The following is a 119,849-nucleotide window of genomic DNA, read 5'->3' on the forward strand; positions in this document are numbered from 1 at the left end:
GGGAGGTGTACCGCTATCGGCATGATGTTCTTCTCTAGGCACCAGTCCCAAAGTGCGATGACTAGATTGCACCGTCTACGCGATGTGCTGCCTCCCTGCTTGTTGATGTACGCTAGGGCAGTGGTGTTGTCTGTCATTATGGTGATTACCTTGTCCCGGAGAAGTGGGCAGAATGACTACAGGGCAAAGTAGATCACCTGTAGCTCCAGCAAGTTGATGTGACACTGTCATTGAGAGTTGTCCCACATTGCTCCCACGGCTAGATCCCGTAGGTGTGCTACCCATCCCCACAGGGAGGCATCTGTAGTGAGGGTTTCGGATGGAGGTTGGCTGTGGAATGGAGCACCCTTCATGAGATGTTGCTCTATGGTCCACCATGACAGGGTTTGCGATACGCTCTTTGGAAGCTTGAGAATCCTGCTCTGCGAGTATCTCGTCGAGCCGAAACATGCAATGAACCATAACTGTAGAGGGTGCATTCTCAGCTTTGCCAGGCAAATGACTGCTGTAGCTGCCGCCATCAAGCCTAGCAGGCGTTGGATCTCGATCGCTGAAGCTTGATCATCCCTTAGCACCTGTTGTGCCAGCTGCTGCAGGGTAGATGCTCTGTCCGGGGACAAGAAAGCCCTGGCTAGGACCGAGTCCAGGATCGCTCCTATAAACTGAACTGAGGGCTGTAACTTTGACTTCTTGGAGTTCACTTGGAGACCCAGGTCATTCAGTAGAGCTAGCGTTGTTTGAATGTCCCGAAGGAGATTGGATTTCGAGTTGGCTACTAGCAACCAATCATCTGTGTACTGAAAAATCGTAATGTTCCTGAGTCTGAGGTGTGCTGCCACAACCACCATAGTTTTGGTAAAAACCCGGGGGACAGTGGAGATGTCAAAAGGTAGTGCCCTGTATTGGTAGTGCCGTGGACCCACTGCAAACCGCAGACATTGGCGATGGTTCCCCCTGATGGTAAGGTGGAAATATGCATCCTGGAGGTCTATTGTTGCCATCCAGCAGGCTTGCTGCAGTAGGGGTAGGATCTGTGCTAGTGTGGTCATGCAGAACGTCTTGGGTGGGATGTACACGTTCAGTCCCCTGAGGTCCATAATAGGTCTGAGATCGCCATCCTTATTGGGCACTGTGAAGGAGCGGGACTAGAAACCCTGCCCCATTTCCTCTGAGCGGACAGGTTCTATGGCTCCCTTGGTGATCAGAGTTGTAACCTCTTCTAGGAGGACTGGGGATGGACATGTCACGACGACCCCAAATGGTTAGGACAAAGTATGGAATTCGATCACATACCCCTTGGCAATTATGGATAGCACTCTCTTGTCTGATGTGATCTTGAGCCAGGATGACAGGCAGGGATATAAGTGGGTGGTACATAAAAAACGACTGGGTATAGGAGAGCCAACTCGGGGGGAGTCAAACCCCCTGTTTGGAGCCCTTAGGGGCTTTGGAGCGTTGTTGTTGCGGAGCACTCTGGTATTGATTTACCAGTGTATGTTCAGCGCTGAGAAGGGTTGTAAGGCCTGCTCTTCCAGGGTTGATCTGGGGAGCTTCTTGCAGACTAACGCCTGGACCAGGGTCTAGAGCTGGTGTGTGCCTTAAAAGATTTTGTGGAGGAGGAAGAGATGATTAGGTTTCTAGAAGCCTTAACACTTTTGTCAATCTCCTGGAGAGTGGAGTCAGTGGTGGCATGGAACAGTCCCGTGCTATCAAAAGGCAGGTCCTCTATAGTGGACATGGCATCCTGAGTTAACGATGTAGACTGAAGCCATGAGTGTCTCCTAAGCCCAACAGCCGCGGAAAGAGTCTTTGCTGTCGTATCCAAATTGTGCTTGATGGAGTTTACATGCTGCTTGGAGACTGTCATGCCCTCTTTCTGTATTTTACGCAACTGGGCGCTCATGCCTTCGGGCATGTCTTGGACTAAGGGTGTTATTTCATCCCACAGGGTGTATTGGTACCTAGCAAGGCATGCTAGGTAGTTGGCGTTCTTGATGCCTAAGGCTCCTGCCATGTAGAACTTTCTTCCAAAGGAGTCTAATTTCTTGCCTTCCTTGTCCATTGGCGTGGAGGAGGAGTGATGGTTCCTGGAAGATGACGTCACTGCCATGGAGTTAGGTTTAGGATGTGTGAGTAGGAATTCCGCATCTTTATCTTGTACCTTGTATAAATGGTCCAGCCTCCTGGATGAGATAGAAATGGATGCTGTTTTCTCCCAGTGAGATTTCGCCGCTTGCAGTAAGACAGATGTCATTGGCAGGGCGATGGCTGCTGAGGTGTCTTTCTGGATGATGTTGTATACTGGGTCAGTGACCTCTGGTTGCGGTTGCACAATAGAGAAGCCCAGTGTTGCGGCCATTCTTTTAATTAGGTCACTGTAGAACCACAGGTCCTCAGAGGGTGAAGCCGAGAGGTCCTCCCCTACCAGGGTGGAAGGTCCTGCTGGGTTGCCCGATTCAGATTCATTGGAGTCGGTTGCTGACGACACATCAGATCCCCTTGGGTCGGATCGCCCTGATTCCGGTGGTGCTGGCCGGGATGGCTTGGTTGGGACCGAGGTGGCAGTTTTCGGCTTCTTAGGTTGCTTTGGGGGCCATTTCGGATCCCTCAATATTGACCTAGTGGAAAGCGTTGAGTATTGGTCCCAGTCCGGGTAGCATTGGAGTGGAGGCCACGGTAAGGGTGGTTCATACAGGTATTGCAGCTGTCTCTGGTCCCACGGGTGGAAATTCGGTGCCGAGGTGCCGAGGGCCATCGGGGTGGGCACCTCTGGCCAAAGTCTGGATGTCTCGGCCTTGCAGTGTCAGGGGGTGTCCCCAGCTCTAGAGGGTGGTTAGGAGGATTCTGTTCCGGAAGGTCACGAATGGGGGACCCTGCTGGAGTGGTCAGAGCCAAATTGGACGAGGCTACACTCGTAACCCTCAGTGGAGTCCAGGGTCGCATCTTGTTGTGGACTGGGGAGTTCACTCAACGGGTTGGCGTCTGCAGGATCTTTAGCGGTACCGATGCCGAAACCAAAGGGTCCAGTCGACGCGGAGTAAGTTGAAACGAGGAGTCCTCTGGAGTGGAGGAGGTCCGGTACTTCTTGGAATGTTCCTTGTGGGAGTGGTGCTTTTCTTTCTTCTGTTTCTTCGTCAATGAAGATAGAGAGGCCGACGACTGTCGGTTCAAAGCCGATTTGTTCGGTGCAACCAGGGTCGACGTCGATGCCATCTTGGTCGGGGCGGAAGACTTAGCTGGCATACTGGGGTGGGAAGTTGCTACCGCTGATGCCAGGGAGCCCTCCAGCGCGGACACGTCACCCATTGGTTGGGGGGTGAGAGTGGATTCAATGAGGGCCGTTGGTAGTCTTGCTGCCCGATTTTTCCATGTTTGCCTTCCAAATTTTAGGCAGTGCGGGCATGTGTCAGTATGATGTCCCTTGCCCAGGCAAAAGAGGCAGAGGGAGCGCCCATCCATGGGGTTGAGCTTCCTCCCACACTGGGAACAGTGTTTGAAGCAGCTCCACATAGGCCATCGGGCCCAGCGGTGGGGCTGTGGAAAGGGGAAGAAAACTTGGCTTCTAACTATCTACAACTAGAATTACCTAACTAACCTACTACGATTTTGGGGTTTTTTTTAAGCTAAATGATGAGAAAAATGAAGAAAAGTACCGACTGGAGCAATGTGGAGAGCTTCCTCTCATGAGCGCACTCAGAAAGGAACTGGTGGGATCTGGGCGCCCCCTCTGGACATGCGCAGTGGGGTTCCTGGGCATGCTCAGTGGGAGGATGCCAAAACTCTCGCAGAAGCTTAGAGAAACACCGTCTGAGTTGGTGCAGGTGCCGTATATCCCAACAGTGTGAAGCACAGAGACCACGAAGAAGATCTCTATGATTCTATGACAAAAACTATATGATAAAAGCCAAATTTACCATACAGTTTTTTCAAAAATACTAGAGCATTGCTTTGATGTCCCGGAAATGATGATGCCACTTCCAGATCATGTGATCAGTGATGCAGACACGTCACTGCACATCAGATGGGCCTCAGTACCGCTGCCAGTAAGTCCCCTCATCCCCTGCTGTTTGACAGGAAGGATTTGGCAACCCTATATCAGCAGTCTGAAATATTTTAAATAGATTGGTTCAGTAGAAGGTATAGATTTCATCTACTGCATGTGATTCAAAGAGGCATTGAAGAGAGAATGCTTGAAGAGGCAAAGCAGCATAAATAAGCTCTCTGGCTTTCTCTCTGCTAGTACTTGGAGTTAAATATTCTTGGCCTATTAATCAGAAAGTAAAGACTTAAAAAGAATACTTCGAGCAATCTTGTTTTACTATACCAGTGGCACACAGATTTTTTTGTAGCACTAGCTACAGTCATTTCATACAGTTGCCATTATGATTAACATTTCTGCCCTGCTGTAACATTTTTTCATCCTGAGACAGTGTCTGCTTTCAGGAAATGTATTTTCTTATCTACAATTAAAAATCTCTTCCTCTTGGGCTGCATTCACATGTCACAACAAACCAGTTTATAAACTGATGTTTTGATTAAACCCCAGATAATGTTAGGCCTGAATACAGGATACCCAACAAACCATTGTGCTTGACTTGGATTCTGAATCATGGAATGTACCCAGCTTTAGCTGTGGTTTGTACTAACTGTGCTTTGATGTGGCATGCAAATGCAGAAATCCCAGTTTGTTCTGTAGCACTGCCCTTCCCAGCCTCCTGCATACTGAGAAAGAAACTCAGCCCAACAGAAATTGCAACTTTAGTTGCATTCAGCTCTAACAGTGCTTTCTAAGGATATTACAACATTCCCTCTGTCTCTCTCCACACTCTCTGTTCCTGCTAGTGAAGACCTGCTAAGCAGAACTGTGCTTCAGGTACTTCAGCCTCCCTTGAAGGGAAATTTCGAAAAGCAGTAAAAGGGTAAGGGAGGGAGGAGGGTTCAAACATTTATTTTGATTCAGTTTGAAAGTTCAGAAATTCATCAACACAGCTAGGTCCCCACTTCTCCCCCCACCCTTTATTCCAGGTGACCAACCAGACTGCACTTGTAGTGAAGCTTTGTCAGAAGCCTGGCAATGAAAATGAACTCAGGATATCATCCGGAGATTTTCAGAAGTGGACAAGGAAGCAAAAAGCAGACTGAAAAGGACTTCAGAAAAAAAGTGTGATCTGTCACACACACAAGATAAACCAGTAAACCAGCTAGGGTTTGTGGAAAAAAGTGTGGTTTAACATGTTGTTTAACATCTACATGTGCCTCTTTGCCCAGATTGCCCAGAGTTATAGGTTGCCATCATACTGCCATCAATATGCAGATGACACCCAGCTCTATCTACTGAGGGATGCTGGTCTGACTGTGTCCCAGAAAATCTGGATCTGGTGTTGCCAGCCGTGGCAGGATGGCTTAGGCTGAGTCGACTAAGGTTGAACCCAGTGAAGACACTTTGCCTAAGTTGCAGCGGTCCTGGCAGGGAAATCCCCTTACCGGCTTCTGACGGAGTGCCACTTACAACGGCACCCAGGGTTAGAAGCCTGGGAATGCTACTGGAGCTTTCCCTAACAATGGAGGCCCAGATAGCAGCTGCGGCCAAATCTTTTTCCACCTTAGGTGGGTAAGGCAGTTGGTTCCCTTCCTTGAGCGCAGAGACTTGGCAACTGTGATCCATGCTATGGTCACCTTGAGAGTGGACTTCTGCAATGCCCTCTACATGGGGCTGCCCTTGTCCCAAATCCAGAAACTGCAGCTGGTGCAGAATTCAGCCAGACTGTTCTTGGGGCTCTCCATGTGGGAGCACATACAGCCAGGGCTGCGGACACTGCACTGGCTGCCAGTGGTATACCAGATTTGCTATAAGGTGCTGGTTATTAGCTTTAAAGCCCTATATGGCCGAGGACCTGCTGACCTTAGGGACTGTCTCTCCCCACATATTCCCCAGAGGGCACTTAGATCGGGAACACAAAACTTGTTATTGATCCCCAGGCTGAGGGAGGCAAGACTGAAAACAACGCGAGAAAGAGCCTTCTCATTTGCTGCACCTCATTGGTGGAACTAACTGCCTGAGGAGGTCAGAGCCTTGTGGGACCTCACCCAGTTCCACAAGGCTTGTAAGACAACACTGTTTCAGTTAGCTTTTAACTGAAATGCTGATCACCACCAAGATGCTAGATCCAATGGATGCTAAGATCAGTGAACGCCACCTTAAATCTATATCAAAATTAGCACTGAATTATGTTAAACTGTTTAATGTTTTTAATGTAAATGTTTTTATTGTAAGTTATGTGTTGTGAGCCGCCCTGAGCCTGCTTTGGTGGGGAGGGCAGGATATAAATCCAATAAAATAAATTAAGCAAGCTACTTTACAGTGATGTCTGAATGCAGCCAATCAACAGAACTTGCTCCCACTGACTGAAACCTATGTTACACATGTTGGTTCTTTATATGAATTTGAGGATGTATTTCCATTTTTGGTAACTAGATTTTTCTGTTTAACTTGGAAAGGAACTACTAATATAGTTGCACACATTAAAAAAAAGCAAGCATATGAACTTTCCACTACAATTAACTGCTGCAAAGTATCAAATATTTACCAGTGAAAATTATGGAATGGATGGAACTGTTCTTCACCACAATCTGGACCATCTTCACCACAACCTGAGGTGCAATTTCACTACCAAAATTCAGTCCTTTCTTTTATTAGATTGAATAAATGGCCATGGTTCAGGTAATGGTATGGGACCAGTGAAAAAGTAGGGTATATAGTACGTCTTTACATGGGCCTAAATCATTCTTTCAATTCCAGCCTGATTGTTGTGTACTAAGGCTGTACTTCTATCAAAGAAGGCACAAATAACAGCTGTGACTTCAGAGGCTGCTGAGATCTGTTATACTGTAGTCAAAACTTGCCAGATACTACTAGCCAAGCTAAGTCCACAGGCTATTTTTCTAAGTCTCTATCTCTGTTGTACAGAGGAAGCATAAGAATTATGATGTGGATTGCCAAAAGCTGCATATGATTTTCAGATAACGTTCCTTATGTTTTTCCAAAGGGTGCCTTTTTCTGAAATGTACCAGTACTGTTGCTGTGCTTGTCTCACACTATGTCAGCACTGGAACAGGTTAAGGCAGAATCTTCTATTGGATCAGCTTGCACCAGTGAAACCACAAGCTCAAAAACTCCAGCAGTTGGGGTTTTTTTTTAGCTGACTCTAATTTGTCTCTCTTCCCACTAACAATTCTATCTCAGTATTACTCAGCTGTATAATAGATACACAGCACGGTAGTCAATACCATCAGGGGATGTATCCTGACAAACTGGCTCAGCTCTGTATAACATTAGGAATTAAGCCTCAAAATGTCCTGAAAAGTAAAAGATAATAAATTGTAAAATTCAAGTTCTGCAGAATACTTGCCCCTTCTGCATATTGCAAAAATCGCTGATTCGTTTCTTTTTTACCAAAGTCACCCAAGAACTTCTGTCTGTAAGCCAGAACCGTGTCAACGTGTGTCTTGTGTTTCACAGCAAGTTCTAGTGCTCTAGAAGAAAATAATAATGAGCTCATCAGGCTGAACTCAGAAACTGGCCTTATTACAAAACCTTGGGTTTAAAAAAAAACATACACTGTACGAGTGACTGCAATGGTGGAAAGTTTTCCTGACATAAAGCAACAAGAAACCTAGCATTAGTGCTGGCAAAGCTGATGGGCTAGACACATTTTTATGAAGTATGTCATGAGAAGCAGTTATGTTTCTACTGACCTTACAGTACTATGAAAAAACCCTGAAATCTATGCATTCTCCTTTACCTATAGTACTCTCAGAAATACTGTGCCATCATTTTAAATTAATATTACTATCAAGTTTAAATAAAGTCTCATGCCATGGACTACTGTGGTCCCACAGGGAAAGTATTACTAGACTTTAACTTGTGACATCTGGGATCCACTATGAGCATTAACGTAATGGCTCCAACATACATAAGGAATTTTGCATGAGCAGAGTCTGAGGCATTTGTTTCAGTGTTGGTGAAGGCTCTGTACAATTAACAAGGACATGCACATAGGAGCTTTCTCCAACAATGATATGAATTGGGAACACCTGTTCATGCAGATCTCCCTAGCCATAAAATGTGGATTGAAACTGTTGAGTGAATCACTGTTTTAAACTTCTGCCCTCTCTATAAAAACAGCCACAATATGAAAAACAGGGGACTCAAGCTTGGGGAAAGGTGGCTGAATGGCTCACCTAAATTGGTGAATTTGTGGAAGAAATGACATTTGAAATGACAACTTCCCAACTCATTCTCTTAGTCTGGTAAAAAGGTAAAGGTAGTCCCCTGTGCAAGCACCAGTCGTTTTCAACTCTGGGGTGACGTTGCTTTCACAAAGTTTTCACAGTAGACTTTTTACGGGGTGGTTTGCCATTGCCTTCCCCAATCATCTACACTTTCCCCACAGCAAGCTGGGTACTCATTTTACCGACCTCGGAAGGATGGAAGGCTGAGTCGACCTGGAGGCTGGTACTACACAACTAAGTCACAATTCTGTACTCCAGATGCTGTTTATCCGTGGGGAGGGTTGCCAATATCCTGCTTCTGGTGGTGGGACCCCCACTGGCCTTCCTTATCCCCTCCATCAATCCACAATGGAGAAATAATGTGAAATGGGAGCGGGGATGGAATTGTACAATGTCATTTCCAGCCAAAACCCCCAGAAGTGATGTCACTAAATTGCGCAATATGGTCATGTCACTTCCAGTTTTCTGATCAGAAATTACATCTCTGCATCACACAATGCTGTTCCTGCCTGTCTGTGGCCCCCCAATCCTCTCTCTTGTTGACAGCAAAGGGCTGGCAACCCTAGGGAGAGGACAATTTGAGGGGAAGAAGCACTTAACCCTCCCCTTCCCAGCCAATTGTAAAGTGGAAGATAACCTGTATTTAAAATATCAATAAATAACAAATAGAAGAAGACGACGACTGCAGATTTATACCCCACCCTTCTCTCTGAATCAGAGACTTAGAGTGGCTTACAATCTCCTTTATCTTCCTCCCCCACAACAGACACCCTGTGAGGTGGGTGGGGCTGAGAGGACTCTCACAGCAGCTGCCCTTTCAAGGACAACCTCTGCCAGAGCTATGGCTGTCCCAAGGCCATAGCAGGTGCAAGTGGAGGAGTGGGGAATCAAAGCCGGTTCTCCCAGATAAGAGTTTGAACACTTAATCGCTACACCAAACTGGCTCTGGGTGTTTGTCATTTGAAATACAGTAAAAGAATTTCATTTTGGTACCAGCCAGCCCCTGCACTCATCCAAAGTAGCTTTCTGAATCCTGGCCATTATATACTAATATTACCAGCATCAGCAAGACTCAGTCTGATCCTTCTTTGAAGAAAAATGAAAAAATAAATGACCCACATTGGTGATTTAATTCTAATTTTTTTTTAAAAAAAAAAATCACAACAGATTCTCTTAAATATTGTTTTAGCATTAGATATCTGGTCTTGGGAGAGGGAGTGGAGTCAACGTAAATATTCCTTTCAAATATCTGGGCTACCATTAACAATTTTGGTTAATAAAAATTAGGTGATAAAGACCTAATAGGACAATGGGAAACAGAATAAAACTTTGTTAGTCTTAAAGGTACCACTGGACTCAAACTTTGTTCTTCTGCTGCAGACCAATGCTGCTATCCACTTGAATCTAGAGTTACTATTATGAACCTCTGATAACAGTAAAATGTATAAATATGCTACCTTTCCCAGTTGTAAAGGTTGATGTTGACTTGAATAGCTTGGTAAACAAGGCCAGCTTGAAGAAGCAGCATTTCAGCATCTTGTATGTTTCCACTAAAAAGCAGGATATGAGCCAGTCTTGATTCTTTTGATGGAAGATCTTTGATAGAACTGATGTACTGAACCTTGTCTATCTGTTTTTAAAAATATGCAGATGTTGCAAGAAAATTAGTGTGTTTGAAGTAACAAATATGTTTTGGTTTTAAAAAAAAAGTTAAGCCTCATTTTCTTACCTCACCAATGGATGCATAGGCTATTTCTGCTGTATCCATTTCCTTACTGGCCACTGCCATTGCAGCTAAACATGCCCACAAAGTTAGATCCTAAAAATGCAATCGGTAGATTAATTTAAAGGCAATTTTTCTTTTTATGTATGTTATGCAAGTATGCATTTTCAGCCAAATAAAGATGAGTAGACCTTCACTAATATCACATGATTTCAAAGGTGATTTCCCACTATTTGTTTCCAAAGTACAGGCCTTATCCAGTCAAAAGTAAGCACTTACAAAGCCATTGTTTTAAAGAAGAACATGGAGGATATGCTTAACTCTTCCAACAAATGGGTCTTAAAATGGTTTAGCTTTTTTGGTGTGTGTGTGTAATTGTGTTTTAAAACGGGTAAGGCTGGACTTCTCAGCCTGAAAGTATAGCAGCATATTCAATATATGGATATTTTCAGTTCTAGACCCCAGCATAGAGCTTTGAATCTGCAAGACACAAGGTCCGAAATCCAAGAACCAATCAAAATAACCACATAATAGCTTCCTCTTCCAAATCCCTGCTTGCTAATTTCTATTAATTTTTGACACAGTAGAGAGCAACAGAAGCTGATTTTTCACTACTCCACCACTGAACTTTTTCCCAGCACTTCTCTAGACCATCATTTTCCATGTTCTCATCAGAACTATTTCTGGAAAGTTTTCCAGAATGTAACAAGTTGTGCTTTGGAGAAGTTTCATTATCTAACAAATTAACAAAATGTGTCTTTTTTTTCTGATAGTAACCATTTAGGGAAGGGAGAACAAACACTTCCACAATTTTATTTTCTATCTCAAATGCAAGCAGGAAAAGATTGAGAACAGAAGAAAGAATAAGGCGGCAGACAATTATGAATACGAAGAACTTTGGAATGATTGAAACAAAATTGCTTTTTAGATATTTATAGTACAAGGAATGTATTTATTAGCACATTTGTATCCCACCCTTCCTGGAAGGAATTCAAGTTATCCAATTACATCCTCACAATTACCCTGCGGCATGGGTTGGGCTAACAGACAGTGATTTGACGAAATACATTGCAAACAGGGATTTGAACCTAGGCCTTCCAAGTCCAGCATTCTATACCATACTGGTTTAGGTACACACAAACATTATTTTAACAAATAAACAAGAAAAAGAATGCTGTCATGTTACTGAAATTTCACACACTTTAATAACGTTTTATTTATAAGGTTACACATTTAAACAGGACACTATAGTGAAATTATTTAATGTAATCTTGGTGTGACAATGTAAGTATAACCTATTTTGCCTAACAGCAATAAAACAGACAAACCTCAATTACATTTATTCATCTTTTTAAAGGACAAACGCATTAATTATAAATCACAGTATGAACTGAAGCAACAAAGAGCCTTGTAGCACAATAACAATAAGTGTACTCTGGAATGGACTTTGGTGAGCCAGAGCTCACTTAGTCACATGCATGAAGGCAACGTGGTAGTATATGCATCTGACATAGTGTGCTCTGGTTCTCAAACCTTTGTTATGCCACAACAATAAAGTTATGACACCTTTAAGGTGACAAAAGATTCTTTGCATTAATTTCAGAGTTTCTGTTTCACTAATGGTGGAAGCTTCCACTAGCATAATGAGCCTTTTGCTTGGTAGAACATGCCTCTTACCCAGGCGCAAGGCTGCCTGTGTTGCAGGAAGACTCCACAGTCATTGGGGGGCCAGGCTGCCACAGACTTAAAATGGCTATCCCTTTAGAATTTGAGTATGAACCAGGGGTGGATAGAGAGGAAGAAACAGCTCTGGAAAAGTGCCTTGCCACACGCACATACACACACCAAAGGAAGGGAGAAAGAGGCAGCCTGCTGGCTGTCCAAACACACACCTTGCATAGCTCTGTACATCCCATAGTTCTGCTGAGGTGTCCATGGCTCATTCAGGCTGGGTAAACCCATTGGAGTGCCAGCTTCTCCAGGCCACATGTGGCTTGACTGAGCTGACTGCTGCCCTTCTACCCATGAGCTGCACCATGGCCTTTGTCTGATAGCGGAAGATTGGTATCACTTGCCGTGAAGCTTCCTTCTCGGTGGACTGGCAGTGGGTCGGTCCGACTACTGGGTATAGGCTCCTCCTCCTCGTCACAGGGTCGGGTGCTCCAATCGATCCAGAGGGGGAGTGGCCTATACCACCCAGGACGCGCCAGTTGTATCCAAGCCGCATCCCCCTAATAATAAAAATTTTCACCACCTCCCCATTCACGTACAGGGACGAATAAATGAGAAGATTAGTTTATTACAGTTCAACACACCATACAAATGGCAGATTGAAAGAAAGTCACTGTTAAGCAAAGCAAAGGTAACATCCTCCCCACAGGGAAAGCACCATTGCTCCAGGATCTATCTCCAAAACTCAGGAAGCCGCTCAACCTTTAACGGGCGGGCCGGACCGACCCACTGCCAGTCCACCGAGAAGGAAGCTTCACGGTAAGTGATACCAATCTTCCGTTCTCCGGTGGTCTGGACAGTGGGTCGGTCCGACTACTGGGACGTAACAAAGCTGAACATCCCCGGGCGGGACCGGCTTCCCTGTTTAGAGTGCATGCTGCAGCGCACGACTCCCAAAGGCCGCCTCCGCTGAAGCCCATTTATCCACTTTATAGTGCCTGGTAAAGGTATGTACCGATTTCCAAGTCGCTGCCTTACACACAGCTTCTAAGGACGGAAAGGACCGGTACACAGCTGATGTTGCAGCACCCCTTAGAGAATGGGCCGTGATCCCATCTGGAGGGGTTTGACCTTGGGCCTTGTAAGCCAAAACAATACATTCCGTAGCCACCTGCTAAGGGAGAAAGTGGAGACCTGTCGTCCCTGCGACTACTTGCTAAATGAAACAAACAATGCATCAGACTTCCTCCAGTCTTTTGTGCGATCAATGTAAAAACTAAGTGCCCTCCTAACGTCTAAACAGTGCAGCTCCCTTTTCTTGGGAGACTGGGGGTTGGGACAAAAATTTGGAAGAACCAACTCCTGGGACCTATGAAAGACAGAATTAACTTTAGGAATGAAAGATGGGTCTGGCCTCAGCACCACCCTTTCATTATGGAAAACACAAAGCTCCTAGTCGACCGACAGGGCCCTTAACTCAGACACTCTCCGTGCTGTAGTGATACCCACCAGAAAAATTGTTTTTAGAGTCAGTTCCTTCAGTCCACAGGAAGCCATAGGTTCGAAGGAACGCCCACACAACGCAGTTAGTACTATATTCAACTTCCACGAGGGGAATCTATGTACCTGTGGGGGCTTAAGGAGAGCAACACCCTTCAGGAACCGTTTAATGTGCGGATGCGCTGACAAGGACTTACGTCCCCGCACCCCCTGTATAGACGATATGGCCGCCACCTGACGCCGTAGCGTGCTGGTAGAAAGCCCCTTGTCTGCCCCTTCCTGAAGAAAACCTAGAATACCATTTACCTTCACCTTCATCGAATCCCACCCCCGTAAGGTAGACCACGAAGCAAAAACCTTCCAGGTGGTATTGTATATCCTATTAGTGGAACACTTACGCGATGCTAACATAGTGTCCACCACTCTGGTGCTACAACCTAGTTCCTTGAGCTGTAACCGCTCAACTTCCAAACTGTCAATTGCAACATGTCTGGTTGAGGATGAGACATGCTGCCCTGTGTCAGAAGGTCGTCCCTCCCTGGCAGCTGCCAAGGAGGCTGAATAGACAACCTCAGGAGCTCCTGGAACCATGACCGTCTCGGCCAGAAGGGAGCCACCAACACCATCTCCACCTTTAGTTCCGCCACCCTCTGTAACACCCTGGGTAATAGAGGAAGGGGCGGGAAGGCCTACACTAGTCCCATCGGCGCTGAGGGCATCGGTTCCTTCTGCCCTTGTGTCTCTGACCTTGGCAAAGAACCTGTCCACTTGGCAATTTTCTGCCGTGGCAAACAAGTCCACCGACACAGGTCCGTACCTGTCCACTATTAGACGGAAGGTGTCCCTGTGTAACATCCACTCTGTTTGGTCCAGCCAGCGTCTGCTGAGCCAATCCGCTAGCAGATTGTCCTTCCCTGGAACATGCACCACTTTGATTGACAGGAGATTGACTTCGGCCCATTCGAAGAGAACCTTCGCCTCGGCATGAAGTGATTTCACCCTGGTTCCTCCCTGTCGATTTACATATGCTTTGGCGGTTGAGTTGTCCGTTTTCACCAGGACATGGTGACCCCTCAGAACTGCCTGCAACCCTAACCGGATCGCCCTGAGTTCCAGGAAGTTGATACTGCGCTTCATCTCGTGAGGCTCCCACTGACCCTGGATCATTTGATCCTGTGAGTGAGCCCCCCAACCCCATAAACTGGCATCTGTAGTCATGCAAACCCTCTGAGGTTCGCGAAGCGGGTAACCTGGACTGAAAAGACCCGGGTTCAACCACCACTGTAACTGGGACGTCACCTCTAACGGTAGTGTCACCAGTTTGGGAATTTTGTTCCTTATAATCTCCTGAAAAGGCCGCAGAAAAAATTGTAGGGGATGAGTGTGGAATCTGGCCCAAGACAGTAGATCCTGAAAGGATACCATCATCCCTAAGACTTGTGCTAACTTCATGACTGGCACCTTCGGTTGCTGTAACACCCCTTGCAGAAGGAGGCAAAACTTCTCCCGTCTCTCTGGGGTTAAGAAGACTCTGTCCACCTTTGTATTTATTTCCACTCCCAGATGCACTAGTATCTGAGAGGGAAGCAGATTGCTCTTCTCTAGGTTCACCACGAAGCCGTGAGAGCGCAACATGGTCACTGTCTGCTGCATGCCCTCCAGGCATTGCTGGTGGGACCCTGCCTTCACCAGAATGTTGTCCAGGGAAGGAAATAGGGCCACACTCCGCAATCTCAGCTCCGCCACCAGGGTCACCAGAATTTTTGTGAATACCCGGGGCGCAGACTGCAGACCAAACGGCAGGGCTCGATATTGAAAATGCTTCCCCCCGTAGGAGAAACGTAGAAAACTTCTGTGTGATTCCCGAATGGGAACATGCAAGTAGGCCTCTGACAGATCCAAGGAAGCCAAAAAATCCTGAGGCTGAATGGCTAGCAATACTGACCGTAGTGTCTCCATCTTGAAATGTTTTGTCAGGATGAACTTGTTGAGCCATTTCAGATCCAGAATGGTTCTGAACTCCCCGTTCTTTTTGGGAACTAAAAATATCACCAAATAGACCCCCAAACCCTGTTGAAGTACTGGGACGGCCTCCATTGCCCCTATATTCACCAAGTGCTGAATGGCCGACAACATTGCTCTGTGAGCAGATAAATCTTTTTTCCGGGGAACCCCTCGAAAATGGTTGGGGGGAAGAGAGTGGAATTCCAAGGCGTAACCTTGTTCCACTACTTCTAGAACCCACTTGTCCTGATTCCAAATGTCTGTGAAAAGGGAAGGACGACCCCCTATTTTGTTTGTCGGCTGGTGAGAGGCATAGTCACTGGGATCCTCCTTTCTTGGAGGGATTTTTGGAACCCTGATCTGCCTTCCCAGAGTAATATGGTTTGGGATCACGCCCCTTCTGCTGCCACTTGCCTCTGAAGGGACGAAAGGAACCTGGTCTGGATGGTTTCTTCGAATCTCGAAAGGAAGGAAAGGACTTCCTCTGTTTCGACTCTTTACTCTTGGAAGGTAAAACCTTCTTTTTATCCTTGTTCTCAATGAGGTATCTATCGAGACCCTCCCCGAACAACAAGGCTCCTTTAAAAGGCACCGCTGCCACCCTGGCTTGGGCTGCAGTGTCTACCTCCCAATTACGCAACCAAATGTTGCGTCTGGCAGCTACCCCACATGCCATGGCCCTGGCCGCCAGTTGCATGGTGTCTAATGAACTATCTGCCACGAAGGCAGCGGATAAAGCAATCTTTTTTTTTTTAACTCGTCCTTGAACTCCTTAGGAGCTCCACTGTCTGCTGCTGCCAAGTTATTAGACCACGTGCACATTGCTCTGGCAAACAATGAAGACGTAGTGGCTGCCTTGATGGCCCAAGATGTCGCTTCAAACTCTTTGTGTAAGGCCTGCTCAACCCTCCTATCGCATGGATCCCTGGGTAAACCATCTGCGTCCATAGGAAGGACCGAATTGGAAATCAGGCTAGTTACAGGGTCATCCACTGTTGGTAACTTTAATCTCTTAGTAGCCTGTGGAATAAGCGAATAAAGTTTGGAGAGAACCTATTAGTTTGCTTTAGGCTTAGTCAGACGTTCCCATTCCGCTTTGACTAAGGCAAAAAAGGCCGCAGGCAAAGGAACCCCTGTCTGAGCACTGCTCAATTTTGGCATCATCTCCCCTGAACCTGTGGGGAGATCAGGATCCAACTCCTCATTTTCTTTAGGAGTGGGTACAAAGCTGAGGGTCCTCAGTACTTTGGGAAGCAATTTTGAATAGTATTCAGAAGGAAAGAGCCTAGATTGAACAGTGTCAGTCTGCTCCTCCTTGTCTGACAGTTCACCCTCCTCCTTATCTGACTGCTCAGAGTTTTCTGATTCCTCAGCTGAGCTCAAGAGGGGGGGGGGGAATCCAAACCCAAAGGAGGCTTGATCTTAGAGCGTCCTTCCATAGTGTCACTGGGACTAGTATCTCTGCCCCTTTTCCCTCCATCCTTCTTTTTTGGTTGTAGGGAAGCAGGGGAGTCCAGCTGCTGACGAAGGTCCTGTCCCAACTCTTTTAGCAGCTCTTTCTTAAGCCAAAGGACTAAATTTGACTTGGCATCCTCTCCTGTGAGGTCAAGATTCTGAGCCTCCTGTTGAGGAGTCAGAGCCCCAGACAGAAGAGGTAGATCACATTCGCTGTGTGAGTTGCTGTGTGAGCTAGCTGCCATTTTGTAGCTTCTCACGTCCCTATAAGGGAAGGAAAGGCAAAAGCAACTAAAAAAGAAGCGGGAAAAGGCTCAGAATGGAAGACAGAATGTCTCCGTTGCGCCCTCTATTGGGCCTTTTGGTATCTTGCCTTCCAGTCAGGAACAAACCCCCTCAGAGGCCTCTCTCTCTCACTCCTTTGCCAAGCCTATACGACTAGGCAGTCCGAAGGAGAGACAACGCGGGCAGCCTGGGGACCCATCTGAGCCTGCTTCGGCGGGGGAGGGCGGGATATAAATAAAATTTTACATTACATTACATCTGAAGCCCCGTGGACTCGCGCACAGCCCTGTTGCTGTAGGGCGGTTTACCGCGCTGCCTCTGCGCTTGCCGCCTCTCTTTCCTTCCGGCTTGGTTCCAATCGCGACTGCGAGGGAACGAAGCGCTGCGTCGTCTGCCGTTTGCTCAAGGTCTACTCGTGAGTAGACCCTGCAGACTGCCGCCACCGGTGTTGTTGGGACCGATCCCAACGCTTCCGGTCTGTTTTGTTTCAGTAATCCGGATCTTCTGCGCTTCTCAGCAAGCGCCTGGAGAAAAACCGTCCTGCCTCGTGCAGGGCCGGGAGAAGAACTGGCGCGTCCTGGGTGGTATAGGCCACTCCCCCTCCGGATCGATTGGAGCACCCGACCCTGTGACGAGGAGGAGGAGCCTATACCCAGTAGTCGGACCGACCCACTGTCCAGACCACCGGAGAACTATAATGGCCCCTGGCATGAACCAAATTAACCTAATTTCAATAAAATCAAGATGAAGAATTTGGCCCAAGTATAAATCATCTTTACCGAGGCAACAATTTTTTTCTAAAATGATAGTTTTGTTTTTGACTCATCTGAAAATCATAATAATGTAAGAAGCCTTTAAATTGTGCTAAACCAGAGGAGAAATACTAGACTCACTTCATCTGCAGTTGTTGTCTATGTTCTCAGAAATAAATTGAGGAGGGTAGTGAAAGGGATTTTTTTTTAGGGAAAAAAAAAACATAATAAGGCTACCCTGTAAATAATTAGTCAAAGGGGTCTGCTTGTCTTCTATTCTTCCTTCCCACCTGCAACAATGCTACTTACCACTCTATAACAGTTTAATGATCTCATGAATCTGTGCTCATATCAGAAAGAGCCAAGACAAGCAGCCAACACAGCGTTGCATGAGCCTCCATTCCTGTGTTCTTAAAAGGCTACTGGCTGAACAAAACCAGGATGCACAGTATTGTGGTGTCTGCCAAGCCTACATTTAAAGAGCCAAGAGAGGCACCTAGGATACAGCATGAGTAATATGTGGGCAACCAGACAGAGTTCGTATGGAGAATAGGTCAGCTGCTATCAGACAAATGGCATGCTACATCAGTAAGAGTAATATAAATGGGGTGGATAGATGGGTTAGGCAGAAGATAAATGATAGATAGATAGATAGATAGATAGATAGATAGATAGATAGATAGATAGATAGATAGATAGATAGATAGATAGATAGATAGATAGATAGATAGATAGATAGATAGATAGATAGATAAAGGAAATAAGCTATTTTGGGGGATTCAGTTTTTTGGCAATGGGAATTTTTCACATGAAAAATACCACTATTATTTGTTAGTAATCTGAAATTTAAAAAGTGCTTGATGCTGCAAAAGGGGAAAAAAAGATAATCTTGCTTTTATGACACTGTCTTCTACCTTTGTAATTCTGTTTTCTACTATTTGTTGTTTTCTAACTCTGTAATCCCAAACCTATTGCATTGGTTACTGTTTATTTTATGATATCAGATCACATCATTTTTTATTCCGTAATCCATCTTGAGTCTTAGTGAGAAAAGCAGCATATAAATAAAATAATAAACAAGCAGGATAATTATTATTATTGGCTTGATGTGGAAAAAAATGTAGAAGTGCGTCATATTTCTGAACAGCAGGTTCGTTTATTACCATCACAAGCAGTTTTTGAGAGGGGATTTTCTAAAGCAGTTTGTGACAGTGTTGCCTTTCCTATTGGCAGAGGTGTAGGATGAAGGAAGATAGAGAAATCTAACAAGTTCTTTCAAAACTGAAGAAATTGCTAGATTGCAACTCCTACATATATAAAAATAACAAAAACCAACTTTGCTGCAGAATGTTATATTTACCTTAACAAAGCGACAGAGTCGGATGGCATCTTCCCACTTTGAACTGCTCACATATTCATGAAGTATGGTTGGATATGGTGAAATATTCATGTGAATGAGTGAGCCATCAGCTCTTCTGATAGTTATTTGACTTCCAACAAAACTCACAATCTGGGGATTTTTACTAAATTCACTGTTGAAAAAAGTAATTATTACAGATCAGAAAGTTGTTTTGAGAAGTAGCATAGTCTGATTTGAATTTCTGAGCTCTGACTACATCAAAGTAGCTCAGCCACTGACTGGGGGTGGAGCTTCATATTAACAGCTAGTCTGTAGGCAACCAACATAAAAGAACAATTCTAAACAGGTCTTCTTGGAAGCCCATTTTAATTCAGTAGGGTTTACTCCCCCAAAAAAGTTCTTATGATTGCAGCCTAACCCAACATTAAGTAGCCATTGAAACAAACAAACAAACACATTATTTGAACATTGATCTGCAGCTAGCTAGGGAAAAGCTGGTTGCTGATTCCCAAGGCTAAGAGCTGAGAAGTGAAATGAGTGCTCCAAGTAATCCAAACTAAGCTGCTGCTTCAAATTAAAGAAAAACTACTCTCCATTATACTCTCCTATAATTGCACTTATTCCTTCTACGCTGTGGAATCCCAATGACTGGACTGGGGATCGCTTTGGTAGTGGAGGCTTGTAATTAATAAGCACTATGTATAAAAATAAACAATACCTTGCATCTTTTTCATAGAGGATTTTTGGCAAGAGATCTTTGTCTACATACACTACATTGGGATAATACCAGACTGTAAACCGTGTGTCTTGAAGTCCACAAAGTATGTTGCACGTGTCATTCCATGCCAAAGTATGTACCATTGATCCTTAAGAGAAAGTAAGCAGAATATCTTTAGAGCTTTTGTTGTTAGCCGCCCTGAGCCTGCCTAGGCGGGGAGGGCGGGATATAAATAAAATTTATTATTATTATTATTATTATTATTATTATTATTATTATTATTATTATTATTAATACAGTACAGGCATCAGGATATTCTGCCTCCCTTGCCAAGGAAATACTAGCTCAGTTATATATTCTATGAAAAATAACATTCATGTTTGAATTCTCAGGAAGTATAATTTGTGGTCTGAAAGATTCAACCGATAAGCATAAGCCTGGAAGAATTAATGGACAGCACCTTAGTATTATAGAGTTGGAAGGGATCTCCATGGTCATCTAGTCCAACCCCCTGCACAATGCAGGAAATTGATGAATACCTCCCGCCCTACAGTGACCCTTGCTCCATGCCCAGAGGACAGCAAAAACCCTCTAAGATCCCTGGCCAAACTGGCCTGGAGAAAAATTGCTTCTGAACCCCAAAGTGGCAATCAGCATTTCCCTGGACATGTAAGAAAAGGCCATGAGAACTAAGCACTGAAGCAACCCTTCCTGCCCTTCTTCCCATGATCTGCCTAAGTTCACAGAATCAGCATTACTGTCAGATGGTCATCTAGCTTCTGTTTAAAAACCTCCAAAGAAGGAGAGCCCATCACCTCCCAAGGAAGCATGTTCCACTAAGGAATTGCACTGTCAGAAGGTACTTCCTAATGTTTAGCTGGAAAATCTTTTGATTTATTTCCAATCCGTTGGTTCTGGTCTGACTTTCGGTGGCAACAGAAAACTACTCTGCACCATCCTCTGTATCGGGTGTCCCCAATCCTTGGTACCAGTCCATGGCCTGTTAGCAACTGGGCCACACAGGAATGGTGCTTTCAGCTCCCCGGGTCACAGACCTGGGAAGCTGAGAGTGGCTGGACGGCATGTGCTCTTCTACCAGCCCAGCTTCCCAGCTCTCCTTACAATCCTGGACCCAGTCTGCCCCCCCGCCCCTGCATTTAAAGACCCCCAAGGGGAGAAGGGATGGCGTGTGGGCGGTGGCAGGGGCTGCAAAAACCCTAGTGCCACCTGCTCCCTTCCCTGGTCCATGGAAAAATTGTCTTCCACGAAACCAGTCCCTGGTGCCAATAAGGCTGAGAACCGCTGCTCTATATGATAGCCTTTCAAGTACTTGAAGATGGTTATCATATCACCTCTCAGACATCCATGTTTTAGCCCTCTCTGAAATGTCCTTTCACAAGGGGTGCCATTCCATGGAGATCTAGTGATCCTGAAGCACTCTCTGTTTGGTTAGCCTAGAACAGTTGTTTCCAGCCCTTTTGATATGATGACCCATGAGTCCACATTTACTTGGTATGGTGACCCACCTAGGGCCAACCCAGTGTTTTTTGCAGATGTTTCCCATCCTGTGATCCCCACTTCTTTCTCTTGTCCTCTTGCTTTCGTATGCACTGAACAGCAACTATAAACTTTCCAGCATTTTTCTCCTTCTTTAAGTTACTACTATAAAGTTACTAATTGTCTGACAGATTCCTCCCCCCCCCCCCCATTATATTGAAAGGGGAGGCAGAGGCATGAATGTGAGAAGCTGGCAAGAAAAATGAGGAGCAAAAGAATTATGCAAAGGGAAGGAGTGGCCTGTGACTCGCATTCAGAGGTTTTGCAGTCCACTTTTGGGGTCCCAATCCATAGACTGAGAAACATAGTTCTAGGGCCTTCCCATGAGCTTTATGCAGCAGTACCTGCAGTATGCTTTAGCTGATACAACAAATAGAGTAGGAAAACATGAAACCTTCAGAATTTAGATGCTAAAAACATTCTGTTTTTTGTAGTGTGACTGGTTTTGTTGTTTTATTGCTTTTAATTATTCTTGTGTTTATTATTGCATACTTTTATGTTACATACCACTTTGAGGGCCTTATGGCTGAAATCCAGCACAAAATAATTTAAAAAATTATATTCATCACTGTTTCTTTCACCATGAACAGTACTTTGACCATAGTTTTATGGGCTTCTTTAGAACTTAAATTTTTGACGATGCCATGCAAATTTTAGCTACAACACATTGAAATATTTGGGCAAATTTTCAGGGTCTATATTTTAAAGACAGGCCTAAAATATACCTCAGCAGCTATGTTGAGTACCCTAATATTTTATCTGTTCATCTGGAGAAATTCCTTATTACTATCCAGATAAGTGTTACGTAAACTTTTTCCTCTGAAAACAATAAATGTGTCGAATGTACACATAGCCATGGTGCTAAATAATCTGTCTACTGTTTAAATCTGCCAGTTCTCATTAAAATTATACACAGCTTCTGAGTATCTGCTTTTTACCTGTGCAGTATAAACTAGAAAGTAATGTTACACATTTGTGAAAACTCTTTGCACTTTGAAAATTAAACCTTCACATGTTATTGCTTTCCTAACAAAGTACTCTCAGGCATACAAAGAAACAGCCTGAAATACAAAGAGTTATGGCATTACTACATTTAGATTTTAGGGCTGTTCTCTGTAAAATATAGTGACATCAGTTTAAATGTCAACACTATTTTATTGCTGATAGCTTTATAAAAGGCAGCAAGCTTGTTCATTTATCAACTATGAAGTGATTCACAGATGTTAGAAATTACATCTCCCATTGGTTGTACTGCACACATACTCCTTACATCTGTGCTTCCAAAAAATATTTGCCAAGCAAACTACTGGAATGTTATCTTTACATGATGCTAACCTGCATGTACCAGTCACTATGGGATGCTTTCTGTGTTGCCTCTGTGCATGGAAGTCTCTTTAGTATCGCTTTTTCCACTTTACTAATGCAGAACTGACATGATGTGGGAGAGGCCTTCCGCATGGCTACTTGCTACAGAAACTTTGTTCTTGCAAACCACAAGATGTGGTGGTGACTTTAAAAGGGGGAATTAGATAAAGATCTATTAATAGCTACTAGCCAAGACAGATAAATTTATTTTATTTTTTAAAAATTGTCAACAACTTTGCAATGTCACTTCCAGGAAAACCCCTAAAGTGACATTACGCCTCTCTAGGAATTACTGAAACTCTATGCTAAAACCAAAGAATTTTCAGTGATTCCTAGGGAGGACTTAAATAACTTTCAGGGAATGCTGACAGCTGCTCCCCATGTTCTCTCCCCATTGGATTCCTATTGGATGCTGGGCCTGGCAACCCTAAATAGAATGGTGTACCACATGGGTCTTTAGTCTGACCCTTCATTAAAATTTAATTTTCCTACATGACACTTAAGTAAGACTAATGCGGGAATGAGCCACATTTTTTGTTCTTCCCATGTGAATTTGGGAGTCATTTATTAGTGGAGCAGCAAGCAAAGATGCTATGATACAACAGCTAGTGAAAGAGTCAACTCTAGCTGCAAATCAGACTGCAGTGTTTTGAGCTGCATGACTCACCATTTGAACACAATTTAAAATAAATTTACCATTTTAACACAATTTTTTTTAAAATTGGCATCAATCATAGGAACTATAAAATGAGCAATTATTTTTCTTCTATCAATAATAAAACAGAAAACAAAACATCTGTTGCAGAACGCCAGCTACAGTTAAGAAATTTTTACCTATTTTGATTACTTTTTGTTCTTTCCCAAACCTCTTAACAGAAGTAATATAAAGGTCTCTGTTCTTGTCAACAAAAGCAACTTTCCTTTCATTTGTAAGTCCCTTCTGGTCTAGGGCAATTTCCACGATTTCTGTCTATAATACAAATCATAATGTTTGCATCAGAACTGAAATGTTAAAAACACAATGCTGTGTCATTTTCTCACCTTGAATCAAGAGACAGTTATAATGTAGCTTTATCCTGTTTGTTCTTTCCTCATAACAACACTATTAGACAGGCGACACTGACTTGGCCCAATAGCAGGGAGATGAATCGCATTATCCACTATATCATGTGATATAATTTGCATAGTGCGTACAGTTTTTATAAAATCATCTTATCCAGATCTTGAACCAGCACTCTCACAGTCAATAGGAGAACCGTATATCTTAATCAGAATATTGTCTAAGCATGAAAGTATGTTTTGCTCCCCCCCACCCCAGTTCTCCCATTGTTTTTCTATAACCCTATGTCTTTATTATTTTGGGCTTCCCCTTCAGTCATCTCTTTGTTGTGGCTGCATATGTAAAATTTAGGGAAAGACATCCATAGTTTTTCATTGTGAGAAATATTCTAAAACTACTGTTCTGAAGGGTAAAGGGTAGGGTTTCCAGCCTGCAGGTGGGGCTTGGAGATCTCCTGCTTTTACAACTGAACTCCAGCTGGAAGAGATCAGTTTCCATGGAGAAAATGGCTGTTTTGAAGGGTGGACTCTATGGCAGGGGTGGCCAACGGTAGCTCTCCAGATGTTTTTTGCCTACAACTTCCATCAGCCCCAGCCAGCATGACCAATGGCTGGGGCTGATGAGAGTTGTAGGCAAAAAACATCTGGAGAGCTACTGTTGGCCACACCTGCTCTATGGCACTGTATCATGCGGAAACCCATTCCCCCTCCTCAAACCCCATCCTCTCCTGGCTCCACCTCCAAAGTCTCAAGGTATTTTCCAACACAGAGCTGGCTACCCTAGTAAAGAGTGAGTTGGAAAATTGCAGTGCAATCCTAAACACAGCTACACCCTGCTTAGCTCACTGGCTGCAATATATTTAAAAGGCTGTTATTCTGATTAGGATTCCACTGTTAATGGTGCTGAAACAATAAACACATGTTTAAAACTAGTTGTGCCAACTGAGATAAATACACCTCCCTCATATCCTTTATTTCAGAACAATCCAGTTCACTTTAATAAAACTACACGAAGTTGCAAAGCGTTACGAGTTCTAGCCTTAATGCATCACAATGCATTCATAAATGAAGAATGCTGTACTTTCTGTACATAATTAAAATGTCCCGTCTTTTAGGTAAACATCAGTACTGACAATATCAATAACTAAAACCAATAGAAACCTTTTATGTTAGTATACTTTACTGGTTCTTCTGTAACTTTTCATTGCCTTGTGGAACTGAAACTACCAGTACCTCAGCAGATGTATTCTATGATTAATACAAATGTGGGAGTGGGATCTTTTTTTTTTTTTTGCAGAATATTCGCAGGTAGGCTGGTGTTTAAGTCTTCTCATATCGGGTTCCATTATACAAATTTTCCCACCATGAATGTGGATCTGCAGTATTAGATCCTGGCGGGCATGGGGTGGGGCCCTGGGTTAAACCAGCAAGAGAAACAAGCAGGGAAGGTTTAAATACTGTTCTTCTATATTAGTATTATGAAACAAATACAAGGTTAAGAACTCTGTACTTGCCTTGCAATGTACAGCTCCACCCTAAATTAAAGGTATTAAAAGTAATAGTTTAGACTGAAAACAATAATGGAGACTGATATGAAGAGCTTCAGGTAAGACTCTACTGTTTAAATTATGTTGTCATTGTGACAGCAGAAAACAAAAACATATAAAATGTTCTAAATCAAATGGCTGTTGCAAGGGACCAGTGCGTTTAAAACAGGAGAAAAATGTCTCCAGAATTTTAGCTGTTCCTAATGAGTTTGGGGTATTTTTGACAGATGAGAATAAATATAGCCACTAAAGAGCAAGGAGCATCAAAGAGATGTCAGTGTACTCTGCCTCTGGATGATATTGCATTAATCGTTAGAACACCTATGATTAGCTCTGCTCAAAAAAAGTAAGATTGAGGTCAGAGATAAGAGGATTCTCACTCAGAAATGCTGTAATTCACCTTCATTAGGAACACTATTCCTATTCAAAGGAAAATGCAATGTCACCCCTCCTAGCTAATACACCTGCATGGGCTGCTTTTAGCAACTGTGGCTGGAAGACACGACCACTGTGGGGAGGAGGGGGATTAAGTATACAAGATTCTCCAAGGCCAGGTTGCTCTGAAAGCCTGGGAAGCCAGGCAGTCCTCCCACCTCATTCTGCAAAGCAGCAGCTGGCACATTGCCTGCAAAGGGTTCTTTTTACCATAACACACTGGTATGGATTATACAAACCACACATTAATCCTTGGTGTGTTCCCATATTCTATTTCAGTATACATTTCTGACGATGCCTCCCTAAAAATTAGTACTTCACAAACTCAGTGTCAGTTTTAAACTTTTAACTACTTCTGCCTCCTTATGCCCACAAAACTCATTTGCCATCAGTCATTCAATATAAAAAAGATGGAGGGCATATCACTTCCAAATTCTTATTTGCTCAGCCCTGCATACTTTTTATCTTTATCTAATTTTTAAAATCTATTTTTATGTTATTTCAATCTGATTTTGCATGCTTTCAGTTAGCAATCTCTATTTCTATCAACACATTCCCCCTCCCCCCATAATTTTTGAAGATCTCTGCACATTGGTGATTTTCAAAGTAATGTGCATACAGAAGCTGGGATCCCCCAGGTTCAAATCTTCACTGCACTATGAAGGTGATAGTGTAACTTAGAGCCAGTCACTCTTTCTCAGCCTAACTTATCTCATAGGGTTGTTGTGAGCAGGGCTTTGTTTGTAGAAAAAGACCAGCAGGAACTCATTTGCATATTAGGTCACACCCCTGATGTCACCATTGTTTTGCACAGGGCTTTTTTGTAGAACTAATTTGCATATTAGGCCACACCTCCTGATGCCAAGCCAGCCAGAACTGCATTCCTGTGCATTCCTGCTAAGAAAAAGCCCTGGTTGTGAGGATAAAGTAGAACAGAGAATGATATAAGTCACTCTAACTGCCTCAGAAAAAATGTGTAATAAAAATAAACCAATAAATGAAATCAGAAACTCCTAGGTGCTAACTTGAGCAAAAGCTATAGTGATTGTGATGTTTATCAAATTACGACTAATTTCAGTTTTAGTCATAATTTCATCTTAATTTGATCCAAAATTATTTCATTTCTATGTTACCATTTTGTTCATTTCAGATTAATCAGCTTCTGTAAATGTTAACTTTATATTAACATTTAAATATTACCATTAACATTTATATTACCTTTAAAGCCTTATATGGCCGAGGACCTGCCTACCTGAGGGACCGTCTTTCCCCGTATGAACCCCAGAGAGCACTGAGGTCAGTCGGGAAAAATCTAATGACCATCCCTGGGCCGAAGGAGATTAAATACCAGAACACTAGAGCACGGGCATTTTCAATCGCGGCCCCTACCCTATGGAACCGACTCCCCGAGGAGGTGCAGGCCCTGCGGAACCTTGATCAGTTCCGCAGGGCCTGCAAGACCGCCCTTTTTAAACTTGCACACTTGGACTGCTAAGAAGATCGGTAATTAAAGATCCGCCAATGCGGTTTGAAGACCTATACCGCTGAATAACTGCACTTATTGGGATTGGTTTTAATGTTATTAAGTTTAATGTTTTAATGTTTTATATTGTTAAATTTAAGGCTTTTATCTACTATCTACTATTGTATGTTTTTATAAAATGTTGTTAGCCGCCCTGAGCCTGCCGAGGTGGGGAGGGCGGGATAAAAATAAATTATTATTATTATTATTATTATTATTATTATTATTATTATTATTATTATTATATTGCAAAGAGATTTTATGTTTCATTCTTGTTAGTGATGCCTGAACATTAATAAAGTTATTAAATCTAAAATTAGTTTTATTGGTTGCTCTGATTTCTGATGGATAATATGCTAGTGTCTAGAAACTGGGAATATACTCTCAACCTGGAACATTACTAGAAACTCAACAAGCTTTACACTAATATAAATTAATAAATCGTCCAACATAATTACAGAATGATGCAATTATATTGTGTACATTACCTTATGACTAAGAGGCTTTCCATCTCCAAGTGGCTTTCCAGACAAGGCTTCAAACAAGTAAATAACTATATGAAAAAGACAATGGATTAGAAATAACAGTGTAAATGGTGTAACACTGCTTCTGCAAAAAATTGAGTGTGGGTAAAGAGCTGCATGGAAACATCACTTGGAGGGATGGGTACCTGCTGCTGCACTCTTCGGCATGTAGTTTTCAAGGTGCATGACACTAAGGTTCCATTTGTCCTGGAAACTTTATTCTCTAGCTTGGACACTGTGCACCTGACAGGGGCTGATTCACACATTACAAAGTTTATGTGGTAGACCCATGGACACTATGAAAAGTTTGGACCAAATGTGCACCTGGAGTTCTGTGCTAGGAACCCAATTTCCAGGCCCAGGGGTCTTGATTTGGATCAGGACCACAGTGTATGTGGCCTAATCCCCCCGCCACACATTATTTTCTTAATCTGAAATGGCCTTTGGGAGCTGCTGTTTACGTTAGAAACTTTCATGTACCAATGGAACAAATGGCAACTCTCGGCCATTTCAGGTCCAGAAAACAATACGGTGTAGGACACGTAAGTCTCTTCTCTCTATACATCACAGTCCCAAATGAAGTCAGGCCATCATGTGCCTGGAAATGCCAGCTCAGAATTCCATGGCCACAACTGCTGATGGTCTACATATGCCTGCTGTGTGGATTTATCATTTTGCTATATGTGACTTGGCCATGAGACTGGGGGAGGGGAGGAAGAGGAAGACAAGAAGAGAAAGAAAGATACAAGGACTCTTCCTTATGTGGGGGCAGTCAGCTGAACAACCACCTGCCACATCCTGTCTATGCAGTGGCAGGTAAACTGAGGAGATAAAGGAGGAGGAGACAGGAGAGGAGTAGAAATTGTTTCTGACACAAATGCCCCATGCATAAAAGAAGTTGTGGCACTGTAATGGTTGCCCCATATTGATAGTGAACATTGTGAGCCACGGAAGCTTAATTCCTGAGTCAAAGAAGTGTGAACTTCAGCAGCATCTATAATTAAAACTGAAGTTTAACCATTGGACAAATGAAGAAGGAAATACTATTAAGAACAAGGAAAATAATAAAGAGTTATATAAATTCAGCAAGCATATATAGAATCATAAAATAACAATTACAAACACATTTTTGACACAACATGCAAAATCCAGTTTATATGTCATTTATCTTCCATGTGGCATACACGTTTAAATTTAAAACTCTTCCATTTGCATTTCAGTATAATGTCATGAGCTTCTTTCAGAAGGATACAGGATATTGGTTTGCGGTCACTGGTTATATTGGCAGGAAAAACGATGTTATGAGAACAGGTGCTGTTCTGATGTTGTTGGTTGCATATGAAAAGGAAAAAGAAGGGTTACGTCCAGTGCTAGTTTGAGCCAGCTGTGTAAACACAGGAAAATAACTTGTGACTTGAGATAGTGTTGTGCTCTCTCTTTTTGATGTAAGGTTTTCTGTGTCATTGTTGTTGCTTATATTTTTACTAAAGCTAAACATTTACTATAATTTTTTTGTTTTTAATTAAACCAACAGGAATGTATATAAACCTCCACAACAAGATGGAATAAATATGACAGTGGTTTTAAAAAGTACCTTGTCTTATCCTTTGCATCCCAGTAATTTCCAAAATGGAAAAAGGCAGCAAATGGATAACTTAAAAAGCAAAAACATTTTTACCTTTTTAACCCCTATGCAATACTCACAAAAGATTCCCATTTGATGCAAATATTTAATAAACTATTTAGCCTACTAAATTGAGGGTCTCTTCAGTCCAAGCTAGATTTTTCATATTGTACAATGAATAGTCAGAAAGCAATATAGGCAGTTCGTACATTAATGTACTGCAAAGCCAGGGCTTTTTTGGTAGAAAAAGCCCAACAGGAACTCATTTGCATATTAGGTCACACACCCTGACATCACCTTTCAGTAGGTTACTTTCTGCATAATGACACAGAAAAGTACAGGGCTGTCAACTGCATTTCATGAATGTGTGTTCTCACACAGCCCAATGAAAGGCCTTGTTTGCCCCCTCAACACGGCCGGAAAGAGAGAGTCAAGTGCAGTGGAGCGGGCAGCAGCAGGCCCAGCTTCTCCTGGGAGGGGATGCTTGTGGGCAGCTCTGCAGCTCTCATTCTCTTCACAAGCCTGTTGGAGGCTGGAGGTGGCAGAGAGGACAGAGTGCATGGTCTGGGAGCGTGTGGCTGCCTACTGCCTTCCCTCTTCGGAAGCCTTTTTTTGAGCTAGAGCCCTGGCCAAGCCAGCCAGAACTTTGTCCCTGAGCAATCCTGCTCAAGAAAAGCCCTGGTGTTCTCCAAACAGGCTGTCTCCAAATCAGGTGGGGGAATAAGAGGGGGTAACTGTGATTCTCCACCTACGTTTATGGGGATTTTTTTCCTTATGAGAACTCTTGAAATAAACTGGGTAGGTGTTCAACCAGAAACGTTTTTTAGTAAAAGAAAAATAAAAGGGCTAAATGCACATTCACAAACACTTGTAAAACATGCAAGATAGCTAAGAGGAAATCAGGGAGGAGAGGGGAGAAGGCAGTTTCAGAGAAGGCTAAGTTATCAGTCTAGACAAAGAGAGGTCCACAGAAGAAGCAACAAAATGACCAGCATTTCACAGAGAAGAGCAGAAAGCCCATACAAAAGTGGGTGTATGTGAAGAATCCAAGGACACACAAACACTGCTATGGAGCAGGATGCCATACTTAATAGGATAAAATGCTCTCTGGGGGAAGCTGATGTTATCAGCCCCCAAAACAATAACTTGATAGTTTGTCCAGATATAGACAATGCTTGAAGGGTTTTTCTGAAGTGAATTAAAGGTATGAACGGCTGCTAATGACCCTGCAAGTACCAGATGGGAAAAGCTGTTTTGTGAATAGTGTCAAGTGTTGCTTAATCAGGGTAAATGGGTAAGTAGTAGTGAGGCTGGGTGAGGATGAGGTTAATCCAAGGTGGGGAGATAATCTTCTTGGGAGATCTGTTATCCTAAATTATGCATCTCTCTAGGGTGGGAGGAGGTTGTTAGCTAGCTAGCCTCTCCCACACTTCTAAGCTATATGTCCAGATTTGTCCCTGGTTGACATTCATTTTCTTTCATTTTGGGTAGGGTTGTCAGGTCCTGCCTCCTCCCTGGCAGAGAACTTTGGGAGGCATTCCTGGAGGGGGCAGGGATGTCCCCAATGTGATAACGTCACACAGAAGTGACATCATCACATTGGGGACCAGTGCTCTGCTCACTTGAACTCCAAGAGGTGAATTCATCGCTGGAGGTCAGCTGCACCCCAACTGCAGACAGCATTTAACCATGTAGGTACTGATTAGAAAAGTAATCCCCAACCTTTGTGGGCCTGAAGAAAACTTGGGAATTCTGACCCAGGGTGGTGGGCACAACAAAGTGGCTGCCACAGAAGGCAGAGTCAACTACAAAATGGGTGCCACAGGAAGAGAAGCCAACCACAAAGTCAAGAAGTGAAGTGTGCTTAATTCTAATAATAAGTCTTGTCAGCTGGATCTGGTTGCTGACCGTAATAGCAAAACTGAATACTGAATAGTAAGTCTTAAATATTTGAGGCAGAAGCTATGTTTAACAGAATGCCTTTTAAAGTTAACATATTGTAGAGACTTCCAGGGTTGGATCATGGAGAGTTGAGCCGCTTCTCAAAAGGGGAGCGGACTGGAACCTTTGTTCTGGGCAAAGAAGGCAAACCCAATGTCTGCTGCCTACTTTTCTCAGTGAGGAAAAAGGCCAAGACATGCATGGGAGTATTCTGAGGGGATTTACTTTGGCTGACAAGGAGTCCCAGTGGGGTTCCTTTTAGGCTTTGAAGAGTCCCCATCGAAGAATCGCATTCCAGCGTCTACAAGGGTCTCCGTGGTCATTAAATTGACTTAAACTCATCAAGATTCAAGCCTTCTTTGGACTATTTTAATCTTTAAATAATCATCTTTGGAGAGAACGGTGTTGAGGAGGGTAAATTTGGCTGCAAGGTAAGGAGATCTTTATCTTTCACTCTGGGACTAAAATCAACTTTATATGAGATAAAGATTGAAACTTGGACTTAGTTACAAAATTCTAAAGTTATAAACAAGAGAAGGGGTAATTTTGAGACTTTTTGGAGATTTAGAAGCAAAGTTAAAGGCTGAAAAACAACTTACGTTTGAAATACTTGCGGTTTCTGTAAAAAAAACCATCGTCACTGAGTTGCTGAGCTGGAAGACTTCACAGGAAGTGATGCAGAAATTGTAACACGAGATCTTTCAACCATTGAGAACGGGACTTCGTGGCAAGAAAAACAGGAAGAGGCCATTGGAAGAAGGGAATCTAAAGACCTCCTGGCGTTCTCTAGGACTGGAAAATCTTAGAAAAATCACGGTGGCTATTAAAGGAAGGTCAAAATAATTTTAAAAATTGAAAGAAAAAAAACAGGACTTTAAAAGTTATTGGAGCCAGCAGATATCATCACTTCAGAGTGAAATATATTGGAATGTATAAGTGGTGTTAATTTGGGTAGCCTTTTGGAGGAGAAGAGAATTTTAAAAAGATTAGAAAAATCGCGGGCACCATTTTGTATTTTTAAAAGACTTTAAAAATTAATATCTTGGGCTAGGAAGCCCTGAGAACGACGATTTTGGGAGCATTGGAAAAGACATCTCCCAAACTATAAGATCCAGTGGTTTATTTTTAATTTGGAGAGGTCAACATGAAAGCTTATTTTGGCAGCGAGGGGAGAGGAATGTCTGAGCAGAGGCTGCCAAAATAGGCACGCACAAGGACCACTTCACTTGAGGAGGGGAAAATGCCTAAAATAAGAACAACTAGATGCCATGGAGGCAAGACTGATTAAAGTGATGAAAGAGTTAATAACAGAAAATAAAAAAGCAAGTAGCCAAAGAACTAGAGGTGATGAAGTCAGAAATAAAAAAGGAATTGAAGATCTCAGAAAGGACTCACAAACAACATTAAATAAAGAACATGTGGTTGAAAATAAGGTAAAAGATCAAGATTCCATGATTAATAAATTGCAGGAGAAAGCAGCTCTGCAAGATTGTAAGTCAATGGAAAACCAGATTCGTCTGAGAGGAGTACCTGAAGATGAAGGATCTGATTTAAGGACATATATAATAAGAACTATTGCTGAGTTTGTGGAGATAGATGCTGATGAATCTAGCTACCTGTATGATTCCTTGTACAGGGTTAATTCCTTGTATTCCAAGAAAAACAAATTACCAAGAGATGTGGTAGTTAAATTCATTATAAGAGACATAATAATAATAACAACAACAACAACAACAACAACAACAACTTTATTTCAACAACAACAACAACAACTTTATTTTTGTATCCCGCCCTCCCCGCCAAGGCGGGCTCAGGGCGGCTCACAGACATGGAATTCCATGATTCAAATAAAACGATATAAACAACAATTTTAAATACAATCAATTACATAAATAAATTAGTTAAAAATAGATAAAATAGGTGCTATAAAATACTATACGTCATAATCATACATAAGATGGCTAGATGGCTACAAATCAGTTTAGCCAGGTTCTGTCTTAAAAGCAAGCTGAAAAAGAAATGTTTTGCAAGCCCTGCGGAATTGGTTCAGGTCCCGCAGGGCTCGCACCATCTCTGGAAGTTGATTCCACCATCGAGGGGCCATTGCTGAGTTGCCAAGAAAAGTCATAAGTGACAGAAGACTGCAAAAAGTTAACTGACAAGTTGCGGGATAAGGAAGTGAGATACAGATGGATACTGCCAGAAGGTCTAAGTTTTGAACACGGAGGAAAAAGGATTACAATTACAAATGTACTGGAACTGAGGAAGTTTTTTGAAGAAAATAAGGGATTTGAGGATACAGAATAAAGAGAAGAACCGTTATGGATTACAAATTAATATCTTGGAACGTAAATGGACTAAATTCACCGCAAAAAAGAAAGGCTACATTTCAATGGATCAAGAAACAAAAATGCAACATAATTTGTTTACAAGAAGTACATATCAAACAATTGGATTACAAATTTTTATGGAATAAACAACTGGGCAAAAGAATTTTTCTCCTTGGCTAAGGAAAAAAAAAAGGGGTGTGCTTTTATGTTAAACAAGAATTAGATCCAAAATTGATTTTTAAGGACAATGACGGCAGATATCTAGCTGTGGAAGTGATGTTGAATGACAAAAAGACGTTGTTGTTGGGACTGTATTCCCCAAATGGGGCAAAAGACTCTTTTTAAAAGATATTTCGCAACAGTTAGACCAAGTGACCTACGAACAAATAACAATAATGGGAGACTTTAATGGAACAATTATAAATGATTTGGATAGATCAGGAAAAAGAAATAAGGAGGGGAAATTACCAAAGTCATTTTTTGATTTAGTGAAACAAGAAAGTTTGGAAGATATATGGAGGAAATTTAATCCTAAGGTACGTGACTATACTTTTTTTTCAGCAAGGCATAACTCTTTCTCAAGAATTGATATGTTATGGACTACAAAGGATCTTGGTCTTCTGACGAGAAAAATAGAGATTCTTCCTAAAGTGGGGGCTGATCACAATCCATTGAGGTGGTCGGCAAAATGTGTGAAAAAGACTAGGAGATGGAGAATAAATGAAGATTTGTTACAGAAAACAGAGATAGTGGTGTCTCTAGAAAAAGAAACTAAAGCTTTTTTTCAAACAAATGAAAATGAGGGCATTCAATTTCAAACTGTGTTGGATGCGTATAAAGCTGTAATTAGAGGTACTTTAATTACAATGAAACATAAAGATAAAAGAGATAAAGAAAAACAAATTCTGGACATTCAAAAAGAGATTGGGAAAAAAAAAGGAACTTAAAAAAAGACCGGGAAAAAAGAAAATAATAAGGGAAATTACGATATTGCAGAACCAACTGAGACATTTGTTAAATAAAGAGGTAGAATGGAACCTTAAGAGATTGCAACAGAAATCTTTTGAAGGAGCAAATAAACCTGGAAAATACTTGGCTTGGCAAATGAAAAAAAAAGGGAAAATAGATTTGTTACTAAAATTGTATTGGAAGGTAAAGAAATTGCTGACCAAGTAGGAATTAAAAGGGAATTTTATAAATACTATGCTAAGTTATTTCAAGGTCAAAAGGTGGAGAAAAGAAAAATAGATGCGTATTTACAGAAAATTCAAGCAAGTCCCTTAACAGAAAATATGAAAAAGGTCTTAAATGAACCAATTGAAAAAAATGAAGTTGAAGAAGCAATAAATCCAATGAAAATGGGAAAGGCACCAGGCCCAGATGGTTTTACAGCCAAATTTTATATAGTCCTTATAAAGTTTTGGTGTAAGTATCAAAACTTCAAAAATCGATGAACATTATAAGGATTGATGGGAAGATACCAAATACATGGAAGGAAGCAGTAATTTCGTTGATACCAAAAGAAGATAGAGACTCCACAAATGTAAAAAACTGTAGACCAGTTTCATTACTTAACAATGATTACAAAATATATGCTAGGATACTAGCAGAACGACTCAAACAGCATTTGAACAATTTTGTTAAAGAGGAACAAGCAGGATTTCTTCCCAGGAGACAAATTAGAGATAATATTAGGACTATCATAGATATTGTTGAATACTATGAGAAGCATCCTGAAAAAGAGGTGGCATTACTCTTTGCAGATGCAGAGAAGGCCTTTGACAATGTGAATTGGGATTCACATTGTTTATGTTTGCAGTGATGGAGAAATTAGGACTTGGAGAAGCTTTTATACGAATGGTTAAGGCGATATATACTGAGCAACAAGCAAGACTCTGTATAAATGCGGATTTGATGGAGAAAATGACAATCAGTAAAGGTACAAGGCAAGGTTGTCCTCTATCTCCATTGATATTCATAATGAAGTTAGAGATTTTGCTTATGCAAATACAAGAAGTTAAAGAAATAGAGGGGCTGAAACTAAAAGGTTTTTTTACCAATACAGAGCGTTTGCTGATGATGTAATGCTTATCAATGAAAATCCCTTATTTGTGACACCATTGCTGCTTCGTAAAATTCAAGAGTATGGAGAATTGGCAGGCTTTTATATAAATAAAGAAAAATTGAAAATTTTGTGTAAAAATATGACAAAGAGTCAACAGGAAGAATTGCAAAGGGTAACAGAGTGTGAAGTTGCTTCAAATGTAAGATATCTAGGTGTGGAAATTACTATGAAAAACATAGATTTGTATAAAAATAATTATGAAAAGCTTTGGCGGAAAATTGACGAAGATTTGATAAAATGGAATAAATTGAACTTGTCTATGCTGGGCAGAATTGCTGCAATTAAAATGAATGTTCTACTTATGTTTCTATTTCAAACAATTCCAATTGTGAAGGGCAATAAACAATTCAGTAAATGGCAAACAAAAGTCTCAGAATTTGTATGGGAAGGCAAGAAACCAAGGATTAAAATGAAAATTTTAACTGATGCAAAGGGAAGGGGAGGTTTCCAATTGCCGGATTTAAAATTGTATCATGATGCAGTGTTTGGTGTGGATTAAAGATTGGATGACGTTATTAAATAAGAAACTGCTGGTTTTAGAAGGTCATGGAAATATTTTTGGTTGGCATGCATATATGTTTTATCGGAAAAACAAGATGGATGGCTTTTTCTCGCATCATTATATAAGAAGAAACTTGCTAAGTACTTGGGTAAAATATAAAAAGTGTGATGATGACAGAAAGGTGTTATGGATTGTGCCAACAGAAGTAATAAAATTATCTTCAGCAACTGATGCAGGGATGTGGTAACATGCAATCAATTATTACAGATACAGGGAGGAAAGGTGGAACTCAAATCAATTGAAGAATTACAGTATAAATATAATTGGTTTCAACTGGAACAAATTAAGAGTTTGGTGGAACAGGACATTAAAAGTGAAGGTATTATACAAGAGCAAACAGAATTGGAAAAAATGCTGTTGGGAAATAATGAAAAATTGATTTCAAGAATTTATAAATTATTATTGAAATGGTCTACAGAAGATGAGGTAGTTAAACCTCAAATGATTAAATGGGCAATTAATTTAAACAAAGAAATACAAATGGAATCATGGGAGTATTTGTGGAAGAACTCTATGAAAATATCGATATGTTATAATATTAAAGAAAATTGTTTCAAAATGCTATATAGATGGTATATGACACCTAAGAAACTTGCAAAAATGAACCATCAGGTGTCAGACAGGTGTTGGAAATGTAAAAAACATGAAGGATCTTTCTACCATATGTGGTGGACTTGTGAAAAGGCAAAGCAATTTTGGCAAATGATCCAGCAAGAAATGTCAAAAATTCTAGGCTATGACATTAAGAGGTCTCCAGACTCTTTTTGTTTGGGATTACAAATGGAAAGTTTTCTGAAACAAGATAGAACTTTATTGTGGTATCTGTTTTCAGCAGCACAGTTATGGAAGAAAGACAAAATACCAGAAAAATGGGATTGGGTTTTAAAAACTATTTCTTGGAGTGAAATGGATAAAATTACAAGATTTTTAAAAGACTATGATATGGAGAAATTTAGAAAAGAATGGGAGAAATTTCAAAAATATCTTGAAAAATACTGAAAGGTAAAGGGATACTTAGTGATTTTTAATAATATCTGAACTGTGATGGAATAATGGACAAAAAAAAGAGCTTTTCAGAATAAAAGGTGTAAGAAGAAAAAAAAGTAAAGACGGACTTATAGACTATACCTTTATCCTTTTTTTATTATCTATAGTTATAGAACTTTAAAACGAGGATTCTTGATAACATTACCTTGTATTTTTTTTTGTTTATAATTTTAAGTAACACCGGCGGGGGTTAAGAAAAGGGGGAGAAGAGGAGGGGTGAAAAGTGCGATGTATTGTTCTCATAACATAATGTCTTTATTGTTTTTTTAGAGTATAGTAATATGTTGCGTATTAATAAAATTTGCTTTACATAAAGTTAACATATTGTTTATAAATATTTTCTTGCATACACAAAGCTTACTTTCAATCACACAGTGAAGATGTTTGTGCTGTGGTGTCAGTAGCTACTGAAGCAATTAAAAAAAAATCTGCACAGCCAATCAAATTTCCAATGGTTAATAGAAGCCCTATCTACCAGCTGGCCTTATCTACTTTCTAAAAACGTTTAGCATGCACCAGTTAAGGTATTGGTGGACACCATGGTGCCTATGGGTACTGCACGGCAGATCCTGCTTTATACAATATAATTTATTATTATAATATTATAAAATTATATAACCTTTTGCATGGGCATGTAGAAGCAAAGGAGATCCTGTCCAAAAGAGAAACAAGACTTCACTGAGATAACTCATCTACTGGGATTTGGATTAAATGCATTTCTGTGCCAGAAGCAGCAAGATTACGTCCCATTAAGAAGTTACATTTTTTTCACTGATCACTGAAGTGGCTACTGCACGGTTCCCCTGTGGAGTCATCTGTTCATGTTGGAGATTCATCTCGAGAGATACACGACTACCTATTACAAGCTTACAACAAATATATCTTGGCTCAATATTGATTATATTGGCAGGTATAATCAATACCGATTACAAATTTTCATTATAATATTTCAGAGCTTTCAGTCAGTCACTTTCTCAGCAGAAATCATGTTTAGGGTTGCCAGCCCCCAGGTGCAGATGTTCCCCTGCTTTTGGGAGTTTTGATCTGCTTCCCCAAACAGGGACGTCGCATGATGACACTCTGGTTTTTGGGCAAACTCCATGGTTTTGAAGGCAAAAAACCCATATAAAAAGGTAAAGGTAGTCCCCTGTGCAAGCACCAGTCGTTTTCGACTCTGGGGTGACATTACTTTCACAATAGTTTTGCCCCCCAAAACAGTGTGTCATGCATGATGACATCACTTCTGGGTGATATCATGCATGACATCCCCCACTCACCCCTGAATGCCCCCCAAATTGTCTTTTCTTACAATTTTTTTTCTAATTTAACTCAACATTTTAACAGACTTTCACAAGACGCTCATCACATAATCTAGAAATCTTTCTGCATTTTTATTTAATTAAAATTGAATATTAGTATAAAGATAGAAGAAAGGAAGTACATAAACGCTTAAATAAATAAAACAAATGGTTATGGACAATCATTTTACCAGATGCGCTTCAAAATGTATACTCTAAGACTGGTGACGTGTTGTCTTGAACAATTTGCCTGCCCTTTCCCACTGAGCTTTTTATAAAGACAGCTGAATAACATGCAGGAAGGGCATTCTATCACAGAGAAGCAGCTATAATAGTCATGGCTTTTGCTTAACCATATCTGTTGCAGAATAAGCTTTGACAGAGGCTTGTTTCCAGCATTTTTGTTCTCATAGCTCCTGTACTTTTAAAAATAATATGACCAACAAAGATAATCTCCTTTCCCATCACTATATTCCATACTAGGTTATGACTGCACATGTTACCTTTTGGTCTCTTATGAACATAGAATGGTGCAACGTATTTCTGCACTCTACAATTTTATGAGAGAGGCCGTATCTCACTGTTGAGGGACACACTTCTCATGCAGTACACTGCAGGTTCAATTCCTGCTATTTCCAGCTGGATCTTAATTAGTTGGGCTAGAACGGGACACTGCCTGAGTTTTGGAGAGCCACTGCCAGCATCAGACGGTAATTGACTTGGCTTGCCTCAAAATAAAGCAGATTTCTATGTTCACCTTCCAGGTACAATGAAACACCTCTGAAGAAGAATGGAGCTGAATAGTTCCCTGATAGCTGCAACCTCTAATCTTTGGCTTGATTGCCAGGTACACCTGCTTCTGGGGAAAGCCAGAATTGACCACAATTGCATACAACTTGGTAACTTCCAGATTTGACTACTGTGCACTCTCCTTGGGGCTGCCTTTGTAGATATTTCTGTAACTTCAACTGGTTCAGCATGCAGTGCATAGGATGTTAATAAATGCTGATTGTAGTGAGCATATCATACCTGTGCTATGTGAACCAAACTGGCTTCTCTTTTGTTGCAGGAACCCACAATGTCTGAAGTTCACCTAGCAGGAACTCGTAAAAGCTTTCTTGGCAACCACCCCTGGATCTTTGGAACCTTCTTTCTCCTGTCTCTTGCTCAAGCTTTTTGACACTAGTTGCAGTTCATGAAGCCCTCTTTTATTTAATTTCTCACTACTGTTTACTTATTTTTAAAAATGTTTTTACATGGAAGTTGTCCCGCCCAGCCCGGGCGGGGACTGCGCAGAGGAGACCCCCCGGCGCCTGCCAGCCGTTCCAAGCCCTCGTCGTCGCCCCAAGAGCCTTCCCCACCTCTCCAAGCCCCCGTGGCGGCCCCACCCCTCACCTCGACTGACGGGGCGCCAGCAGCCACCCGAGCGACGCCTCCCAGACGACGAGCCCGGCTCCGAGTCAGCGAAGTCTGGCCAGGGCAAGACGCCAGGGACCAAGAGGGAGAAGCTGAGCCCAGCACCGAGCCAGGAGGAGGAGAGCCGTTCGTCTCGTCGCAGCACGAGACGCCCCATCGCAGCATGCAGCCGAGGGCTAGGACGCCCGAGGCACGCCCAGTCAGCCCAGCCCTGGCTCGCCTCTCCCGGGCGTCTGGGGCTTTGAAGGGGGGAGGAGCCAGAGAGGGGCAGGACCCGGGAAGGGGGAAGGTTGGGTCGGGAAGCATAAAAGGAGGGAGGGAGGAGGTCACGGAGGAAGCTGGCTGATGCTCAAAGAGGCTGCCTCGCAAGAGAGAGGGACAGGAGCCGCAGCACAGCCAGGAGGGGAATGGGGGCCTGCGGTAAAGTAACCCAGCGCCCACCCCCCTGTTTCTGAGACCTCCAGGGAATGCCCCAGAGTGCCCGGGAGGGGCAACGGCGACGCCGGGAGACCGGGAGGGGTACCGAAGACCCAACAGAAGTTTACTGTTTTCTGTATTATTAATCGTTGTAATCCTCCTTGAGCATTTGTAATAGAAAGGTCCCACAAAAATGCATTAAATTTAAAAAAAAACATGCTTGGGATGAGCTATCTCTCATAGCAACCACCACTGTGCAACAGGACTAGTTCCAATTTGGTTTTAAAATCTTACTCCAGCTTTATAGGAAAAGTTACTTACTCTATTATTTTCAACAAATATGTACTTAGGAAAAATGAATTTTATTTAAAATGTTAATTTGTAGTGACTACAAACATACCCTTTTCATCGGATTTATCTCTTACTGCTAAGGTATCATTGCTCAGTGATACAGTTTGAGCATTTAGTATATCAGTTCTCATTCCTGGAAACTTTGGAGAGGAAATTAAACGTCCTTCATAGGAATATAGATAGATTCCTCCACCATCTACAAGAAGAAAATGCCTAAAATAAGCAAACACAATTAACTGATTAACAATTTGAAGAGAATGCTATTTACGTATTTGTTGAAATTAATCTATAATTTTTATATAAATTACTCATAGTACTGTCAATTGTCATTTATTGAGTTAGAACAAAGTTTGAGTCCAATGGCACCTTTAAGACCAACAGAGTTTTATTCGGTATAAGCTTTCGTGTGCATTCACACTTCTTCAGATACAATGGAATTTAAGTTATCACTCCATACATATAGGCAGAAGTTGAGCAGTAAATCAGCATACCACATAGTGAAGATATTCAACAGATTCAAGGACCAAACAGGAATAACAAGCATAGTTTATATGGTCAAAATTTGTTCAGGTTTAATTCTGGGGAGAACATATTGAAGGAAATAAATATGTCAGAATTGGAGATTAATGGGCAGATGTATCCTTAATTGTGGGATGCTGAGAGTAATTAACTGAGACCCTGCCATTCCTCTCCCTCCATCTCCTTTCAAGCATGGAGGCAACCATACAGCATCTTCTTTTATAAAGTGGGGTGATTGGCTGTGTAGAGTTATCTCCCCTGTCCCTAGACCAGAGAAATACATTCCAATCTACCATTCCAAATCAGAAATAAAATGAAGAGGTTGTATGTCCCTTCTGGGGGTTTGGTGAGAATACAGATAAAAGGACTGAATGAAGAGAGCATATGTAGAGAGATAAGGAACAAATATCTCTGTTAAATCCTCGGGATTCTATTATCACTGGACCTAACAACATCAACACAAACTTTGTTCTGCTGCTTCAGACCAACACAGCTACCTATCTTAATTTATTTAATTTTTTAGACCAATATAAAAACTGGTAGTGTGAAAACACTAGTATTTGTAATCCCAAAATATTACCATTATACTTTTAGTATCTGACCAAACACTTCTCTGCAGAGGGCTTTTAGACATAAATTCATTTACTTAAATGATTTAGAATTTTTAGCAATATGTGTTGCATTGTGAAACTGAGGTTATTAGATTACTTGAGTGCAACAACTATATTGAGTGATCGATATCTTAAAACAGATTGTTCATGGAGAACTGTACAGAAGTACATAGCTGTTACAGATGGAATGATCAGGCAATCTGTAGAGAGTCATGGGATTTCATGTTTCCTCTCCCAGCTCCTTTCCATCCAAAGTATGTATTCCCAAAAGGTCTAAAACTTGTACTACCATTAGCCATGTTTACAACTAGCCAGGGTTCCCATTTAATTCAGTCCTGACTTACGCAGGAACCCTGTTTAACTTTCACTGCAGTTTACAATACTGCTGTGCAATCCACAGAGATAAGAATGAGCTTCAAAATGGGAGGTGGTAAGAAGTTACAAGCAAGTTCCCAATGATTTAAACAACATGCTACAGAAAAGGCAACAATGCCTCAGACCCAGTTAAAATACTGCTTCTCAGTCAGTATCACTGGAGGCAAGCATTGACATTCACATATTTGTCCAAATGATCCTATGGGCCCACCATGCTTAAGGCAGTGTTTTTAAATAAATGTAACAATAAGGTAATGTAATAAACAAGTTACCTTTCTGCTTGCAAAATCAAACTCACAGTTCCTTCTTTGAGGTCAAAGATTAATGGTGTATTCCAGTTTTTAATTCTAAAATGATAAAGGGCAGAGGCAATACACATTAAAATACCATTAACGCAAGAGTCAGTTCAGATACACATTTTATAGTGTAAACAAGCAGTTATGTCTTTCTAAGCCCAATGAAGAGGGTAACTCTGCCTAGAACTGCGCTGTTAGTTTAATACCTGTAGGTTATAATGATGTTCAAAAATGAAATATCTGAAACAAATGTATTTTAAAATTTGAAACAAGACAGAAAGCAGATAAAAATACATCTTTCAGATAGCTTTTTTGTACATTGTGTTGAATCCAGCCAACTGGATTGCAGAATCTTGCCCAATGCCCCTCCTTACTACAGTCCCAGCCCCACTTGGCTTTTGTCCATGCAGGTCCCAGAATTCCCAGCATAGTCTTTTTGGGTGGTTGAGGGGGATATTACCAGCTGGAAAGCTGGTTGGATCCAATCCATTTCAGATTTCTCCAAATCCATATAAAAGCTGGTTACAGTTGGGATGATTCAGAAGTATATCCATATGCACAGGATCTGCATGCCTACTAAAAATTTACTGAGGTTCCCTTGAAGCAACTCTCTCACACCACAATAACAGTGTTTTAAAATCAAGATTAAAAAAGTTGTTCAGGGGTTTGGCACCAGTGATGCTTAAAAGGAAACAAAAATAATGGACAGTTGCACCAGGAGAATCTTGTTAAGCACTAACATATGGCTTTACTCTGAAGATTTCTCACTCATGCTAGAACAAACGAAGCCAGCCAATTCCATGTGCAATTATGAAAAGTTTATGACATTTCGTTTAGATTTATGGAATATACACCCATTAAAGAATGGATGCTTCCCAAATCAAATCATGTAGAAGCTATTAGGTAGAAAACTAACATTTTTGCCATTTATCACACAGATCAGATGACTCAAATAATGTCTCATTAATTCAAGCTGCTTACGAGAATATGTAGCACTGTAGAGATGTTGAAACTACCAAATGCCCATAGTTCAGTGAGGCTTTAATGACTCTGTCACGGAATTCCAGTAAATCCACTGCATCATTAAGTACATTACGAACCTAACAGAAACAAGAGACTATGGTTAAAATTTAAATAATTAACAAAACAGAAGCAGAACATAACATTAGGCTTATTCTCGGGTCTCAAAACTACGCAGACCACTAAAAATAATATTTCAGTACGTGCTTATATTCTTAATAATTTTTGGAATAATAATAATAATATTTCGATATTTGTACCCATCAAACTTACACATTACAATGTCATAATGTTTGTGATTAAAGCCTTTCTAACTGACTAGACAAAAACATTCGGATTTATTCATTTTTGCATAGGAAAGCTAATATTTTTTAAAGCATTGGGTTAGATCCTACCAGGTCTTCTGTTGGCACAAGAAGAAGGGATCATTAAAATCATATGCATTTTAAAAATATAAAATGTTAGATTCAACTACAGTGAGGAGAAGAACTGGGCAAGATAGTTCTTTTTATACCAGCGGAAAAGCTGGAAGGCTTTCTCTGTTTATCTTTGCTAATAATAATAACAACTCTATTTATCTTTGCTAATAATAATAAATAATATCAACAGTAATTAAAATAGAACAATAAGACTGAAAAGATGCAAAACTACAATATGCATTGCTACTATGTGACCTTAAGTCCAAACATATACAGAATTCACCAAAATAATAGATATCTATTAAAACATCTGCAGTTGAATGAACCAGTATTTTCTTTATAAACAATCTCTAAAGGTAAAATTTATCCAATAGCAATGGGTATGACTAATGCAGATCAGAGTGTGCAATTGTCACAGGAAGAAGGGTATAATGCCTCCGTTATCTACTGAGGGTGGACTAGAGTAAGAAGGTCTCATTTACTTAGTGAAGGCTGAGTTAGCAGCTATACATTATTCTTAGTAATCAAAATGGCCACAACAATGACATCAGGCTATGCTGCTTTCTGGGGAATTACAGGCCACAGATTACCCATATCTCTCCATTGCTACAAAGACTGCAATACATGAATGATGCCCCTGTTGCTAACTAGAAACAGGAGACCCTAAGATGCTCCCTCCTGCAAAAGGATATGTGCTGCCCTGAGTGGACACAACCTATATTCATGGGCATAGATGGTTTATGCAAGGCTTTGTGTGTGTGCGTGTTCCCCCCACCCCTGTACTTAGCTGTATGGCTGGATCCTGACAAATGTGCACAGTTTCCCTGTCTGGATCTTGTCCAAATGAGAATGCACACAGTCTGTGTATGCTGTCAGTCTACACACAGACAAATATGCAGATTCATTTAGAAAGACATAGCTTCACAGAAATTGTTCACACTAGCTTTGCAGGAGAATTTTTCAGCCATCATAATGTATAATACTCCTATGGTGGGGGCCAAATGGAACTCTCCCATTGGCTAATGGGTGCATTCCATGCACTCAACAAACAATTGGCCCATCTTGGCTCACTCAGCATCTCTGGCCTCCCACTAGCTGTCTCCCCTGCCCCCGCCTACTGCAGGCCTGGGAATGTTGAACAAACCACCAAAACAGTCTTGCTTCAGAAAGAGACACATCTCCAATTCTTCTGTGTCCTCTCTGTCAACTGGCTTAAGGAAAAGCGTTGCCAGCAACAGACATTTGCCGTCCCATCAATGGCCCACGTGGACAGTCTCCCAGAACATGCTGCCTTCAAAGGCTGCAGAAATAGCCAAGGAGCTGTTGTTGTCATAATGTGACTAGGTGGCAAGGCCTGGCTCCGCTGAGAGTGTTTCCTCACATGCCATGGCTGCTGTTCTATCACTCTTTCTCTCCCACCTCAGCCTTGCCCCTAGCCAAAAGCTGTTGCTGAGCAACCAACTTCTGTCAGTAAAGGGCGAGGCCTCAGGTGAAAACAATCCACCCTCCAAAGCAGTTATTTTCTCCAGGATGGGAAGAGAGATCTGTTTGGAGTTCAGTTGATCCCAGGAGATCTTCAGGCTCCACCTGGAGATTGGCTATCCTAGGCCTAGCAGCACCCTCTGAGCGCCTTGATGCCACCTGTCTGGCATGACTTAGCTAGACCAGGCTGCTTGGTCCTGTTCGTCAGCAGTTCCCCCATGACAGCCAGTGTGACTTCGCAGCTGCCAACTCCAGGTTGGGAAATTCCTGGAGATTTCAGGGGTGGAGCCTGGAAAGGATGGATTTGAGCAGGGGTGGGACAGATACAATGCCATAGACTCCACCCTCCAAACCAGCCGCTTCCTCCCAGGGAACCATTGTTGACAATCTCCAGATGAACAGCAACCAAAAGAGTAACGTGGAAAAAAGGAAGCAGGTAAGAAGCACTAAGGCATCCACGTTAAACCAGCCTCAAATATTAAAATTCATAGATTTATAAATATAACATGGAATAAGTTTTATAACATGTATAAGTTTTCCATGTTATATTTATAAATCTATGAATTTTCATATTTGAGGCTGGTTTATCGTGGATGCCTTAGTGCTTCTTACCTGCAATCTCCAGGTGAGGGCTGGAGATCACTCAGAATTACAACTCTCCAGATGGCAAAGATAAGCTCTCCTGGAGAAAATGGCTGCTTTGCAGAGTGGACTCTGTGTCATTATATTCCTGCTTTGGTCCCCACTGTGGAGAAAGACTGTACTTTTCCTAGGTATAGGATGTAGGGAGGGGGTAGGCGATGGAAAGCTGAAGTCAGATCAGTTCCTCTACAGAAAATGGCCACCATGAAGCGCATACTCTATGGTATACCATAACACAACCAGGACAGGCAAAAAACCCCATATTCCACCACAAGCGCATGCTGATGCTAAATGATGCAAGGCTGAACATGACAGGAAAAGGCAGCAACAATGCACTGTAAACAAAGGAATGCTGAGCTTCAGCATCTGTGCGACTGTCATCATGCCCCCCCCCCCCCGCATCCTCTCCCCATAACTATTCTTTTGACTGGCTCCTTGCTCCTGATCAGCAGAGGCCTTGCTATGACAGCCAGTGTGACTTAGCACTTGCCAATTCCAGGTTGGGAAATTCCTTGAGAGCTGGAGCCTGGAGAGAGTAGGGTTTGAGGAGGGGTGGGACCTCATACAGGTACAATGCCATACACTCCACCCTCCAAACCAAACATTTCCTCCCAGGGAACCACTGTTGCCAATGTCCAGGTGAGGGCTGGAGATCATTCAGAATTACAACTGCTCTCTAGATGGCAGAGATCAGCTTCCCCCTTGAGGTGTGTGTGTGTGGGGAAATGAATGTCTTCACTTGAGTGGGTGGGAAGACAGCAAGGGTGGGGGGGGGCACTCACCCAGAGCCTCTTTCCAGAGCCCATTGTATTTATTGCCTCAATGGGCCTTATTCCTAATAAGATACATAATTTGAAAAAGAAGAACCTTGACCATACCAGCCCAGGAGAGCAAATGGAATCACACTGAATGTACTAGATAGCACTTTGTGAGTAATCTTCATGGAAAATTTACATTTGGAAAATGAAAGCCATAAAAAGGGGAAAGGATTTTTTCTTCTCTTGTACAAGGAAATACAAGTGAGAATTGATCATTCAAGGGTGGAACTTGCTAAACAATTTATTAGCAGTAAACCAGGGCAGGGCCACTAGGGTTCCAGTCAGCTCTGGTATTCTACTTATAAAATCATATAAAAGAGATGAGCTAGAGCTACTTTACAGTGGTGGGAAATGCCATGTTAGCCTTGCATTTTTCTTGCTTCCAAACTAAAAATGTAAGCTGGTTCTTCTAGTGTCTTCAGACTACTCTCATCCAAGAATTACTATCAGCATCCATAGGTCATTCACAGATAGTACTAGTAAGACTCCAGTGTATACCTATCTCACAAAGCTTTACAAGCTAAATATAACTAAAGCTTCAGGGATTACTAGACAGAATCATCAGTTACGATTCGATGTCTGGGAATGAATGCAAAAATATGAATTTTTACCTGCCAATTTGTCTTCTATATTCCCAGACACTGACTCATAACATCCCACCCAGTAGACAGATAGCCAATATAGAATTTCTGTTGTTGCAAGTTTTCCCAATTATATCTTCAGTATCAAAGAAGACTTCACTTCAGGGCAAAAGATATTTAGGTGCCTAATTACAGATTTGGGAGCCTAATGTTGGGCACCCAACACTGAAAAGCTTGACTTGAACTCTAATACTGACTGTATAATTGGGAAAACTTGTAACAACAGAAATTGTATATTATCTCTCTGTCCTTTGGGTGGGTTATGAGTCAGTGTCTGGATGGTCAGAACGTTTAGCAGGTAAAAATACCCATTTATGCATTTAGTTTCAGAAAGGCTGTTAGGTTTTAAATTTAAAAAGAGCCAACCTTTATAATTACAGTCCATTTTGGCATCTTGCTTCACTTTCATGAGGTTTTTTTTTTTTTAAACTAAGGCTTAATATAAAGTGTTTTAAACTTTGCTGTTAGGAATCTGTTCATAGGCATAAAGGTTTAAAAGTTTGTAATTCTCCAAGGCAAGAGAGATTAAGTGAAGCATCAAGTGGTAAAGCAACTCACAACAGACATCTTTACCTAGCTGGGACTGAAATATTCTAAACAAGAATCAGTTAGATTGCTCTTTTTTATCATCTGTGCCCAAATACTATACCGATTTTGAGATCAAAGAAAGCAGATATGTTTGTTATCCAGACTCTTGGTTGAAAAACGTGTTCTACGGTGACAACCAACAATGCTGCAGCTGCTGTGATGGTAAACCACAGCTGTATACAAGGTGAGTTTTTTTTCAAAAAGTCAAAAAACCCAGGCTATCTGTGTGCAGACTATTATACATTGCTTCTGCAGCTGTGCCTTTGCTGCCAGCTGCTTTAAAATAATTTCTAGCACAAACAAGACTTTTGATTTTAAACTTCCAGCCATGAAGTAATTTAGGGTGCAATTCACAGAATACTTATTTCAGAGAAGTCGTCCTCATATGAACAAGGTCACGAAAGATTATGGCCAATAGTCCCTCTAAACTGTGGAGCAAAAATTCTACTTTGTGAGCTACTGCCATTAAAGTTGTGAGCTTGGGGGGAGTTGCTCTGGGGCCATGTTTCCTGAGCTAAGACAAAAATGTGTGAGCTGGAGGCGAAAAAACTGGGAGCTAGCTCACACTAACTCAGCGTAGAGGGAACACTGATTATAAAACCAGTGGCACCAGTTCAAAAACAGATTAAAATACATATTCCTCTCACCAGGAAAGAACATTCTGAAAACTGTTAAACCTAGCTGATTGTTATAGCATCAAAAAATCAAAGGAAGGGGCCATACAGGCCATCTACTCCAACCCTGCTCAATGCAGGACCAGCCTAAAGCAGAAGTTTCCTCTTGGATGTCTTACCTAGCCTAATAGACTGATATTACTCATTCATTCACTTAATCTGATAACTCAAAAAGTTATTCAGACATACTGTTTTCAACAAAATTACAATTGTGAGTGATATCTTGCATCTAATCATATGGCCTGAATGGATTTTCTTTTGCTTCTTTAAATTTTTGTTCCCATCAAAAAGATACCCAGGAAGGTGAAGGGGACCACAGGAATGGTATGGTATGTGGTGTGGGGACTGCACTGAAATGGGAGCTTTGCTCCACCTCTGACACAAACTTTTATACTGTTCATACAAGAGCCTGAGCAAGACAGGAGATACTTCCAACAGTTTCCCCTTTTCACTATGACTTCCTGTGCTCTACCCCACACTGTTTCAAAGGGTCCCCTTACCTTCAGGAGCGGTTTTATGTGCAAAACTGGGAGCTAAAGAAAGAATTAGTAAAGACCCGTTCCATGAACTCTGTTCCTCTTTGCAGTAAATTTGGATGTAAACCCATGTATTTAACAAATGTTGTTATTTAGAAAACAAAACATTCAACACATACCTCCATAGTTCTTCTCTTAGTTAAAGTTATTTCAAAGTTTTTCCATACCCAGCGCTGTTCCACAACGTGGGCAAAAATCACATGTCCATTTCCACAAGCTCCAGCTAGTTGTGTGCCATCAATAGACCAAGCGATATTAAATAGACTGCCAGTGTTTGGTTTCTCTAACGCATAAGACCACTGTAAAAATATTTTAATGAAAATTAATGTTTACTATAATAACTAGTAAATCTAATACAAAATTATTTATTTTGTCCCGTATCAAAAACCCTCCAGGTAGAGACAGTCTCACTTCCGTATTCTGTTCACTAAATAAATGTTAAATGTATATCTGAAACAAAGAAATTAAGCTTTGAATATACAGCAATATCATACGTCTGGGTTTTGTATGAACAATAAGTGCAAAGAAAAATATGATTTTTACACATAAACATATGTATGTAACCCAATACATGTACATATATAACTCCATGTTAGACACTGATAATGTATTTGTAAATAGAAAAAGACACTTTAAGGAATTAATTCGCTACTCCCCCCATCTAATTTTTAAAACAACATTGAACTTCTTATGAGAAGCAGAATACTCTTGCAAAACATTTTTGAAAGCTATGACAGGGTAGGCAAAGAACATAGGAAAAGAAGAGTTATCTTTGTGGCTCTTCTGCAGGTGTTGTCTTCTCAGAGAATGCTACCAAATAACTGACACATGTATGTATACTTGCATACACATTTACTTTCCCCCTCCACACTCAGTGGGAATAAAAGCTAAAGTAATGAATCATATTTGAACCACATGCAGAGAAAGGGTGCTTTCCCTTTTGTGGTTAAATTTTTGGTTCTCCATCTACAAGAGCAACTGTACTCTGTCAGCAAAAGACTAATCCAGAGGGGTAGCCAGCTGTGTTAAGTGTACTATAGCAAGAGACTTTAACATGTTGTGATGCTTAGAGACTGAGAGGTTTATTGTGGCATTAGCTTTCATGTGGCCTTTCTGCATTATAACTTTTGTGGAATATACATGCAAGTTCCATTTCAGCCACAACAAAGGCTGGTGCTGCATAGAGGAGAGAGTGCTAGACTTCTGACTGCAGCAGACTGGAAATAGGAATGCAGTGTGGAGTTGGGTGAGGGCTATGCAAGTAGCTGCCTAGGCAGCTGCTGACTGTGTGCTGACAATGGCTGCTTCCAGCATGCACAGCTTGCATAGCTGAAAACAAAGAAGATATTACGAAGACACTGCAAGTGTCTAGTGCTCTGTCATTCAAATAAAACTAAACCTAGTAATGTCACCTCCAGAACTTTCCAATACTTGCAGTGGAAGGCATGTAACATTAATAATGCTAATCATCCTCTACATAACTAGCAAGCGGTTGCTGCCATTTCAGGAGGCAGCTTTCATACTTAAGATGCAAATTTACATCAAGAATGTGGTAAGAAGGTATACAAAAACAGGTTCAAGACAACATGGATGAGGAGCCAAGTGACTGAGGTGAGGAGTAAAGATTGATAAAGAGAAAAATCATTCAGATTTTCAGAGTAATGTAATATGAATATGCATGAGCAGTAGTACGAATCATCCAAACATTTGCCACAGAAGTAGTATGAATAATCAACAGTTTGCTGGAACACTAAATAAACTACCATACTCTACCAAGTAACAGCACAATATAAACAGAATCAATGAATTTAGAAGCATGTAACTTTGCTTCAGATTGCACTGTTTCCTGTAATACAGATGCATGTGTTAACTTGTTGGCTAAAATTACAAATTCAAACAAGATAAGCGGTCTGCTTTGTACATGGACAGCCATTATGGCATTTCCTTCCAGTGCTACAAGTGGATTCTATCATAAAAAGATACTGAAATATTCGTTAGAATGAATACTAGGTGCACTGGAAGTAACAGAGGAGCCCTGTTACTTCTACACAGACTTTGTAAACAAAATTTTTATTTTTCACATCTGCAGACAATGAATGTTTTCTGAATTTCTAAGAAGTTTTCAGATTTTTCTGCAAACCTGAGGAGTCCTCCAGGCTTGTTGAACTATCTGTTTTGAGTAAGTGTTGCCCTGATCTGCAGATTTAGATATGTGCAGATGGGGCCATACTAGATACTGCATTAAGCAAGAGAACACTGGTTAGCACTAACTGTTGTGAACCATAGTTTATTTATTTAAAGTGTTTCTAAATTCAAAGTGGCCCTGTGGGGTTACTGTATGTCAGCTGTGACCTGAAAGCATGCATGCATGCATGCATGAATGAATGAATAAATAAATAAATAAATAAATAAAGCGACTTACAATTTAACAGCTGAATGCAAGTTATACCAATGAAGGAGAATTCAAACTCTAGAATGTTGTGTTTGGGGAGTTGGGTGCAAGCAATAATACAGACTGCTTCATAATTTAGCAGCTGGGATTTATCTCCCTCTACCAGCTCACAGTGGATTATAAATGCAATAGCCACTGATGAACAAATCATCCATTAATTTTACTCAACCACTTTTACAAATCACTACATATTGTGGCGGGTAGACCTGCAAATTAATTATACATTATGTGAATAAATACTTTCACGTGTCAAATCTGCCAGTGACATCAGATCAAGTTCATATATTTTTGAAAGAGAAGGAAACATGGGCCCATAGGACAGAATGGCCTCTATTCTTTTTTATGAGTCCATAGGATAGAATGGAGGGATCGGGCCCCTGCTGCAGTGCGACGCTAGAGAAGGGGTTTTAAACTTTAAACCCCTTCTCTGGGGTCATGCCACAAAGGCGGCCTGATCCCTCCATTTCATCACATGGGCCCACAGCACAGAATGGAGGGAGGGAGAAAGGGGGGTAAGATCTTCCTCCTGTGGAGGAAGGAAACATAGGCTAGAAACACAGGAGGAAAGCCAGCCACCCTGCGCCTCTGGGGCAGTACCAGGAGAGGTGATCTTCCTGCGTTTCCAGCCTCAGCTGGAAATGCAGGAGGAAAGCTGTGCTCCGAAGCAGACACCCTTCCCCCCCCCCCACACACACACACAGCAATGAGGTAGGGCGGGGAGGGCACCCCAGGCTGGCTTAGTCCTGGCTGACTTTTCCTTGCCTCTCTTCCGATTTGGAAGGGAAGCGGAGCATAGCCATCAGACCCTAAAACAAGCTGGGACATTTGCCTAGGGTACTGGGTGGGTGGGGGAGCGCCCAATTTGACACCCCTACCCACCTGGCGCCCTAGGCAAATGCCTAGTTTGCCTAGTGGCAGGGCCGGCCCTGGATCCAATCCAGTGATTTTAAAGCTGAAATCTAAACTATTGGGAAATCTGGGTACAAGTAGAAAAGTTTAAGTTTGTAATGATACAAGGCAACCTCTGGCTCTCTTGAAGAAAGATTTCAAACCAAACCACTATTTCTTAGGAAAAATCAGATCTTGTTTCAAGTACTGTAAATCAGCATATATGAATTAACTAAATGAAACTTGGTTTTGGGATATATGCAAAACATTAAATATATACTTGATTTCTCAGGGGCATATTCAAAGCACTAACAGTGGCATTTCAACTCTGTTAAAATGAATTTCAAACACATTTCTACAGAAATATATGCTTTGGCCTTTTGGTTTCTCCCTAGAGAGTAAAAAGGTTCTATGAGAACCAAAAGTGGCAACATTTGTGTTTCTTCCAATTAGGAAACAGCACTTCTGTAAGCAACAGAAAATAAAGTCCTTGGTTACTAATTATTGTAAAGAAAAAGAAAAAGGAAAAATAGAGTTTAACATTCTGTAAAAGGGGCGAGATCAAGAATATGATTAAAGAAGATATTGGATTTATATCTTGCCCTTCATTCTGAATCTCAGAAAGGTCACAATCTCCTTTACCTTCCCCTCCACCAACAACAAACACCCTGTGAGGTATGTGGGGCTGAGAGAGCTCTCACAGAAGTTCCCCTTTCAAGGACAGCTGAGAGCTATGGCTGACCCAAGGCCATTCCAGCAGCTGCAAGTGGAGGAGTTAGGGTTGCCAAGTTCGACTCAAAAAATATCAGGGGACTTTAGGGGTGGAGCCAGGAGACTTTGGGGGTGGAGCCAGGAGCAAGGGTGTGGCAAGCACAATTGAACTCCAAAGGGAGTTCTGACTTTCATATTTAAAGGGACCACATACCTTTTAAATGCCTTCCCTCCATTTGGAATAATGAAAGATAGGGGCACCTTCTTTTGAGGCTCATAGAATTGGACCCCCTGGTCCAATCTTTTTGAAACTTACAGGGTGTTTTGAGGAGAGTCACCAGATGCTATGCTGAAACCTTGGTGCCTCTACCTCGAAAAACAGCCCTCCTAGAGCCCCTGATACCCACGGATCAATTTTCCATTATATTCTATGGGAATTGAACTTCATAGGGAATAATGGAGTGCCCAGCAGACATTACCCTCCCCCCGCACTTTCTGATTACCCTGAAGTGGGGGGAGGGCCTCCAAACTGGGGGATCCCCTGTCCCCACCTGGGGATTGTGCAATCCACAAAGAGAATAACGGCAATTATAGGCAGAGAAATCCAAAGCACAAGGCTTTCCGTGAAAACCACCCTCCGAACAACCAACAAACTCACCAAACAATTCAACAATTACAAAAGCATATATTAGTTCATGCTAGACCATACAATTAGTCCTTAGCAAAACAGGGAATGTGTTCACCAAGAATCAATCCAGTCTTTATAGCAATCATTGCTCAGTTCATTCCAAGGAATCCTGGTGAAATAATTGTCCAATTGATCAATGTCTCTCAATATATGCAGGGATGGAGGGCGGGGCGACGCGGCAAATGGCGGACGCCTGAAGGAGCCGCTCTCTCTTAACTGTCCCTTCGCGCCTCCCCCGCTCCTTCCAAACGCTCCGTTTTCGCCCGGGCATGGGCAGAAGAAACGTCGGAACTCTCAGGGCAGCCAGGAAAACTTCTAAAACGCGGCAACAGGTACTCACCTTCCCCCCCGCGACTCCTGAACCTCCCGCCCCCTCGCCTGGGCCTCCTCTCTTGCCAGATAAAATGGCGTCCGATGCTTCTCCCGCTATTGAGGAAGACGCATTGCTTACCTCCCAGACTTTCCATTCAGCAATGGCCCGGTTAGAGGAGACCATTGGGGAAGCTATTTCTAAAGCTACTGCTCCCATCTACTCCGAACTTAAAAAGATAAATGAAACTCTAGCTGCTGTCACTCAAACTGCAGACGCAGCCTTTGAATTAGCTACCAATGCCCAAGAAGCAGTAGAGAGCCTTCAACGCTCCGACTTGTGGGTGCATGAGAAAGTTTTATACCTGGATAACAAACTGAGGGCGGCAAATTTGAAACTTCGAGGCCTGCCCGAACAGGCCGAAGAAAATCAAGAGATTAAAACCTTTATAGCGACCTGGCTAGCCTCTGCTCTCCACCTCCATGATGGTGTTGCCCCTCTTATTGACTCTGCCTACCGCCTTGGGGCCCTTCGACCTAACTCAAAAGATTTTCCACGAGACATTTTAGTCACAATCCCAGACTCCAGGACCCGGATTGCAATCTTCCAAAAAGCCCGATCTGATGAAGGCCTACTCTACGAAGAGAAGAAAATTCTTGTTTTGGCCGACCTTTCCCCCGAGACTCTGCAGCACAGAAAGGACATGAAACCTATTCTCAACTTGCTTGCTTCACACAAGATCCGTTTCCGCTGGTCTTCTCCCACCCAAATTTTGGTGGTCCACCAGGGTCTCCGCTTAACTGCCTCTGACTTTACCTCTGGGTGTAATCTTCTCAAGCACCTCCACATTGATCCGCCTCCAGCCACTGACCCAGACTTGGCTAATGATCTTCAACCACCCAACAAGACATTCTTTTCCAGATCAAGAAGACGACGTTGAGTATGCTCTAAGTCATAAACCTGCCTGTTTGAGTGTTTCAATGTTCATATTGTGTCAACTGCAAGTGCCATGCCCTGGCTCTACTTTTACGTTTCGGAAGGGAGCGGGGGGAGGAAGAATTTTCCCACATTTAACTCCACTTAGTTGGGACAGTTGAGAGTTCTCTCCTTCTAGCCCTCCTACCCTGGTTAGTGTTCTACTAATATAAGCCAAAATTTTTTCATTGTTCTCTTTTAGAGTCAATGAATAGTCTAGATAGATTTATGTTTTTTGTATTGTTTTTTGTTTATCTGTTTAAAAGGGAAAGCCCTTTGGTGGCATTGTCCACGAAACTGATTGATCACCTTGTTAACTTTGTCCACTTTTGGTTAACCTTGTTTGTTTGCAACTGTGACCCATATGCCAAATGGTCCTCTTCTATTATACAATGGTACCTGACTCCTTTGCTTGCATTTCAGGAAAGTATTACGTGGTTTGGTTCGTTACACAAAGTGTATTTTTATGACCCAGCCTTCTGGTTCATGTTTTTATTTCTAATAGTTGTTGACTTAAGCACCTGTTCGTTTTTACTTATTCCTATCTTGAACTTAATCAGTCTTACCTTTATGGACACTGTTCTTACTTTACTAAAGATATATGTAATTGCAATACAAAGTTGGTTGTTAGTTCCTGGTCTATATTTCCTAAACTTGATTCTGGAGGAATTTATTCTTTGGCCATCAGGCCATTTAGTGTTGGCTAAGCTTGAAAACTTCTCATTTTTTGACCGTTCTTTGTCATGTCGGACTTAAAATTAATCTCTCTTAACTGTAGAGGCCTTAATAATGTTATTAAGGCCAAGAGACTATCCTCCGCTCTAACAAAACTACAACCCGACCTTCTTTTTTTACAGGAAACTCATATTAAAAAGACAAATTTTAATATTCTTCATTCAAAATGGTTCCAAACACAGTTTCTAGCTCCCGGTTCATCGAAATCACGTGGAGTCGCTATTGTGCTATCTAAGAGAACAAGATTTGTTCCTATGGCCCAGGAAGTAGATCCCCAGGGAAGATATATTTTCGTTAAAGGCATGCTTAATGACTCTTTATTCACTTTGGTCTCCCTATACGCTCCTAATACTGCACAAATTACCTTTGTTAAATCTACCCTACAGAAGCTTGCCCTTTTCCAAGAGGGGGAGGTGGTTATAGGCGGTGATTTCAACCAGATAATTGACCCTATTTGGGACAGATCCTTTAAATCACACACCCCCGCAATTGCCCCTTCCGCACCTCTTCAAACTATTTTCCAAAACCACAATTTATGTGACATTTGGAGGATTCGCAACCCAGGCGTTAAAGATTATACATACTTCTCTGCAGTCCATAATATCTTCACAAGAATAGACTATTTCCTTACTTCCCCTTCCCTACTGAACCAAATTTCTCACACTAATATAGGCCTCAGAACTCTCTCCGACCACGCCTGGTTGGAATGCACTTTAAATGCTGCCCCCCAAGATAAACCTTGCTACAACTGGTCGTTGAACAGATCACTTCTTTTGAATAAAGAGTTCTGTACACAGATTGAAAAAGAGATTAATATTTATTTTGAGAATAACTCCGATTGTGGGGTTTCTCCTAACATCGTCTGGGACGCAATGAAAGCAGTCTTACGGGGTAAATGCATCTCTTTGAATTCGGCCTACAAAAAAAGGAAATTAGAACTCAGTCAACATTTACTAGATAACATCAAACTGTTAGAACAGAAACACAAACAGACTTGTTCCAAAAAGATCTACCATAAACTCTTACTCGAACGGAAAAAGCTCGAGTTACTAGATACTACTACCATCAAGAAGAACCTTCTCTTTTTAAAGCAACGTTACTGGTTCAACCATCCCCGTTCATTGAAACTTCTATCTTGGAAACTTAGAAAAGAATTAGGGGAGCGACACATAAATGTCATCTCAGACTCCACAGGCAAAAGGCACTCCTCAAATAAGAAAATCATAGATGTTTTTCACAACTATTTTCAAAAACTATATACCTCAACCAATCCTTCTCCTCTCTTAATAGATCGCCTTTTACAGGATCAACCCGTTCTTAATCGCCTATCACAAGACCATCAACACTTTTTAGAGTCGCCCATTTCTCCTACAGAGGTGCTTGATGCCATCAAATCTTCTAAACCCAACAAAACACCTGGTCGAGACGGTCTGCCTTCAGAATTTTATAAGAAATTTGGCTCGTCCCTAACTCCTCATTTTACCTCGATTTGCAATCTAGTGCTGGACTCTGGCCTTATGCCCCCTTCTTGGTCCCAAGCAAAAATAATCCTTATACCCAAAAAAGAGAAAGACCCCTTATCTACTAAGTCCTATCGCCCTATTTCTTTACTCAATAATGACTATAAACTATTTACATCTATTTTAACAGCCAGACTAAACAAGATCATTGGTTCCTATATTCATATAAACCAATTGGGATTTATCCCAAATCGGGATATTACCGACAACACGAGTCAAAGTATTAACTTGATCCAGTACTGCAACTTTCAGAAATTCGAGTCCTGTATTTTGGCCCTAGACATCGAAAAAGCCTTCGATAGCGTGGAACCGCTTTTTCTCCATAAGGTTCTTCACCATATGGGTTTCGGTCCGAAATTTAGGAAGGTCATCAATTCCCTTTATTTAGACCCATCCGCTTTTCTGCAAATTAATGGCCAACATTCTCCTGTGTTTCGACTTGAGAGGGGGACACGTCAAGGTTGTCCCCTCTCCCCAATCCTATTTGCACTGGCTATTGAACCCCTTGCTAATTTAATTCGTCTGTCTCCTGAGATCCCTGGAATCTCCGTTCAAGGCTCTTCATTCAAAATCAGCTTATTTGCTGACGATATACTCCTATATATATCCAATCCATTGCAATCCCTGAATGCCATTTCTACCATCCTGGACAGTTTTGGGACGCTTTCTGGACTCCATATTAACCACTCTAAATCTATTCTTTACCCAATCAATGTTTCTCTTGATCTGAGAAATGAAATAACCACCAATTACTCCTTTCACTGGGTTACCGATAGCTGGTCATACTTAGGATTAAAAATCCCCGTAAACCTTTCCAATTTGTTGAAGTCCAATTATACTGCCACTCTCTCAGACATTTCCACCAATTTGAAACAGTGGGACAAACTGCAACTGTCTTGGATGGAAAGAATCCATACCATTAAATCTTTTATTTTTCCACGTTTACTATACTTATTTCGGGCTCTTCCCATCGAGATACCTCCAAGAATGCTAAACTCTTGGCAACAAACTCTGTCTGCCTTCATCTGGAAATACAAAAAAGCCCGAATTAAACTCTCAACTATCTGCCGCTCTAAAGCTAAAGGCGGCCTGGCGGTCCCCGATATCACTCGCTATTACAAAGCTGCCATTCTCTCTCAAATGATCAAGATCCTATACCAACATCCCCCCCCCCCCACCTTGGTCCCTTCTTGAAGAGGCCCATTTTACTCCCCTCAAATACTATGAGCTTTTATGGCTCAAAAAGTCAGACCGCCCTCCATGGCATTTTGTGAACCCATTTCTAAAAGCACTTCTTTCGGTATGAGACTCAGAACGCTCTTTTCTTGCCCCAGGTTTTTCCATCATCTCCTCATTTATGGGCCAAAAATGGTTTCCCCCGGCCCAGCTCCCCTCCTCTTTTAGAACCTGGCGCGACTCCTTGATGGTTTTCCTTTTTAACCTTCTTTCTTCCTCCAGACAAATTTTACCTAAAGACAAGCTTGATCAAAAATTATCAAACCCATCACCTTGGTTTCAATATTTCCAAATTAGACATTTACTTCAGGATTCTCAATTGAAATCGTCGCTTTCCCGCCCAACAACTGACTTTGAATACCTGATTCTCCACCTACAAGATTCTGAAAAATCAAAGGGTCTCATTTCACAAATATATCGTGTTCTCTTATCCAAACTGGAATCTTCACTTCCTTCATACACAAATTCATGGCATAAAGACTGTGGGTCCACGCTCTCTCCAGACCAATAGGAGGCCATATGGGAAAGTGAAATTCTGCACTCTAACGTTATAAACATATCACAACAGAATTTCAAACTAATGGCCCGCTGGTATCTTACTCCCATCCAACTTTCACATATGATTATTTCGACTTCCCCAGACTGCTGGAGAGACTGTGGTCTCAAAGCTTCATATATCCATTGTTGGTGGGAGTGCCCTAAGTTAAGACCCTTTTGGTCTTCAATTTGTTCTCATCTTTCAACTTTACTGGGAATCACAATCCCCGAAGACCCTAAGATAATATTTCTTAATCACTGGCCTGGTTCCAAACTGTCCTCCTCCAAAAGGTCCCTAATGGCTAAACTCCTAACGGCAGCAAAAGCAACGGTAGCACAATCCTGGAAAAACCTCAACAGTCCATCTCTCGACACCTGGCTCTTAAAAGTCTGGGACCACATTGCTATGGACAAGATCCAGGCTTCGCTCGACACTACTGACCCCTACCAAGCCTATTCTAAATATATAGCGATTTGGCTCCCTATCCTGGAAAAAATTGATAGCGACCCATTCTACATCAATTCCCATAACAAAAGTAAACTTTACAAAGATTTCTTGTGGTTATAAATCTTCTTATAATACTGTACTTTGTAATCTTAACGTTGGTTTATCCCTCCTCTTCTTTCTTTTTTCTTTTTATTTATTTTAAGCTATATGGTTTTTGTTGGTTACGATGTATTGTTTACTGCCAAATGTTTTCCTCGCCTTTTTTAAGTTGCATTTGATTGGTCAAATTCATCAAGTTACGTGTATTCTTTGTATTACCTTATGTTAAGGTTGTATAAAAATTTTTTCTAATATATCTAGCAGGAAAATGCATTTAGATGTAACAAAATTACACAGATAATGTATCAAGACATAGACTAAACAACTGCATTAGATTTCTTTGCAGTATGATGCAGGTTTAAAAAACCCCTCTTAAAACCTGCAAAATAATATTACAACGACAATAAATACCTCACAAACAATTGTCTAATAGGCTCAGTTACCCCCCAGGAAAAGGGCAGAAAGATATCATTTATGCAGAGGAAACATTTGATAAAATTACTATAACAAAAAAAAATTAAAAATCACATCTGTCATATTTAATAGCAGACAATAATGCAAGTAAATTGATTGTGTGGCTTATAATGTTACTTTTAATGCTTTATATATAAGCTTCTTTCACTCTTTGGAGCACTGAGAAAGGACTCCTCTCACACAGAGCAAGCAAGGCGTCTTGCTTCGTAACTGCGGGGGTGGGGGAATATTAGAAGGCCTCAGTCCTTCCTGATTTCTATTTCTGTATAAGAGTATTGCAGCATGACCAACAGTGTCAAAGCAAGCATGCAAACCCACAGGAAATCACCCACAAGGTATGTATGAATAGTCACAGACTACAAACTCTCTGGTCTTTTAAAAAAGAACTTCGAATCTTTTAAACAGGGACCAAATTTATTTATTTATTTATATATATATATATATATATATATATATATATATATATATATATATATATATATATATTGTTTTGTAGAGTACTGCTAGAAGTGTTTGGCTTTGAACATTACACATGCCTGGCACACATTTTATAAGCAACCACTAAAGCTAATTTTAATACTGATTTTGCTTTCCCCAAATATGAATGGCACATTAAAAGGAGACTCTACTATTACAAAAGAAGCAATAGGCAAGCTATTTGTTTGATGTTTTTTTTAAAAAGACATATACGTGATATTAGAACAAAGAAAGTGAGCCAAAAAGTGATGGAAACAAAACACTATATATGTTAGCGGATTTAATTAAATTATGCTTCGTAACTAGTTGCATATGCTGCAGAAGGGTTAATGATATGTATATCTCCTGATGGCTCTCAAGGGAGCAATTCGCTGATTCAGCTCCATTACATCAGACACAATAAAAATGTCTGTGTTGACCAGAAAGGCAGGTCTGGTTCTCTTCAAACACTATCACACTGGTTATGTGACTCATTCTCTCTTCTCTCTCAGCACCAGCATAGCTAATCCTTGAGCAGCTATTTATATTTAAGTCAAGAGGGGGAAAAAACTTGCATGAAGCAGCAAAAACGTATGGAAGCAAATCTCATAAATTATTCCTGACTGCTGCAAAGAAATAGATAATATCTGGCTTTAGCTACTGTGAACGTTTCCCCCCCCTTAAAAATTCCTTTAAGCAAAGCCTTTTAAAAGATTATTATTCTGTAAACAGGCCTGAGTAGATTATATCATGATGCATGTTCACTAGGAATATTGGGAGTTTTTAATAAATAAAACTACAGTTTAAAGTTAGAGTCCAGTAGTACCTTTAAGACCAACGAAGTTTTATTCAATGCATAAACTTTCGTGTGTACACACATACTTCAGAATACTACAGTTTGTTGGTCTCTAAAAAATGAGGGGGGTTAAGTAGTCCAATACATTTTCTTTTCCCTTTCTTTATTATTCTTATAGTACATGCAAAAGGCAACATTCTTGCACAGTATTCACAAACACAGAGATAAAAATTCTCTCTCTTTGCTGCTAAACACCCCAAGACACCAAGATTGTAAGTGATGAAGTGCTCTTCAAAACTAATCACCTCATCCTGGAGCCACTCTGAAGGGACACCCAGATAAAACAGAGTCCTGCCCCCAAGTGCTCCAGACCAAAGCAATGCCATCCAAAGTGGCTCTGAGTCACGTTGGATGGGTGGTGCACTAGCTTCTCCCACCCCCCACTTTTTCTGTGCTTGTCTGCTTCTAACTGCCCAGATCTTTTTCTTCTCCATATGGAAGGTGACTCGCAAACAGTTACAGGGAGGCAAGGGGAAGGTCAGGCAATACAGAGCCAATGAGACTGACAGTTCTGGGCTACCAATTATATACATAGCTGCTGTGTAACAAAGCAAGAGTCAAGTTTCACCTTTAAGACCAATAAAGTTTTATTCAGAATGTAAATTTTCGTGTGCTAAAAGCACACTTCATCAGACAAAAATATGGAATGGCAAGCAGTCCTAAATATAGAGAAAGTGGGCTGTGTGTTAGTATGCAGAGTCATGGAAATCTTTTTTAGCAGATTAAAAGATTCACAAGTTGGGGTCTGGTGTTTGTTAGCTTAAGTTAACTGGGCTAAAACAAACTAAATGGTGATTCCTTTGATTGCGTTTTGAAACAGTTTGATTACTGGGAGGGAAATGCAAAAACATAAAAACCTAAATACATTTTAGACTGACTAAGTGAATACTCTTGTGGAATGACAATCTGCCCTGAGCCTTCAGGAAAGGGCAGAAAAGAACTATAGTACATAAATATTGTTTTAAACGTAGGAATTTTTTTGTGTGTTCTTTAAATCAGCTGTTCCACAGTTCCTAATTAATATTTCAATGTCTGTTCCTCCCTGTGAATTTCATACAAATTGTCCGCAAAATAATGTGGTAGGACTAGGAGAATACTTTTAAAATTAGCAAAATTCTATTGTCCCTACAACAAAAGCCTGATGCCTATGGATGAAATTCTGCAGGTGTTGTTCCCTCATGGAGGGCTTCCATCCTGCCAAATACCATCTGATTCTGAAAAGAAACTGAAAAGTAGTAGTCAGTTATGATTTGCCCACTGAAATTAATGGGAAACAACTGAACAGCAAATAAAAATGGAAATGAAGTCACCACTACAATCCACCACAAAATGAACCAAATTGTTGCAATGTACCATCAAAATGAATCAAGTCACCAAATAAAGCAAAATGAAACCACAGAGGTCTGAAGATTATATGAGACTATCTAACACTGTATGGATTTGCAGCTGAAGATACTTGAATTGACATTAGTCTCCAGAAGTTAAAAAAAAAAATGACCTGTATTGGACCTTGCGCTATTGCAGCTGAGGAAATAAAAAGATCCCAAAAGACAACTGTGGGCAAATCCAAGTGCTTGTATGCAGACATAATAGGATTTTTAACTCCTTTTTTTAAAAAAACAAAACCTTCCATGTTATATGGCAACCTGTTTTTGAAACTCACCCTCGCTTTTAAAATGGCTTGGCATGTGGCAGGGAGGACAGTTAGAAATTAACAGAACCAGTGTCTCTTGAGAGAATAGTGCTAGCTGGATAGTGCTTTAGAGCCTGGCCAAACATGGGAAAAATGTTAATGCCGTAAAGGAAAACAATGGCAAGGCTGTACAGAAACCATTTATATGCTGTAATGTCTAAGAACACAAAGTAACTGTCAGGTCCAAACCCCCTACAAGAACTTGGTGAAAGAGGATTTTTCCTGATACTGGACACAAATTCTCTTTTTTGTTGCTTTACACAGCATTCTGCTTCAGACTTCTCATAAACCAATGGAATAAGAGTCTTTTTTTTTTTTTTTAAAGAGATCTTGTAAAGAATTAAACAACATTCCGATGGGGGAAACTAATATGGTAATACTAAGTATGCTCACGAGAAAGTAAGTTTAACTGAAGTCAGACATATTTTAAATACCTATGTTTAGAACAGAGGTGCAAAGCTTAAAGTAACATCTACCAGGGTACGTTCCACAAGTGATCTTGTATTTCATTGATGGCTGAATGATCAGTTATGGGTTCCAGAATGTCTTCTAAGTATCTGAGCCAGTCTCAGGGAACAGAAAGCAACATAGCACTTCAACACTGGAAAGAAAGCTCTCTCTCCAAATGTCACAGCTGCACAGCAGAAGCCAATATAACAACAGTTGCTGGAGGAAAGACTAGAATATCCGCATACACGCACACAAAAACAGGTTTGGGGCCAGTATTCCACATTTGGTGTAACAGGTTGCTGCTAATAAAGAACACAGTTAAAATTCAAAATATCTACAGTATATTGTCCTTGTGGAGGTGAAGCCTCATCACTAATAGTACATGCTAAGGAAGTAGGGATAGGAGACAGGAACAAGTGGGATGACAGTGGGACATGTGTGAGTGACAGGGAGATGTGTGAGAGAGGGGGGAGAGTTGTGCTCATAATAGAGGTGTGAGACAAAGATGGGGGGGAGTCTGCTGGGAATAGGAGACAAGCAACAAATCATTCAAGCACTGCAAGGGGGAGAAGAATGGAAGAGAAAGCAATACATAGGCAGGTGAAATAATTGGTGAGAAGATAGTGAGAGAGGCTGATAGGGACAAAAGTCTTATTTGTGCTATACATTATAAGGTGACAACATATATCTGCACAATAGTCATTTCATGCAATGGTATGCTGATAGAATTGAGAAGCAGTGGCATTCTTATGAAATTATCATTCTGCAGCTTCTTGTGCCATTACCCCTGACTTTCCACTCATTAACAATAAAGTATGCTTAAAGTATGTTCAAATAAAACATACAGCGACAGGTGTGTCAATGTAACAAAAACTGGGCTTTGAGTTTCATTAACAATATACTGAACACTGACATCTATCTACTTTAATGGTTCACCTGTAAACTGTACTTTTAGAATACGCATTGTCTGGGCATGAAAGTACTATTTGTTTTCCAGAAACTATACTTTCTTTAGCCCTGACCTGGATGGCCCAGGCAAGGCTAATCTTGTCAGATCTCAGAAGTCAAGCAGGGTCTGCCCTGGTTAGTATTTGGATGGGAGACCACCGAAGAACACCAAGGTCTCTATGCATCTGCAGACAAGGGCAAACCTCTGAACGTCTCTTGCCTTGAAAATCCGACAGGGTTGCCAGCTGTGACTTGATGACACATTATATGCATGCATGTACTGTCTTTTCTGAAATGTTTAGGATTTAAATGCTCTAAAGCAAAACACTTCTGCCAAGATGCTTCTGTCAATCTGAATAAGAAATAGCCATTTGCCCTTTTCTGATCACAAATAAAAACGTTAAAAGTTTAAAATTATAAAACTACATATGCCAGCCTTTTTGAATTAAAGATAACATTTAGAAGTAAAACAAATTAAAGATGAGCAATCCTGAAGTTATGGATCAGAAGTGATTTTCTGATAAAAGGAAAGACTGAATGGTAATTTCTGAACAATGCAAGGTACAGAAATGAGGAAGAGCTATATGCCACATATTTTTGTTTATGAATAGCTTATATTTTACTTTATTTTTAACTCTGTCCCATTTTGAATTCTTGGGAAAGGAGGTGGCAAGAGTAATAATAATTACAAAAATACAGATTAAATTACTCTTAAAAATAAGAGTGAAACAAAAGAAAATGTGTAAATCGCAGAGCTTGTTTCACCGCTCCATTGTCAAGACAAGAGGCACATGTATGAAATGGTCTCTCATGTCTGTACCATTCAAAGCCTGGGAGAAGGGTCTCCATATTACTGGTCAAGTTCTAGGACTGAGAAGATGTTGGCAATGGCTTGGGTACAGCATCCGGGCAGAAATTCTCTTAAGTCAGTAAACCAAAACTCTTGTCAGCCTCTGAGATGTGGTTTGATTATGTGACAGGCACTATTAATCTTGTTCAACTTAGCACACATGTGCACCCCCCAACATGGATTGTCACACCATCAGCACTTCCAACAGAACAGCTGTAAATCTGATCAAAATTTCTGGAGGGTGTTTTATCAATTAATTGAATCTACAGCCTTAGGCAAAAGAGATAACTTCTCATATCATAGAATGTATTTAAAATTGGTACTGAAATTACCCATCAGAACTACAAATGCATGATTCTAACAACAAATGAATCTTAACAGACAATGGGTTGGAACCTTCTATGAACAGAAAGCTTGCCAAGTGGGGTGTCTGTGATATCTCCCTTATGGAAATGTGTGACATGTTGTTCCTGAATATCTCCTGGCCCTCATGAGTAGCTGTTCATGTGGCACAGAACAGTTGAAAGAAAATTCCTACAGAAATAAACTAGACAAACACTGAAAAGCTAGAAGTACTCTCTTACAATGAAGCTATAGTTTCTGAATTATTTACTTTGTTCAGGGCTTTTTTTGTAGAAAAAGCCCAGCAGGAAATCATTTGCACATTAGGCCACACTCCCTGATGCCAACATTGTGTCACACAGTGCTTTTCTGCAGAAAAAGCCCAGCAGGAACTCATTTGCATATTAGGCCACACCCCCTGATGCCAAGCCAGCCAGAACCGTGTTCCTGTGCATCCCTGCTCAAAAAAAGCCCTGTGTTATTCATCTGTTTTGATAATTGTCCTTGTCAGAGCTGTTACTTACCCCTGTTTTATCACATAGACGTAATGTATGAAATGACCCCACAGCAAATAACTCCCCATCCAGAGCCCAAGCAACAGAAGTGATAGGGTACTCATGTGACTGAGAGCTGTACAACAGCCGACCATAACTGTCCCACACCTAAGAAACAAACATAAATGAAAACAAGTTATCTTTACAGTTATTGAGAAATCATGTTTCAAAGGCATGCTACATGTTTATGATTCATATTTTAAAGATACAGAGACATGCTGCAGTATTGTCAGGATAGCCAACTCCAGGCTGAAAAATACCTAGAGATTTTGGAGGCAGAGCCTGGAAAGGGCAGGGTTTGAAGAACTGAAGGACCGCAGCAGGGTAAAATGTGGTAGAGTCCACCCATCAAAGCATTTTCTCCAGGAGAACTGATCTCTGTTACCTGGAGATTAGTTCTAATTCCAGGAGATCTCCATGCCCCAATTGGAGGTTGACAACCCTAACAATTGTGACTTCCATTCTTGTCCCCAAATCTAGTTATTATACTGGACTGGCAACTGTAGAAGACTCAACTTTGCTTCTTGCTCCATATTTAAAGGCCTCCATCACTGAAGTGATACCAAAGCAATATGGTACAGAATCATTCCTTCACCCATATTGTGTCACAGGTTACTCTCTTCTGCACCAACTCCTGCCAATCAGTTCCACTCTCATCAGTTTTAGCGAGGCTGTTGCTTAGCAAGTTAACTTTCTGGAACAATCCTTCCCAGGATGTGTGGAAGGCATTATCACTACCTGTTTTTGTACAGCATGTAAAAATGTCCTGTTTCACAGAGCCTTTGCTGGGGACTGATAGTGGATATTTGACTGGATAGCTGATAGGGGAGTCTTATGTACTTCAGGCTGTTTCAACTTTCTGTGTATGATGTTGGAAGCACTGGGTTTGATTTTTATTGGTTTATTGCAATCTTATGTTGCATCTGTAAGCTGTTGCAGTCTGGGAGGGGAGGTGGTGAATAAATAAATAAATCATCACATCCATAACCAAGGTCAGTGTCATGGAATGAGGAAAAAATGAAGCAAGGCATGCTTTTCTAAACTCAGAATTGTCCTGTATCCCCCAAAAGACAATAGTCTGTACACCTTGAGGAGGAGGTGGGCAAGATTCTACCCTATATATAAGCACCTATTTGTGATAGTTTAGATTCAAGTCATTGTACTTAACTTCATGGCTTTAACATTTACTGTTGTAATGTTTCTATTTAATTAATTGTATGATGAAAGTACCCGTATCTTTGCTTGTTCAAATCTATTTTTGTCACAGTAAAATTGGGGAAAGAATAAGAATTTAGCCAAAAATAAAGATTGTTCTCATATCCTAAGACACATAAATAAATCTTATTCAATGGGTACTGCATAATTAGCTCCTGTTATATAATTGCATGTTTCTGTGATCGTTGGTGACATTTTGTTTATTTGACTGTACTGACATAATTTAAGATTTAGTAATTAAATAAAAATACACACCTTATATTTACTGTCTTCTCCACCTGATAGGATAAGATCATTCACAGAATTCCAATCAACTTTGAGAATAATTCCATCATGGGCTTTCCACTGGGAAAAAGAAGATATTACAAACTATCCATTATACGTTTTTATTATTTGCATATTATGAAGAACTACCATTGGACTATAATTTGTGTATAAAACTTGCTTAAAAACATTAAATACCAGAGTATTATGTCAGCTAATTCAGTTATTTCAGAAAAATACCAGCATAACTGATAACTCAAGTGAACCCTATCTCATCAGATCTCATATGCTAAGGAGGTTCTCTGAATTCCCAGGTTTCGTTTTTTTAAAAAAGTAAGTATCTAGTATTCTTCCTTGCAGAGATGTTAAAGGAAAGGGTAGAGGCTAGAGATTTACTTTTTTAAAAAATGAAAGCTGGAATTCAGAGAATCTCCTTGACCCATCATTACTGCAGTAAATCAACATATCATTTATGTTTTTTTGTTTATGTTTTGTTTTTTTAAAAAAGTAAATAATGAAACTGCTTGTCTTCAGGGCAGAGGTGAAAGACAGGGAATAGTTTGTCAATGATAGCAGTCCAATCATGAAAAGTGGGTTGGAGGTGCATGGGAGTGGGTGGGACAAAGCAAGCCTGCAGAAGCATTACACATAAGGGAAAAAGTGACTCAAACTCAGTTTCCAGAAAACAATCAGGGTACATGATCTAAAACCCCCCAGGAAAAATGGGGTGGGGGGAGGGGGAACAACCAAAAAGTGAAAACTAAGGTACAAAAATGTGTGCAGAAATCCAGGGATAAACTGAAGGAGTATGGGGCCAGAACTGACAAAAAATCCCATGTGGAAAAGCTCAGGGTCAGCCCTGGTTAGAACTTGGTTGGGAGATCATCAAGTAAGTCCAGGGCAGCTGTGCAGAGACAGACAATGGCAAACCACCTCTGTTAGAATCTTGCCTTGAAAACCCTATGCGGCTGCCCTGAGTGGGCTGTGACTTAACAGCAAAAAATAAAATAAATCTGACAAGTTGGCACACAAATGATTTTTTTTTAAGTCAAGCCATGTAACTACTGATAGGATTTAAATCAGCAAACAATAGGATGGATCCTGTGCAACAACTGCACAAATTCAATAAACCTTCTCAGCTTTCCCCTCCTGCCAGTAGTCCTTTCTGACCCTGCTGAATTTACTCCTGCATACAGTAATGGACATGTGCTGTAGGGAAATCACTTCTTTCTTTCTCCTGTGTTAGTAGAGCTTCACCCATGGAAGAGGCAAGAGGGAGCAATTTCTCCTCTCTGTTTTATACCCCTGCCCAAGTCTCAATGAGAAACTGCTGCAAAGCATGCAAGCAAAGGAAAAGCTGGGGAAAATACAGTGGAATGCACACAGAAAACTCCTACGTGTGGAAGGCAGTTCCACCATGACAGTGCATGCCTACATTTGCAGAATCCTCACCATGTGGAACTAATCACAGTTAGTTAACTATCTAGCTAAAGTTAGAAATTCCACAATCTTTGTATACTTTTGTCAGTTCTGAATAATTAAAACTGAATAAATCTTACCATGTAAAATTAATAGTTGTATCCTGCAACATATATGCATCATTGTTTTCTCAGTTTAATTCCTATTTTCAACGTATCTGTATTCATCTCACTGCCAATTGCTTAACCATGATTAAACAATTAGGAGAGTTGTGTAAGACATTTCCTTACGTGAGCATAAATGCCCCAGTTTCTCTTAACCAAGCTTAAACTTCTTAACCAGGGTTAAAGTTTACATTGATACCACCATTAATCTTAATTTCTAAATTGGTTCTGGATCCCAGGGAAAATTTCCACTGATAACATGGATAGATTTTCACTGACTCTTCCCTCATACTGTTCCTGATGATCCTCTGTCCCCCAGAGATTATTTGGAGCTACAGCAGAAGGGGAGAGGAAATTCTATGGCTCAGATCCGAAGTCCTCTTCAACTGTTGAGGAGGCAGTCCTCCATGCCAGACCTCTGGTGTCTGGCACTTCTTGGCCCACTGAAAGACATTGGTCCTGCACAAGAAATGTCTAATGCCACAGACTGTGCTCTCTAATGCCACAGACTGCCTCTGCAACAGGGTCCCATGCAAGGGCAAGCAAGGCTAAGGATCCCAGCCTACATAAACTGGCACTTTGCCTCCCATCCAGATCATTAGTCAAAAACAAATGGCAGCACTCCTGCCAAAGGTAAAGCGTTTAGTATGTATCAAAGCCTGCAATTCAGGACTAATGCATTTCGAGCTGTCTGATACACAGCAAATTTATGCAATGCTAAACACCATGTAGGGATACCATGGTGAGCCCCAGGAACTGCAACTCATCTTTTGACTACAGACATTAGTTCCTCTGAAGCAAATGGATCCTTTGGAGGCTGGAATCTATGGTATTGTATCCCACTGAAGTCTCTCTCCTCCCTAGGCTTTATTCCTAAATCTGCAGGAGTTTCCCAATGTGTATTTGGCAACCCTTCACCCAACTCCCCTGCCAGTGGTCAAGGGGGAACCTGGCAATCCTGCTCATGTTACCTGAAAAATCTTAGCATTTGGTTGAAGAGGTTTGATAATCAGTTGCTTTCCTGATGTGTAAAGAATCTTTTCGGAGTCTGGACCCCATGCAACTGAGTATATTGGTGTTCCTGTGGAAAAACAAGAGAAATTGATAGAGGGAGGGGAAAGAAGCTGAGATACCATGGTCAGAAAACTTCAGTTCATAAGTAGAGATAGGTCTATAATATTATTAAGAATGACATATTATCTGTAATGTATTTTAAATTCTAAACAAAATGGATGGGAGCAGAAGCAAAGGATAAGCTAAATGGTTGCATATTATTACACACAGTATTGCACAGAAAAGTATAAAGTCAGGGATGGTCTACAGACATTAGTCCAGGCATTTCTAATGGCTACAATTCAACTAGAAGTTGGGGTGCTGAGTAATCTGTGGTAATGAAACCAATGGTTCCACAGCTGAAGTTTATAAACTCTAGTTACGGTACAAGTACCAAAATTTGCCTCTCCTTCTACAATTCCAATCTTTAGTGTACTGTATTTTTTTTTGCTTTCTAAAATTCCACAAGGCCTGTTACATAGGACACACAGATTAAGAAGCCAATGTTCCACTCTACCTGAGTCAAACTCTTCATTCTGTGGACAGTGTTAATGAAAGTTACATCAGCTAAGACACCACCAACGTTAGAATTTAAAGACTTAATTGGCAGGCTGCTTTAATAATTACAGAGACTTTTATGTCTAAAACAAATGCTTAATCTTTATGTCATGGTTGGCACAGTGCCTCAGTTTCCAGATTTAAATGACAGGAGTTAACTCCCTGCTAACAGAAACTTCGTCTTGAAGGGCTGCCAGAAGAAGCAGATATAGTATCTTGGAGCACAATACTGTGGTGAAACAAGATGGTCCCAAAAGACAGTCAGAAAAAGGAAAGAGGAGATGGAGATGATCAGGCTATACTGTGCTGAGGAAATGCGCTCTTGGAGGACAGTCAGTTGTTAGCATTACAGATGCTTTAGTCAAAAGACAAAACAAAGAAACAGAAGCAGCAGCAAAAGGAACATATCTTTTGCCAGCTGAATGAATTCTGGGCTGAGAATGATCTTGTAGAGGTATCTTTGGAAAAACAAGACTTAACCATACGAGCTGTCTTTTGGTGGCCTTTAGTAGAATATGATACTCTGGGCTGAGAATTCTCTTCTAGAGGTCCTCTAGCGCTTGACCAACTCTCTGGAAAAATAGGACTTAACCATATGAGCTGCTTTTGGTGGCCTTTAGTAGAATATGATATTTTAAACTTATGTTTTGTTTAGCATAAAGCTTATAGGGATAATTTTTCACCAGTGATCCAAAGAGATGAGAGAAGCAATGCATAGGTTCATACATAAGAACCTGCTAAACTACCATCAGGACTTCAGCTGCACCGCATCAAAAACACACTGTGTTGCACTACCAAGGTTACAACATGCACCCTCATACAATCATATTAGACCACCTTTTTAAAATTTTGCTGCTAATACAAGGAACAGAATTAGCCCCATCCTGCAGACGGATCAGAGAGACAACAATGGATTTGAAAAATCAAATGGGAAGCCCAGGGCTGTGTGTGCTACTGTTATTTCTACCTCCATACTTTTATTTATTAAAAACATTTGTATGTGTTCTCCTACAAGTTTTTCAGTCTTGTGATTTTAACATCAAGAACCTGAGAAACCTGTAAGAGAAGACTTCAGCCTTCCAGGACATTCAGTGAGTGACCTAAAAGTAACTGTTTTATTGCAAAGGAACTTCAGGAGCAGACTAGAAAGGGAAATTGCTGAGCTGCAAGTTATTACAACACTTAGAGCAATGGAATCCCCAGGACTTAACAGGGATATTGGTTTCTTAACTCACTACATACAGTATGTCACAGAAGTGAGTACACCCCCTCACATTTTGTAAATATTTAAGTATATCTTTTCATGTGACAATACTGAAGAAATGACACTTGGCTACAATGTAAAGTAGTGAGTCTACAGCTTGTATAATAGTGTAAATGTGCTGTCCCCTCAAAATTATGCAACACGCAGCCATTAATGTCTAAACTCCTGGCAACAAAAGTGAGTAAACCCCTAAGTGATAATGTCCAAATGGGGCCCAAGTAGCCATTTTCCCTCCCTGGTATCATGTGACTCATTAGTGGTACAAGGTATCAGGTGTGAAGGGGGAGCAGGTTATCGCTCTCACTCCCTCATACTGGTCACTGGAAGTTCCACATGGCACCTCATGGCAATGAACTCTCTGAGGATCTGAAAAAACAAATTGTTGCTCTACATAAAGATGGCCTAGGCCAGTGGTGGCAAACCTATGGCATGGGTGCCAGAGGCGGCACTCGGAGCCGTCTCTGTGGCCACACACATTCCCTCGCACTGCCCCCCCACGCACGAGGTTCTGGAGTCATATCTCATTGAAGCTTCTCCTCTCCCCAAACTCAGGCTCCTTCCCTCAAATCTCCAGGTATTTCCCAACCCAAACTTGGCAACCCTAACTGGGCCTCCTTCAGAGAGACAACAGGGCACTCAAACCTCTTTGAGCTCATGGGCATCTTTGGAATTCTGATGTGGGAGGGTGCAACCACAATGCAGCCCCCAAGCACAACACAGAGGAAAATTCCTCACAGATGTTCCTGAAGTTTTAGAGGGGGGGTTAGATGGGACCCGCTAGGGCAGGGGTGGCCAAACTTACTTAACATAAGAGCCACATAGAATAAATGTCAGATGTGTGAGAGCCACCAGACACAAACATCAGCTGTAGGTAGGTAGGTAGGTAGGTAGGTAGGAAGGAAGGAAGGAAGGAAGGAAGGAAGGAAGGAAGGAAGGAAGGAAGGAAGGAAGGAAGGAAGGAAGGAAGGAAAATAGATGGTGGGAGGGAGCAGGGAGGGAGAGGTGGAAATAAAGCAACTTGAACTTTAAATGCATTCTCCAAGCCTCTGGATGGCTTGGCTTGAAGAAGTGGTTTAAAGAGACATATGCCTTCTATGGTGGGGGTTTCAAGAGCCAAACGATGCATGTGAAAGTTTGGCCATCCCTGCACTAGAGAGATGGGCATAAGGCAGCTTCATGTTTTCATGTGGCCAAGACCTGGTTGTGTTTCATTTTTCAAAACTGTTGTGGCACAGTCCAAGCTGAAGGGAAGAAGAGAGCATGGATGTGTGGGGATGGGGGGGGGGGGGGGTAGAAGAGAGATCAGGACCTTGAATCAAGTACATTTTTTTTCAGGGATGTTGGTTTATTGCAGGAAATGTTGGATCCCACTAATCTGGCAGAAACAGCGTCCGGGATCGCCTCTGGTTTAGGAGTGGAAAGGGAGGAACTGCAGGCTTCCTTGCTTTCAAATACGATGCTTCTGATAGCAGTATCTGAGCAGAGCTCTTTCAAGCTACAGGGACCATAAGGCAAATTGTTGATAAGCTGTTTTTGAACTGTTGCACTGCTGTTCTGGTTTTCCAGAGCATCCCTGACAACTGTTTGTCCAGCCACTGCTTAAAGAGTGCCAGTGAGGGGGTCGACTGCACTGTTGAACAACTCTTAGTGTTAAAGTTTTTCCTATGCCAGTCCTCTCCTCTGCTGCCAGCAGGAACAGTTCCCTGCCCTCCTCTAAGTGGCAGCCCTTCTAATACTTCAAAACAGCAATCATGTCTCTTCCCCTCAACCTCCTCTTCTCCAAACTGAATATCCCCAAGTCCCTTAGCCTTTCCTCAGTGGGCTTGCTCTCCATGGTTACATCTACAGTGAGCACTGTGGCACCTACTCTGTACACATGCACAGGATTGCAGTTTTAGTTTAAAGAAAGAAGGAGATATTGGATTTATATTCCACCCTTCACTCTGAATCTCAGGGTCTCAGAGCAGCTCACAATCTCCCTTATCTTCCTCCCCCACAACACCCTGTGAGGTAGGCGGGGCTGAGAGAAGCTCTCCCAGAAGCTGAAAGAGGAGGAGTGGGGAATCAAACCTGGTTCTCCCAGATAAGAGTCCATGCACTTAACCTCTACACCAAACTGACCCTCCTTTCTCACATCAGACTTTCTAGTTAATACAATTCAGACTATCCCTGAAGTTTCCAAGGGTAGCCATGCTGGTCAATAGAAGAACAACTAGATTCAAGCCCAGGAGCACCTTAGAGACCAACAAGATGTGGGGGAGGGGGCACAAGCTTTCCAGCATTAGATAAAAGGAGCTCCCTCGATTAGATAAAAGGAGCTTTGACTCTCAAAAATCTTGTTCTCTAAGGTGCTGCTGGACTCAGATTTAGCCATATAAATCAGTGGACTCCTTTCATCAACTTAATTTATTAACTAACATCATGTATTCCCTGCCTTCTTCCCCCAAAAGGACACTGAAGTGGTTTAACACACTCTCCCCTTCTCTTTTATCCTCACAATGAACCTATAAGGCGGGTTAACTCAGAGTATATTACTGGTCCAAGGTTTCCCAGCAAGCTACCAAGACAGAGTGGACTCCAGAGGCAATCTGTGAAGCTCTGGTGAACTCTATGCCCAAGAGGTTTAAGGCAGTGCTGAAAAATAATGGTGGCCATACAAAATACTTTGGGTCCCATTTGGACATTATCACTTAGGGGTGTACTCACTTTTGTTGCCAGCAGTTTAGACATTAATGGCTGTGTGTTATATAATTTTGAGGGGACAGCACATTTATACTATTATACAAGCTGTAGACTCACTACTTTACGTTGTAGCCAAGTGTCATTTCTTCAGTGTTGTCACATGAAAAGATATACTTAAATATTTACAAAATGTGAGGGGGTGTACTCACTTCTGTGACATACATTCTTTTTGTTTTATTTCTTATTTGTAATAGCAGACTGTAATGTAATGTAATTTGGAATGGTAGATTGGAATGTATTACTGGGGACTGGGGACAGAGGAGATACACTACACAGCCGGTCACCCCAACTCAAAGAAGAGGATACTATAAGGTCACCTCCATGCTTGGGAGGAGATGGATAGAGCATAATGGAAGTTAATTACTCTCAGCATTCCTCTATTAGGAAGAGTACATCTGCCGATTAATCTCCAATTTTGACATATACTGTATTTTTCGGACCGTTAGACGCACCGGTCCATAAGACGCACCTTCGTCTACGTGCGAAAACAGAGGTATTAGCCATCTTCCACTGCCTGCGCCTCCCAGCACAGCCGTCGGGGATGCGGGCGCCATTGCAGCCTTTGGTCCTCCTCGGCCGGGGGCCGCACAGCTGGAGCCAGGCACGCAGGTGCGGAGGAAGCGTGCCACCCCTCCGCTGCTCAAGGGCCACGTGTCCCGCCGGCGCTTGCGAAGCGCTGGGTTTGCGGTGGGGGCGGAGGGAGCAATCCCAGCGCTTGTCTCCCGGGGGTGTCAGAGCCACACAGCCAGAGCCAGGCACGCAGGCGCGGGGGAAGCGCGCTGCCCCCTCCACCACTGCTAAAGGGCCACGTGTCCCGCCGGCACCCGTGAAGCGCTGGGTTTATGGTGGGGGCGGAGGGAGCGAACCCGGCGCTTGTCTCCCGGGGGCTGCAGGCCCCCTCCCCCCCGCCTCGTCTCCTTTTTTTCAGTATTCGCTCCTTAAGACACACGCACTTCTCCCCCCCACTTTTTTTTGGGGGGGGGGGAGTGCATCTTATTGTCCGAAAAATACGGTATTTATTTCCTTCGCTATGTTTCCCCCCAGAATTAAACCCAAACAAATTGTAACCATATAAACTATGCTTGTTACTCCTGTTTGGTCCTTGAATCTGTTAAACATTTTCATTATATGATATACTAATTTGCTGCTCACCCGCTGTCTATATGTATAATGTATTTCAATGTATTTTGAGGAAGTGTGCTTGCACACAAAAACTTATACTGTGAATAAAACTTTGTTGGTCTTAAAGGTGATGCTGGACCCAAAAACAGAAAAGAGTTTGCCTCTTGGTGGAAGTGAATAATAGAAGGTGTCAGATGAATCTCCCTGTGAAGAGAGTTCTATAGTTCTGATACCACAGCTGAGAAGGCCCTTTCTAGGGTGGCCACCCATCTAGCCACAGATGGCAGGGGCACATGAAGCAGGCAGCCCTTACGATATGGAAGTCATATAGGGCTTCAAGGATCAACTTGTTCTCACACTTGGCAAGCATTAACTCAAACTGCAGAGCTGATTTTCACTCGTACTACTAGCTTTATCATAGTAGACAAGTCAGTAGGCATGGACACAAGTCCCTCCTCCTAAGGAATTTCATGTCCCTTTTTGTTGTTGACGTTTGAGTTGCAATGCTCCAAAAAGCTTTCAGGAGCACTTAAACAGTCACTTTATGCTCATGTAAACAGCAATGTCAGTACTCGCCACGCCACTTTTGACTGAAATCTGAAGAACAGTGGAGTGGCACAATGGGTGTGTGTGTGCTGATGTATATCTGTGTCGATATACATCAAAGTTCTGAAATATTGAGCTGCATCCAAGCAGACCAAGAAGGGCAAAGAGAAACAGAACTAAGCAAATAGAAAAATGGTGAATAGCAGCAGATCAAAAAAACCCAGTAAAACCTGAAAGTTCTTACAGGATAAGAGTTATCACATAACCTGCTTTCTTATATGTGGCTTTGCTTAGATACTACAGGCGGAACATCGTGCATGCACAAGACTAAACACAAGAATCTTCTGAAGTAGCAGCAGCACTCCAGACAGTAGAAACGTTAGTTCTAATCTTACAGTATAATTTTGCCAGAGTAGTCTCCTGCAGCAAAGAATGACCTTTTGAGGGCATAAGGGCTGACCAAACACTGTCAGGCAAAGAGCAATGGTGGTACAGAAGGTGAATCTCCATCAGACACCCCCAAAATTCTGGGGTCTAGTACTGGCATAACATAAAGAACGATTACGCTAAAGCACAATCATCCCCAACCATCTCTCTTTGGCTTCTGGATAACCTCTGTGTATCTCATGGCACAACATGAAGCTTTTTTCCCATAGAAACATTTTCTGGTAATCTTTCACTGCTCTTACCACCAGTAGAGAAGCTATAAACCAGAACAGTGATGGTGGGAGCCTCCTCTAAAAATCATGATCTAACAGCAGCCAACAAAGTTTTTAGATTAGGAGAAATTCTGTGGAACTTGCTGTTGCCTCCAAAAGCGACCGGAAAAGATAAGGAATAAGAGACTGTAATAGTTTTGCTAGCCTTCCTCATGATTGCAAGAGCTGCCTTTGACATTTTTTACAGATTTGGCCTAGGCAAACTGTGGCTATGCCCAGGTTTGATTAAATGAATTAAATTACTTCATCAAAAATATATCAACTGAAGCAGAACATATAATCCTTTTGATGAAATGTGGTTTTAATGCACTAGCTTTATCTAAGAAAACATGCTTCCTTTCACACACAGTTAAAACAGTACAAATTCTACAGGATTTTACTGATTCAAAGTGAAAATATTTGCATGCATCTTATCTGCATTCCCACATCATCTGTGTTGCTTAAATCATGAATATAAGGAGGAGGAGGTTTTCTCAGAGTGGCTTACAATCTCCTTCCCTGCCTCTTCCCACAATAAACACCATAATAATAATAATAATAATAATAATAATAATAATAATAATAATAATAATAATAATAATAATAATAATAATAATAATAATTTTTTATTTCTATCCCGCCCTCCCCGCCAAGGCAGGCTCAGGGCGGCTCACAACATAAAATACATTATACATCAGTTATACTTATAAAATCATGGTTAAAACAATTACAGATTATTAAAATTAACATTAACAATATGGTGCTATAAACATTAGGTCTTCAGTAGAATTCAGTAACTAAAAGCATTTTCAGCGGCACTTCCTAGCTTGTCATTAGTTGAAGGCTATCTTGAAAAGGTGGGACTTACAGGCCCTACGGAATTGATCTAAGCATCGTAGGGCCCGCACCTCCTCTGGGAGTTGATTCCACAGCAGTGGGGCTGCGACAGAGAAGGCCCGATCCCGGGTGGCCTTCAATCTGGCTTCCCTTGGCCCAGGGACATTCAGCTGGTTTTTTCCAGCTGACCTCAGCGCTCTCTGGGGCTCATATGGGGAGAGACGGTCCCTCAGGTAGGCAGGTCCTCGGCCATATAGGGCTTTAAAGGTGATAACCAGCACTTTGTAGCGAACTCGATATACCACTGGCAGCCAGTGCAGTCCGCGTAGCCTCGGCTGTATGTGCTCCCACCTTGGGAGCCCCAGCAACAGCCTAGCCGCCGCGTTCTGCACCAGCTGCAGTCGCCGAGTTCGGCACAAGGGCAGCCCCATGTAGAGGGTGTTGCAGTAGTCCAGTCTCGAGGTGACCGTAGCATGGATCACCATTGCTAGGTCACGGCGCTCCAGGAAGGGGGCCAACTGCTTCGCCCGTCGAAGATGAAAGAACGCGGACTTGGCAGCGGCTGCTATCTGTGCCTCCATTGATAATGAAGGCTCCAGAAGAACCCCCAAGCTCCTGACCTTATGGGCTGCTTTCAGCAGCACACTGTCAAAGACCGGCAAGGGGATTTCCCTTCCCAGGGCACCGCAACCCAAGCAAAGGACCTCTGTCTTCGTTGGATTCAACTTCAGCCTGCTCAGTCTGAGCCAACCTGCCACGGCTTGCAGTGCTAGGTCCAGGTTTTCTGGGACCTGTGAGGTAGGTGGGGCTGAAAGAGCTGCTCTTGAGAGAACAGCTCTGAGGGCATTGTAACTGACCCAAGTTCACCCAGCAGCTGCATATGGAAGAGTGGGGAATCAACCCTGGTTCTCCACATTAGAGTCCACCACTTTTACCCATTACATTAAACTGGCTCTCAAACTACTGCTGTAGTTATATAACAACAGCGTGCTGCTTGAAGATATCACAACTATCCTAACCAATAAAGCAAGAAAACGACTGCAGATTTATACCTTCTCTCTGAATCAGAGGCTCAGAGCGGCTTACAATCTCCTATATCTTCTCACCCCACAACAGACACCCTGTGAGGTAGGTGGGGCTGAGAGGGCTCTCACAGCACCTGCCCTTTCAAGGACAACTCCTGCGATAGCTATGGCTAACTCAAGGCCATTCCAGCAGCTTCAAGTGGAGGAGTAGGGAATCAACCCGGTTCTCTCAGATAAGAGTCTGCACACTTAGCCACTACACCAGACTGGCAAGAAGCTAAGAAGAATCATTAATTAACATTACAGGTTCTTGTGCTTTACTACTGTGAAATTTTCAATTGATTTCATGTGAACTTTTTATAACTACCACACATATTTCCCAGTGGCAAATATTTTCTGGATTAGGTCTCAATAGGCAAGTAAATTAAAATGTGGGTTTAGTTTAATTTTAAATGTTATAGTGGGGTTTTTTTTGTCCTTCCTGCTTCCCCCACCCTCTTGTCCTCTGGATGCCCTGGCCTGATCCTCCCTTCCTCTGTGCTTCCATTTCACTATCTAGACTGTTCACTATGGGACAGTGCAAATGGACATGGAATAAGAGGAGCCAGCACCATTAGGATACTCAAGGACCAATTTTACTTTATCAGCAAGATAAGGAACTGCAGCAGTCAAACGCAGAACTCATCACATACTTAAAACAGTGAGGACCAGGGATGAGATGGAGACATGTCAGACCCACTCTGTCTGCACATCCCTGTATTCTGGGCAAGGCCGGTCTGACTCCAAGCCCTGAGAAATCAAACTGCATACCACTCAGGCTTCCCATTACCAAACATTTACTGATCCTAAAGCGAAGCCTGCTCCTTCTTCCAAGCCAAGTGATCTAGGCCAGGTCACCAATGCCATGCAATAACCAGGACTGGTGCTAGCCACCCTATGGATGGAAAATAGTGCAGCAACTGTGACCACTAATGACGACACATGTGGGTGACTCCAGTCCAGCCTCTTGGGTCAAAGGAGGTGTGTCAAAGAGGAAGGGGGTGGCGCAATGTTGCCTTATACAGCCTTCTTTTATGCCACCCCCACATTGTGAATGCACTCACTTGGGTATGCTTATGTCTACTGGTGCCCTTCTGTGGGCCACCCAAAACCCTCTTGCCGTCTTCATTTTCAGGGGAGGGAATTGAGTGGCATTGTGTTTGTCACAGTTAACCTTAATAACAACTATATTTTATTTTGAATTGCTTTGGTTTACATTCAAAGTTTGGTTAAATTAGTTCAAAATTCTATCTTAAAACTGTGCCCCAAAGCCTTTCCTCTCTTCTTTACTTCACACCCGTTTACTGATATGTGAATACTGAATTCCCAGTATTCTTTCCTTAATTTCATGTGAAGGCTCACTATATATGTCAGGGGTAGCCAAATTGCAGCTCAGGAGCCACATGTGGCTCTTTCGCACATATTGTGGCTCTCAAAGCTCTCCTTTTGGCTGGTTTGGAGAATGCAGTTAAAGTTGCTTTCCTTCCTCCTGTCCCTCCCCCTTCATCTATCTGCCTTTCTCCCTCCTTTCCGTCCTTCCTTCCTTCCTGTCTTGTTGCTCTCAAACATCCGACGTTCTTGTCTTTCAGCTCTCAAACATCTGACGTTTATTCTATGTGGCTCTTATGTTTAGCAAGTTTGGCAACCTTTGATATATATATTAATCTGTGCTGGAAATAAACACCTTAGGTGAGAAACAGTCATCACTTAGGCCCATCAAGTCATCTAGTTCGGAGATACCCCTTGTGGTTAACTGTCATTCTTTTATTGGTTAAATTTTTTTTTACCAGCTAATAAAAATTTAAGTTTTCATTCCACAAGTACATTGTGAAATTCACTATCAATGGCTACTATAACAGAAAGTTTTAAAATGGGATTAGACAAATTGATTGAAGAGATCTCCATCTATGACTCTGGGGAACATACACATTCAAAGGAGGCGAATACTAGTGTTAGGAGGCATCATTAGGAGAAGGATTTTGGTTTCCATGCTTGTTTGTTTGCTCTCCAAGGTAAGCAGTCAGTTGGCCCCCATGTGAAACAGGATGCTGGACTAGAAAGACCATTGATCTGATTTAGCAAGGCTCTTACATTCTTATGGAGCGGGGGGAGCTCTTTCTACAATGGATTTTCCCAACTATGGATCATGTGAAAAGGAGAAGACATGCAATTCATTCCTGAGTTCACCTAAACTTCCCAGAGCAGTAATACAGGGGGGAAAAAGCTCCCAGAAGGGTCAGATGAAAAGGATGTCTTACTACACAAATGACCACTCAAACACATTACAAGTAAGAACAAGTTTGTTTTTATCTTCATGCATTCTCTGCAGTCTCACATGGGTGGTTAAGCATGCTAACTTGCCAGTAAGCAGGTGAGTGTGACTCTTAATTGAATAGGTTTTATAATATGGCTCTCCCAATATTTGCTTCCTTTCTAGCACTGACATCTAAGCAGTAATGGCTAATGAATTTGGAAGAAGATGACATGACCATTTTTACAGGAGAAAAATACTGGTAAAACAATGTCATGTAACGGGGGAAGGAAGAAGCTATCTTGGGTAGAAATTCAAAACTAGGACATGACCACCTTCTCTCTGTGAAATGGAGAGTCACATTTCAGTGCTTTAATTTACTAACCCAGGGGTGGCCAAACTGCAGCTCCCAGAGGTGGGGGAGGAACTTAATGCAAGTTTACTCTCAAGTAAGCATGCTTAACATCAGGACCCTCTGTCAGCTTCACAGTGTTGACCCATAGGTAGGTGACTATTTCTGCCATGTTTGAAGCAGGGAATGAAGGGGAAATAGGCTTGCAAGCTCTTCCTCATCACAGAAGTCACCTAGTGAATGGGGAAAGAGAGCGCAAGAGTCAAGGGAGCCACTTGGAGGGATGGAATTAAACAGGGCAGCACAGGGTTCCCCCATAGTTTCACAGCTCTTGTAGGAGCAGTATTTACTAACCTTGCTGTCAAGGCAGAGAGAGATGCATAATGATGCAAACGGTGGTCATTGATTTATATGGTTCATGTGTGTTTTCTTCTCCCCTGATGCCAAAAAATAATTCCCTAACCTTTCTCTGTGCTGGTTTTATGGGGACTATTATTCCCAGTGTTTCTTTTTTTTTAAAGTCTCCTTCTAGCATGATCATGCTGTGACGTATTTGCGCAGTATTTTATCTTCCTGTGCAAAGAAAGTATTAAAAGTTTTAATAAAGATGTATGTGAAATATTTGTTTATGTCTTGTGGTTCTCAAACATCTGACATTTATTCTATGTGAATCTTACATTAAGCAACTTTGGCCACCCCAGTACTAACCCCTGAGGCAGAAGTGATGGCCAACAAAAAAAAGCTATCTTAAAAGATAAAAACTATACAGGACAAGTAGTCAGGGGTTGAAAAGGCTTAAATGTTAACTTAGAATGCACCAGGGATAAATGCCATTATAGTTATAGGTGGTTAGACTCCATGCATATTAAATAAAACTTTATGGAAAGTTTTTTATTTTTCTCTGAGAAAACTGAATTCCCAGGTATGGACACATGAAAATAAGAGATTGCTGCTAAGTAAAAAGGTAAAGGTAAAAGTAGTCCCCTGTGCAAGCACCAGTCGTTTCCGACTCTGGGGTGATGTCACATCACAACGTTTTCACGGCAGACTTTTTACAGGGTTTGCCATTGCCTTCCCCAGGCATCTACACTTTCCCCCTAGCAAGCTGGGCACTCATTTTACCAACCTCGGAAGGATAGAAGGCTGAGTTAACCTTGAGCCGACTACCTGAACTCAGCTTCTGCCAGAATCAAACTCAGGTCGTGAGCAGAGAAATTGGATTGCAGTACTGCAGTTTTACCACTCTGCACCATGGGGCTCTTTGCTGCTAAGCAGACTATAGCTAAGAAGGCTAAAGGTGATTGTTAGTGCTATTTTGCCTCTGCTTTGGGAGCACTTTTCAATAACGTCTGCTGGGTCATTTAAGAACAAAAAGGTACCTTATTTTCATTTTGAAAGACAAGGAGTTCTCTAGAAAGTGCACTCTCTGTGATGGCAAAGAAGAATTAATGGACAAAGTCACCTCTTCTACTCATGTGACCTGTAGGAGAGGAAAACTACTGGAGGGGAGGAGGGAGCTCCTACTTTTCCAATACTCTCTGGAATTTTTTTTGTAGTTGGTCTGCACAGGCTTATTTCCCACATCGGACTACAAAGATGAACAAAGTACTATTTGTATGTAAGCTCCGAACTCTCTCTGGGGATGCATCAGGCACCAGGCTGTGCATAAATGGTTCTACCTATGTTTATGGTGATAGCTTTTTAAAAAAGGTTTTGAACCCTTGGGGTGGGTGCAAGTAAAACAACTCATCTATGAGGACAAGACTTCGTTGCTGTTAAGCACTCTGCATGTCCCCAATATCTAATACTGGAGCTTTTTATCTTATTAATATACCATCTGGAGTCATAAGTAGCAACAAAGTCAAGTTTCCAAGCATCAAATTATTCAAGAAAACTATGAGAAGCTCCAAATGGATTTACCTAGTTGAGTTAACTGGCAACAACATGACAAAATGAAATTTAAAGTATGTAAAATTATTTCTTATTTATTTAGGATATTTATGTTTCTGTGAGAAAAATGAGTTCCCACTACAGCGCTCTTATCTAATGACACTTTAGCCTCTTCCTACTCGCCAATATGAATGTGGAATTGTATTGCTAGCTACTAAATTGATTGTGATTAAATTGTTGTTAGTTGATTAATTGGATGATTAGTTAATTGTTTGGCTTCTGATGAACTTTATATTTTATGGCAAATTAATTGAAGAAGGGTATTGATTGGGAGGGTTTTATCTATTAAGGAGCTATTGAATAAATCAAGAAACTTATTAGCTAATCAATTAGAGGGGAAGAAGATGATATTGGATTTATATCCCACCCTCTACTCCGAAGAGTCTCAGAGCGGCTCACAATCTCCTTTACCTTCCTCCCCCACAACAGACACCCTGTGAGGTGGGTGGGGCTGGAGTAGGGTTGCCAAGTCCAATTCAAGAAATATCTGGGGACTTTGGGGGTGGAGCCAGGAGACTTTGGGGGTGGAGCCAGGAGACACTGGGGGAGGAGCCAGGAACAAGGGTGTGACAAGCATAATTGAACTCCAAGAGAGTTCTGGCCATCACATTTAAAGGGACAGCACACCTTTTTAAATGTCTTCCTTCCATAGGAAATAATGAAGGATAGGGGCACCTTCTTTTGGGGCTCATAGAATTGGATCCCCTGGTCCAATCATTTTGAAACTTGGGGGGTACTTTGGGAAGAGGCACTAGATACTATATTGAAAATTTGGTGCCTCTACCTCAAAAAACAGCTCCCTCAGAGCCCCTGAAACCTCCAGAACAATTCCCCATTATACGCTATGAGAATCGATCACATAATGAGGACGTTTCCCTCTCCCCCCCCCCCTTCTGGCCAGACTGAAGCAGCGGATCAGCCTCTCAACTCACCATTTGCTGCCAGCTTCTTCACAGAAACACACACAGACACACCATCCTAAATGGAAGCCTTTCGAGTCAAGCCTCTGGAGGTGCAAAGGCACATGGTCCTTTGCAGGCGGGGCTCCCTCTCTCCCCCCCTCCCCCGCCAGCCAGCTGATTGGGACCGGAAGCAGCCTGGGAAAACTGAAGAAAGGCTGCTGCGATCGGGGCTGGGTGGGAAGGGCAGGGCAAGGAAAAGCTGCTGAGATCGGGGCTGGGTGGGAAGGGCCGCCATTCCCCCCCCCCGCTTTCCAGAGTTTTGGCTAGCGGGAGAAGAAAGCTTCAAATCGGGGGTCACCAGGCAAAGCGGGGGATTTGGGAAGCCTAGGCTGGAGAGGGCTCTTACAGCAGCTGCCCTTTCAAGGACAACCTCTGCCAGAGCTATGGCTGACCCAAGGCCATTCCAGCAGCTGCAAGTGGAGGAGTGGGGAATCAAACCTGGTTCTCCCAGATAAGAGTCCGCATACTTAACCACTACACCAAAGTAGAGAGCCAGTTTGGTGTAGTGGTTAAGTGTGTGGGCTCTTATCTGGGAGAACCAGGTTTGATTCCCCACTCCTCCACTTGCACCTGCTAGCATGGTCTTGGGTCAGCCATAGCTCTGGCAGAGGTTGTCCTTGAAAGGGCAGCTGCTGTGAGAGCTCTCTCCAGCTCCACCCACCTCACAGGGTGTCTGTTGTGGGGGAGGAAGGTAAAGGAGATTGTGAGCCACTCTGAGACTCTTCGGAGTGGAGGGTGGGATATAAATCCAATATCATCATCTTCTTCTTCAAACTGGGAGATTGTAGGGTTGGGATTTTAAATTAATTTAACTATTAGATTAAATTATTAGTAAACTAGCTAAATCTGATTAGCGAGGGGGGAGGGGTTGGAAGTTTAACATCTGAAATAAGGTGGTGAGTGAGGACATATCCATGTTGGTTGACATGTAGAGGGGTCAATCGGAATTGCTCGCCTCTGTCATTGCTGTTATGTAATGCCAGGTCCATAAATAATAAGACCTCAATCCTTAGGGAGTTCCTGATTAAGCAGAATATGGACCTGGCTTGCGTGACCGAGTCCTGGGTGCGAGATGGGGAGACTGTAGCTCTCCCCCAGATGGCTCCCCCAGGATACTCGGTCTTTCACCAATCACGGACTAGCAGGTGGGGGGGAGGGGTGGTGCTATTCATATGAGAGAATTACTCTTTCTGGGCTCTCCTGACCCAACGATCAATGGTATAGAATGTGCCGGTCTGGCGTGGGATGTGGGGGACGGGTTGGCGATCTGGTTGGTGTACCATCCGCCTAACGCACCAGCCAGCGCCTTACTATCCCTGATGGAGGCGGTAACAGAATGGGAATTGGAGTACCCAAGGCTTTTGATCCTGGGCGATTTCAATGTCCATGCCGGTGATGTGACCTCCAATCAGGCGATGGCCCTAGTGTCATCCATGGTAACACTGGGACTCTCCCAATTTTTTACAACACCCACTCACCAGGCGGGGCACATGTTAGATTTGGTCTTTGTGGCCAGGGTTTTGGTGGATGGTATTACTGCAGAGGCGGTGCAATGGTTGGACCACTTTGCCCTCAAGGCTCGTGTGGATGCTCCACCCCAAGCCCGTTTGGCTCGCCCATGGAGTCTGATGGACCCTGAGTGGCTCCAAATGGCTCTGCGGGATCCCTGGCAATTTCCTTGATGATCTGGTTGAGTCTTGGCATGGCCAACTATCCAGGGCCATCAATGAGATCACACTTCGACACCCTCAGCGCCCTCGTGTTAAGCTCTGTGGTATACCCCGGAGCTGCGAAAGCTGAAACAAGGGCTCAGACGGTTAGAGAGGCAAGTGGCGGCGTACTTGAGACGAAGAGACTAGAACATCTTATAGAGAGTTTATGAGGTCCTATGAGATGGCAGTCAAAGCCACAAAGAAGAATTACTTTGCAACCAAGATTGCGTCTGCAAATTCGCGCGCAGCACAATTGTTTAGGATAATTCAGAATCTTACAACACAGCCTCAAGGCAGGCCAAATGTTAGTGAATTAGACATTGGCTGAGAGGCTTTTGCGAAATTTTTTGCAGATAAAATCGCATCGCTCCACCACGACCTTCCCGCCACATTGGATACAGTACAAGAACTCGAGGTTCCGTGCCTGTATTCTGGTTCAGTTCTGGATCACTTCGACACCCTTAGCTTGGAGGAAGTTGACAGAATCCTCTCTACTGTACGCCCAACAACTTGAGATTTGGACCCATGTCCCTCCTGGCTTATTAAATCTTGCCAGAGGGAACTGAGATGTCCTATACGGGACATCGTAAATAGATCCCACTCAGAGCTGTCCCAGAGGCACTCGCTAGATTGTGGGGTGCCACAGGGGGCAGTGCTCTCTCCGATGTTGTTTAACATTTACATGCGACCCCTTGGCCAGATTGCCCAGAGGTCCGGGCTTGGGTGTCATCAATATGCTGATGACACCCAGCTCTATCTACTAATTGATGGTCGGCCTGACTGCGCCCCAAAAAATCTGGACCTGGTGCTGCAAGCCGTATGTTGGCTCAGGCTGAGTAGGTTGAAGTTGAATCCAACAAAGACAGAGGTCCTTCACCTGAGTCGGGGCGGTCTGAGAAGGGAAATTCCCCTTTCCAGTTTTTGACGGTGCGCCATTGAAAGTGGTGAGCAAGGTCAAGAGCTTGGGGGTACTACTGGAGCCTTCCTTGTTAATAGAGGCCCAGATAGCAGCCACTGCTAAATCCGCTTTTTTTCACCTTAGGCGGGCGAGGCAGCTGGCTCCCTTCCTAGAGCGTGACGACTTGGCAACAGTGATCCATGCAACGGTCAGCTCAAGATTGGATTACTGTAATGCTCTCTACATGGAGCTGCCCTTGTACCGAACCTGGAAACTGCAGCTAGTGCAGAATGCAGCAGCCGGACTGTTACTAGGGCTCCCGAAGTGGGAGCACATACAGCCGAAGCTGCGCGACCTGCACTGGCTGCCAATTGTATACCAGATTCGTTACAAAGTGCTGGTTATTACCTTTAAAGCCCTATATGGCCGAGGACCTGCCTACCTTAGGGACCGTCTCTTCCCATATGTGCCCCAGAGAGTACTGAGATCAGGAGCACAAAATCTTTTGACAATCCCCAGGCCGAAGGAGGCCAAATTGAAGACAACAAGAGAAAGGGCCTTTTCGATCGCAACTCCACACTGGTGGAACCAACTACCAGATAAAGTGTGAGCCCTGTGGAGCCTTGCACAATTCCGTAGGGCCTGCAAGACCACTCTCTTTAAGCTGGTCTCTCATAATGTGGATCCTAGCCTATCATATCTGGTCATCATAAATTGCAAGAGGAGAACATCTAGAATATAGCACCTGGAAATGTTAGAATCTAATTAAATTGATGGTTTTAATTATAATGTTTTTAATGTGATAGCAAATATCGTTAACTGTATATTGTTGGATATAATGTTTTATTATTGTAACCTGTTTTTATGCCATATTTTGTGAGCCGCCCTGAGCCTGCTAGGGCGGGATATAAATAAAATATTATTACGGTATTATGTGCTACTTCTTCTGAGTCCTGCTTGAGGCAGCTTACAATAAAACTATATCACAGCAAGGAAACAAAGTGATTCATATTCAGAAGAAATGAACCCCAATTTTACATATATAGTGATGACCCTGACTAATTAGGGAAGACTTTTTGGGACATGATAGCTCAGTTCAACTACCAACTACGCAAAGTAGCAGTTTTGGTTCCTCCGCTCAAAATGAACTTATTTATTTTGGGATATTTAGATCTAATTTTGGAGATTTATGTCTCACCTTTCTTTTATGGAATATCTGGTTAACATTACTATAAAATCATTTACAAAATGTAAAAAGTAAAAAAGTAAAAACAAATGTTATATTCACAATGATTTGTAACATGCTGCACCCCAAGCTCAACAGATTTTTTTTTTTAAGAAGAAGATATTGGATTTATATCCCGCCCTCCACTCCGAAGAGTCTCAGAGCGGCTCACAATCTCCTTTACCTTCCTCCCCCACAACAGACACCCTGTGAGGTGGGTGGGGCTGGAGAGGGCTCTCACAGCAGCTGCCCTTTCAAGGACAGCTCTGCAAGAGCTATGGCTGACCCAAGGCCATTCCAGCAGATGCAAGTGGAGGAGTGGGGAATCAAACCCGGTTCTCCCAGATAAGAGTCGACACACTTAACCACTACACCAAACTGGCTCTTCTTTGAAAGAAGAGTACAAAGAAGTGGGATTCTGTACTTACGTGGATTAATCTGAGGAAGGCTAACAAATTGGAGTTAGATGATCATGTCCCTATCACAGAGTAAAACCCTGTCAGATTTGTCTGACACATCCTATATAACTAACTACAATAACGGCAGAGATGCAGCCAAGCAAAGGGACAAATCAACTATTACAATGCTATGGGGGAGGGACGGTGGCTCAGTGGTAGAGCATCTGCTTGGGAAGCAGAATGTCCCAGGTTCAATCCCTGGCATCTCCAAAAAAGGGTCCAGGCAAATAGGTGTGAAAAACCTCAGCTTGAGACCCTGGAGAGCCGCTGCCAGTCTGAGAAGACAATACTGACTTTGATGGACCAAAGGTCTGATTCAGCATAAGGCAGCTTCATATGTTAATAATAATAATAATAAAATTTTAGGGAGGGACGGTGGCTCAGTGGTAGAGCATCTGCTTGGGAAGCAGAAGGTCCCAGGTTCAATCCCCGGCATCTCCAAAAAAGGGTCCAGGCAAATAGGTGTGAAAAACCTCAGCTTGAGACCCTGGAGAGCGGCTGCCAGTCTGAGAAGACAATACTGACTTTGATGGACCAAGGATCTGATTCAGTATAAGGCAGCTTCATATGTTCATATGTTCATTTATGGTTTCCTGAAACTTTAATGTGCATGCTCTTACATCAGGTTTCCCAAAAACTTCTGGATAACTGCTGTTTAAACCGGATGCTGGGCTAGATGACTGGGTCTGATGCTGAAGGGATCTGCTCATGCTTCACCTGCCCTTAAGAGGTAGAAGAATGATCCATAACTGAATGGTGCTTTTTCCAGCCTAAGGACAATGTGCCACTATTTGAAAGAGCATTCTGGAGCTAGCGTAGATCTCTCCTGGATCTTAAAACCAGGAGAGACAGAAGAGTAGTTGGTACAGTGCTCCATCTCTGAGGTGGAAAGGCTGTCACAGGGCTAGTCAGCTGCAATCTTATGTCTTTAAAAGGCAAAAAGAAGGGACAGTTGAACTAGGCCCACAGTACTCTTTAAATTCCAAGGAAGACCAGGACATAGGCACAGGTGAGTATTACAGAGTAAAGGTGTGACCATTCACTCACTTCTCTGAAGCAATGGTTAACTTATGAATTGAAAACTGATCCTCTGGTCTAGAATCTTGAGGCTGAAAAGTGTGTCAGTGAGCCAACGTAAAGAAAGGAATGATGTTATCATATCAGCAGGAGAGAAACAAGAATTCAGAGCCATTCTGAACCAATTACGCACACAAAATGAGAGAAGACAGAAGAAGAAAATGTCAGACAGTATTGGTAAGATGTGACCTGAAAATAAGCAACAGTGTTCAGAGTGGTAGCAGAAAGTAAAGAAGAATGTTGAAAAGGCTGAAAGAATGGACAAGGCATGCTTTGGACCACAGAGAGAAACAGCAAAGGAAAGAATCAAAGATAATTCCAAGCCTCTATGGAAGAGATTATAGTAGCTGTGTCAGTCCTAAGGGAAATAAACCCTGACTATTCCCTGGAAGGTCAGATGCTGAAGCTCAAATACTTTGGCTACCAAATGAGAAGGGAAACTCACTGCAGAAGATCTTGATGCTGGGAAAGACAGAAGGCAAAAGAAGAAGGGGATGGCAACTGACATGAATTTGAGTGGACTTTGAAGGATGGTGGAAGACAGGAGAGCCTGGTGTGACTTGGTCCATGAGGTCACAAAAAGTCAGACTCAACTATGCGACTGAACAACAAAAGTGAGAAGGAAGGGTTCAGTGAAACGAGAGGGGTTTTTAAAAGATGAATCCCGTACTACAAAATTGTTTGAACATGAGTCTCTGGTGTAATTTAAGTGGAAAGTGAGAACCCCACAAGGAACAAGGCAAGAACATGCTACTAAAAACTGTATTAGTAGAAAACTACACATCAACAGGTATCCTTAGCTGCTTGTCTTACTTTCTACACAACAAATGAGAAAAGCATTGCATTTAAGATAGGAACTTCCTTAAAACAGTTGAAAAATATATCTTACTCCTGTGGTTGGAAATGTTGTCCATAGGCTAACAGAATTAAGATAATTTGTTTGAGAAAGACAAAGATAAAGAAACTAACACTTCATCCAACCCATCTACAAGCAGCTTCTTAATGTTAAAAGGTCACACGATTTCAGTGTACTAACACAAAGCAGAGTTAGGTGCATTCTCTGAAATGGAACATAAATACACTATTTAGCACATTGTTATTTTGCAATGTTAAGAAGTATGTACTTAATTAAATGGCATTACCTGCAAGTCTTGATAGCACATTCTGAACTGCATTTCAAATATTAGGAATATTTATTGCGCATTCCTAAACAGAGTTATACTCGCCAGTTAAATCAATGGGTGTAGAAGCATATAACTTTTCTTAGGTCTGTGTTGTAAATATTCTGGGAGCAGCCTATGTGGCTACAGAGACCTTCCATTCCAGAGACAGAGAAAATCCATCCCATGTTTTTCTTGCAGCTTTGTCTGTGCTGCAATGTATTTTAATGGAGTGGAATTCAGTTTCACTTTTCAGGGTTTATATAGCCACTTAGAAGGTGTTCCTTGCTGGAGTTGTGTGACCTTCCAAATAGAGAGTTGATGCTTTGAGTCAGCATGTTTCTGCTGAATGGATCTTAGAACTGGTGCCTGCTGAGTACTCTGACCTGGCAACCCACAGCCAAAAGGGGATATTACACTGAACAGCCAATGTCAATTTGAGTAGACCTGAGGGTGGGGGGAGAAGCTTGCAATGCCCAGCCATTTCATGTTTTCCTAAGCCCAGAGCATTTTATATTTTTTAGTTTCTGCTGTGGTCCTTGTACTTTTCTTGATGTTTTATTTTTAAAATTATATTGCCAAATCCCACTATTTCCCCCCATTCTCATTTTAAACAAAACATTGCAGAAGTTTTAAGCATGTTTGTATTTTAAGCAAAAAAATAATATCTTTAGTTGTGTTTCTCTGTATCCTTTATAAAGTTTATATCTCCTCTACCTGGAATTACATTTTATGGTAAGTATGGCCCAGCTCCACAAAGTCCTATTTATGTCAGATGTGGCCCTCATAACAAATCAGTTCAAAACTCCTGCTCTAAGAGATGCAACTGAATTCGAACAACTGATTACAAAACAAGAAGAGCATTTTAATACGATGGATATACATGTTACTACTCCAGCTAAAACAGAAGAACAAGTGAAAAAATGTACAATCAAATGGATGCAGATTTTAGAGAGCAGATACCTATGGATCAATGGGAAAGCTTTATGGGGGGGGGAATCAACTTTATAGCCAGTCAAGCATTAAGATATACCATCTAAGAAGCAAAATGTTTTCAGATGGTATATAACCACAAAGGACATTGAGAAAATGAACAACAACTCTAAAGGAAAATGCTGGAAATTCCAAGACACAGAAGGAGCTTTTTCATATGGTGGACTTGTGAAAAAGAAAAAAAAAACATATTAACACTCAAATTCTCTATAGAAGCTAAGAATATGCTATTAGGTATACTGCCTAATAAATTACCAAACATTCGTGAAGGGATATTCAAATACATGGTGATAGTGGCTAAAATTATCTAAACAGCAAAATGGAAGCTAGATGTCTGCCTTCTGCGTAGAAGAATGGAAAAATAAACGTAATGAATATACAGCAATGGCAAAATTAATAACTCTGAGGAACATATCAATTATGAAATTTGAGGAGAGATGGGAGTGAGTATTATGCAAGCAGGAAACAAATTTAGAATAAGTTCAAATAAACGTATTTAAATATATTGATATGTAAAAGCAGAATAAGTTTTAAATGTAACACTTTGAATATAAATATATAAAGAAGTGGATCCTGAGCAGAAATCTCTCTACTTATTATAAGACATATAACATACTTGCTTTCTGTCATCTGATATATTACTTGTTGTCAAAAGTTACAGTGAGTAGGTAGTGGTGGCAAAAGCATTTAATACTGAATATCTAATAAAGATGAAACCAATATTGTAGATGTAGAACAAATTAGTTAAAATGTTGAATACAAAAGCACCCCAACAGAAGCAAGCACCATTGTGTTTTATAGATAGTGTTTTAAAAACTATAATGAAGGGGGGTGTTGGGGAGAAACACTTTTGTATCACATTCTGTGATATGTAATTATTTTTATATACATAATTGTGTTATGCAACCCCTTTTTCATTTCTGTATTCCCTTTATACCTTTGGTTTCTTTTTAAAAAATATAACTATGTTTAAAAAGATTTCAAAATAAAATAAATTATAGAATATATTTACATACCTTGCTGTGCGAGAGTTGACCTCAGCATTCCACTTTTAGACCATATTTTTATTTGTCCATCTTCACCAACTGAAACCAAGAAATTCAGCAATATTGAGATAAATGACGGCAGATGGCCAAAAGTGGCCTGACAGCTATGGAGATTGAACACCTATGAGGGGAAGGGCTTCTCTCTCTGTCTTCCTGCACTCTCAACATGAGTGCTGCTCTGGTGAGCAAGTATGATTACCAAGATGCCAGGATGAGGGCCTGCTGGCCATGGAGTAAAACCACTACCAACTGACTGCGGCAGCTTGTTCTTTTCCTGAGTGCCTATCAAGATGGCAGCAGTAGTTATGCTATGTATTCTCTGTGGCTATCTTGCTCTGCTTCTGTACAGCTGCCTGCATGCTAGAATGAGAGCACAGAGTTGCTAATGCCGGGATGGGGGGGGGGAGGTTAGAGCTAACAGGCTCTACTTCTGTCCCTGGTTCAGGGCCCACATTTCAGAGATGCTCACAGTGTATCTGCACTCCAGTAACCCCTGGCAGCAGCTGTTTCAAAGCTCCAACCACCTACTACCTCAAGCCCTACTTTGCAATGGTCTTGCCCACTTTGCTGGAATGTAGCTCACATGCCATACTGGAGAACAATGCTCAGAAGAGCCACAGGAGGCTCCCAAGCCACTGAATATCACTGAGCTAGTGAGTTATGTGGGAGGTTAACAGGTTAATTTATCCTATTTGCTCCCCCAGATTTGGGAATGTGTAAGAAGGTAACAGATGTGCTCTACAGAATATGAAGCCATGCTTTCCTAGGGACACTGATAGTTCAAGATACTGAAATTAAGTGGCAAAAGTGGTGTGAGCTCAAAGGTTATTTAAAACTGCTGGTACCACATTTAGCATGGCTGGGAGAGAAGCCCAGATCAACACACTGCATACACGGAAGGAAGCATCAGGTGAAAATTTATACTGATGTAAACGTTTTTTGTGGTACTGTAAGAAAAATATTTTCTATGATCAGACAAAAGCTGTTCAGAAATAACTTATTATCTGCACATTAAATGAAAGATAATTACACTCATTTTAATTTTTAATGTTAGTATCACAGTGTTGTGCTAAGATTCAGGTAGGTAGCCATGTTGGGCAGAAGGAACAGAACAAAGTTTGAGTCCAGTGGCACCTTTAAGAAAAATAATATATCTCTGAAGCCCTAGGAGTTTCATTGTTCTGAGTGTTGTAATAACTTCTAATTCAGCAATCTCCTGTTTCAGTCTGTTTCAGACCTTCATTTGCAGTAAAAAAGCAACTCTGAGCCCCCCACCCCACCCCCATTGAGTGCACTGAGGGGACTGAAATATTCTCCTACAAGTTTCTCCATTTTGTTATTCTTTGGGGGGGGCATTTTTTTGTATTTTTGTGTGTGTGTGTGTGTGTGTGTGCACACCTGGAAGTCATAGTGACCTTGGTGACTGACCCCTATTGGGGGTATGTAAGATATTCAGGGAGGTGGCTGAATAAAGCCCGTCCCTCCTTGGCATACCAAAGAGATCTCCCATCTGAGTACTTGCCAGGCAGAGTCAACCCTGCTTAGCTTGTGAGATCTGACAAAATTGGGCTTGCCTGGGCTATCCAGGTCAGGGCTAGTTTTGTGATTCTTCATGTCAGATTTGTGTCTGTCTGTTATTTGGCATAGCATTTGAACTGAAGGGCATTTAATGGCATATACAATATTAGAAGATGAGCAAATGAATGAGATGGTGTATTTGATGTTGTTAGGTTCGGTAATTACAACAAATGAATGAATGAGATGGTGTATTTGATGTTGTTAGGTTCGGTAATTACAACAACAAACCAGGTTCTTATGTCACTATATGTATTCTAAGTCTATCTGTTCTTACTTTATACTCAGAATTAAACTTTGCTGGTCTTTAAAAAGTGCCACTGGTCTCAAACTTAAGTTCTTGTATCTGGTAACTCTTATTATCTGTATGCTAATTTGCTGCTATTCACAGACCTTACCAATTGCATTATTCCAATCTTAGCTGTACTTACACATCGTCATTCTAACCCTTCCTGGTAACTAAGCCCCCTCCCCACACCACAGACACTTAAATGTAATGCTTGAGGAAATCTGTTTCAATGAATTTGAAGAAGTGCACATCTACACATACTAAATCTCTTGAGTTCCCACATACCCAGAATTGAGCCTGTCAGGGGGTGGGCAGGATACAAATGTAAAATAAATACATAAACTTTGTTGACCTTAGAGGTATCACTGGGCTCAAACATAGTTCTCACATCTGTTTATTAACTCTCTTATTTGTATGCAAATTTGTTGCCATTCACAGGCCTTAACAACTGTTTTAATCTTACCTCAGCTATACTTATCTCTCAGCCAGTTACTTATGCATCTGACTCTAACTAGCCCTTCCTGGCAACTACCTCCCCCCCCCCCCAATATAAGGCTTGAGGGAAACTGTTTCTATGTATCTGAAGTGTGCATGTACACAAAGGTTTATACCCAGAATTAAACTTTGTTGGTCTTAAAGGTGCTACAGGAGTCAAACTTTGTTCCAGTGAGACCCAGAGTGAGAGTAACCCCTTACCCTGCCATTTAGCGAATTGAAAGGATGCAGAAAATATTACTTATCCAGTGAGTTGCCAAGCTGTGTTCGTATACCTCCTCCAAAAGTGTAGGCAAATGTGACCTCTCACTCTACATAACTGTAGCAGGCAACCCCCTCTCATGGACTGCTGCCTTGACATGGTGAGAGGGCTTGCACAGTTCAGTGAGGCTGTGGGCTATGCCATGCAGGGCCACCCAGGATGGACAGGCCACAGCTGAGAACCCAGACAAAATGCGATCCATTGGAGAAGGAAATGGCAAACCACTCCAGTATCCTTGCCAAGAAAACCCCGTGGACAGTAACAAAAGGCTAAAAGATATGGCGCTGGAAGATGAGCCCCTCAGGTGAGAAGGTGCCCAATATGTTACTGGAGAAGAGCGGAGGGCAAGCCCAAGTAACTACAGAAAGAGTGAAGCGCTGGGCCAAAGCTGAAAGGACGCTCAGCTGTGGATGCGTCTGATGGTAAAAGAAAAGTCCGATGCCACAAAGAAAAATATTGCATTGGAATGTGGAATGTAAGATCTATGAATCAAGGTAAGCTGGATGTAGTCAAACAAGAGATGGCAAGACTGAATATCAACATCTTGGCAATCAGTGAACTAAAATGGATGAGAATGGGTGAATTTAACTCAGAGGATCACTACATCTATTATTGTGGGCAAGAGTCCTGTAGAAGAAATGGTGTGGCCTTTATAGTTAACAAGAGAGTGAGGAAGGCAGTAATGGGATACAGTCTCAAAAATGATAGAATGATCTCCGTATCCAAGGCAAACCATTCAATATCACAGTAATCCAAGTCTATGCCCCAACCACTGATGCAGAAGAGGCTGAAGTAGACCAGTTCTATGAAGATCTACAACACCTTCTAGAATTAACACACAAAAAAGATGTCCTCTTCATCATAGGGGATTGGAATGCCAAAGTAGGAAGTCAAAAGGTAATCAGAACAACTGACAAGTTTGGCCTTTGAGAACAAAATGAAGCTGGGCAAAAGCTAATAGAGTTTTGTCAAGAGAACAAACTGGTCATAACGAACACCCTCTTCCAACAACCTAAAAGGCGACTCTACACCTGGACATCACCTGATGGGCAACACAGAAATCAGATTGATTATATACTCTGCAGTCAAAAATGGAGAAGCTCCTTACAGTCAGCAAAAACAAGACCTGGAGCTGACTGCGGCTCAGATCATGAGCTACTCATCGCAAAATTCAGGCTTAAACTGAAGAAAACTGGGGAAGCCATTAGGCCATTCAGGTTTGATCTTGATCACATCCCTTATGAATATGCAGTAGAAGTGAAGAATAGGTTTAAGGAACCAGAGTTGATAGACAGAGTGCCTGAAGAACTATGGACAGAGGTTTGTGACAGAAGGCAGCAATCAGCACCATCCCAAAGAAAAAGAAATGCAAAAAAGCAAAGTGGCTGTCTGATGTGGCTTTACAAATAGCTGAGGAAAGAAGGAAAGTGAAAGGCAAAGGTGAAAAGGAAAAAATCACCCAGCTGAATGCAGATTTTCAGAGAACAGCAAGGAGAGATAAGGAGGCCTTTTTGAAGGAACAATGCAAAGCAATAGAGGAAAATAACAGAATGGGAAGGACAAGAGATCTCTTCAAGAAAATTGGAGAAATCAAGGGAACGTTTTGTGCAAAGATGGCCATGATAAAGGACAAAAAATTATACAAGAAGGATCTCAGTGTCCTTGACAAACATGACGATGAAATCGATGACCTCGAGCCAGACATCCTGGAGTGTGAAATCAAATGGGCCTTAGAAAGCATTACTAACAACAAAGCGAGTGGAGATGATGGTATCCCAATTGAGCTTTTCAAAGTCCTAAAAGATGATGCTGTTAAAGTGATGCACACATTATGTCAACAAATTTGGAAAACGCTACAGTGGCCACAGGATTGGAAAAGATCAGTTTATATTCCAATCCCAAAGAAGGGTAATGCCAAAGAATGTTCAAACTATTGCACCATTGTACTCATTTCATATGCCAGCAAGGTCATGTTAAAGATCCTACAAGCTAGGCTTCAGCAGTATGTAGATCGGGAACTACCAGAAGTTCAAGTTGGGTTTTGGAGAGGTAGAGGAACTAGAGATCAAATTGCCAACATTCGCTGGATTATGGAGAAAGCACGGGAGTATCAGAAAAACGTCTATTTCTGTTTCATTGACTATGCTAAAGCCTTAGATTTTGTGGATCACAACAAACTGTGGCAAGTCCTTAAAGAGATGGGCGTACCAGACCACCTCACGTGTCTCCTGAGAAACTTGTATAAGAGTCAAGAAGCAACAGTCAGAATGGGATATGGAACAACTGATTGGTTTAGAATAGGAAAAGGAGTTTGACAAGGATGTACATTGTTACCCTGCTTACTTAATTTATATGCAGAGTACATCATGCGAAATGTTGGCCTGGATGAAGCAGAAGCCGAAATTAAGATTGCCGGGAAAAACATCAACAACCTCAGATATGCAGATGATACCACTCTAATGGCAGAAAATGAAGAAGACCTAAAGAACCTCTTGTTGAGGGTGAAAGAGGAGAGCACAAAAGTAGACTTGAAACTCAACATCAAAAAAACTAAGATCATGGCATCTGGCCCCATCACACCTTGGCAAATAGAAGGGGAAGACATGGAAGTAGTGACAGACTTCACATTTCTGGAATCCAAGATCACAGCAGATGGCGACTGTAGCCATGAAATTAAAAGACGTTTGCTCTTTGGGAGTCAGCTATGGTGAACCAGGCAGTATAACAAAAAGTAGAGACATCACCCTGCCAACAAAAGTCGATATAGTCAAAGTGATGGTATTCCCAGTAGTAATGTATGGCTGTGAGCGCTGGACCATAAGGAAGGCCGAGCGCAGAAGAATAGATGCATTTGAGATGTGGTGTTGGAGAAGTATCTTGAGAGTCCCTTGGACTGCAAGAAGACCAAATCAGCTAGTCCTAAGAGAAATCAACCCTGACTGTTCCCTGGAAGGTCAGATGCTGAAGCTAAAGCTCAAATACTTTGGCCACCAAATTAGAAGGGAACACTCACTGGAAAAGATCCTGATGCTGGGAAAGACAGAACGCAAAAGAAGAAGGGGACGGCAAAAGATGAGATGGCTGGACAGTGTTACTGATGTAACAAACACGAATTTGAGCAGACTTCGGAGGATGGTGGAAGACAGGAGGGCCTGGCGTGACTTTGTCCATGGGGTCGCAAAGAGTCTGACTTGACTGTGCGACTGAACAAGCAGCAGGCAATCATGAACATTTTAGAATTGCAGTTCCCTAGCTAGCCTCTATTGGGTTATCCCTACAGCTATTCATTATGCTATGCTCAACTAAGATCAATTTTCAAGGTTTTAAACAACACAAACTGCAGTTTATAATCTGCACTGTAATTTTGTTTCCAGATTTACAGAATGTTCTGCTGCTCACAATCCTAAACAGGTTTGCTCAGAATCCAGGTCTCTTCAATAGGACTTGCTTCCAGGAAAGGGTTCTTAGTAGGGCTTTTTTAATAGCAGGAGCTCTTTTGCATGTTAGGCCACACACTCCTGATGTAGCCAATCCTCCAAGAGCTTACAGGGCTCTTAGTACAGGGACTTCTGTAAACTCCAGGAGGATTGGCTACATCAGGGGTGTGTGGCCTAATATGCAAAAAAAGCCCTGGTTCTTAGGATTGCACTGCTGGTCACCCCAAGTATCTCCTGGCTTTCCCAGTGTTGGTTTTATAATGATTACTTAAAGTACAGGTGGATAGAATTCAGCAGAATATACTGGTAGGTGCAGATCTTCCTCATTTTCCCTTTCCCCAGCAGTAATTTGTGACCCTGGGAAAGTTGATTCATGGAGGAAGCAAGACCTGTATGGAGTAAAAGCCATATGGGCTGGTGGACTACAATGATGAGGAAATCAAACAGTGGCAAGCAAGCAACAATCACTACTGCCTAGTTACACAACTGAGTGACGGTGCAGGACTTTGGGAAGTATGAATATATTCTTCAAGTTTCTGACCAAACTGAACTCTTCTCGCCCATCCCTAGACCACATTTCCATATACATTCCCACCATTCAGTGAACATCTTACATGTTTTTAATAACGTTAATAGTTTGTTAACTGAGTGTTCTTTATTTCCATTCTTTAAAAATGAGGCCATTGTACTCTTGAAGGCATTCTTTGCTTATCATTTGTTACAAAAAACAAAAGAACCACTGAAAAACACACTTTTACCTGTAACAAGTGCTGTTCCTTCATAATTCCATCTTCCTGCTAGTACAGCACCACAATGGGCTTCAACGCTTTTTTCCACTCTTCCTGACTTGGAAATCAAATGGAACTTGCCTATACAAATTTGAAGTTACTATATTAGAAGTCCAGTCTGCACTAGGAAATCTATTAACTGTATATTCTTAGTTTAAAAAATGGGTTAAAATCTGAATAATGTGTGGTGTTTCTAATTTCTAAATGTTTGATAAGAACATAAGAGAAGCCATGTTAGATCAGGCCAATGGCCCATCCAGTCCAACACTCTGTGTCACACAGTGGCAATTTTTTTTATACACACACACTGTGGCTAATAGCCACTGATGGACCTCTGCTCCATATTTTTATCTAAATCCCTCTTGAAGGTGGCTATGCTTGTGGCCGCCACTACCTCCTGTGGCAGTGAATTCCACATGTTAATCACCCTTTGGGTGTAGTACTTCCTTTTATCCATTTTAACCTGTCTGTTCAGCAATTTCATCGAATGCCCTTGAGTTCTTGTATTGTGAGAAAGGGAGAAAAGTACTTCTTTTTCTACTTTCTCCATCCCATGCATTATCTTGTAAACCTCTATCATGTCACCCCGCAGTCAACGTTTCTCCAAGCTAAAGAGTCCCAAGCGTTTCAACCTTTCTTCATAGGGAAAGTGTTCCAGCCCTTTAATCATTCTAGTTGCCCTTTTCTGGACTTTCTCCAATGCTATAATATCCTTTTTGAGGTGCGGCGACCAGAACTGCACACAGTACTCCAAATGAGACCGCACCATCGATTTATACAGGGGCATTATGATACTGGCTGATTTGTTTTCAATTCCCTTCCTAATAATTCCCAGAATGGCGTTAGCCTTTTTTATTTGATAACGATGAATTGGTTAAGATTTATAACTTAATCAACTAAATAGGTATCTCAGTTCATAACTGTTCTTATTAATCTCATGCAAATTCTAACAAACATTTTCCAGATTTACAAAACAACATGGATCAGATGAAATGAAGTTATTCATGCTTAAATCTCAATGAAATCTATGGGACAATTTAACTAATTTGAGACAAGCCATTGAAATAAACTGATTTTTGCAGGATTAGGACCCACGATACTGCCTTTTCTGTCCTTAATTATTCTGTAACATTATTAACATCCTAATGAATCACTATTATTCTACTATTTTGCGTTAACATCTTTATAGTTGACTATCCCCGCTCTACACTAAATACAGCATATGCTTTTTGAACATATTTTCCTACAAGGCCCAAGTAGCCCTCCAGTATCACCTTGAGATCAGACAGCAGGAAGGGGATGAGTATTGAACCCCAGGAAAACAGCAAGGAGGAAGACCTGACCTGCAGGCCCAGGGTAAATTTAAGGTGAATAAATAAAAATACATTTACAGAAAAACTAGACAAAATTTTGTAGCCATTTGGAATCCTAACAAAGTAGGAACAATTGTAAGCCTGGAAAACACAGCCTACCATGTAAGAATGAGAACCTGGCTACTATCCATCTTGGAACGTTGGCTTTCCCTGCAATGCAGTCACCTTGGCAGAGGTGTGAGTGAAAGTTACAGGAGACATCTAGCAAAGGTCCTCCTAAGACCTTGAGCCCCAGAAGAAGGGGAAGGAAAAACCTCCCAAACAAGGCCCATGTAGCCCTCCAGTATCACCTTGAGATCAGACAGCAGGAAGGGGATAGGTATTGAACCCCAGGAAAACGGCAAGGAGGAAGACCTGACCTGCAAGCCCAGGGGAAAATCTGCAGTCACCTATAAGTGGTGCAAGTAAGAGGAGCTGAAACTGTCTCAAAGGGAGATCTGGAGAGTCATGAACACAAACGTCTCCCCCCCCCCCATGTCTTCTTTCATCTGCTAGCTGCCAAAACGAGGACACAGTTGATTGGATGTGGAATGAGTGCTGACCACTGGACCCCACAGAACTTGGTTTGCTCTGTGCTGTGGTAACCTTGCCACTGGCAAGAGGGAAAGGCACTGGCTATGGAGCAGAGCCATCTAACAAATGGGAAGGCCTCTGGAACCTGGAACAAGGGAAAGGGATAGGAGCAGAAGGCAAACACCCCTAAACAAGGTCCTTTGGCCATGCCCAGGCACACAGCCTGCCACCTTGATTGATGGTAGAGACCTAGTGAAAATGGAATAGGAGATGGCTTGAGTCTCAGGATGACGACAGCGATGATGAGGAAGACCTACTGAGTCCTAAACGTAAACTAGGCTCAGGAGAAATGGTTGGCTAACAATTGGCTGCAATCACCTCAACAGCAGAGTGAATGAAAGTGATGATGTTGGGGCAACCCAACCAGTGCCATCCACAGAGACTGCTTCCAGCCAGCTCCGCAACAAGGTCCTTGCACCTGACTAGTAAGCAACACCTTTACAGCAGAATGTAAGAGAAGGGATGGCTGAAGTCACTGTGCCAGTGGTGCATGTGACAGCGGTTGGCTGGGGCCCAGGGGACCTTTCAGACTCCACATTGAGCAAGGCGCACAACCACCAAATGTTGGAATAAGCAACATGCATTTATGTGCTACCTAGAGAGGACCCCAGGCAATTGTGGACAAGAAGAACACTACCACAGTGCCCCACACCTGCAGATGTCATTGCTTGAGTCAAAAAATCTGGGCCGTGATCACCCTGCCTGCAAAAGATGGAGGTGATTTGTTGAAGGGAGTCATGACAAAAGTGGAGATCGCTGAGAGTCAGGGCCCAAAAGGAGCAAAGAAACCAAGAAAAGAAAAGGAAATGGAAAAACCACCTAAACTTCAGGACAAAGCCCATTCATCTCAATGGGACCCTGATATATGTAAGTGCAGGACGAGTATGCATTCCCTTTTGTGGTTTTGGACAGAGAGGGTGTACTCACAAAAGAGCTTTGCTGCTGGGTGTGGTGGGGGATTACTTAACCAGTTTAGTCAGGGGTCAAGGGGCTTAGCTTTGCCCTGTGTTCCAATTCAGTTTTTGTTTCTTTGCTGCAAAGGGTGGAAAAATCAGGATTGAATTCTTCTTTCACATAGCATAGTTGTTTAGTGGGATTTTCCTACTGTCTGCTTCCTCAGTAGTTTCCCTTCTTTTTTCATTTTATTTCACACACAGCACTCTTTGGGTTGCAGTAAGATGAGGGATTGTTCTTTGGGTATTTTGAGGGGGCTAGTTTTTTTGGGGGGGGGGCCTTCAACTTAGTTCTCTGCCATTTTATCCTCCCCCCCCTGACATACTGGGCAGCTTTTTGTTTTGGGGTGATTTGTGTTTGTCTATACTGCCCACTGCTCTCCATTTGAAACCCCCATAGTGACCTGCTTCTACTTAAGGGGGAATCTGTGTTTGGCAGCCCACCTCCCTGCACCCACCCAGCCTTGGGGAACTTGTAGTAGAGTTACTGGGGTAACCTCCCTTTACTTCCAGCTCTCCATTTGAAACCCTGCCCCCAATCTGCTTCTCCTTGAAGGGTGATCTGTTTGTCAGTCTTCCTCCTTTGTATCTGCCCTGCCTTGAGGGACTTGCTCCAGAGTTACTGGGGTAAATTCCCTTTACTCAAAGAACTTGGACCCCCCCCCCAAAAAAAAACAATGATCTGCTTCTTTGGGAAGAAGTGTTTGTCAGCCTGCCTCTCTACACCCACCCTGTCTTAAGGAACATGTTATAGTCTCAGAGAGTGATTTGGGCTGATTATAGTGCCCAGCTCTCCATACCTAGTTTGAAACCTCCCTTCAACTAACCTGCTGCTCCTCTGGAGGGCCAGCAATCTGTGCTGTCTGTTTGCTGCCCTGCCTGTCTATCTGCCTTCCTGTTTCTCTCTCTGGCTAATGACCCACTTGATCAACTGTCCTTGAATGCAGTTGGGTTGGGTGCTTGCTCTGTCAGGTGTCTGTCACCATGAAAGGGGGTGGAAGGGGTCACACTCGTGACTGAGGGAGGATGCCATCGCCTTTCCCTATGCCAAGTGGTCACAGACAATGAGCACAGCCCCCCCCCCCCATTTGGAGGACACCCCCAGCACATCACTGGGGATCTTGGTGCTCATTTCCCCTGCTCTGTCCATGGGGTCTCAACTGCTGCTTGAGAGTGTGCTACCAACACTGCAGCATTTAACTATGTTTGGAAGGGAGGACAGTGATGGCAATGACTTAGAGGGTGGTGATGCATCCTTCCCTTCCATATTTCAAGATTTCCAACTCCTGCTGTTCCTGCTTCCATCAATACACCCCAACTAGCACCGACTGGCCCAATGCCAGGAAGCAGTTGTGCCTCCCACCTGCTCCAATCATGGGCATGGGAACACGGTTCCACTCTACTACATGGAAATACTTCCACACCCTGGGAGAGTGACCTATGTGTGGTGGAGTGCCAAGTTAGCCATGCCCATGTCTGGAGGGGCTGCAGCCCACAACATTCTCTGGAGGCACTTGCAAAAGGCACACTCCAGTTTGTCACTGCCAGAGGAAGGTGTGTTGGCCGCTAGTGGGAGGTGGAAGAGGCTTACTCTCATTCAGCAGGGAGAGGTGGGGGGAGATCAGATCACTCAAAGAAGGGCTCCAGACACTGTGGTCAGGACTACAAGACAAGCCTCTAAGAGGTCATGCTCATGGGAACGCTGCCAGAGCTGGGAAAAAGGGCAAACGGGAAGGGCTCAGGAAACAATCACTCAACTCCTTGGCGAGATGATTGTCTTGGATGGCCAACCATTCCCCCTTGTGGAGGACATGGCCTTTTGCTGGCCAATGCACCTTGTGGCTGCCTCGTATACCATCCCCTCCAGGAGGACCATGAGTCAGCAAATATTGCCTTCCATGCACAGCTCTGCAGTGAAGCTGGTCAAGGCTGTGCTCCCCAATGATAAAACAGTGACTGTATGAAAAAAAAGTTATCTTGCAGCTTTGTAGTTTCATGCGCCATCTGAAGTCGGAATTTGATAAGGAAGATACTTAAAACAAATAGGACAATATTCAAAACCTCATTTGGTATCTTCCAGGCTGTTTTACTTGCACTTATCTAGGCCAGATAGAAAAAGTGAAAAGTTTGACCATATGCTTTATTCATAATATAGTTTGGAACAGAATGTGAAGGGACTCAGTTTCAGCCTTACATTAATTCTCAATGTTATAAAATACTGCTCCCTTTCTTCCTGTTTTTATTATTTAATGAAACCATAAACTGTTCTCAAACTTGAAGCAGTTTTGCAGTTCTGGAAAGCATTCAAATAAGAGATTAGCAGGCTATTCAAGTACAGTGTGTACAGAACCGTGTCTGTTATATTCATTTGCTACCACAGAGCTCCTAAATATTCTGCTATAATTTTAATGATTAGCTATATGTGTAACAAAAAACTAGTAGAACAAGAACGTAATTTTAAAGAACCAGTGCATACAGTAGTAAATTAATCATCTAACTGGTAACATAAAAGCATTTCAGACAATAAAACAGACTCTTATTCACATGAACTCACTTTGTTCAAAGAAAAATAGAATATGACATCTCTTACATACAAATCATCAAAATAATGTATCAAATTACTTAGAAAAAAATTATGTAAAGAAGAGAGGCTATTTAATATCTCAAAAAGGCCAACTTAAATTGCAGTACTGCATGTACTGAAATGTTGGGTTCTAGTATATGAACTGACAAAAAACAAATTGTGATGTGACTGGCTTTAAATGGAGTTTTGAAAGCTATACAGACATTAGCAAAAAGCTTATCAGTGGATCATGCATGTTATTTTCCAGAGAATCTCCAACTTCGCTGTATATGCTGTGCCTCTCTTGATGCCAAAGGCAAATCACTCTTTACAAGTGGGCCTGTATTAGCTGGGGAATAAAAGGACTATGACTGGCTTGGCTATCCTGTCACTTCAGCATCTGGATTTGAAATTCAATGGGCATCTTTTATAAAATCAAATCCCATCATTTATGGCAACAAGCATGAACTTCTGAATAAAGCTTTGTGAGAGCCAGCTGAATGAATAGGACAGATGATACTGGCTGTTTTTAAGATCGAATATTAGGGCACTGAAATAGCACCATGAACAGGTTAGATTAGGACATAAATCTATTGGTTAGACTGGTAGAGTATTAGATAAATATTGAGGAGTATTATGTTATGCAAGTATTTCAGAAAACTGCTGCGCTCATGCTCAAAATGGCATCCTGTCCAGACTTATATAGAAAACAGTAGAGAATGCAGGCAGGCTCTGCCAAGTACCTATAATGTCCTACCTTAACAGACTGTTAACATCCAGTATCTCTCCTACTTATATCGGTACCCTGATGTCAGTAGTGTATTTTGCAGGATCTCGGGAAAAACCATAATGGGAATTGTACCACTTTGGGCCACCTCACAAGATTATAAGAGGCAGCAGATTATCAGAGCTCAGGCTTTCCACATAACTTCCTCTTTCACAATTATCCATTTATTCCATTTTTTATTCTGCTGCTCCTTCCAGGAACTCAAGGGAAAACACATAGACCTCTTCATTTTATGTTGACATCAATGCTCTGAGGTAAGCTAGCTTTAGTTACTTCAGTGAGCTTATTTTTTTTTTTGGGGGGGGGGTGTGGAGTTTGAACCCAGACCTCCCTGTCCCCAGTGAAACACATAACCACTATATAACACACAAGCTCTCAGTGTGTATTAGGAGTATTCATTTTAGAATCTGGTACTTATGAGCAAAGATTGTCAGCTTCCATTAGGCTATGTGGAAGGATTCTTTCCCTTCCTCAGGGCAATTTCTGAATAAATAAGGGCTTGCATACTGTTCATGGATTGAGTCTTGTTTCTTTTCAGTCACAATAGTTGCTTTGTCATTAGACAAGAAAACGGCATAGTTAGATTGTGGCCTTGGAATCTATATTGTGCCCCTGACATAGATCAGGCTACAAAGGCTAAGTCTTTGTTCTGTACTATTTTTTACATGCTGAATTGTTTTACAACATATATGAGAAATCATAAATAAGTAACAATAAATAAGGATAATATTTCCCATTGTATAGCAGTGCAATTCCAAGAATTCAGTTCACATTTTGAGCTATTATGGTGCTCAGCACCATAAAAACCTTTCTATGAAATCCTATATTGTATATAGACTACCAGCGTGGTTGGTCTTAAATGTGACAATCACAGATGATTAACTCAACAAATCCAAGAATTCTGTACTACCGCTTTGTATTTCAGGGGATGTGTTACTGCTGTTAATCTATGAATTATAGCAGCTGTCTAGTTAGATATGCTTCAAGGCATAATGGTTGCTCTATTACATATATGGTTAAGTAAAGGTCTCAGTGGATACTCTCTGCTTTTTACCCTATTTTAAAAAATCTAAAATGCATTCATAAAATATGCTGTACTCAGGGGAGTTCTGGTTGTAATATTAATGCCATAAATAAGATTAAAATTGGTGTACTATCATGTTAGAGGGATTCTCTTGGTTACGTACATACAGAACCAATTTGTAGAATTGTGATTGATGGCACAGTAGTGTTCTGAAAAACACATTAGTGGCCTTATAATGCCTGTATGTGCATAACTGTTGCACTGTTCTATTTTCAGAGCCACAAAGTGTTTTGCAAAAAGATAGCTTTATCAATCTTCCAAGTTGTAGACAGGGATTTTTTAATAAACCACCAAGGTCCAGTAATGTCAGGTGCCGCACTTTAAGCAACTGAGATTCAAGAACACTGCTAGATTGTTCCTTTGTGCTTCAGTCTCTGAAGTCATTAGAAAAACATGAGGATGAAGCCCTCACTAAAGCAGATTCCTTATGCTCTAAAATATTTTAAATGTAATTTTGAACAAACTATGACAATATATTTGAGAACTACAATGTACTCTAGTTATACAGCTATTTAACCTGGGCAAAACTTGTTCATCATTTGCAATAAATAACAAAGATCTATCATATGTATATTTGGAAATAAATCACATCAAATTCAATGGATTTTAGTATGCATAAAACTTTAATCTAAAGATACAAGCAGATGTGACAGTGCCCAGTTTTTCATGAAGCAGGAGATGACTGGATGTGCCAATTTAAAAGGTGGGTAGGTTTACAATACATGGGGGTGTCACAAGCATGGGACCAAGAAGTGTCGTCTACTGGCTGCCACCACTATGGTAAGGGTCTGTCTGGGAGGGCCCAGAGCACTCACTCAACCCCAGTCTTCCTTCTCAGCAAGCACCTTTCATCTGTAACCAAAGAAGTGTGCAGGTCCAGGCAGTATAACAAGAAGTTTATTCTAAGTGCTCAAGAACAAACAAGTGGGTTGTAACTTTAAGTACAATAGTGAACATGGAAACAGTAAAGGTGGTAAAAAGCAAAATAAAAAGTCCTAACACAACTAACTATATGTTCCCTTCCTCTAATTCCAAATGACACACCACTCTTTGGATGGGGAATCTCTCCTGCTGCAGCCTTCTCCCCAGCTCAGCCTTTTTAGAGAGAGAACGCTCCTGACAGCAGCCTCTCCAGCAGGGTTGCCAAGTCCAATTTAAGAAATATCTGGGGACTTTGGGGGTGGAGTCAGGAGACGTTGGGGGTGGAGCCAAGATCAAGGCTGTGACAAGCATAATTGAACTCCAAAGGGAGTTCTGGCCATCACATTTAAAGGGACGGCACACCTTTTCAATTCCTTCCTTCCATTGGAAATAATGAAGGATAGGGGCACCTTCTTTTGGGGATCATAGAATTGGACCCCATGGTCCAATATTTTTGAAACTTGGGGGGTATTTTGGGGAGAGGCATTAGATGCTATACTGAAAATTTGGTGCCTCTACCCCAAAAAACAGCCTCCCCAGACCTCCAGGTACCCGCGGATCAATTCTCCATGATTTTCTAAGGGAATAAATCTCCATAGGGAATAACAGAGTTCCCAGAAGACATTTCCCTCCCCTCCCCCCGCTTTCTGACGACCCTGAAGCGGGGGGAGGGCCTCCAAACCAGGGGATCCCCTGCCCCCACCTGGGGATTGGCAACCCTACTCTCCAGAGAGATCATACTTCCATCTCTAGCTAGTCCTTTTATTTCTTCCTTCCAGGTTCCATCCATCTAGTCTCCACTAAGCAAGTTTTCCCTCCAAACTGCTGCACACCAAATTAGAGAGGTTTCTGGGAAATGTAAGCCCTGTAGTTACTTTAATACAGGCTTCCCTGGAGCTTGTAGGCCTCACTAGGCCCAAGGTCATGGCAGGGGGAAATTGAACTTTCTGTGCTCTTCCACCTGAAAAAAAAATCTTTTTTAAAAAAGTTGTTTTTCTTCTAGGCAAGGGAAGCCCTCTCAGAGGTTCAGAGAAGCCTGGGCTATGTCCATTTTTTTGAGGCCCCAAGCCAAAATAAAAAATAAGGACACATGAAATACATAAAACAAGTTGTGAAACTTATCAAATACTAAAAAATTAACAAGTATCTAAAATTAGAGGTCCCCTTTAAGACACAGGCCAAGTGACATTCCACCCCGCCCCCCCCCCCAACCACTGGTGTGCCCCTCTAAGTGGTCCTGGGCAGAGGATACTTGCATTCATACAGCAAGAATAACAGATGTAAAGAACATTGAAGAAGATGCAGACAGGGAAGGTTCAATGGCAGATTTAGTGTACCAACACACTTCTCCAAAATTACATTTGTAAATGTTATTAGATAAATCTCAGTTTTCTTTATAATGTAGTCTGCTATGTTATTTTGAATCAGTCAAAATGATTGGAGACATTCCTCTGAAGCTGAAGACTGAAACATAACTGAATTACAGGATAGACATCTGAGTTTCTTTTAGAACAGGAATCAGAAGAGGAAAAAAGTTGGTATAATTGCTGACACTGTTAACATCAAAAATTATAGGTAGACACACTGATCCACAGAAAAAAACAAAACAAAAACTGGGAAATACTTTTTACTAGGTCCAGCCAAAATATCACAAAACAGCATGCAAACTTTTTTTAAAAAACTCATCAGTTGGATGTTTTAAAAAACAAAAAGGCAGAGTAGCAAAAACAAGCAAGCAATGTTAAGGCCTTTGGTCTACATTTTGTCCAGCTGGTTTAGTAATAAAATTAGATGGTGCAAGGCAGAGCTGGCTAAGATATTGCTGAGCTAAAAAATGTTGCACGTTTAGTGGAATATAGGGAGAACGACAGCTAGTGGCCTGGAAGAGAAAGTGAGCATACTTATTTTCATCTGCAAAGACAGTTAGGAATTGGCACCTTTAAACACACAAGGACAGTGGGAATTGTACTGGGTACTGATCTGAATCTTATTCATGCAGAGCTAAACTTTCATCAACTCACCTGCACCTTACTACTGCCACTCCAGATGCACAGAGCAAATTTGAGTTTACCCTTTTCTTCAGGTTTACCCTTTTGCTATGTTATGTCTAAAGCCAACTGCTAACTCAAGCCAAATATGATCTTGTTCCTAAAAATATTGTGGCCGCAGCAGACACCAGTTATCAACAATGCAATACTCTTTCTTATATTTAATGTAACACTGAAACAGTTTGGAATTTTCTGCAAACTATTATTGTAATTAAACAAAGAAACAATTTCCATGGGGGGGGGACTACAGGCAAATAAATCTCTCATCCCATTTCTCACTATACATTGACAAGACACATTGCAAGTAGAGAAGTATAGACTGAAAAACCAAAACACATGCTTAGCAAGGATATAATTATTACAAGAATTTGGACCCGATACAAGGAGAAAATAAAGGTTATGAGTAAGCAAAAATAAAATTTTACAAAATTCAGAAAGTAGAAAACAGCCAGAATTTTAACAGTCCCAGGGCACTATATTATGCCATATGATACCACAACAAAACCACAGCTGCATATAAACAAAATGCCATTACAAGTATTGTACCGTAAAATTAACAACATGCACTTTCAAGATGACTTACCATCAGAACTTGTGAGCACAAAGGTTTCAGCTTGGGTTTGCCTCTTTCCACCTACACTTTTGGGAAACCAATGAAGATCTATGGGGTAGATATCATCAGGCAGCTTCACTACTTGTGTTGTCTCACCAGTTAACAAATTCCATTTCATAATTTGGTGATCTTCACTGCATGAATAAAGTTCATCTGCTGTTGTCCAGCCTACACAACTAACCAATTCCTTATGTTTTAATGGAATTAAGGAATTCTATCATGTTGAAATAGTTGAATCATACATAATGAAAAAGATACTAAAACCCTTTTAAAATTACTTTTTATAAACTAGCAAGTTGGGAACAAACAACGCAAAGGAAACCCAGTTCTTAACTAGCCTCACACCCACTGAATCTGCTTACCCTCTCTCGCTTCATCTCACTGGACTGACCTTTCCTCCCTTTGCTATGGCTCCATTTGTTCCAACCTACCCTCACTCTTCCTTCTCTCCACCCTGGTCATCCACCCTTCCAATTTTTTCTTCCCCATCCTCTTCTCCAGCCACCCGCCAGTTCTTTTCTCCTCCTTAGAGTTCACTTCAACTGCTTGTTCTTCCTCCCATTTCTTCCCAGCTCTACTCCCCCCTCCACTCATGGCTCCTGGGATGTTTCTTTCCCTACCTCTATCCTTTCCCTCTTTCTGCTTCCTCCCAAAACTTATTTTTTCAGCACATGGATGCCATTCTGCCAACCAGTTCTCCACTGCAGAGATATCTTGAGCTAGCTGTTTATACCTATTTAATCTGGTTTATTTCAAAGATCTCAGGGCAACATTTACTGTATCCTCCTCTTCCATTTTATCCTCACAATAAATCTTCTGAGCTGGGTTAGGCCAAGAGTGACCAGCCTCAAGTCACACAGTGAATCTGACTGCAGGATGGGGATGTAAAAGTCTTGAAACAATTTTTTTAAAATTAGTACAATTATTGAAACAAATTCAACAGATATTCTGTCTCTGTCTAATTAAGAGGTAACACAGAAGGATGAAATACTGGTTTAGGATTCCACTGATAGTTTGCTTCAATGCTCAAGTTGGGCAAACTGTGGAACCGCTTTCAAACAACATTTGAAACCATGACTGGAAGTGGCTTTGCATCTCACTCAAGGCAATCCTAGCTAGTACTAACAGTAGCTTCCCAATATAGACATCATATTAGGGTTCCCAACCTCCCACTGGGAGTGGGTTTTCCCCCAATTTTGGGGCCTCCAACCCACTAGCACAGGATTGGTTGAGGGGGAGGGAACCCCATCCAATCCAATCACACCTTTATTGGCATAACAAAAAGAGATATACAGAGACTTGTCAACCAAACAACAATCAGATATGTCTGTTCAAAGCATAAAAGGCTAAACTAAGATTAAGATCACAATAAAACCTGCTTAGAATAATTTTTAACAATTTCAGCCAAGAATTTGGCAACAGCTTTTGTGATATCAATTATGTTGTCATTTAATAGGAAATGGCGATCAATCTTATTTTCTTGAATGTAGGACGGTAAGGAAAGACTATCTAACAGAACCTTCCGGAGATTAGTATACAGTTGGAAGTTCAACAACATATGCTGGATGGAATCTGGCAAGCTTGACCCGCATAGACAATGTCTCTCACTAAAGGAAACCCCACCCTTGATCAGTTCTGTCAGCGTGCAAAGTATCCAGAGCAATGACATCACCCAAAGTGATGTAATTGTGCTGGGCACATCACACAGGGACACTCTAGCATTTTGGTTAAAAACTCTATGTGCCATAGAGGGGCGTTTTTTTAACCAAAATGCTAGAGCATCCCACTTATTCATTATAACGTCACTTCTGGGTGATGTTATTGTGCCACACATGCAAAATGTGTGCAAGTCCCCTTACTGGCAGTCAGGCAAGGCCTGACAACCCTACAAAGTATGTTGTTGTTCAGTCGCACAGTCAAGTCTGACTCTTTGTGACTTCATGAATAAAGTCACGCCAGGCCCTTCTGTCTTCCACCATCCTCGAAGTCTGCTCAAATTCGTGTTTGTTACATCAGTAATGCTGCCCAGTCATCTCATCTTTTGCCGTCCCCTTCTTCTTTTGCCTTCTGTCTTTCCCAGCATCAGGATCTTCTCCAGTGAGTGTTCCCTTCTCATTTGGTGGCCAAAGTATTTGAGCTTCAGCTTCAGCATCTGACCTTCCAGGGAACAGTCTGGGTTGATTTCCCTTAGGACTGACGGATTTGATCTTCTTGCAGTCCAGGGGACTCTCAAGATTCTTCTCCAGCACCACAGCTTGAAAGCATCTATTCTTCTGTGCTCGGCCTTCCTTACGGTCCAGCTCTCACAGCCATACATTACTACTGGGAATACCATAGCTTTGACTATATGGACTATTGTTGGCAGGGTGATGTCTCTACTTTTTATTAAACTGCTTAGGTATTTATATGGGTAGTAAAAAATACAAGGTGGTACCTACTTAACTACAAAGTATAGTTACCACCAAAAACAAACAAAAAGGAAGGAGGGTGGAAATCCTTATACAAAGAAGAAGATTGAGAGGGCCTTGTATTTGATATTTTTTACTCTCAAGTCACAACTGATTTATGTCAATTCATGGCAAGAGACTAACAGAAGTGGTTTGCTATTGCTTGCCTGTGTAGCAACTCTGGACTTCCTTGGTGGTCTCTCATCCAAATAATAACCAGGACTGACCCTGCTAAGTTTCTGAGATCTGATGATGTCAGGCTAACCTGAAACATCAAGATCACGGTCCATGTATCTATACTCACAAGAACATCCCTTCTTAGTCAATGGAGACTACTATCTTGTAAGCGTGCATAGTATTGCAACCTAACATACTTTAACTTAACCATGACACAATAAAGATGGGTGGCTTAGTTCCCGATAGCAAGATTACTACAAAATCATAGGTGTAGGGAGCTTGTAAAGCAAGAGATAGTATAAATAACTTATCTGGTCGAATAAATACAACTAGGCATAAGACATGATCTCTATCTCCTACAGCAATTGCCAGTGCCTTCTATAGTAGTTCTGGCCTCATGGTATAAGAATTAACACATTTTTCAAACCACCCCATACAAAATAGACTATATGAAATAAGAATTATGGGTATGTTAAGTGCAATCAAATTGTTTCTAACTTACGGTGACTGTATGAATTAGTGACCACCAAAACATCCTATCATTAACTGCCTTGCTCAGATCATGAAAACTGATGGGTAAGGTTTCCTTGATTGATTCAATCCATCTCATGTTGGATCTTCCTCTTTTCCTGCTGACAAACTTTTCTTTGATTTGATCTAGAACAAATCAAGTTCAGGCTTGATTTGATCTAGAACAAACTTGTTTGTCTTTTTGGCAGTCGACAGAATCAGTAAAACTTTCAAATGAACCAAATTTCTTCCTGTCAGTTTTCTTCTCAACTTCCACACCCATACATAGTAATGGGGAATGCTGTGGTATGAATTACATTTATCTTGGTCATCAGGGACACATCCTTACACATAAGAATCTTCTCTGCTTCCTTCATGGCTGCCCTTCCCAGTCTCCATTACTCCATAATATAAGGCTTTAAGTCCACATTTGATATCAGGGGCTACTTGTAGGGGGTGTTGTCTCAACATGTGCCTGTCGGAGCGGGAGTAGCAGAGTGAGGGAGATGACTTGCCCGACACAGGGCTTCAGGAAAGAAAATCAGGCAGACACGTGCAACTAGTGCCAAAAGGTGTATTAACATATATACACGACAAGTGCTCTCTTGTGCAGTCTATACAATATCACCTCCACGGACAAAGTGCTTCGCCTAACCACCATCTCACAGGGAGAGACCTGTGTGATGCACACACAGATCATATATAGTCCAAGCAGCCAATCCTGGCCGTGCTGACTCAGCAGATTGCATCACTTGGCTTCTGCCGGCTCAAGCCGGTCTGCTGATCAGGTCACTGTGACCTAGCCTGGCAGCTAGATCACCGGCTGTCATACTGTAGCTGTCAGACTGGGTTTATGTAGATTCTTGCTCCAACACACCTCCTAATCTATTTAAACCCAGTATACCCAAACACTTTACACAGTTTTCATGTTCACTTGCAGTTAAACATTTCGTGAATATATCAGCGGCATTCTCATCCGATGTACACTTTATTATTTTTATGAGGTTTTTAGCCGCTGCTTCCTTCACATTTTGGTACCTGATAAGTATATGCTTGCTTTTCCCTCGAGCAGCTTGGTTCTCCGTCAGTTCTTTGGCTGCTGAGTTGTCAGTATATACTGAAACTGGCAAATTTACAGGTATGCTAAAGTCCCTCATCAGTTGTACTGCCCACTCTAGGTTAAGTACACATTCGTTTATGGCACCGTACTCTGCCTCACACGTGCTACATGCCACCAGGGTCTGCTTGGTGGCTTTCCATACTACTAGGGCATCTCCCAGAAATATTCCAATTCCTGTGGTTGATTTTGCCTTGGGCCGGTCCCCCCAGCTTGCGTCAGCATAGGCGCGTAGTTCAGGTTTTTCTCCTACTCTGAGGGATAGCTTACGTTCTATTGTGCCGCTGAGGTAACGTAGTACTCTTTTAGCCGCCACCCAATCTTTGTGGTGGGGTTCAGCATTTTTCTGGCACAATATATGTACCGCATAGCTGATATCTGGCCTGGTCCAGCACGCTAGGTGCAATAAGGACCCGATCAGGGACTGGTATAATGGTACATTCTTGAATATCTCACCTTCAGGTTCCTTGCTATAACCTGTGGTCATGGGTGTTTGCACACTGCTAGCTTCGTTCATACCATACTGCGCTAGCAGCGCTCTCACTTTGTTGCTCTGGGACAGTTCAAAACAACCATCGGCCCTCCTCGCTATTTCCACCCCTAGGTAGTAGCTCACTGGCCCCAGGTGCTTGATAGTGAACAGCTTACTGGCTGTTTCTTGAAACCATGCTAATTGTTGGTTGGAGTCCACTAAGACAATCAGATCGTCCACAAAGATGAGGACTATCATTCTGGACTCTCCCACCACCCTGCTAAACATGCAAGGGTCTGCCAGATGCTGGTTGAATCCTACTTTCATTAATGCTGACTTCAAACACTTGTACCATGCGTGTCCGGCTTGTTTCAAACCATACAAGGCTTTGTTCAGTTTTAACACACCACTCCCACCATCAAAACCGGGGATTTGTTCCATAAACAGCTCCTGGTCTAAGGGGGAGTTCAAATAGGCTGTCTCGAAGTCAAAGTGATGGGCTTGTTGCCCCGTACTTCCAGCCTTACACAATGCTGCCCTGAGGGTTTCAGCTTTTAAAGTGGGGGCAAACACTTGCTGATAATCCAATCCCTTCCTTTGGCTGAACCCTCTGGCCACTAACCTGGCCTTTCGTTGCACGGCTCCATTTGCGTCTTTCTTTAACCGGTAGGTCCACCTACAGGAGATAATGTTCCGGTTGCCCGGCCTTAGCACCTCAGTAAACACTCTGTTTTTCAGCAAGGAATCATATTCCTTCTGCATTGCGGCAAACCATGCTAGCCTTTCTTTACTATCTAGCTTCAGCACCTCCTCGTATGTTTCAGGTTCAGGGGTGCTGACTTGGTTTGCACTTGGGAACCCGTATCTAGCAGGAGGGATGCCTTTTGTGGCTCTAGCCGACACCCGTGGCCCTGTGCCAGGATTCGGCTCACCTTCTCCAGCCCCACTGGGTGCCACCTCCTGGGCTGGGCTTCTGGGCTGCGCTCCAACATTCTTATCAGTACTTGGCAGCATTCCCAGGTCTCTTTCCGTAGAGTGCAATCTTGCCCAGCTGGACTCACTAAATCCAGCGGACCTACTAAAGGTTAGCTTCGCCCGCTTATCACAAAAGCGATATGATTTGGTTTCTGGCTGGTAGCCCAGAAAGGTTAGGCTCACTGCCCGGTCACCTCCTTTCCTTCTATGTTTCAGAGGAATATTCACCCAGGCTTGGGTTCCAAATACCCTCAGAAAGCTCAAATCTGGGCAGTGGTTATATAGCCGCTTATAAGGCAAATCATTTACAGGCTTACACCAAACCCTATTATGTACGTATGCCGAGCAATGCATCGCTTCCGCCCAATAACGAATTGGCAGCTTTGCATCCTCGAGCATGCTGTGCATTAATGTTTGTAACACGGCGCCTGTTCGCTCGGATAGCCCATGTTCTTGGGGCGTTGCTGGGTTCGTCAGACGGTGGGCAATGCCCTTGTTCTCCAGCCAACGTTTCATCTGGTTAGATAAGAATTCCCCCCCTCTGTCGGTTTGTACAGCTAGGAGATTAACCCCTAATTGTCTCTCCACTGCTTTGACCCACTTGGTGAATGTCTTATACACCTCAGACTTATGCACCATGGTGAAAACCCACGCGTACCTCGTGTGGTCGTCGGTGGCCACCAAGCAGTATCTCCTCCCCGACAGACTCTTTGGCAATGGGCCAATAACGTCTAAATGGACTAGTTCCAGGGCTCGTGTGCTTTCCCTTGAGCTTTCTTTAGCAACAGCACACGCCTTGCTTTTGGTCTTCTTGCAGACCTGGCAATCCAAGTAACATTTGCAAGGATTTACTTTCAAACTAGGCACAAGCTCCAGGGTTTTCTTTAACGCCCTAAATCCGCAGTGCCCAAGTCTCCTATGGAGCAAATGTATACAATTATTGTGCACAGGCTCATTCGACACCTGAGCCACCTGGGCACAATCACTCTGGACCACATACAGTTTACCTTCCCTCTTTCCTGTCACAAGCAACTTTCCCCCACCTCCCAGGATTTTGCAGCAGGTTTTCTCAAATCTCACCTGGTATCCCTGGTCAAACAGTGTGCTAACACTCAACAGGTTAGACTGCAGTGAGGGTACATACAACACATTTTGCAACATACATTTCAGTGCAGGAAATTCCACATTGCCTGAGCAAACAGAATTGGCAGTGGTCCCATCAGCCAATCTCACATACTTATGCTCAGGACTGTCAATGTTTTTCAACAACTCCTTCTCGCAGCAGAGATGGCTCGTTGCCCCGGAGTCTAAAATCCAAGCAGACCCTGTGCTCTCTACTGCAGACGTGACCAGCCGGGTTGCTTCCTCACACGGGCTGGCGGTCCTCCGCTCTCGCCGCACACGCCCCCGCCTCTTCTCCCTCTCAGGGCAAGCTCGGAGCAGGTGCTGCGACGACCCGCATCCATAGCAGCGACGGACTGCAAACGCAGTCGGCTCCACTTCCTCCACCTTCGGACGCCTGCCAGCAGCAGAAGCTGGCTCATTCTTGGCTGTCTTCCCGGACACACCGATAACAGCACGCTGCCCGGCCGACACCCCCGGACAGCTCACGGCCGCAATTCTCTCTTGGAAGTCAAGCAGGTGGGCACAGACGTATTCCATGGTCAGGGTCGCTACGTCCACCGTCTCCAGAGAAGTTATCAGGGGAGTGTACTCAGGTGGCAACGACGACAGCAAAATGTACACTCTGTCGTCTGGAGCTACAGTCTTGCCTCTTGCCTCCAGCTCAACGAAACAGTCCGTTAGCCGTTTGATGTGATCTTTCACACACCCTCCAGCCGGCATAACGGTGCGGAACATCCTCCTTGTCAAGGCCATGAGGGAACCAGCAGTGGTGCTAACATGCACCGCACTCAACGCGTCCCAGGCAGCCTTGGGAGTGTCCTTCCCTCGCACATAAACCAGCTGGTCATCTCCTATAGACAGCACTATGTTGGCCAGTGCCTTATCCGATAACACAGTCTCGGCAGGAGATAAGTCAGCAGGGGGGTTACTCACGAACAGCCATTGCCCTTCACGCTTGAGGTAGTGTTGCATTCTCAGGCTCCACACCGCGTAGTTGGCTGAGGTGAGCTTCTCAACGGCTACTCCAAGCTGTTGCTGAGCCATCGTGCCGACTCCTCCTCACAGCTGGCTGCCGACGTCCCTCTGGCTCTCAAACAGAGAACGGTGGTGCTTCTGTGTCCTTCACCGGCGTTCCTCGCCTCCGGCTCTTTCCAAACTCACAGTCAGCTCAACTCTCAACTCTCTCCTCCGCGCAGCGGAACCGCCCTGGGCCCATAACCCTGTCGGAGCGGGAGTAGCAGAGTGAGGGAGATGACTTGCCCGACACAGGGCTTCAGGAAAGAAAATCAGGCAGACACGTGCAACTAGTGCCAAAAGGTGTATTAACATATATACACGACAAGTGCTCTCTTGTGCAGTCTATACAATATCACCTCCACGGACAAAGTGCTTCGCCTAACCACCATCTCACAGGGAGAGACCTGTGTGATGCACACACAGATCATATATAGTCCAAGCAGCCAATCCTGGCCGTGCTGACTCAGCAGATTGCATCACTTGGCTTCTGCCGGC

The 119,849-nt window shown here is 42.2% G+C and overlaps 1 protein-coding gene across 2 annotated transcripts; it reads right to left on the reverse strand.

Moving 5' to 3' along the window:
• Positions 1 to 7,331: 7,331 nt before the first annotated feature.
• On the reverse strand, positions 7,332 to 111,739 carry IFT80 (intraflagellar transport 80). Of its 2 annotated transcripts, XM_060242422.1 has the most exons (17): positions 111,485 to 111,739; positions 100,570 to 100,680; positions 93,724 to 93,792; positions 70,757 to 70,866; positions 68,194 to 68,283; positions 66,694 to 66,831; positions 49,621 to 49,800; positions 43,663 to 43,781; positions 42,658 to 42,732; positions 40,930 to 41,093; positions 27,734 to 27,798; positions 23,517 to 23,652; positions 19,761 to 19,908; positions 19,043 to 19,214; positions 10,022 to 10,111; positions 9,750 to 9,922; positions 7,332 to 7,533 (listed from the first exon to the last, which is right to left on the reverse strand). In XM_060242422.1, the coding sequence occupies exons 1-17, from the start codon at positions 111,630 to 111,632 to the stop codon at positions 7,347 to 7,349; spliced, it is 2,175 nt and encodes a 724-aa protein (XP_060098405.1). In that variant the 5' UTR covers positions 111,633 to 111,739; the 3' UTR covers positions 7,332 to 7,346. The 2 variants fall into 2 exon arrangements, with proteins under 2 accessions (XP_060098405.1, XP_060098406.1); XM_060242423.1 differs by lacking the exon at positions 66,694 to 66,831.
• Positions 111,740 to 119,849: the final 8,110 nt, after the last annotated feature.

The sequence above is a fragment of the Heteronotia binoei genome, chromosome 6 (genome assembly GCF_032191835.1).
Source record: "Heteronotia binoei isolate CCM8104 ecotype False Entrance Well chromosome 6, APGP_CSIRO_Hbin_v1, whole genome shotgun sequence".
Lineage (NCBI taxonomy): Eukaryota > Metazoa > Chordata > Lepidosauria > Squamata > Gekkonidae > Heteronotia > Heteronotia binoei.

Coding starts and splice junctions, on each gene's coding strand:
- IFT80 (XM_060242422.1), bottom strand. CDS start 111,632: ATGAAATGGAATTTGTTAACTGGTGAGACAACACAAGTAGTGAAGCTG. Junction 42,733..43,662: donor CTACAGTGCTACATATTCTC/GTAAGCAGCTTG, acceptor TTATCATTTTAG/AATTAAAAACTGGAATACAC. Junction 23,653..27,733: donor GAAAGCCTCTTAGTCATAAG/GTAATGTACACA, acceptor TTTGTATTATAG/ACAGAAATCGTGGAAATTGC.